The following is a 116,326-nucleotide window of genomic DNA, read 5'->3' as shown; positions in this document are numbered from 1 at the left end:
CTTTGTAAATTAATTTTTGCGGTTTTTATCATTTTCAATCACTAAATATAACCTGAAAAGTTATAATTTATAAATTTATTAACAAAAATATTTTTATCATTATTCAAATAAGCCCTCTGATATGCGACGTTTATTACACGTGCTATCATAACTTATGAACCTAACTCCGTCACCCACATGATCTACAAATGTATAATACGCCAGGCAATGCAGACACATTCTGAAAAGGTCATTGTGATAGTTGTTACACAGACCCATTTTTTATTCTGTCGATCATTTCACTTTGATGAAATTAAATACATTTTAAATAGTATACACCGATGTTATTTATTATATATAACTTGGCCTAGATACAAGTTGAGTTTAAACTAAATGGTAATATTTATCGATTCGAACCAGTCCTCAAAGCTATCTTGGAACTTTTTGATTTGCATGTATGCATGTTGGAACTTCATGCGGAGGATTTCTGACCGCTTGTACCTAAAGTAGTTGTAGTTACCAGTACAACTGTAATCTTCACTTTAAAGTAGTACTAGTCGTGCTGTATATTTTATTTTATAAAAAGTCCTCGACCTATTTAAAGAGGATGGGGGAATAAGATGGTGCAAATGCCCATTCGGTTTAGTAGTGAAATACAATTCTAAATTTATTTTTCCCCAATTAAATCTATTCAAATATATTATAATACAACTTTGCAAAAGCAAAATTTCTAACTATAGTCAGTTTTTAATATATTTAACAAAAATTCAGAAAAAGAATATTGTCGGAAATGTTGGTGGTATCGAACCCGTAACATAAAAACCCTAGATATATAAGGTTAGCTTATGCCAGGTATTCTAATCACTGAGCCATTTCAGACACGTGTGACAAAGGTCACGAACTACCGGACTTGTATTATTTTTTCAATACGTTCAGTTGTTGGGATACAAAATGTTATTTTTAAAGTATAGTGGGTCATCTCTCCACGTTTTTGTTGATTGAAATCGGTTTGTTTTCCAATAGACCTTAATTAGACTATGAGAAAAATATGGAGCACAGACCCACTCTATAAAAAAAAAATGCCTTGAAGTTCTAAAAAATGACAATATTTGCAGGTTTTGATACGTATACGCCTGTTTGAGTCAACATATTCCAAGTATTGAACATACCTATAGGTTAAAAATCAATGATTCGTTAAATATATATTGTTTTAAATGATTTAAAGAAAGGCCATCAGATTTATTGATACTTTAATTTTTCAGTAGCCTGTCCGACCGCGTATGGGCATTTTACACGCCTTGTCCACCCATCTTCTTTGACATGTTTTATTATATCAAAAAGATACTGAATATCATCGTCGGAAACCCACGGCCAGTCTCGCATACGCTTACTGACACTCAGTAAGCGTATGCGAGACTGGCCGTGGGTTTCCGACGATGACTGAATATATACCTTTTTTATCTCTTTATTCAACCTAGTCATCGTGCAAAATTAAAATTAAAAACAAAGAATTTTTTTTGATTAAAAATACTGGCAACACATGCCGACCGAGCTAAAATTGCATATTAGGTGCAAAATGTGTGTGAGATACTTAAGTGTTTATTCTTGGACAAGCCTAACATAGCGGGTAAAATTAAAATATTCTTTAGACTCTTTTAGACAAACCAAAAGCATTTATTTCAGGCACGTAGCATCGTTTTTGAAAGTGGGGGGGGGGGGGGGGGGCAGACTCATCCAAAAAATATTGACAAGCCAAAAAAAAGGGGGGGGGGGGAGAAAAGGTTACTTTCCAAAATCCTGAAAATCCTAAACCGGGGGGGGGGGGGGGGGGGGGTAGTATACTTTTAACTTCAATTACACGATTATATATTTCCTTATTTTCAATTCAAATTTTTACATGGTCCCATAAAAGTGGAGGGGGGGGGCAAATCCATCTGAATTCAATTTTTTGTATGTAAATTTAAGATAAACCTTTGCTGCGCAAAAAAGTGCGCCCCCCCCCCCCCCCCCCCTTGATGCTACGTGCCTGTATTTTAAAAAATCGAAGAAGTTGAAATGCATATTAACGTTCATGGTTTTTAGTGATTATCTCCCCATTGAAGAACTCTTCAGTGTGTGATTTCAGTAACTTTGCTCAGCGATCGCCATATTGCATTTATGTATTGTTTTGAAGCAATTAAGTGAGATAAATCGCTTAATTACAAAAAGGCAACCTTATACAACCAAACTGGACAGGCTACCAGAGTATCTTCGAGATACTATGGATTGGTTTATGGGGTAAGAGTTTTTTGTATTATCCCTTCAGATAGAGAAAGTGGATGCGTCAGATGAATACATATTTGGTCGTCTGCATGTGTCAATGAAAAATCGATTTGTGCATTTTTAATTGAGTTTTTTTAAAAATCTCATTCTAAAGGGGATTATCTCTTGATATTTAAGAGCTTTTGTTTTGAGAAAAAGTGTTTTGAAGTAAATAAAAATAGCAGCATAATGATTGTGTTCGCTGATAATGTGTATTTTCGAAGGTCACGGACACTGCAACTCATTGGCATTTGTTATAAGAATTACGGAAGATTTTAATGTGGGGTTTTTTTTAATTACCAAACAAATTTTATGTTTTTGTTGATGCCTGTTAATGGTTTTCATCATGGATATATAAAAGCATTGTTTAAAAGTGATCAATCAACAATCAATATTGAACATTCTTTAAAAAAAAACCATAGGCTATATTTGGCCATAGCATCAGACTGGGGGATTTAACAAGCATTTTGATTATCATCAGTTTATCAACATCAGTATTCAACATTAGATATTGATTAACTGCATGTGTAACAATTTTCTATCGTTCATTTACTATGATTGTAATTCCTATTATAATTAACTTAAATTTCCATTAACTTGTATAAAAGTTAAATTTATCAGCTATTTATCAGCTATTTAATCCAAACCAATAAAATTTGTATCTAGAAAATCCTCATAGTATCCTGAAGTTAAAGTAAAAATGTTGTTATTCAATATTGTCAGTTTAATTGGATAAAATAGTAAGTGTTAGTGAACTAAAGGTACCTGTGCAGTAAAATGTTTTCTTTTTAACCAGATTAGCACTCAGACAAAGTGAATAGCTGTAAAACATATGCTGAAACCTATCATTATCAGATTATAAAAAATCTCAACTTTCCAGTCTTCAACCATAGGTAGCCATGTGTTTCAGAAACTCTGGCTTTGAGCCACTTTTTACTTTGAAATTATATTGTTTGTATCTCTGTTTGCTTTTGTAAGGTGATATTGTGACTGTACCTTTGATATCTTGGTACTTGTGTTTGGTTGACTTTTGATAAAATATGATCGTCTTTATTCGACAAATTAATTTAAGCTACAATGTGCACCCATATTTCTCAGCTTTTCTGTTCTATTATTTTTAAAGTAAATGTCATATTGATCATGTTTTAGATAGAATTATTTCAAGGTCACCACGCAGTCACTCAGTTGATTTTTTGTCAATGCATGGTCTTAGTCTATTCCTGTGAGTCTTATATCTATCCGCATTGCCCTATAATTACACTTGCAAATGTTTTCCCTTATATACATTTATAACACTACTTGAGCAATTCATAAGAGTTATCTACATAATGGCAAGACTGGGTCATATTATGGTATTCAAATTTTCAACAGCTCCCCCCCCCTCAAACACCCCCCCCCCCCCCCCCCCCTCCAAAAAAAAAACCCTTATTTTTTTATTAACAGCTAAAACAAAATTATCCCCCTTTCTGAAATTGCTGAGCCAATCATAATTTGAAGCGTACTTTATTTGGCTGCAGACAAGGTTTGTGGGTTTAAAGTTTACTTAATTTTTTGTCATAACTCTCAAACTGAAGAAATGTCTGACGATGAGATTGATCAACCTGATATATTTTTGTTGTCTGTCAGTTACAAACCTAATGAGTAATAATATGCAGCAAAGAGAGAAATTTTTATGTGTTACAGATGCTGATTAAATATGAAGACAAGCTGCTAGACATGAATACCCATGTCTACAGAATTAGTGTTGACCTTAATTAAGCAAGAAGTATTAATTCTTGCAATGCTAATAAAAAGTATATTGCAAGTAAAGAAAAGGTTAATGGGAATATATTGGAAACCTATAAATAATATATATATTTGATGTTTGTAAAAATTGCACCTATATACATTAATATTGGTTAATCAGTAATCACTATAGAATTTCATCAATCATGAAATACTGGCCAATGTCCAACACAAATTAGAACTGTATGTCTTGAGAGCAGGGAATTGTTTGCGGTCAAACACCACACAATACCATTGATGGAGTTAAGTTATTGATCCAAGGCAAACCGCCCTTTGAGCAAATATCGACCCATTAAATTAGATTTGTTGTGGCAATTTCACTCCCATTTAGATGAAAGATTTATGAACCATAAATATTGTCATTTTATTTTAGATCGTATGCAATATGCTATTTATCAATATAAAGATTTTGTCGGTACAGATTATGAATATTGCCAGTTTTCCTTGCTTTTACCGGTATATAGATACAAATGGTATCATTTATACAGGTACATGGACATCACATATTGTATGACCACTGACTAGTATGAAGGAAAAGCCATGATTTGCTAGGTATGAGATTTTGTTGGCCCTCTTGGGTTGGTGCTAATAATATATATTTCAGGAGAAGATGGTCTTTTGAAGTACCGTACATGATCAATTTTGTTTTCAATCAGACATCCATGCAAATGTAGATATAATAAAATATTAGTGACCGGTAATATTTAGCTGACCAAGAGGGAGACACATCAGTGTTGGATTAGTTAAAGTTTTTTGAGTTAATGGTCAGATATAGGAAATTGTATGCATGTATGAATTAATATATGAACCAACGTTGTACAGCCAGTTATTTCACTCAAATGATTTTTTCCCGAAAGTTATTTATTACATTTACTGGTAATCATACTTTAGTTCAGGATAGACTCAATCAGTGTTACAAAAAGTGAAGATAATAAAACTTATCATCTATTAGATCTATCTATATATAGGGAATATATATATTGTTAACACTGACTATTGCCCGGTACCTTAAATAAGATATATATTGATCACTTCATTGGCTTTGATGCTGAAGTATATCAACATGGGGTAAGGAGATAGGGGTTCCTGTACAACCAGAATGTATCTGGCATCTGGTCTTTGCTCCATAATTAATACCTATTACACACAGAACCCCTAATTAGATCTGTCAATGAGCTACAAGTGTTCCTTTTTTAAGTCCAGGGTTCATTGCTTTGTGTGCTGTACTTGGATATCAAGATGAATGTTCTGCTGCAGCTCTCAAGGCTGCACTCAAACTCAAGGTAACAGTTTTGTCCTATGAGTGAGGTGATCTTTTTGATGTGGCAGACTATATCGATATGCATGTACCGTTATTAGTGTATTGAGGGAAGAGTGCAACCAGTAAGTACCCAAATACATTTAAACTCTGTTTTCATACTTTTTTTTGTCTTTGATTTGCGAGTTGTTTTCAAACTCCCTGTGAGGCTTCATAATGATGCCCTACAGATATTACATTTAATGAAAAGGTACCGGCCAGTATTTACGTAAATAAATTTGAACGCGACTCTTATTTATGTTAGAGATAGTAATAGACTTGATTAGTGGTCCAAAAAATGAAGGTGAGTGAAAGAGAAGATGGAACTTTACTGTGAATATGCAGATTCTACTGTATCATTCAATATAACATAGCAATTATCACTCACTGAGTTTGACTTTTGTTAACAGGTGTTAAGTTACAATGTTTCATTTATTGCCATATTGCTTATACAATATTCTTTGAATACTTGTTTACAGTAAATTTACAAATTTTATTCATTAATTTTTTGGGGGTTACAATCAGAGCATGACATTAAGTAACGGTATGTTTGTCAATACATGTATATTCATGAAAGCAATGTAACTACCTATACCAGTGTGTAAAGAATAAAATGAAAACCTGCTGAATTGGTGCTTCTAATTAATGTAAAAGTTTTCCTCCGGTGTAAATGATTGTCCACATCCATGTCATTAACACCATAAAATTTGTCACCACTGTAGTCTATTCATAGACTTGAATATATAATTCTGCTCAGGTGTATAGTTGTATGAAGCATAGAATTCCATAATTTGTGTCTGGCAGGTGAGAGTATGTACCTGGAGTGAAAAATACGTCCAATTAATCTCTCAGGGGGGAATGCTTATAATTTCCATATTCATCTACAGCCTGAAGACTTGTCCTTAATTTAAAAATGGGACAATTTGGATGTATATAGCGCAGGTATTTTAAATCTTTGAGATAGGGTCCTTGACTTCTTGTGAAATAAATAGAAACCAGCCCACTGAAATGAGCCAATCAGAAGTGAACAAACAAAGATCCACACTTGGTGTAGTAAAAGCACATGTTTCCTTATACAGGAGGATTTTAATTTTAGTCATATTTATATTTACCCGGTCTTTGTGTAAGCCGTATTTAAAGAGTTTACCTATATACTCATAAGGTTATGGGGTCTTTGAATGAAAAGACTTGGGTCAGGTGATAGCAAGCTAATCAGCTGTTATGATTACACAGAGGTGGTGTCATCGGTTGTGACAGACACACCGCATTATCGATACCATGTGTTGCAAGAAGAAAAGAAAAATGATGTGATTTTCCAAACACAAGAGTGTCAGTTAATTGAAGATTGACTGTACTTGGAATTCTCGAATTTAAATTCAATTTGAAGTATTGTGACCTGTTCTATGCATTGTGTTTTTGAAATCTACTTGATTTGAGATTTCACCAACGAGACATCAGATTGTTCATTAATTCTGTGACCTTAATTACCAAATTGGGACATAGTCTGAATGTTGAAGGTTAAAGCCACTCTCAAGATGACATCAGGAGTGTTGTTTGTTATAAACTTCTGGTAAGTTCATCAGTGATATCTAAAGTAAAATTCATCAAGCAATTTGTGTGGAAAACTAACTTTATACTGGAAAATTTGGGTCAGTACAGAGGGTTGATTAAAGTAATGCATAGTTTGTATATGTATGCAAATGTCTGATTACTGCAAAGTTTGTATATGTATGCAAATATATGATGAGCTTGCCACATTGTAAGTTGCTGTTACTTTATAGGTGGTGTTCATGTACAAGTGATAACCTCTGATCCTGTCAGTAAAAGATATTCTCTAAACAGGAACATATTACATGCATATGTATTGTAAATTTCATGATCATATTTCCTCGTCCCATCAAAATCTAATTGATGTGAGACTTTTAAAAGGAAAAAACCCCACCACCCAACCCAATGATGTATTGTATAGGGATGTTTGATTTGTGTGGTCTGATGTTAAAAGTAAATAGCCCGACCCAATCCCATGATGATGTGTTTGAAATTAATGACTTTAATACCTTTATTTCCTGTTTGATATGGGTGTGATTTGTGGCCATATTAGACATGTATTTAATATGATAAGCATGCCTATCTATTACTGATATATGTTAGATATTGTAAAAAAAAAAATAATAACCTTTGGTGCAGTATTTAAAGAATTGATTATTATGATACATTGTTTGATTTATATTTCAACAGCTTTTGTTTAAATAATCAAATTTTACAAAACTGTAGTAAAAATTGAGGGGTAAAATTTGCACTAGGTGCATTAAATCACTATGGTGAAGTTTATAGATATGCTGATATGTTTTAAATATGCAAAAAATGTCAAACCTGTATTAATCTTAACATTAATTACATTCAACATTATATATCAATGATGTTCAGCAATTTTTGCCTGAAACAAAAAGACAATCTTGATGCATGGCATTTCTTATAGGGGAAATATTCCCTCCTTATTTTATTTGCACCCCTTTCACCTTCATCAGAAGCTGAATATAAGACTGCATTGGCGAATTCCAATTTCTCAAATTATCTCTAATGAAACACAACTTTTAAGACGGTGGGGAAACTGCAAGCTAAGTGTAAAAGGACCAAAATTACACGAGGCAAAAATAACCCTGTATACAGTAATCGTCAAAAACAGGAAGAGTGAGAATAGGTCATGTTTTATGATTTTGAAACTAGAGAAGTTATAATTTTGCTGACTATTATAGATAATTTGATCTGATATGTGTTCTTTACTGATCAGTATACAGATATCAAATCTGGCTTGTCTATCGCATGCTTTTCCAATTTGGAAGGTTTCCAGCAGTTCTTTATATCAGTACATGTACTGTTGCAGTCAAAGCACTGATAAGCTGGTAGTCTTGTCCTTGCTGTATTGACAAGGTTAAATATAAGAAGACTATAGGTTGGTGTTGGCCACTGTTTTGCGAGGGCTGGGAACAGATAACTTGTAGATATAGATGTATTGATGACTGGTAACCACTAATAATGGGAGGCCTTATGGATAATTTAGCTTCCCATCACACCTGCAGTCCATTATGTAGTCATTGACCAAGAGATGCTATTTACCATACTCTTTTTCCTAGCTGGCACTTGTACAATCACCACGTGTTGTTAACACAAAGGCTTTTATCTTTGGTAATAGCATGTGCAGGGCAGATGCAAGAGCTTATGGTAGATTTTTTTTTTTATCGATCTATATCAAATTTTTGATAAGTTTTTTTTTTTTAATTTAAACATATATATGGGAAGAATTATTGAGAACAAACTATGTAAAAGTTAGATAAGGAAACTTTTAGAGCCTCTGAGTGAGCCAACAATTACCATAGGGATACATTTAATTTAACTATTTTATTTCTCTCTCTCAAAATATTAAGTTAAGCAGCTAGTACATATAAGTATAAACACGTATACACTTAACAAAAATGAGTTTTCACAATATCCTCACTAGATTTTTAATTCGTCGATTTTGTTTCAGCTCTATTTAAAGAACAAAATTTTAAACGTTTGAAAATGCTTAGAAGCGACATCGATGAGTAATGATTCCTGGTGTAGAAGTTTTGTAAATAGAAATGTTCGACAATTGTGAATCATCTGTAAACATAATCAGGAAGTGGTTGGCTTTTCTTAGTAACGCTCAGTTCTCAGCCCATGTCACAGCACAGTCATCAATATTTTGTCATCAGTATTTTAAAGTCACAATATTTTTACCAAACATGACATAATGACTACTACATATAGGTTGTTTGTCTTATATTCCAGAGGGAAATGTATGCAGATTTTATTTCTTGAAATAAATAAAATAATTTTCCCATATTTTATATACTCGCATGAATTGATATATGAATATTTACAGAAGACAATCTGTAGATTTGGGGCATCTCAATTGACAACACCCCCCCCCCAACAAAACTTTATCAGTCAAATTTTTTTTTTTTAAATCTCTTTTTATATATATATGCATTTCAGTTGAAAAATGAGATTTAAAAAAAAAAATTGAGTAGCTCATAGAGTTAAAAAGGTTTTCATTTTCTATAAAATAATATATGCAAATTAGAATGTCTTAAAAGGAAGAAAGATTTTTTATATCAAATTTGAAATGGCCCCAGAGAGGAGTAGTCCATGACTCAATTGCATCTCCATTGTGTTGAAGAAAGGTTTTTTAAAACTTTAAAATCTGATTAGAATGACACATATATTTTAAAGTTTTGTTTAGTCATGCACTTCTAGTTATATTGTGTCTAAGGCTGTTTAAAATTAATTCTACGTTTAACGTAACATGAAAATTTAAAACCTACGAGGGAGGGAGGAAAAAAATAAACAAACAAAAATTTCAAACAGGCGTGTATTTATTTAAAGTCACCCATTCAGTTATCAATACATCATCACTGTCATATAATACATATGGTAAGATTCAGTCCATGTTAATTTTTGCATTTTCAAAGCATATACTTTTGTGTAATTTATGTTTATATCCTTTCTGTGGGTACATCATGAATACTGGACGAGAAGTGGAGTGACTTGCAAGCACATCAAGTGGTACATCCAGTGGATTTACATCAACATAGTAACCAAAGGGAAAACTTTTTCTTTTCAGGGAAAATGTCGCACAACACATGTGATTCACAGATTATCTACAATCAAAATAATGATATTATTTCATACATTTTCACAATGACACATTTTAAAATTTAACTTATCAGAGTTGTATTGTAAGATTCACTGTACCTACTTCTAAGAACTCAAGACAGGGTTCTTGAAATAACTGCAACCCTTCAAGTGTATTCCACTTCGCGCCGTTCTTCCACTTTAGTTGGGCCTCCTGTTAGTTTCTTCCTATTATAAATTGTGAAAGAATGAATTATTATTCCTGAACATGTTATTAAAAATGTAGATACATTTCAAATGAAAGGAATTTGCAGTCATTGTCGTGTCAAAACTCTTATCTAAATCAGTATATTATGCTGACTTAATGCATTGCTTCACTTCAAGGTATATACATCCACAATTATTATATATTTAAAACCAAATATTGGTAGTTCGAACACTGAAATCTTTGTATGATTTTATTGGATCATTCACCTTTGAAATTGAACAAATATTAAAAAGGAAAAAATTTATCACATCTTGGAGCTAATATTGAAGTCTATGGAGAAAGGTATAATTTTTAAAACTCTTTTTATATCTTTTCAGTAAAGCGGTGGTAAGAAATTGCTTAAGCTTTCCCCTTCTTAAAAAAATGCAAAAATAACTTAACCGTACACCTTCTGAGTTTTTGTTAAATAAGATGGGTAGTCATTTTACCTGTTGATGGATCACTTATAAATAAATATATACAACAAACCTCGTTTTTGCCTTTTTGGGCGGAAGTTGGTTCAGCATGGTTCAGGCTCTGTGACTTGACAACCGACATTAAACAATCTCGAATAAGATTTTTACTGCCAACTTCGATCATGTGTTTGTTTGATCCATTATTGTTGTTTTTTTTTACTTTGCTAGTGGTGTAGACTCTCATGTTCTTCGTATTGTGAAAACTGAATACCTCAATGCTGTCTTTGAGCATTTTTTCTCTCATACAGGATGTAAAATTCAGTCGCTAAATGAAAACCCAAACCGGAACGACTTTTTCAAATCCGGATTTGTTTGTTTTTTCAAAACGACGATTTCGCCGAAACCTACGCGCGCGGGTTACGTTAAACGTAGAATTAATTTTAAACAGCCTAAAGTAAACCAGGAAGGTAATTAAAACAAATTCAGAAGTTTACTATGAGTACACCCAGCTTACCGGTATTTTGATTTAAAAATTAACACAGCTAGGTTTAGAAATCTGGAACAATGATTCGCAACCAAGTGCAGTTTGCAAAACATAGTTATAATTAAAATTCAAAGCTAATTTGACATTCGAACTTCGAAGACAATCTGGATTTTTTGTAGCATTTAAACAAATCTTTTTTTTTGAAGGCAGCTAGGTTATTTGGGGTCAGCTTATCTTGCATTTATTAGTCTCATGCAAGTTTGTTAATTGATATGGTTTAGATTGGATGTTACCTGATTAGTATTGTACAGGTTGATAAATCATTGAAATACTGTACAGGTCTATAAACCAGTGTACTTGTAGCCTTGTACAAGCTGGTGTGCTGATGAGAATTGTTGATTCTGTCAAAGGTCAGGCCATGGTCAACTTTGTATCCTGGGGTCACCATAAAATGGTGGTCACTGCAGTACAAAACTGTCACATGGTCAGTCTCTTGTAAGCTTAATTAGCAGATGCTGTATGGCATGCTCAACTAGTTATTAGTATAATCTGTACATGTGAACAGCTGCAAGTCGATGGCTACAAATGACTGTAATGTCAGGGGCAGATAATATTCATCTTATCTATTCCCATGAGCAAAATTAGATAAAGTCCAGTGACATAATGGCGTATCCGTTTGAGAGAATAGTATTTTTTAAGGTCTAAATGTTAATTTGCCCACTATACCTGTTTAATTTGAGAAACCATAAGAAATAGTAAGAGCACTAGGAGAGAAAACTTAAAACTCTGTTATAACATTACATTTACATTGAATGCAGTCGAACTTGCTGGGTTTATATTTTAAAATGATGTGACAGTTTGGTTTGTTTTACGTACCACCCAACAGTCAGCAATAATCACTCATCGAGTTCGACTTGCTTTAGTTTTTATCTGTCCACTGTTTTATTTATAAAGTTATTAATTTTTAATCTCTCGTATTCATGGTCGGGTTACTAGTGCTATGCTGGTGTGTCTATTTACCCAAATGGAAACGAATGATAAAAAATTAATTCTAAAAGACTCAATTTTCATTATGAATTTGTTTGGTACTTTTAAAAAAAAAAATTTAACCAACTTTTCTCCACATCTATTAAGCATGTAAAATGATGATTGTTTCAAATTTTGGGGTTGCTGATAGAAGTCATGTATTTCTTATGCAATATAATCTCATAATGTTTTTATATTGCAGATCATTATTAACAGGCATTTCATATTACTTTACATATGTATGGAAAACACTGATAGTAATTTAAGTGGTCAATGCAAAATATAGCAAGTTGATTTAGAAGTGGACATAATAAAAAAAATTCACTTCAAAATATTTAAATGACAATCTGCAGATCAAGGATGTTTACCGGGTTAGGCTAAGTACTGCTTCAATGCTTAGTGAATTGGTAAAAATTGGAGAGATTGAGAGAGAGGAAGAGTGAAAAAGAGTACAAGAGAAGGGGAAGAGAGAGAGAGAATTATTACAAAACAATAGCAATATATAATGCTGTTACAGTATAATATCCTGGTCGGTTAGTACTTCCTGCTGGTGTTGTACTGTACATATTTAGCTGACTGTACTCTATGTAATATCAGTATCTATCATTGAATGTTGGGTCCTGGATTTAATTGGTCTTTTCTTTTCCTTGGAAATTCAACATTTGAATAAGCAGTATATGATTTATGTTGATAAGTTGGGATGTGTTTAGATCTGTTGTATTCATTGTTACATCAACTTCCTCCCGAGGGGCGGGATCAGATGGGACTTAAAAACAGGTAAGGATTGCAGCAATTTGATCTCTTAATGTTAACACGCACAAAAAAAGAAATAGAAAAAAAATATAATAAAGGGGTGAAGGGTATCCTGTTACTATTTCCCCTCGGTTCTCAGTGTTCACAACTTTTGAATAAATTGTGAACAGGATATAGCTTGGTATCTCCTTACTTCAAGCTGTTGATATTTATCAGTGGATTTTTGTAATTAAGTCAAGGTTAGGTGCTCGCTGATAATTTTACTTAGTAAGAATTGAAGGATTAACAGGGCTAACTCAGAGTGGGTCATGATCAGTCTAAATGGTTATCATTGATTTCTGATGTGCTACACATTGCTGAAGGACTGTGCACTTTACTGTCCTTGTGTGATATTGTATATGGGTGCCCAGATGTACAATCTCGTATGCATTGTCTCGCCATTCAACTGTGGATAACCCTCATTAGATAAACACAAAAGATTCTTACCACTCAGCAGATGTATATGTGAATGTTAATACAGGGAACACAAATGTTTCCTGCTTTATATGTATGATTTAAGGCATGTATTTCTGTCCTGTGTATTGATGAATACAGTTTGTTTACATTGCATTTGAAAATTGACAAGGAGAATAAAGAGCGCCCATGAGCCATCTGATGGTGAAATAACATTGAGTATTAAGCTAGAGTGCACTGATGAAGCTTATAGTATGCTTTACACTAAAGATGGATATATTGCATCCAACAAAAGTCTAACCCAATGACGAGGTAGTGATTATCTGAGCTGGATGACATAAATCTCTCTCTATATCTAACGTATTGTAACAGGAAGCAATCAATAGGTTTGAATCTGGACTTTGGATGGTTTGTAAGATTTACCTGGATACATTTTTTCCAACAACTGGGAAAGGATTATAATTCCCGTGAGGTGCCTCTAAACATGTACAAAACTAAGAGGTTTGCTTATAACTTACATGTGGTTTTAGATGTTCATTATTGTTTGACTTTCATTAAAGAAGGGTCCTGGTACACATCATTTGCTAAACATGAAAAATTTGTGTAAAAATAAGTAGGCATTCAATATTATTTATTTGTATGTTAGTTGGAAGACTGAAGAATTTAAGCATATTTTTAAAATTATTTTATAGGAAAGGACGAAGAAAGGATAAAGATTCCCCGACGCCGCCTGCACAGGAGGAAAGCAAGCGATACCTGGAAGACACATGTATAAAGGAGAGGGTAACGGACGCCGACTTCTTCCGACTAGTATGTCTTCCACACAGTCTCGACAGAAACGAGTGGTTAGCCACCCATGGTACATGCTTCATAATTTATTGATATTACTAATATAATAATTATTAAAGGGGCATGCATGGTCACGATTTTGGTCAAAAATTATTTTTCTGTTTTGAATGTTTACAGTATGCTTCAGAAAGGGGTTTGAGTGTCAGTCGTCGTGTTATAAATGAGATACAGAGCTTGCATTTCTTTGTCATATAAACAAAGCTTTGTTTACGTTTTGAATGTGGAAGTGAAAATTCCAGTTTTAGACTCAGAAGGAATTTGATAATCGCTAGGTATTACATGTATTTATTTATGCATAAAACGAATTAGAAGAGAAAGCAATCAGATTGAAAGAAATTGAACCAATGTAAACAAAAAACAAGGTACGAGCTTTGTTTACATTACAAAGAATCGTGAGCTCTATATCTTGCTTTTAACTCGACTGACACTCAAATTTTGGTTGATCATAAGAAATAAAAAAAATTAAAAATGAAATTTGACCAAAATCGTGACCATGCCCTTTTAAGCTTTGTTGATGTAGAAAGAAGAATATTGATTGAAAGATTGTCTATTTAATCCAATTACAGAAGATACTTATATAATTTATACATACATCAGTATATTGATTTACAAAAATATTTCCATTTATGTCCTGCTTCCTCATATTTGCAATTTAGGTCTAGCTCCCTGTACAGTGCATCAATATATTTTTTAGAGACTTCAGGTCCTTTATAATTTTCATACAAAATTGGCATTTTTGAAGTATTTTTTTAATCAAACTTTTCATTGTTTTCTCCATCAGCAATATCCTTTTTCAACCATGTGAACCTTGTGTACGGCGTAGTGTCGGAGTACTGTACATCCGAGGGCTGCAGCGCGATGACAGGACCAGGGAATGTGTAAGTACATGTATTAATTGTACGTACATTGCAGGCTCATTCTGTCTCATTCAACCCCCACCCCCACCCTAAACCATATTTAAAAAAAATGTTCAATGCATTTTATGGTTTTGAGCATGCTGTACTTTTATCTACAATTCATTTTTTTTCTCAAATTGTTCTTTACCTCTTTAAATGCATTTCCAGAAACAAATTAAAGGCAGTTTAGAAAATATTCCTTCTTGAATTAAAAAAGTATGATAAATTTTGTTTTAGCAATGCAAGAACAAATTTTGATGTGTTCATTATATTGATTAAACTGTCACAGCTGTTACTGCTGGAGGCTCATATACACAGCTTCACAACTGATTTATATAGGCCTTATATTGATTGGCCATTGTTTATTATTTTGAAAGTTCTCACATTTAAATGAACATGTATTCTTATTTTACACATATTTTGAAAGAAGATGAGAATATGCTAGTCATATCAATTAAGTTGATATAAAACTCTTGATCAGGAATAGGTGATGGAAGTTAAAAAAAATGAATCAGCACATACTTTGCTGTTATATTCAGTAGTATGTATATGCATATACTGTTAACAGGGAAACTTACACCTCCATTTTATTTCCGCCCTTGTTGCCAGCAGGCGAATTTACGACTGAGCTAATTCAGATTTCTCATATTATCTCTCTTTTTATACATCTGTGTCTGGGCGAATTCAAGATGGGACGAAACCAGTTACAACTTAAGAATGGCAAAAATAACATGGGGCGAAAATAACCCTGTATATATACAGTGATCTTGAAGAAATTATCATATTCAAAATGTTTTAAATTCAGTGTAAACAATATTAAGATCCTTATCACATAAGGATTTTTCATTATGAATCTTTGGACAAAACAGAAATCTCTTAAAAAAAAAATTAATACAGCAAGTTTATATAGGAATTAATGTAATGAGCATATTTTTGCAGGCAATTTTTGTGGTATGATGACAAAGGAAAGAAATACAAATACAGTGCCCCACAGTATGTTGATATTGTCACCACAAACATTCAGAGAGAAATCTCAGATGAAACAGTCTTTCCTACAAAATTTGGTAAGTAAATAAGTTCTTATATTGTTCAGAAAAAATAATATGTATTAAAAAAGTAAAACAATTAACAAAGTAAAATGGAGTAATTCACTTTTTTTTCATTAGGACATTGTATTTGAAATTTATATTTTTAATATTATCAGAAGGTGGTACTAGTTTTCCATTTATATACCTGTTACTGAAATGGGAGATGACAGACATGCTAGCTAGGGTAACTCTAAAACTGCCGAATAGAAATAGAAATATGTATCGGTGCCACATATAAAGAATTAAGTTGATATTTAATAGTCTATATATTTAATCAAAGGCAAATAATTATTACTGTAATTACAATCTTTGTTTAACATTGCAGGGCAAACTTTTCCCAGCACTTTTGAATCCACTGTGAAGAAGATCCACAAATACTTGTTCCAGGTTCTAGCCCATATATATCATGTTCATTACAGTGATTTTGTGACACTTCAGATGCACGGCCATCTAAACAGTCTGTTTACTCATTTCATGGTGTTCAATATCAAATTTGACCTTTTGGAGGAGAAAGACTATGAAGTGGTTCAGGACTTATTGAAAGGGCTGATTCAGCTTCTTCCTGACCCCAATCAAAACGAGGGCAAAGAGAACACAGCGCCATCTACAGACAAGGACAGTAACTGTGTCAGTATGGAAGTCTCCCCTACACACATATAATATTGTGATTTGTCGTTACTTGTGATGTGTACCTTTAAGGTCAATACCCTTGTTTTATCGATAAAAAAAACTTCTCTCTCTCTCCCTCTTCAGTACTTTGCTATATATGACTTTGTGGGATGTTTCAGTAGAATTTGGTTGCTATGTCTGCATCTACAGTTATAGTAAGTTGGTTGGTGTTACTGATGTAATATGACATGGATTTATGGATAAATGTAGAAATTATCCCAGAAAAAAAAAATGTGAAATTTTTTTACCTCAATTCTAGCATGCAAATAACAAGCTTGAGTTGTTATTTATTTATTTTTTGGGGAATAAGCTAGCTAACATAGGAACAATTGACTGAAGGGTTGATTGTGACAATTGTGGGTATATAGATGGATTGATGGTTTCCGTCCAGTTTAACAGTTATGGCTAACTTAAACACATTAACTTGCTTTTGCTAACTATAGTGCTCTTAAAAATATTGAACAGGAATTGCTTCTAATAGATATTTTATGGATGAAATTAATTTCATAAAAATAACATTTTTGTTAAAAAGAATTTTTTAGTTTATTTCAATTTCTGATTTTTTTTTAGTTCGTGCTATATTTAGCTTTCTTTTTGGAGGAGGTGATGTTTGATTATGAAATGTTGTGTTAATAAAGAAATGGTGTATATGTGGGGCTTTTTTTCCCTTTAATATTAAAGACAAAGTACAAATCTGAAAAAAATACCAGATCCTTTAATCACCACAATTATTGCTTTTAAGTGATAAGTTCTGTAAAACATATCTACAAGTAAGTAGATTAGATGCATGTATTATTTGACTTTTACAATTAAGAGTTGCATTGTTTCATTTGATACTCAGAATATTCAGGTACAATTTATTCTGTTAAGTGAGAAGCTTATAGGTTTACTTCAGCACTTGATTGAGGGTTGGATACAGATGGATATTGACCTTTGGAAATTACTGTCTTTCGTTTAAGGATCTCATGCAGGTACATTTGTGATGTAGATAGGTTTGTATATATACAGTATGTACATAATATTATAATGTGATGGATTGATGTTTATAACTACAAGCAGGCCTTAGTGAGAAGTATCTGTGAGATCAATGTTAACACTGTCAATTGTCTTATGGGTGCCATTGATAATGTCAAAAAGTGCAAATATCTAACAATTAATTTTTGTATTTACTGTATTTCTATAGTATTTAAAATTTTTCTTTTATGTTTGTTTGACAAATTTGGATTTTGCTAACTGCATGGCTTCATGTTTTGTAAATTTGTTAACAGAATTTTTATTTTATTGGTGGAATCTTCTTATACATGCATGGTCAAAGAATTTCAGTCAAAAATTGTATGGGAGCTAAATGCAGACTAGGGGGGGGGGGGTTGTTACATGAGTAGTTTGTTGCCTAGAAAATTATTATAAAAGTGCTTTTAATTTTCTTTAGTTGCCTTCTTTAAGGTGGCTCATTACACCTTTTTTCTCATATCAGCAGAAAATTACTTGACGATAGATAGTATGATGAATAAGATAAAGAGTCAAATAGGCAAAACAAATATGCAATTTTTTATGAAAATATGATTTTCAAAAAATTTATCCAGTAAATATTGACAAAAGCCCCAAGCAGATTTGAATCATTATCTGATGTTCACATGAAGCCCAATACTTTAAGCACTGAGCTATGATGATAAACTACCAAATAGATACAAATAATTTAACAAACATTTAAATAACCATCTCTTGTGGCAAAGTGTCTTAAAAAGTCTTGATATATTGAGGTACCTTAAAATACTTTTTTTTATTCACTAGTATTAAAGGAAGACAGTGACCAAAAATGTAATGAATTAATTTGACATATGACCAAGGTCAGGGGAAAATGATTTACCTATTATTGATTGTAAATTAATATTGAACCAAATAATCAAGAAGAATCATATTGTGTATCTCTATATATACATTTATAAAGATTACTTTGTTTGGTAGTGTTATGTTTTTGCACTTATTTTGTTACCATATTGGCTTTTTCAAAGCTTCTTACTGGTACATTCCTGTAAACAATTTAATAGCTTCCTTTTAATTCGTACCTTAATTGTTAAAAAATGTTTAAGTGTATAAGAAAGTTTTCCCATTCAAGTTTACAAGGGAGAAAACTCTGAAAAGGTTTCATTTTGATAGATTGAAATAAAACATATATCATTAATTACTTTAAAATGCCATTTATTTTACATACTGTATTGAGATGAAAGAGATTGTTATTTACTAATCACAATGCTGAAGTTTTATAATGGCCTGTGTAAAACACAGTTTCTAATCCATTTTGATGCCAAAATCCTTGTTAACTAATCTTGTTTGATATGGTGTTCATGTACGTGTTAAAAAAAGTTGTTTCAAAAACTGATGAAGTGTTCTGGAAGCTTGATTACCAGGCTGGATTAAGTTGGTACTGTGGTTTCATTAATTTCTGAGGGCAACAATTTTTGTAGATTTAGTGAAAATTTCAAGGATACGTGGCCAGTGATCCTTTCAATAATGCACCTCAATGAACATTTAATTTCATAGAAAAGCTTGACAGTGAAATACACAAAATCAGGTATTCCACGAATATTTAATGTTGAAACCACAGTAACTGCCAGTAGGTTCTGAGTGTACTCTTGTATTAGGATGATTTTCATCCATAGCTACCAGTAGATGTCAGGAGCAAAAGTAAACTACATCTATTTCAATTTAATAGTAAAGGGCCTTCCTCCATTATCTTAATATCTTTAGAGTATTAATGTTATTTTTACCAAATTCATTTAATTATTACCTGTTTGGAATGTACTGGCAGATTCAAAGAATTTTCCTAAGAAATGTTTTGTACCAAAGAATTTCAAAAGTTAATTTTGTACCATCCAGTGATTTTTAGCTAACCTGAACCGAAGGGCCTCTTGTTAAGTTTGCCAAAAGTGGTTCTTAAAGATATGCAGTAAGGTATAAAATCAAAATAAGAATAATGTTAGGAAATATTTTGCACTCCTTCCATGCTTACAAAAATATACAACTGAAGGGAACAAAAAGTTTTTTTAAGGTTTTGGTTAGAGTTTCAATGTTTTTTCTTTTACAGTGTACATGCAGTGTCCACATAGTGTAATAAGTTGATGGAATTTAACAAAGAAAGCTCAAGAAGACAACACTTGTCATTGAAAAGGAATTAGAAATCCAAAGAGATATCTGCTCATAATTATTTGATTTGCCTCATCAACATCAATTAGGGTTTTTTCCTCAAGGCAACCTCTCAAGTCAACACTTTCCTTGGTCTTTTTTAAATGATATTATTCTTTTGTAGCTCTTTCGTTGTAAGAAATGAATCAAAATATGCAGACATTTTTATAAATAAAAATGCTCTATTATACAACTTTAAAACATTTTGTTCTAGTCTAAATTGTTTTGTGTTTTGTAAGATTTTATTTGCATAGGATATGATTGCTTGCTATTTTTGCACTCACACTGCATTAAAGAATAAAACATGTTTTTTTTTTTTTTGTTGGACAAAATTTAGTAATGGCCATAGAATTGCATTGACAGAATGTTGGTGGATTTTGTTAGTGTTTTGTACACTTGTGAATATTATAAGCAAATGATGGAATTGTTATGTAGAACAATTTGTGTGCAATAAACTGTTACATTTTATGCTAAATAGTCGGTAGAAGTTGTCTACCTAATAAATGTGAAATATGGTGTCTGTTGGTGTTGCTTTGTTTATCATTTGTCCTTATACCGCACACAACAAGATGTGAGTGGTGTACATTTGCAGGACACAGTCTGTACCAGAAAATTCCAATTACATTATTTTCCTGCAAATAGTGGCCCTTTCTAACTTGGAGTTTGTTCTTAAATCCATAATTAGACAAAAGTAAAGATGTGCATAATTGGATATTGTGTTTCTTTAGGAGTTGTCCCCCTTTATCAAACTATTTTGTGCATACCCTGTCATTCATTATATGTATCGTCAGATAATAGGGGAGTAATGCCAGTATTACTGTTGGTTTGTCAACCAAGTACCGAGTGAAATATATAATGTCATTTAAAAGATAGATACTGTATGATTCCTGATTATAATGACTTCTGATCACAGCAGGAGTAACGTGCAAGGGCAATAGAAATTCCAGAACCAAGTGGAACATGTGGAATGAGGAAGAGGAAAACCCACAAAGTTTTTAAGCTGCCTTGAATCAAGAAGTATTTTAAATGAGACAGTTTCAAAATAAAAACAGTGTGGAATGAGGTCAATATATTATGAGTTAGAAATTACAAATGAGATCAAACAACAGTCAAGGTTAACTCTTGCACCCTGAAATGCTCACCATTTTTGTTAAATAAAATAAAAGATATTTAAAGTATTGTCTTCCCACAAATGTTTATTTAGAAATAAATTTTGGTGTTATGACTACTTTAAAGAAGTCATAATTTCAAAAAAAAAATAATTTTTAGATAAACATATTTTGGAAGACAGTATATTTATCAATGATAAATATAGAACCATTTTAACAAGAGCTTGGACTTCAGGTAGTTTTGTCAAAAGGCAATGTGACGTAGGTCTGTCTTTTTCATCGTAGGCCACTCAGCCATGGCCTTTTGAAATCAACAGGATTTGCCTGGCTTTTGAACGAAGACTACGCAATCAGTGTATATTTCGCTTGAAACCAGCGTCATTTTTTAAAACTTGTTTTGATGCAAGAAAAAGATAGTTACATCCTACTGAAAGTCCAAGGTCTTGTTAAAATGGTTCTATTTATCAATGATAAAGAACACGTAAAATTGTCTCAGAATGCAGACAATAAAAATTCTATCTTTAATGCTAGGAAGACCTTTATTTTTAAAGGATATCAGATTTAATTATAAACAACTCAAAAACAAAAATAGTTTGGACGTTCCAAACATTTTTCGTCTGAAATCAAGAATTTGGACATTTGGGGATCTACAAAGTACTTTACTCTATAAGGTATTTGTTTTCCGTCGAGTTTTAAAAAATGGTACATGTAGATCAATCATCTACACTATCAAGACCGGTGTTACTGATGTTGATCCGATCAAAAAGAAGCTTTTTTTAAATTTAATAATCTGAGTTAAAAATATAAATAAAATGAACAAAAGAGTAGCTGAACAACTCCGTACTATGACCACGGGTACTTGAAGCAGCCCCCCCCCCCTTCTTCAGTTGTTTTGATAATTTAAAAAATCTGAGCTGCAGCACACCTTTCTCTTGTTTGACTATCCAAATACCCATGATGTTGCCCATTGGTCGCTACGAACTATTTTTAAAAATCGCGTTTTTTTCGACCTACAATGATTTTTATTATCATGAATGTCAGTCGAAAAACGCGATTTTTATAAAAATCGTTAAAAGTGACGGAAACAACAAATTGGGACATAGGTCTTTATGTTAATGTCACAGTTCATATTTATTTCTTTTTTTAAAGTGCATCAGCGCGCGTTGCTTATAGTATATAAATAGTGCCTGTTTGGGAGGGTAACAGTTGAAATTGACACCCCGAGAAAACCATTGTCAACCGACGCAAAGCGGAGGTTGACAATGGTTTTCGAGCATGTAACAATTTGTAATGTTACCCGTTGCTAAGTGCGTTGCTAACGCTGAGGGTAATAGAACGGATTGTGAACTGCGTCTTAACCAATCAGATTTCAGTATTTAACATGAAAGTATAACAAAACGAAATGCTGCATGTTTGAATGAGTGTATGTGTGAATGTTGGTATATATACGTCTCATTGAACAATAGCATGCGTTACTAACTTCGTTCACCATATTATGTTTACATTTTCGCCTGTCTTTGTCTGTGTTAACATTACGAATCAATTTTGAAGCCTAAAACCCATGGCCAATAACACCATAAAAGAAAGCGACACAACCTGGGCGGTTGCTTTGGCATAACCGATAAACGATATTGGTTGCTACAAAGCATGTGCTACATGAAAAAATTGTTGTTGTTTTAAAGTGTAAATAAATTGGAAATAATATAAATTTAAGTAATAAGAAATCATTCTTTGAATATTATGAGGTCATAATTTCGGTCGGAGCGTGGTCAAATCTATCATAGAACCATTTTAACAAGAGCTTGGACTTTGGGTAGTTGTGTTAAACAGCATTGTGACGTAGGCCTGTCTATTTCAATGTAAGCCACTCAACCATGGCTCTCTGAAATCAACAAGATTTGTCTGGCTTTTGAGCTAAGACTACGCAATCGGTGCATATTTCGCTTGAAACTGTGTCATTTTTAACCTGTTTTGGCGCAAGAAATAGATAGCTACGTCCTACTGAAAGTCCAAGGTCTTGTTAAAATGGTTCTAAAGCCCTTCGGGCTGTATTGGGTTTGACCACGCCCCGACCAAAATTATCACCTCATAATACTCAAAAAATGATTCCTTAGTCCTTAATTAAGCACAAGTCCCGCCAAATTCAGCACCCACAGATTCTACCCTTTACGGCGTCATGCAGTCTCATTAAATGGGGCATGGTCACGATTATGGTCAAAAAACGATTTTTTTTTAAATTTTAATGTTTACAAAACTTTAGAAAGGCATTTTTAATATGTGACAAAAAGTTGAATGTCATTCGTTGAGTTATAAACGAGTTACAGAGCTTACAATTCTTGGCTATGTATAAACAATATGCTTTTATTTACATTTTGAATGTTGAAGTGAAAATTCCAGTTTTAGACCTAAAATGAATGTGTTAAACATTAGGAACTGTTTATTTATGCTTAAAATGAATAAAAGATAGAGAAATCCGATTGAAAAGGTTTTTTTACTGGTATATTGAACATATGTAAATAAAAACATTGCACGAGCCTTGTTTACATGACAAAGAATTGTGAGCCCCGTATCTTGATTATTTAACTCAACGACTGACTTTCAAATTTCTTTAAGTCATAAGAAATGCACTCCTAAAGCATTGTAAATATTAAAAAAAGAAAAATAGAATGTTACCAAAATCATGACCATGCCCAATGGATACCTGGTAAGATCACTGTTAAATACATATATCAGTAAATCACCGGTATTAAAATTAGGAAAACCATTGTTTGTAATTTAGTCAAATATGTAGTACATGTCTTTCTTCAACGTGTGTTTGTTGTGTTATGAATGTGTTTTCAAGGTTTCTATTCTTAGGACCATTTTAACAAGACCTTAATTGGACTTTAATAAGACGTATCTATCTATTTCTTGCGTCAAAACAAGATAAAAATGACGCAGTTTCATGCAAAATATGCACGACTCTGTGACAATAAATTTTAAAAAATTATAATGTTTCATTTTATATTTCGAAGTTAAAAAATTAGGTACTCGGAAGGTAATGGAGTCCTATTAATCCGGATTTCTTACCGCTATGAGTTTTGCATTTAGTTTTTCTTACACATCCTGGCTACTTCCGCAACTGTCTGTGGGGGAAAATGCATAATGATCATTTCATTTCTTTAATTTTCTTGTAGTTTTAAAGAAAATCATTAACTACACATAAACACAGGTATGTAAGATTTAACAGGAAAAGTTTTATTTCAATCGTTTTGATGTTTTTCGAATTTCCTCAAGATGAAATGCCGGCCTATCCTCACTTATAGTTTTGACGTTTTTCGAATTTCCTCGAGATAAATATAATTCATTCACGCTTTACATATAGAGGACCTTTTTTTCAGATACATGGTGCATAGTATTTCACATTTCTGTTCAGTAGTTATATTCAATCAAATTATGGTAATGAAATCATATTTTGGTCATAAATAAAATTCTTAGAAAGAATAATCTTACTGTGACCAGGCTACGCTCAGGTCACAGTAAGAATTCGTCCCATATACATGAACTTGCAATGAAGCAGATGCAAAGCGGATCTGCTTTCATGCCGATTTTAAGCCTGTTAATGATAATCTAATAAAAATAATCTGCTGGGGATAAACACATTTTTATTTATTAAAAATGTTTTTGAACATGCATATGTAGTTAACAGTCTAGTTGGGACTCTGCAAACGGTGTCTTTGGCTCTATCATGCATTGCGGTAAAATGGCGTTTCTAATGTAAACAGCAGTACAACCCTCATTGAATAACAATTTTTTCATTTTATTTTAACAGATGGCATTAAGCATAGAAAAGATGTTGGGGGATGCTCAGATCCTGGTAGCCCGACTTAGAGAACATGATTCTACAGCAGATATACTTATTGCTCATACACAGACACTGCACAAACGGCTAGATGCTATGAAACAGGTATAGATTTTTTAATTATCTTAACAGGTAAAGAGCGATATTGAACATACAGATTCTAAATCAAACTAATGGAATATCATATGAGGACTGCATGAATTATTGAGACATTTATCCCTTGGAAAAATAGATAAACTCTTGAAAATTCACCAGAAAGTTAAACCCGGATAAATGTTACAAATGAGAAAATTTTCCAGTTCACAACATTAGATCATCCCTGGAGCAATGGCAAAATAATCCAGCCTGCCCCTTTTTATTAATGTCAAATGAAAGCTTTCATAATTTCAAAAACTTTTTCTTTAAAAATGTTTTTTAAGTCTTAACCGTTCTGAACATATCTGGGGGAAAAAAAATGTTTAATTAATAACATTTTTACAGTATCAAGATGATATTAACGAACTGAATGAAATAGCAAAGCACCGTCCACGCTCAACCCTGGTGTTGGGTATTGCCCAGGAGAATCGTCAGATTCGAGAGTTGCAGCAAGAGAATCGGGAACTCCGTTTGTCTCTGGAGGAACATCAGCAGGCTCTGGCTTTGATCATGCAGAAATACAGGGAGCAGATAATGAAGTTAATCCAAAGTAACAAACAGGAGAAGACTATTGCACACAGGAAAGAGCAGTCGCAGGTAAAACTCGATTTACAGACAAATAATGAAAGATAATACAGATAACTGTATACACCCCATTGACACTAAAATGAACTTTGGGACTAGATTTTTGGAGAATCAGATACCCCATAATTTTATATTTTGCTCAAGTGAAAGATATATGTTGCTTTCATCCCTGTCAAAGTCCGCGTCAACATTAATTGGAACAAACTGTAGTGACTGTTGCTTGGTTATATGAGTGAAAGATTTTAGTCATCCTAATTTCTTCCCAAATGTGGTTTCAAAGGAAAATGTTTCTTATATAATTTACTGCAATTGTAAATGTCAAATACATACTGCTAATCACAAGCCTTTAATGATACATGTATGCTGACCAAACTTGCTCACAGTACACTATTTGTAGAAATGTTCAACAAAAATGGAATGTAAGTAGTTGGGAATAAAAACTTTCATCACTGCATTGGTCAAACCAATTTCCAGGTGTGGATTGAACAGTGGTATTGCAGTAGTTGTCAATGTTTTCATACAGGAGGCCCATGATAGAAAATCAGAAGCCTGTTGTTATGATTTGTGTTTTCATTATTTCTTCATCACTCATTAGTAGATCAGTTGTACATGTAATACTGATCAACCATCTTGTTGCGCAAACTGGTCCCCTTTAATAGTTTTGATATGCATTGCTTTTCTTTGGATCAGTTTCCTTTTTTTGTGTTTATCTTTCTGTTATTGTTTCAGAGTCTAGAAAAGTTGATCGATAAAATAAGTGAAATGGCAGCGGTAATGCATAAAGCAGTAACCGTGGATGATGAAAACTTTGCCAAAAATAAAGAGAAGTTGGATCAACTGCAGTATGAGAACAATGGTCTCCGAGAAATTCTGGAGGTCTGCACAACAGCCAAGCAGAAAATTCTGGAGAATGTTTCTGTGGACACAGACAATAAAGCAATACAAACCGAGGACTTATCTAGAGTGTCAGACTCAGACGACAATATATCGCTGGACTCCGTAAGCACAGTGGTGGAGCAAGATGACATTGGTCAGGAGACCTAGATACCTGAGTGTCTGTATGTAATCTGACCTTGAAGTGGGTGGACAGCTACCTGTACCACGTCTGTATTTAATCAGGGCAAGCAGTGAGTGGGACAGAGATGTGTGGCTGTGTAGCATAGACCGCCATTTATGTATTAAAGATGTGCTGTATTTTAGGAATACCATGTAATGTGTATATATTAAAAGTATTTATATTTTCTGATTTGTTCTTGTATGATTGCATGTAATACATAATGTATGTACTTTTTCACATTGACTCTGGCCAAAATCATTTTTTTTTCATAGCATTTTCTTCTTTCTTTTTTTTTGCAATATTGAAAAAGGGGGATTCATTTTCAACTTAAATTAAAACATTCAAAATGGCTTTTTCCCTTGGCATATGTTGCAAATAATTTAAAAAAAATGTCTATTTCATTACTGCTATATTTTGAAGTTTTTTGCCTGATCTGAAATTTTGTTTTGGCCTTATATGTACCTTTATATATGGTGTTTATTAGGCTAGCTTTATTGCAATAAACATGGTAAATTTGTATAGTTTGTTTTTATCATTTTGAATTTTTAATTTTTTTTTTAAAATCTCTTAAGACATTCATACAAGCATTCAAACACAGTATATAGTTATTTAAACACTATTTTGTTTTCTTAGGGATTCATGCGGGATATGAAGGTGGCGACATTGCAGAAAAAATAAAATCCATGTTAGTGGGTTATGTAAATTTTTTCTGCAATGATCGATACCTTCATAACCCTTATGAATCATCAAAAAAAGAATTTTATTGTTTATACATGTATTTACATTTTGCTTGATTGTCTGAAGTAATTACGACAGTTAGTAAATATTCTAACTAGTGTTACATTGAAGCATAGGGAACTTCTCAAGAGTGATTTTTCCTCAGAGCTCTAGAATTTTAAGGGTGATTTTCCCCTGAGAATTCATTGTATAAGTTTAACTCTGTTGCTCGCTGAATTAAATGGGGGATAACCCCATATAATTTCAGTTCTTTATTTATTTTTATTAACCGGGTTTTCCAATGGAAAAATCCGGTTTTTAAAATGGTGAAAATGGCGGGCGGGCGGCTGCCAAAAGGGTACCCTCATTGTACGGATAACTCCTCCTACAGTTTTCAAGATAGGAAGTTGTTCTTTTGCAGATCAATTGTACATATATCAGAGGTGTGTATATTGGTAGGATTTTGTTTTCTGATTATTTATGAAAAAAATACCAGCTTTTGAACTTAGTCATTTTTTGGCAAAATATTGCATACAGGGTACCCTCATTGTATGGATAATTCCTCCTACAGTTTTCAAGATAGGAAGTTGTTCTTTTGCAGATCAATTGTACATATATCAGAGGTGTGTATATAAGTAGGATTTTGTTTTCTGATTATTTATGAAAAAAATACCAGCTGTTGAACTTAGTCATTTTTTGGCAAAATATTGCATACAGATTACCCTCATTGTACGGATAACTCCTCCTACAGTTTTCAAGATAGGAAGTTGTTCTTTTGCAGATCAATTATACATGTATCAGAGGTGTGCATATTGCTAGGATTTGATTTCTGATTATTTATGAAAAAAATACCAGCTGTTGAACTTAGTCATTTTTTGGCAAAATATTGCATATAGGGTACCCTTTCACCTTATCCATTTCACTGGATACGGGTTGACATGGATTATGGATACAGTTCACATAAAAGAAAACCCGGTTTGCTGGCACATTGACAGCTTTTCACTTGTTTTAAACTTGAAGTATTGTCTGAAATGAATTATCCCAAGTTGTCCCCCTTTAATTGTGTTATATTAGCAAGTCGATCTCATCGTTTATGCGTTTTTCTTTTCCGTCGTGTTTTTGCACAAGTGAAATCTTCAACGCATTGTTTTGGATTTGTTAGATTTATTCAAACGAATAAATTTGTTAACTTTCTGAATTTGTGTCTTATCACATAAGACTTCAGTCATGGTCAGTGCGAGGGGCAGAGTAAATGTATTATAGCTAATTAGGTCAGTTTAAGTTATGTTTTATTATGGGTCATTTAAGTTTCCTTGCTGATGGGAGATAATCAGATGGTGGCAGCGAACAGGTCAGCTGCTGTCTTATGTGGTGCATTTCCAAAGCTTTGGGTGTTTATATTTACCTCACATTGAACAAGGCGGTCCTGTATTTTGTTTTTTTTCCTTGCTGCTTCATACTTTATTCTGTTGTCACAAGTTGTTGACATTCTAGCAATTGATTTCTCTGTTTTATTTGTTTATTCCATAATAACTAATCTCCATGGTCATAGAAATCCATTATTATAGTGCAATAATTTAGTTGTTTGTATTTACTGTTTCCATTATGATTTTCATCAACTTTTGTCTTTTTTATTCAAATATTTACAGAAATATTTTTAGAAGGTCTGCATTCACTGCATTTTAAATATTCTTTTCTTTAAAGAAAGAATATGCCATCTATAGTTGTAGTTGATAACAATTATTTCTTCAGTGAAGAGATACTTTTGTTCCAATGTTCTCCGATGCACGTGATTGTATAGCTGTTGTATTAACATGTTCTGTTTTCTAATGTGGTGATCAAAGGTATCAAAAATATACTGCTAGCATGTACAGGTATGTTTCATATTGATACATAGGCAGTTTTTAGCTCACCTGATGTGATGCAGGTGATGAAGGTATATTGCTACATAAGTAAGGAAAGTTTACTGTAGATCTAGAAAATTTGAAGTCATCACGTTCATCATAAAGTTTTGTTGTTAAGATACCATCAATGTCCCTTTCCAGTAAAATATCCAAATATGAAACAGATGACGCAAACTCAGTGGTATCTTTAATTTCAAGTTCACTGGGATTTATCGAGTCGACATACATATAGGTATGGAAGTAACAATTGTTGATTGATAATACGTCGTCGATATTCCGGATTGTTGAGTTGAAGGCCACAGCGAGTGTTTTATTTTTTTCACGTACAAGTTTTTGAATAAATTCTGCTTCATATGCATACAAAAAGAGGTCTTTTAACAATGGGGCGCTATTGGTGCCCGTATATTTCCAACAGATTGTTTGAAGACCTGATTTCCAAAAACTACATACTATAAAATGACCGATGACAAGGCAAGTAAATTTATGTGATCCATCTTTATTTATTTATCATTTAAATGATGGCATTTTTGGGAGTTGATTTTAATCAACTCTCCTATGCAGTTACTCTGGCAAACCGAAAGCTAGTGAAACAGTGTATGGACCTAAGCACAAATCATCACCGCTGACAAGACTTAGCTCTTGAAAATAATAGAAAAATTCGATGTAATGTATGCTGAAGCATTGTTTGTTTTTCAAGGAAACTTATCTATACACACTTTGAAAATAGTAAGATTTTACATAATACGAACAATTTAGATATTTTTGTAGTGTCATGTGTTCCTACGCCAGAGTTTAATAAAGTCTCGTTCAACCAGACGCTCGGCTGTCTCCGTAAATCTCCGACAAGCAGAGAGGCTCTCTTGCCTGTCGGAGATTAGCGGAGACAGCCGAGCGTCTGGTTGAACGAGACTAGAGTTTGATATCAATAGTGCTTGGATCCATACGATTTTTAGAATTGTTTCGATTACTAATACATAGTTTGAAATCTATCTTTAAATATTACACAACATGATTCATATGGGGTTTTCTCGAAATTCTTGTTGGAAAAGTCTAAAAATTCAAGAATACAAAAAACAAGATAAGTTGATTTTAAGATACTAGTAAATGATAATCGATAAAATCAACTCCAGTCAGTACTTCAGTACTTTGATTATAAATGATGTCAAACTCAAATTCTCAATGAAGACGACCAGACTTTTTCTTCTTCCTAACGTACTAGCGTATCCCGCATGAATAACCAGAAGAAAGCATTTTATTTCTTAATAAACATCAAGTTTTAAGATTTCTTCAATATTATATTAGATAAATCAATGTTTTTTATTGTGCGTGTTAATAGTTGTAAATATTATAAATAATAAAACAAACCTCATACGAGTATTGGTATTAAACACGTATGGTGCCATTACTTACTATATATATGTCATTTATCATAGACAGACACATGGCTTAGAGAAGATGACTATACATGTATACATATAATTATGATATACAGGTAATTATAATTGCTTGCTTATGAATTTTACATACTAGTACTCATGGGTGCTTAAAAGCAAACAATTTAGTCAGTCTTGAAAATGCATTGCGATAAGAACTCCCATAATTATGATTATTCGTATTTATATATATAAACAACAAGCTTCATAATATTATGTAATAAAGTAATTGGATTTCTTTATTTTTCTAAACAAATTAACGAAACAGTGCATTCAATAAACAAATTGTCAGAAGCTTCATGCTGTATCGCAGTGAAAAATTTTGCATTGGTAATCTTCAAACAATTTACAAGAAATAACGAAAAGAACACAAAACAATCCACACGAAACATCAAAGTACATGTACAAGAATTAGCCATTCCAGCGGATATTATTGAAAAAATTCCTATTGAATTGCCCATCGGTGTTAAAGCCGGGGAACAGTCTATTTCTGTCGATTCTCTGACGCGGATTTTCTGTCGTTACCTGAGGCCTAGGCCGAGGCGTAGGTCTTTGCTGCGGACGTCTATTAAGGCCTCTACCGACTAATGTAGCTGCAGTGTTACTACCCGAAATTTCCCGCCGAAGAGCAAAATCCTCTCCTACTTTGAAATTGTTGTTTAACAAATTTCTTTGCCGTCGGAGGTTTTCCAATTTAGCTGCCCTTAGACGCGCAAGCCTTCTTCGAATCTCAGAAAATTGTGCAGGTGTTAATTTTGGTCTAGATGTAGTGATGGCTAAGTTCGTTGGAGTTTTCATTGTTGACAGTATAAAATCGTCAGATATGCTTTTAATTTTGATTTTGTCTTGATTAAGATCCTCTAGTTTACTGAACAGAGTAGCCTGAAATGAATGACTTGGCGTTGGTTGTAGAAATATTGAAGAGTGGGTGACTGGTCGTGTATCAATGGTCAAGTAGACAATGGGTTCGTGAGTAACAGTGTATACGGATGGGATCTGATCATGTGCCTTTGAATTAGATTTTAAGTGAAGAGGATCGATGGACGTGCTTGGATGCAGAAGAATTGGTTCCTCGAAATCAGTTTGTAAAGTAGGTTCAGTTTTCTGCGTCATAACTGTCGATAAATCGTTGCTCAAAAGAATAGATTTGGTTGGTTGTATGTCGAGAGCATCCCACTGAAGATGTGTTCCGAAAACTCCAATCTCCTCGCTTTGAACTGGTTCTACTAGTGATTTATCTAACGATGAACTCAATGATAATGACGGATGCACTGCTTCTCTAATGGACACAATCAAATTTTGATCTGGAAAAGTGACAGAGTTCATTATGTTTGGAAACACTTGTGTACCTACTAAAAACGTATCATTCACTTTTCCTTTATCATTGTCAGAAGTGCGATTACTTTTACGCAGAAAAAGAGAAGACGAGTCCGGGTCCTGTGTTTTTGTTCTGTTTATATCTAAGTCCATTGAAATCTTTGAGGAGTCACTGGTTTGTTCTTCGTGAACAAAGCTTTCTGTTGTGTTTATAATCGGTGTACTTGATGTTTGCTTGTTTGAAACATGTTCAACTTCATATGATGCTTGAATAGCCAAACTCTTGTCTAAAATTTCGGAAGGGTTAAGGAGCAAATGTGTCGTCAGTTCTGACGCTATGATTGGCGAGGACAAAGGTTCCAAAGGTTCATATGTTGAAGAAGGAACAAAAGTGGTATAAAATGACGGTTGAATTTCAGAGTGTTGAGCCTTGTTCAAATGTTCTGAATACTTTCTGAATGGCAAGTTAGAGCCCAGAACCAAATCTATATCATCGTTTGTTGTATCATAATTATCTGGAAAATAAAAACTTTGGGAAACTTCAGAATGTTGAGCAAGCCTGCTACTGGTAGTCCGCGAGACAGACAGAGACGGAATGACTGAAGTTTTCTGAGCATGTGACAATTCTTTTAAGGGCGATTTTTGTACAGAGGAGAGGGCATTTATCACATTAGAGCTTTTGGTTATACGGTTTGAAGGCCCCGTTTCTGTTGATAACTCGATAGAATTTGTGATAACCTTTTCCCATCCGGCATCATTCAGTGAGTGATTATTGTCAAGGTTCAATGACGACGAATCAGCAAGGGATGATGGATCAGACATTACAGGAAAGTACATTAAAGTGGGGTCTGCAAGTTTCTGTTCAGGGAACGACAGCTGCCTTGGGAAAACGACATCATCTATAATCAAACCTATTTTAGAGCTGTGTAAACTAAAAGATTCTTCAGCGATGTTCATGCGCGATGATGAAAAAGTATCCTTCGAAAATGAAGTTTCTATGAAATGTGATGGCAGATCACTTCTCCTTGAGGTTATCAGTTCATCAGTGTATGCGGTTTTCTCATAAGCTGACCTTGTTCGAGAACTTTTCAAAGAATTCTGCATCGGTGTCGAAGTTTGTTTGTATTCTGTATTAAAAGATGACAATAACTGCGTTGGTACAATATTCACAACAGAGGTCATTATGTTATCCTCAACTAATGGGCTTTGTAATATTGCTGATGTCTTCAAGTCAATATCTGAGAGTTGTTTTATGTTTGAATTATCCATTGAAAAGGTTCCAGAAAGCATTTTTATCGTAGTTTGCGAACTATTGCTTCTAAAAATTGAATAAGGAAGAGCAGTGTTTTCAGTTATAATGGTTGGGGTTGATGTAACAGCTGAATAACTCTCCGCACTAAACATATTTGTCACGCCAGATTCCAAAGATTCTTCTTGTTTTGATACAGGGATGACTATCTCTCGCGATTCTGTTGACAACCCACTTTGCTCATGAATGCGACTTGATCTAGTTGTTAATCCATCCAATCTCGGCATTACCGTCCTGAGAAGCGAGTCATTCGTTGGAACAGCCGAGGAATATAGTGCCTCGCTCTCACCGGAGTTTTTACCAAGTGTGGCATTTTCTGTTATGTTCGCTTCGTTGATGATACTGGTAGTTTCAAATGTTGTATTTTTTGTAGACACGCTCTCCAGTCCATCGAAATCAAAATGAGAGTCTTTTGTAAGTGTCAATTCTGGTGCTATAGTTTTCTTTGAAAAATGCGCAGGGGCAAAACTCAAACCATGCATCCCATGATGTTCGTCAGGATTTGAACTGTGGGCGCTATGGTCATGCACAGGATATTCTGTTTTTGTGGTCGTTTGCTCTCTAGTACCAAAATTCCACAAAAAATCTTGATATAAATCCTGCAGGGAAGAAAGTTGCGTTGAATTCGACGTGTTTGTTGGAGATTCGATACCGGCATTGTCTACATGTTTGGTTGCTTTAAGAAATGTGGTTGTTAAAGACGTAGGGGTAGTAGAAACAAGTAGTTTGTTATCGGTTTGTTTTGTGTGCATTGGTTCATTTGGTTTCAGTCCATCAAAGTTAAAATTTTGAAACAAATCATCTAGAGATGGTATGGTTTCAGTGGTAAGATACTGGGTGAGAGGGGAAGTTGATGTGGGATTATCAGTTTGTTTTGAGTGCATTAGTTCATTTGGTTTCAGTCCATCAAAGTTTTGAAACAAATCATCTAGAGATGGTATGGCTTCAGTGGTAGAATACTGGGTGAGAGGGGAAGTCAGTGTGGGATTACTTCTAAAGTTTGCATCATTTTTATCACGAGGTGTTGCAACGTCTTTAAAATCAGACACCACAGGCGTCTTCGTAACACCTAAATCGTCGTACATCTGTATGCTCCTATTTTGAATGTTTGCATGTGTAGTCACATCTTTGCCAAGAAACTGCAATCCGTTTAAATCTAGATTGTCACTAGAGCCCAGAGACAGTCCAAAATAATCCATGTTTATTTCTGGTGAATATTGTCGTGTTTTACCGTGGCTTGTCTCCATTGTAGTAGAATTATTGGTTACAGACGCGTCATGTTCCGCGTGCTTTGATTCTGCATTAGATTGTGTACTCCCTAAAATGGGATTTTCTGTTACACCAAACCCCTGAAAGTCTTGAATCAGATCTTTTATCGTTTTGTTGAAATGAGACAAAAACGATAAATCATCCATACTTGTGTGGTCCGGAAGTGGGTTTGTCGATCTCAATGTCTCAGTCGTCGATCTCAATGTCTCAGTCGTTGATCTCAACGTCTCAGTCGTCGATCTCAATGTCTCAGTCGAATGAGTTGTGATAGGTAGTAACGTTGATCCCGGGGGTATTTCAGCTGTTGTTGTAGATGTTCTCGGTCCTCTGTCTGTTGTCTCAGTAATGGTTGACCCGCCTTCTGTAACATTCAATAATCTCGCCGTGGTAGTCGGTAAAGCTTCCATTCCCTCCAATTCTTCATCTTTCTGGGTAACGACCTCGCTAGTAGTGGGTGCCGGAGTGACACTAGAAGACGACTTGGTTGTGTTGAGTATTATTTGAACGGTGGTGGATATTTGGTTGTCTTTCTTGTAAATGCTAATGTCGTCGGAGTTGGAAACCACACCGAGACCAAAGTCTAAGTCTTTTATGTTTGTTAACACGTTCTGTTTTATCTTTTCCATTTCTTCGTTCATTAACTTGTCTGTAGCTGGAATTTTGAAGTCAACTTTCATATGTCCATCCCTTGAAAGAAAAAAAAACCCCACGAATTAGTCAGAAACCTACTTTCTCTCTCTCTCTCTCTCTCTCTCTCTCTCTCTCTCTCTCTCTCTCTCTCTCTCTCTCTCTCTCAAATATAAATTGTCATATTATTGGCATGTTATTATAAATCTTTTTAATTTTCAAATTACTAATTAAATTTTCTATGCCCGTGTTCCATGAAAATTACAAGATAATACCTCAATGATATAACAAATTTTCGAAACATTTAGCTATTACAATGTAACATCAAGTTGAGATGCTCGTTGTTAACGTAGCTGTTGGGGTTTATACTGCCAGTCAATGTTCGCTATATAATAAATGTTAGTTAGATCGTTTGTAAACACTTACTGAATCAACAGAGACACCGAACAGTCGAGGACAGGCTTATTCTCGTTAGCATCCAGTTTAAACATATCTTTCATCTGCGTTAAAATAAAGGTAGTGAAAATAAATATATAAAATAACTGATCGATGATATGGTATGCATTATATCTTTATGTAATCACGCAAAATGTAATAAACCCGATTATTACATTTTGCACTGATTCCGACACGAAATGTAATAATACAAAGTGTAATAACATATAGTTGGTTTATTACATTTTGCGTTGTTATTACATTTCGCATTTCTAAAATGGTAATAACAAGTTACATGTTGATGCATCTGACAGTAAAGTCACAGTTGAGATACTTTTTCTTCTGTAAAACTTACCATACTGCATAATTCTTGCGATAAAAACTTCTCTTTCTGTATCAGGAATCTGTCAGAAAACGTCTTGTCTTCAACTGGATGAAAGATACATAGAACAAAGTTGTTTAAAATACTAAGTCTTACTTAGTATTAAATTCCAAAGAAACAAATTCAATGGGAGAATACTTGCCAACATATACCTACTTTTTGAGAACCTTTGTGATGAACCATGCGGTTGGGACACTACAAATTTTTGAGAAAAATGATTAAAAACCAACCCAAAGATTAAAAAATAACTTGCTCTTTTTTTCTTTCCGATAAAAATAGAATTATCCTATGCTTCGATAGAAAATATTATATTAATTTTACTCAACTTAATACCAATCACAACGTAATAATTTTATTTGGAATGTTGCTGTTACAACTTATTGGGAACAGACTTATCATGATGTCTACCATCTCCTCATGTTATACAGGTTTAGTATCCTCGTGGCTTTAAATTGAGTATTTTTCTACTACATGTACGTTAATGTATGCAAATCATAATTAGTGGTCAAAGTTCAATTTTCAGAAGATACGCCTAGCCTCCTCCAAAAGTTTAAAAACTTTCACAACACGATGTTATCACATTTCTAGTGTACCTTGACCTTTGACCCTCACCTTTATTGCAATTATTGCAAGTTGTTTCGTTGCGTTAAGCTTAGTCGTTTTCATATTTTTGACTTTTCGCGAAATCGCGAAATAAGGACAGTAATTCTTAACAGGACTGCGGTTTTTAAAAAAGGGTTTTTTGTCTATTGTAGATTTGCATCTATTTGCAATTTACCGAGAACATCCGTGAAGGCCAACTTCTGGGGCCTTTCAGACATAGCTCGGGAAAACACCGTGTTTTCCGCCGGAGCTCTGCTGGAAACGGAAAGGTCCGAGAAGTTGCGATTGCGTGAAGGTTTCATACATGCAAGTTTCACAGCTTTTGATTAGTAGCGATAGCAAAGTTTCAGCCGTACGTGTCAATAGTTTTAAAACTTGTTGTGTTTCCAAGACGCAGGGCTAACTATGGCTTTATAATTTCACGAAAGCAGAACAGCGTAAATGAAAGCTCCTCGATGCACAAAAATGTCACTTATGTAATATTAATGATAAACAGAACAAAAGGTATCTCTACTGTGGTGTTAAGACCTTATAATGCACAAAAAGGTAATATAAAAAGAGTAGACCTTCATATTAAAACTTTTTATGACGATTAATTCCAGACAAATAATAAATTAATGAAATGCCTTAATCAAAGAGATATATATCCATATATCAAATGATGGCCCGACAATAGGTGTGAGGCTAAATAAGTGCCGATCAGTTTCACTAAATTCCATTATTCCCTAATTTAATATCTGATATATCAAAGACTTTAAGAACATAAATAGTCTTCCGGAATTGAGTTGCGTTATGATATTTGGAAGATATAACGATCATCCACTATCATGTACAACATAATTGACGAAGCAATAAAACATTAAGGTGGTATCGGCATTATTGATATACATATATTTACACACATTTTGGGGTTTTGAGCTGAAAATAACGTTGTTTACACTTGAGAAACATGCCACAAAAATTCCTATCATAAAGCGGGAGACAATTGTCGTTTCATTGCCGTAAATAAAAATGTCGATGACTGTCCGTGATTGAACAGGGATAATCAATGATTATAATGGGAGATTAATTGGTCACATGAATGTTTTCCCTCCGGCAATGCTAATGACTAACATATACCATTTATGTAAAGAATGATATATAAAAATAACCAAGGTTTTAGTGATTTGGTAATTTTTAGATAAAAAAAAAACAAAACTCAAAGCACAAGAATGATTGTAAGGGAATCGCCTTATAATGAATAAATAATCTCTGGTCTTATCCATGTGTTGTATATTTAATTTCAACTCTTTAAAGTTTGTTTATCCATATATAAGTGTTGTATGTAAACAAAAAAAGATTGGTTATACATGTATATAGGTTCCTCACACATATATTAGCTATGATTTACGCTTTATACACAATATAACAACACATGTACTCACAAAGCACTGCAAGAGTCACTGCAACCGCCACAATTCCCGCCAAACTGAAGAGTAACACCGTTCCAAGAAACATTCTGATGTTGGCGTAATTGCAAACACTAGAACCGTTTGCGCCTTCCCTGCCAGCATTCTGCATGGAGTACTGACTGACACTTCTACCCCTGCCGATGTCGTCCGGGTGGAGATAAAATTTATAAAACGGTTCGGAGGTGGGAGGTTCCTGGAATGTCGTCTCATAACGACCATTCTCGTGAACATCGGACTCAACTCCGTTATCCAAGTGAAAGAGGGCAGTCAAACGAGGCCACTTCAAAAACAGTTGTAATATGAAATCCTTCTATATATTTTGCACACCTCATTAATATATAAGTATGAAAAATTGTAAACTAAAAGAAAGTTGATAAGTTGTATCAAAATAACGGTAAAATCGTACTGTATAATTGAAGAAATATTTAAAGCACAATAAATTTAATAATCATAAAACAAACAAAAAATCTTTACCTTTTCACTATATCGACTGGTCCAAGTCATTATGAAAACATGAATTATCAATTAAAAGAGTAGATCGCTCCTCACTGAATGCTAGGAATGGGTCCGTACAGTGTTCTGCCATCTAATGCCAGCTGACCAGGGTCACACTTCAAGTTGACAGTCGACTGCTGTTTTATGTTCTCGATGATAGACCATGATGGACTTCGTAAAATGCACGTGTAGTGACGACGTCTCAATATACAAATCGCCACAAATATATTGAAAAGAAATGTACTGAGACATTTAGGGGGTCGACAGCGGAATAATAAGCGTCCAGAAGGAGTCCTAACTTGGCGTAAATGACATTGCTTTTTTACATATGGAAAGAAACAAAATTAGAACTAACTACAATATAATCAAATTTGGTCATATAAAGGTTATTATTTTTGTACATATTGAATTGATGACTTTCTATGCACGTGAGACCTTTCCTAAAGTGAGACTGTTATCAGCTATTTCTACAGATATTTTATATTAAAAAAGGGTTTTAATAACACACTGCATCATCTTACACAGTTTAAAACGATATATACATTTAAACAAGAAAATGCTTTCTTTGGGGATTCATTCGAAATATGAAGGTAGCGACATTGCAGAAAAAATACATAACCCGCGTTAGCAGATTATGTACTTTTTTTCTGCAATGATCGCTACCTTCATAATCCGCATGAATCATCAAAGAGAGCATTTTATTATTTATATTAACATCTTTCTTTTAACTAATTAATAAATTGATTATGAAAAGGTAGTAAAATTCACTAAATTACTGTTAATGTACTTAAGTATGTTAGCTAAAAGAAACAGCCAAATCTTCTCTTGTGAGACTTTGAGTCTGACATCATCATGATTATTTTGTGCAATCGATAAACAGGACGTGTCCATTTTACTCCTGTCAGTATCTTGTCAGTTTCAGCCGTTGTACATTTCGACCAATCGATAAACGGGGCGTGTAGATTTTAGTCAGGCTGTTTCTATAGAGCTATGGATTAACTATATGTTTCCGTAAGAAATAGAGGAAATAATACTTAGTAGATGTAAATATCTTGTAGTATATCTACTTCTACCGAGTATGATTCCCTCTATTTAATTTCTTACTGAAACTTATAGTTTATTCATAACTCTATAGAAACAGCCTGAAATCTACACGCCCCGTTTAACGATTGGTCGAAACTTACAGCGACCTACATGTAAGAAAAATCACGGACTGCACGAAATTATCATGGTGATGTCAGACTCAGTCTCACAGGAGACGATTTGGCTGTTCCTTTAACTGATGTATATTAACCATATTTTAGTGAATTTAACTTACATTTCACAATTATTTTATTAATTTGTTTAAAGAAAGATGTAAATATAAACAGTAAATGCTTTCTTTGATGATTCATGCGGGTTATGAAAGTAGCGATCATTGCAGAAAAAATTTACATGTTAGCGGGTTATAAGTTTTTCCTGCAATGTCGCCACCTTCATATCTCGCATGTTTAAATAATTCTATCACAAGGCAAGCAATCTATACTGTATCAAAAAGCATTTCCTTTGGGATTTTCGATTTACAGATATGCGGATTGTGATCCTGATCAAGGAAGCGTTTTTGCCGATATTTATTGAGAAAATAAGACCCGACTTTGGTTTAAGCCAGGATAATTGGCAGACAATTTGTAATTTTTCAATTTAAACATATTTTATTGAGTAATCAAATGGATTAGGCAACAGGCAAAGCCTATATATAAACCCTCTACAAAATACAAAGTCAAGAAGTGGTGTTATAAAATAATCATAGAATATAGTATCATTTACCAGTTCACACAGTGATATATTATTGATATTTTTTGTTTACAAGACAAAGGATAATTCGATATTAAATAATACGCTTGACTTTTGTCATACAATTATAAATGCTAAGTTAATTTGTTGTATACATGAACACATTCATTCCTACATTTATAAACTCATCACCTCATTCATTCATACCGACAGACAGACATTATATATATAGTGCCTGTTTGGGAGGGTAACAGTTGAAATTGACACCCCGAGAAAACCATTGTCAACCGACGCGAAGCGGAGGTTGACAATGGTTTTCAAGGGGAGTAAATTTCAACTGTTATCCTCCCAAACAGGCACTATTTATTTTGTTATACCGAATGTCTTAAGTTTAAAGAAAACATCACTGCTTTTAGATAGGAATAACGTGAATTCTAAGGCGAACCGTACGCGCATGATTTTCGCGCATGTAACAATTCGTATTGTTATACTTTCATGTTAAATACTGAAATCTGATTGGTTAAGACGCAGTTAATAATATTTACTATTACCCTCAGCGTTAGCAACGCACTTGGCAACGGGTAACATTAAAAAATGTTACATGCGCGAAAATTATGCGCGTACGGTTCGCTGTAGAATTCACGTTATTCCTATATAAAAGCAGTAAAATTTTCTTAAAAATTTTAAAAAAGACATTCAGTATAACAAAATAAATAGTGCCTGTTTGGGAGGATAACAGTTGAAATTGACACCCTCGAAAACCATTGTCAACCTCCGCTTCGCGTCGGTTGACAATGGTTTTCTCGGGGTGTCAATTTCAACTGTTACCCTCCCAAACAGGCACTATTTATATAATGTTACCCGTTGCTAAGTGCGTTGCTAACGCTGAGGGTAATAGAACAGATTATGAATTGCGTCTAAACCAATCAGATTTCATCCAGCCCATTTGAAAGAAACAGTAATTAAAAAAGAACTAATAAGTAAAAAAAAAATCAAAAACGTTTAGAAGCTCTAATATTACTGTGAACATTAGAAACGATTTTACAATTTAAGTTGTATGAAAAGTCAGAGCTACCATAAAGAATGTAGTTAACATAGAAAGGTACACCAATATTTAACTTTTTGTTGAATGTATCTTGGACACTCTAGAAAAAAATGTATATTACCTTCAGATTCAGACCCAGTTTGTACATCGACTATCATCAAATAAATAATCCTTAAATAAATGAGCATCTAAATTGCTAGCTTTATCCCGTAATTGACATAAAATAATATTTCTTTCCTATTGCTAAAGCTGTAGTGTTTGTAAGTTTTGGGTATATTTTGGTTTTTTGGTTTTGACTTAAAAATATACAAAGATAATGAATGTTTTAATTCTGCATCAAGATTATTCCATTATTTAATTGTAGACGGAATAAAGCTATTGTAATAAGAAGTAGTCCGACATAGAGGCAGAGAGTAAAAATTGCCATTAGACCTAAGGTTATATGTATGTTCAGTTGGAAAGTACTGCGGTGCTAAACCATGAATTGTTTTGTAGAATGAGCTTATGTTTATCCCTTCGAGATTGTAGGATCTCCCAGCCAAGTTCACTATATAAGATCAATTCAGAGTTTTCCTTGGTACAGTTGCCCCACACAACATCACCATATTCCAGTATAGGTCTGATAAAAGCAATGTATATTTTAACCAGTGTTTCTCTATCAATTGTATGCTTGAGCAATCTCAAAATATTCAACCTTTTGCATGCTTTTTCATAAATACCATTAATATGATCAGAGACATAAATAACATGTTATTTATGTCTATGATATGATTGGACCAACCACCATCAGACTGTAGATGCAAGCCTAAGTGTACATGACTTTTTTTATTGTTTATGATTTCACCATTATATCCAAACAGAATTGCAGGATAGTTTATATTTTTTCTGTGTGGTGGACTCATTGATATTCCGAGTTTGCCACTTCCTTTCGTGGTGGCTTTGGGGCTTATCTTGAGGAGGCTATATGGTCAATAAATTAACCATCGGACCTACCTTACCAATTTTAGAGATGAATTTAAAAAAAAAAATTGACTGTTATTTATAGCCAAGAAAATATATATCAGCTTTGAAATCTAAACATTTTTCAATATCTTTACAAAAAAGTGTCCTACTAAAGGAGATAAATATAGTATGGAAATGACCGCGACCATCAAGCCCTCTTTACGCAATAATACCAGAAACCCTTTTATATTTTTTTATTCAGGAAACCATACATGTAGTTACAATGAGACTAAATTGAGTGGTATTTTTTGTGAAGACAAAGTTACACTATAAATCAAGAAAAATTACAAATAATTTGATATTACAGTGACAGAATATTTTAGACAATAGGCTAAACACCTTAAATCCTGAATACCATATATGGTATTATGGAATGAATTTGAACCATTGTTCGTGAGAGTTCACGTAGCAAAGCACTCCAAGAACTTGATAGTTAATATATTATGGATTAATTTTCTCCCTCTCTACGATGCACGGCATACAGTTGCTATGGTAAAAGTCATCTCATGATGCACTAAAATTCTAATCTTTCTTGCTTTCTCTTTCTCTTTTTTTCAGATTTCTCTTTCTAGCGCTCAGCAATATATTACTCATCAACTTATTATGGACAAATTCTGGCAACACATCTAGAAGAATTGCACCCTGAAAAATAACAATGTTAATTTAGTAATGATCAATTTCGTGTTATGTATATCTTGTACAGAAGCCCATTGGGCTTTTTTTTTTTATCTTGCAACTGCAAAGTACATGTAATGTAATGCTGATGCCAGTTGAAATTTTGATCTTGCTTAAAAGGCTTGTGCATGCTTTTAAATTGTGCAGTAAGAACATAAATATTGTAGCATAGGTCAATGTGCTGTTGCATTCCATCAGACCAAAGACAATTTCTTTCTACAAATACATGTACAAACATGATTTATTCTAAACCCTAGTTTTCATTTTTTCTTCACTTCTATGATAAATTTCAATTTTAAATACTGTCCACATCTCCCATCATAATTAATAATTGATTTGTACCAAATTAAAATCAAAGTACTGAAATACTGACGGGAGTTGATTTTATCGATTATCATTTATTTTAAAATCAACTTATTTTGCATGGCACTTGGTTTCTAGTCTGTAATTGAATTGCGCACTTTTTTATAATAAGAATTTTTAGACTTTTCAAACAAGAATTTCGAGAAACCCAATATGAATCATGTTGTGCAATATTTAAAGATAGATTTCAAACTATGTATTAGTAATTGAAACAATTCTAAAAATTGTATCGATCCAAGCACTGTTGATATCAAACTCTTGTCTCGTTCAAACAGACGCTCGGCTGTCTCCGTTAATCTCCGAAAAGCAAGAGAGCCTCTCTGCTTGTCGGAGATTTACGGAGACAGTCGAGCGTTTGGTTGAACGAGACTATATTAAATTCTGGCGTAGGAATACATGAGACTACAAAAATATCTAAATTGTTTCTATTATATAAAATCTGGGTATTTTCAAAGTGTTTATAGATACGTTTTCTTGAAAAACAATGCTTCAGCTTACATTACATCGAATTTTTCTATTTTTTCAAGAACTAAATTTTGTCAGCGATGATGATTTGTGCTTAGGTCCAAACACTGTTTCACTTTCGGTTTGCCAGAGTAACTGCATGGGAGAGTTGATTAAAATCAACTTCCAAAAACCACACCGATAGAGCCTTGTCAGTCATAACTTCAATAAATATGGAATTCTTAAGGAATCTCCCAAAATTTCACTCACAATTTTGGTCACCATGTTGATCATTTTTGTTTTGAGTGGTATATCTACAGTATCAATTTTTTTCAAACAAAGGCAAATATTTATTCAGTTGCAATTTTATTCACTGCATGGGCTGTATTACACTCAGTGTAGCTAAGACCATAAGGTCTACGGTAGTTACCAGCATGGCCCAAGGGCCTTTTTTGAAACAATAGTCTGAATTTGTTACTGTAGAAGTCCATATGACTATGTTATACATGTATTATGTGTATACAAAATTCTTATATCAAAGCCAGAAAGTTATTTTTGTTATGTGGCACCAGCGTGCTTCCATAATCATCAAAACAGAAGAAACATGTTTGCATTCATCTTCCCTAGCCAAGGGTTTTAGGTCCACTCTGCTCACCATAAAAGCCTTGGCAGATCTCATTACGAATGCAGCTGCAGCCAATCATAAAATAGAGCCTGTCGCCGATTTTTCGTAATGAGATCTGTCAAAGTTTTATAAGGAGTGGAGTGGACGGAAAACCCTTGGCTAGCGAAGATGGTATATACATGTATTCGAATGTTTAAAACGTGAACATTGGTATTGAAAATGATCAACCCTATACATACCTGAAGTGAATGGGGCCAGTAGCCATTAGTAACCTCAGAAACTCCAACTTTTGACAGAGCTGATTTTACATAGGTTTCTGGACTTGGGATAAAAAGGCTAGGCTTTCTAACCTTGGACATCTTTGTTGCAACGAAATACGGCATCACACACTGAAAGATCCAAAATAACTCAAACAGTTAGTGAAATATGAACCTTACCAGGTACTGCAAAAAAATAAAAATGTACTTTAATTAGTAAACAGATACCTGACAGGTAATTCCCTGGGATTGGTATTCTCTCTGTACACACTGGGAGAAAAAATGTACATATGCCTGAAAAAAAGAAAAGATTTAAGAAATAAAAAACATTATTTAGTGAACATGGCATTATGAATAGCAATTGCTCTGTTAGTGCATCATGGAAAATATGCCAGCAGAGCAGTTGCTATTCATAATGCCGTGTTCACTAAATAAACGTTGTTTACTGTGGTTTCATTAATTTTCGTGGGTATCAATTTTCGTGGAATTTCTAAAAACCACAGTTTCAAGGATATGTAATTTCGTGGCCAAAGATCCAATCAATACAAAATGTTAGTTGAAATTGGAACTTCAATGAACATTTAATTTCGTGGATCAACTTAACAACGAAATCCACGAAAATTGGTATTCAACGAATATTGATGAAACCACAGTATTACTTATATTTGCATTTTACCACTTGCAAATACCCTGAATTAGCCTAAACCTTGACATTTAGCTATTGTATCAAAAATAAACATTCAGACTGTCATGTATCTTTTTAATTCCAAAGATTTGTTAACAGAATCAATGATATGTTATAACAGTACATGTAATTCGTTTAAAATGTTATTATAAGACATATTTTAATTAAATACATCAATTTTATGGAGGTGGAGAAAAACACATGATGTATCATATATAGTGGTTTAAATCTATAACATCATGGAAAAGTATATGACGTCGCACCTTTATAACGCCATAGTATACAGACAGAGCAATTGCGATTATAGAAAAATAATTGCAGTTCCTCCATATGGACTTACAGAGGGAAAGAACAATGGATATGCAAATATTTAATAATGGTCTTGCATTGATTTAACAGTGATTTGAGGCAGTATCAATGTCATAGTACATTTTTTAAAGAAATAAACAGAAGTTAATAAAGTTTACCAGGATATGAACTTTGTTTGTCACGTGATCAAATCATGTGAAGCCTGCAGGGCTTCTCAGAAGATTTGATCATGTACCAATCAAGTTCATATCCCGTTGAACTTTTTAACATTACTGTTTATTACTTATATTGAGAAGGGCAAACCATTAAGAAGTATAGAAATACTCATTTTTTTATGTTTACAATAATGAAATCAACAAACAATAAGTGTGTATACAATAATCATTGTGACGTCATGAAAAAGTGCAAATAGAATTTAATGTTTTTTGCTATTCTAAAGGTTCATATAAGGAAACATATTTACAAATGTAAATATTTTTAAATTCTTAAAGTACTTGCTGTAAACCAACTATAATTAGCGACAACTTCATTTTGTGATTTACGCGAGATGAACTGGTTTGTGTGACTAATTTTTGGGAATAAGCCTTATCCACGCCAGTTTCTTTTAACAACATGTATAACTATATGACAAATACTGGTCCATGGCAAGAAATATTTACAACAATGAGGCTCTCGCAAATATCGCGGAAAATTCTCACACACGAACAAAAGTTGGTTAACAGTTTGCAGTTGGTGGAGCAGGACACTGACCTTACAGGCCGAGTAGACCGTGAGCAGGGGGGTGGGGTGTATGCCAGACGCCGAGGACAGGTTGATGATCGCCCCTCTCCTCCTCTCCACCATTCCTGGTATCACTATACTTGTCATCTACAATCAGCATCAATATTACTGTAGATTCATTATTAAAGGCAATGAATTAATAACTGCATAAAATTGGGAGAAACACATCTTGCAGATTTCAAAATCTCGCTTTTAGTTTTTAGTAGATTCCTAATTAAATGTAATGAATAAACAACAGCATATAATTGTGAGAAACCCATCTTGCAGATTTAAAATCACTTTTAGTTTTCTAACAGATGTATCTATATGAACTGGAGTTAAAGTTTAACGTTTAGTGTTATTTTTCCACGATTTGATGCAAAACTGTGGAATCGGGAATTAAGTACCCGTGTTAAAAAAGGAATCAACAGTATAAAATCATTTTTTTGCAAGATTGAATTTATGCTAAAATTTATAATCAATTCTATATTTCTCTAATAATGTGTTAAGAAACTGGCATGTTTTGTAGCATGTATCCGACAACTCAGCAAGAAATTACAAGTGTTCCCTATGACTGTTTATCAACAAAATACTGGTAAAGGAACGCAGCTCTGTGTAATATTTTGCAGTATCTGAGGAGATACATACAGTGTATGTACACCCTGCACCCTAAGAACTGAATATATCTAAAATGTGTCACAAAATATAAATACAATGGTCATAAAACATACTGACTGTGGTCATAAAATTTACATACCATGGTCATAGACGTGACATTAATGTTGATCATCTTCATGAAAAACTGCAATGAAAAACAGAAGTACCAGTATTTAACAAGCCAGCTTCTATATGCCATTATTGGGTTCTTTACAATGACACCTGTTATCAAATACAATCATGTACAGAAATAACAGTTATACAATAACTATTCCATTTCTTTCCATGCATAAGCCAGTGAAAAAATACAAATCTCTTGAACTCAAAAATTCATAATTTGAAACAAAAATTTGCCAGCAGAGGCATTAATCTTTATAAAGAAATGATTATCATATCATCCTTTAAAAACATAATGGGTTAGCTAATTAAATAGTGCATTACAAATAAAATTAAATCCTTAAAAGATTTCCTTGTTCCTTACTTCTTCTCTGTCCGGTACCTCCAAAAGATAGTAAGGAGAGGAATACGACATTCCAACATTGTTAACTGCAAGTATAAACAGAAATGAAATGCAGATGGAATCAGAAAAATATAAGTTAACTGAAAAAGGTATAGCGCACTTAATAAATAAACGATTTGGCCTCAAGTATAGCCTTTTGCAAACATCAGACAAATTTTCAATATTATACAATATTTAGTTTAAATATATTCAAATAAACGCAAATTACACAATCACCATGCTCAAAGAGTCTTAATTATCTTACACGACATCATTAAAATATTCAGGTTTTGTTAGGGATATGCAGGAAAGTAGTTAGTATACGATAAAAAATTGGATATTTGACTACTTGAAGCAGTCTAAAGCAAAGACATCCGATTCAAATTATGTTCTACAGGTATTGTAGTACACGTTTACATTGAATTAAGTTTGCAGGTTTAACGTGGCCTTCGTACTGAAAATTAGACCAATATTTCAATTAGTGTCTTTTCTAATACAATCATATTACAATCATACAATCAATATATAGCCATACATAATGAAAATGCATCTGGTGAAAATGTTAGATGCATGGCCTAGTGGTAATGCAGAGGTCTGTTTGATTTTGTGGTCGCTGGATCGAATCCACTAAGTAGTAAATTTTTTTCCACTTAAATTAAAACATGAACAGAATAGAGAGGTTAAGTTACATGTATCTATTCTTCTGGTTTTTAAAGAAAAAATTAACTTGTTTAATTCAGTTTGAGTATGAGCACACCCAATATATATAGATCTCTTCATTAACACTATACATGTACTCTACTTACACTTACATCCATTGAATTTGGCTTGAACTTATCACGGTTCAGAATATCAACTACTGTTATACACATTCCCGAATTTATGACAAATCAGTTGTTACAGACACCATTAAAAAATCAGTTCAGTGTATCCAGGTTTTGAAAATCACAGCTAGGTACCTAAAGCTATTTTTAGTAACAGTTTTATTTTCGTCCAAACACAGGTGTAGGCACAATAATAGGAAAAGGCTCTATACCTCTTTACCCCCCAAAATTTGTGTATCACTCTTTTCCCAACCTTTTTTAAACAACATAGTTCCATACAAATCAGATTTTTTAACAAGTATTCCTTTCAAAAGAATGATTGGCATGTAATATCATTGATCACCCTTATGTTAATGAAATGTGAAGGCATAACATGCAGTAAACTTGATAAATTAGATATACTGTACCGTTCTGTTGATTTCAGAAATAGCAAGGAATTAAGTAAGCTTAGTAAGCAAAGTGTACTTCAGATAAAAATTCCTACACATGTAAAGAAAAACGCGATTTGAATCATTATGTAACTGTATGAATGCTTTAATCGCAAGGCAAATGCATTAGAATAATAATTTAATTTGCCGCATGCCCCATACAGACACAACTGTAATCAGTCAAAGTTGATGACAAAAATGTTAAACAATAGGTATATATTTTTCTTTTACAATCAATGAATACCCCCCTTACCCACCTTCAACACACACACAAATTAACTGTTAAATTCTGATAACAAACTACAAATTATGTTTTCCTAACCAAAATGTGCTTGACAGACAAACAAACAAACAGACCCTGCATACCTGTATGATATCTATAAATTTTCATTTTAAGTCCTCCCTTTTATACCCACCTAAGGTTCCGATTTCTAGATCAGCAAGTTGGGTTCTGATGGAATCGTACAATTCCAGACCCTTCCCGAAATCAGCTACAATGATTCTGGTCTGAACTTTGCTTTCCTTTGCTTTAGAAAATAAAACATATTGTGTTTGTCATTTTGAATATTGTGTGTACAGGTAAATCTGGAAAATTCATCTAACCATACTGTTAAATAGATAGTTTATTCAATTTATTTTAGTGTATTTGCTGGAACTTAATCACTTAGTGAAATACAAATATAATTTTGACAAGTCAGGGGTATATATATATAAGTAGGGATATCATGTAATAAAACAAAAATAATAGAACCTATATAAATTCTTAATATGGTGATTTCTGAGCTCTGTGTACCAGATCTTACAAGGAAAACATTTACTGAATAATTAGTTATTTCAATTTCAAAAATAATTACCAGGTAAATAAAATAACAAAAAAATGAAGATTTATACATATGTGCAATATTCAATATTGTCTTATTTAAATCAGGAATTCATCAAATTGTTTAACTGTACTATACTAGCTGTTCTAAAATTTGGTGTGAATTTAAGCACAAATGTGTCCAATAACAATACAAGTACCACCACTGTGCATTTTTTCCCTATCTAAACTATCAATCTGATAAGTGATTCAGCTTCACTGTGTACTTTTATGAGGATCATTTTATCAGTGAAGGAAGACCTTCCTTACCGATTTCATCAGCTACATCCAGCAGCTTATCCTCGGAGCGACTGATCAACACAATATTGACTCCTTTTCTTGCTAACTACGATTTAAAACAAAAAAAACAAAAAACTTCCAGCTATTTTCACTTTTGTTACACAAACCACTGCTCATTAAAATATTCATGAAAAATATCATTTGAAAAATTTAACTATTTATTTCCATTTGTATTTATATATAAAAATACTGTTTTAATATTGAATAGCAAAAGTTTTTATCTTTTCACTGATCAATTGATATGTTATGACTAAAACCCTGCTTAAGTTGAGGAAGTTTTGTTATTATAACGAAGTAGTTAAGTTACAGCAGTTACATTACCTCTTTCGCATAGGCTTTTCCGATACCATCTGTTGCACCTGTGACAACTAAAAAGGAGACAAAACAAATTCTTTTAATAATATATGTCTACATAGTATAATATATATGATATAATATTTATCTAATAGAGCTTTCATTCCATTTGAAGTTCAATCTCTGACATTTCCTCTTCCAACATCTTTTTACATAAAGAAAAAATATTGTGTTTTTTAAGTATAATATTGAAGTGTACTGTCTGTAGAAAATGCTGGTATTTTATAGCACAATAAAGAACAACTAGGACATTTTTAATTGCATGTCTTAAAAAAAGTTTAAGAAGGCCAATTTGGTATGTCTGGAGAATTGTGCTATTATTTAACTGAGGTTGGTTAGTGTGTTCAGGAAACGTTTTTAAGTGGTGAACCAGTAGTAAAATATCTCAGGAATTTTTTCGTACAAGTCAGTAAGTACATGTAATAGATATATGCTGAAAACAGTTATGTATGATAAAAATTCAGACAGTTTTGAGGCCCGTTAGGGCCGAGAACTGTCTGATAATTTTTCATACAAAACTGTTTGAGGCATATATCGTACTAAAAACACTGCCATTGAATTTCATTGTTGATTTATACCTGAGACAGTCTGATTTTGAAGGATATCAGTACTGTAACTACTGATGACGGTCTGATATTAAAAAGCTCACTAATATCGGACTGTCACAGGTAAAATTTTACACTGCTGGAACAAATGAATGACATATCACAGCAGTGTTTTGCGAAACATTTACATGTTTTACGGATCTGATATTCCTAAACTAGTTTAATACGTCTAAAACCGTGGGCAACTTTAAGTGCACAATAAATATTGTTTTTTGTAGGGACGAAACTGTTGCTCCAGTCCACATCCCGTCAACGTCCTGTGTATATCCAGTTCTACATCATCTAATTTTTTTTTAATTCAATTTTACTGTCACATTGATAAGATGTTGATGAATCTTTATTTCGAACTACGCCCTAATTTTTCATTTAATCATAAAGATACATAATGATATGAAGGATACCCGGCTTTATTTAATTTTATGCTGCGCTCGTCTTAACGCTCTCACCGTAAAATAAGGTGCTAGGTTACGACTTGTTTGGTGTAACCTACCTGCCCACGATCCTAGTTTTTTGAAATTTGTAGATCCGGCAAAAACAACTGACTTCAAAACTTTGATCAAATTCAAAGCAATTTTCAATGCTAGATATGAAGCTGCAATAAAACCAAATGTTGCAAAATATGCCGAAGCGTCTTTTCCAAAAAGCGTGTTGATCATGGAGCTCGCCATAGTTAGCGTATGCCGGCAAAGAGGGATTCACCGGGTTCAAAGTGCAAATTTAAGAATCAGAGGAATCCCGATCCCGATTCGGAGAGAGAGAGAGAGAGAGAGCATTGTTGTTCTAAAATTCATATTACAGTACAGTTTAATACATGTTAATGTAAGACACATTTTTAAAAAGTATTCCTCAGCAATTAAAGAGATAACACGTTTATGATTAAACTGTTAACAGACCAAATTTTGGCCACTGCAGGGTCAGAATCTTTTTCTTAATTTTTTTTTTTTTTTAGTGAAAGCTCATATTTTGTTCAGCAAATTTTTAGATTTTTCCTGTTTTTGAGATATTTAAGGGGCCGACCCTTTACCTTCTTTTTTTACCACCAAAAGATACCAAATCCCATTTTTCCTAATACATGTATTGTAACCCTACAAATAATTTCCTCTTCACGGGGAAATATATAGACAATCAACCTGTCAACTGTTTGAATATATGAACCATGCAGCGTATGCAATGCATTGCAGATAATATGATATAGCCAACTCAATCTAATTAAAATTAGAACCTCCACGCTCCCGTATTTGATATTACAGCGACATATCAAACACGGGAGCATGAAGGATCTAATTTTAATTAGATTGTAGCCAACTTTCAGGTAAAAAAGTTGACTTTGGGAGATGACTCTTTGCAATCACTTGCACCAAAAGTGGAGTGCATGGACCTGTTCACTAATTACATTAATGAATATGCATCATAAATAGTTCTTTGAGAAATCTAGAAGGTTTTTACTGTAATTATTAAGTTATTGAAAGCATAACATGCTTTTGAATTATTTGTTAAAAACAAAGATGCTACCTTAAAATAATTGAAAATAAAATACATGTGCTTTAAGCCTTTGTGATACACAACAAGGCTCCAGGAACAACCAGGATCTTGCAAATTCTTGGTGCAGCTGATCTGGTTCAATATATTAATTATTCAATGTCCGCACCAAAAACTGTTCTATTTAACATGTGTCTCCTATAAGAAAAAGTCCTTCTATTATTTTATGTGTTACTTGTTATCATATGGCAGGATCTGCCCTTTACCATTCAAAGGGTTATCCTTTCATTTTCATACCAGAAAGTAACCATATGTGTCAATTTAATGTACAAAAAAAAATGGTAAAGTGTTATGAATTATTTGAATGTATAAATTACAATAAACAATAAAAGAATATTTGCAACCTTTAATGTGAACTCAAAATAAGTATAAATACATGTAATTATATGTTTTGTACATAAATATAAAAATGTTGTGAATAAGTTAACATTATTTCAAACCAAGATGTGAAATATGACAACATGAAGCAATTTCAGTTAAACAATTACATGTAGGAATGGAATTAACTCTGTATTAAGCAACATTATAATAAACCTAAGAACAGCTCTGCAATGCATATTAAAGCTAGCAGAAGAAGGCACCCTTTACACGAGGAGCTTCATTTTTACTCCTCATTGGACAATGCTCCACCTCTTTGTTTGTCTTTCAAAATATCTCAAAAACTGCTTACAAGGTCTCTAAATAAAAGTGTGTATATTTCCTTAATCTGGGTGTCCAGTTCAAACAAATATGTCCCAGGGTCAATTCCAATACCCCAACCTCCATATACAATGTATGTAGCTTAACAGAAAAACAAGAAACACTACAAATACATGTACAAACTGGAAGAAAGTTCATTATCAAACGTTGGTGTAAGTTTTTGCTGTTTTAGAAATATTCTATTAAACTTTACCCAAAATACTAGATAAAAATCTCATTTCTGACGATTGGCCTTCACTATGATCTCCGCGTGCGTTAAGAATTTTTACCTTTTGGAAATACACTAAAAAAAAAATTTTTCTGGTGTAACGTGCTAGTACCCATTATTACCGAACGATACACATTTTTAAAACATTATTCTCTTCATATTAACTGTCATGTAAAATTTTCTATGATATCTCTGCAAAATATCAGTGATCTCCTTCTAAACTTTCATATTGAATTTCATTGTTCGGCAAAACAAATCAAATGTTCATTGAAGTAAAAAAAAAAACAGACCCAGAAAATGTAAACTGGGAGCCATTGTTCACAAATTATTAATGTAAACTATTCTAGAAACAACAGTTTAAAAAACATTCCACATAAATAAATACTCATGAATATTAATAAAAGCACAGTATTTGCACAATGTATGACAACAAAATAATTAAGCACAAATCTATGGGTAACTGTTCATATATAAATGGAAATGACATTGTATTACAAGAGGCCCATGGGCCACAACACTCATCTGAGCTCAATAACCATAACTCTGATAATCAGCTTTATGCCTTCACTTGCACACCATCTAAGCAATTTAGCACAGAAGATCTTTATTATAAAGACATCATCAAATTTTCTCTAAATTTTACCATTACATCTTAAATCTACACCACATAAGGATGCTTCCACAAATGTTAGAGCTTTTCTGAAAACAAAATGGCTTTTTAAAAGATTTAAAAAAAAAAACAATACAACAATTTTTTAGCATCTCCCTTTGAAAGAGGGCATGGCCTTTCATTTTTACAAACGTTAATCTGCTTCCCTAAGGATATTTTGTGCTAAATTTGCTTGAAATTGACCATGTGGTTCTGGGGAAGTAGTCAAAAATTTTTTTAAATAGTTTACAGGTAGACAGAATGAGATGGACAGATGGGTGCTGGACAAAAAGCAATCAGAAAGTTCACTAGAGCCTTTCAGCATAGGTGAGCTAAAAATAATAATCAGTCGAGTTACTCTCAAATCAATAATACATTTGTACATATACTGGTAGGTTTTGTGAGATCTTTTCTCTATTCGTAATGCTAACAAATAATGACAATACATGACATATGAAGTACATGTAATACAAAATGAAATGGATACAACCACAGTTAAAAAGCATATCACAGAAGTATTAGAAATCATTCCAAAATGCATATAGCACCAATTGATTACATGGGCTATCATCATACAACTCAATATCATAATATTTGAAATGAAGCTAATTACTGGTAATAAAAACTTTCTTCTATTACCGGTATATTTGTATATTAATTTTGTATTCTGTGCGTAGTGATCATGAAATATATACTGCAAAATAGATAACAATACAGTCGTGAAATAAGATAAAAATATGACGACTGTTTTAAAAAACAGATCTAGGTACTGGTTGGCATGTATGTTTGAACACTTGCTTCTTTAAGAATTTCACAAATCATTAATATCATTGATTTTAATGAGAAAAAAATTCAAACATAAAAAAAATATTTTACAATATTTTTCACTGGCCATATTAAATATAATTAGATATAATATTGAAACATAACATTTTGCTTTTGTTAATTAACAAAAGTTTATTATGCTTGAATCTGAATGCTATAATGTCACAAAATCAGGTAAAACTTGAAGTACCTCCCTAAACTTGATGGGGCACATTTGAATTATTAAAGCTGAAGTAAAAAATTCGACATTGATACTGGATACTGGATCTTACATATAAGAAGATCAACTTTCTGATTTCATTATTTTTTTCTACTCACCCTTACATTACAAAGTCACTTTTCTATATGTTTGCACTAATTAAATAGCAAAAATGTTTGACTGTAAGAAATCGTCAGTCAAATTAAACTTAGCTCTGTTAGGAAAAAGGTCACATTTTTTCCTTCAAATTTTACTTTTCAAATTTAAACATTTACAGTGCTTACAAAGGTATTTTCAATGGTCAGACAGAATTGTAACACAAGTTCACCGCTAATAAGTGAGAAACAGAGCTCACAGTTCTTTGATATGTTAACGCAGATTGTGCCATGTTTCTGTTTACATAGAAGTCATGGAAGAAAAGATACATTTTTCAAACAATATAAGAAGTGCAGACAACACTAATAAACTTTTAAAACATGGTCATATAAAACTCAAAGGTAGAAAAATCTAAAAAAAAAAACAACAAACAAAACAAAGCCTTTGCCTGTATATCCAATGCAAGGTATGAGCTTTGTTTACAAAACAAAGAACTATGAGCTCTGTATTTTGCTTATAACTTGACGAGTGACCATTAGAAATATCTTAGTACGGTATTTAACATGAGGCTCACAGGCTATAACAGTCTTCTGAGTACCATTGCCTATACCAGTACACAAGGAATCAACTGAGCATTTCAGGTTCCTTAAACATTGAAAAGTAAAAAAAAAGTAAGAAAAAAAATTGTGAGTACTGACCATGCCCCTTTTATTCAAAAATGCATAGGAACTTGAATAATTTGATCCTATCATATAAACTTGAAACACTTCTGCTTTTCAACAGGCAACCTTGTTTTGAATAGCACTGAGTCGACTCTGTACTGTGTATACAGGAGAGGCATGTATCCGTAGACTTGGACGAAGAAGTTGATGCACTTGTGTCGCTCGGTGAAGTGCTCTATGTCACTGGACAGGGTCTCCGGACATCCAGGGCAACGGAAAGTCCAGCGGGAAGTCACCTGCAAAAGTCAAACATTCCACGTCATCTAACACTATCTGTATCTGTATTATTAAATCCAGATGATATTCAATGTACTGTGGTTTAATCAATATTTGTTGAATACTACTTTTTGTAGATTTCGTTGTTGGATGATCCTTGAAATCAAATGATCATTCAAGTGCAATTTACCATGATACACTGATTAATTGAATCATCAAGTATCCTTGAAATTGTGATTTTCGTGCACTGCACAAAAATTGATGCCAAGAATTATCAGAGACCACATATATTTGCAAAGTGTATGCATTTCGTTTGCGATAGGTAATTGTATCTATAAAAATGTACTGTAAGATGTTCATTATGTTCTCGTCAATAGGACCATCCTTAAAAAATGTTGGTTTGAAATTGCCGCCTAGGGGTTTCTAGACCCAAGAGGAAGGGAGGGAATTTTTAAAAATATTTTTCACAATTGAAGTTTAACCGATTAAAAATTGGTAAAAAAAATAAAATTCTCCATATAAAAAAAAGTTCCTTATTTTTGGCTGATAAAATTTTGTCAGCGGGGGTATTTAAATGAAGCGGGAGGCAATTCCAAACACACAATAATTTTATTTTGGTCTATTTCAAAATACACAACAGTTAGAGACTGACCTTCATTGGAGGTTTTCGAGTGATATGCGAGACAAGAAAGTTCATGGCTATATCTTCACAGTTGATGTATTCGTCTACTTTGTCCCTGATGGCCTGAGGCATGATGTGCGTGTACAGATATGCATAGTTCTAAAGAAATTCAAAACAGAAAATAGCATAATAATAATACATGTATTGGCTTGTTAAAATGCCTAATCATATATCTTTTCATTGAGAAAATCAGTCCATGTACATCCACATTTATCAGTATTTCCATATATTTGTAGGCATCAAATAAAAAATTTACATGTAGTAAAAGGTACAGTTTTGAGGATATGTAAATTTATAATCATGGTTCAATAGACTTTTCTATCTTTATTGTATATTAATTTAATTTTCGTGGAATCCATTCAGCCACAAAATCCATGTATATTGGTGTTCAACAACTAAGGATGAAATTTTAGGAACTTGATAAGTTGATAAGAGTTTTTCCCCCCACTCATTTTGTTACCTTATGGAAGAAGGCAGCCCCTGTTAAAACCATGGAGAGCTCACACGAGTAGTTGGCATTGTAATACCATGCCTTACTTTGAGCATCCCAAGCATGGTATCTTCCGGGAAATCCTACAATTCTATCCCTTTCCTCTCGCCATACTCTGAAAACATAGGCAATAAAATTACAGAGCTCAACAAGACAGGATTCACCTACATGAGACCACCATTATCATATCATTTGAAAATCAATCTGTGTTATTACATCATATTGAAGGTATGATACAATATATATATTGTCTCATATCGTACAATACAATACAATATTGTACATATGATATGATACAACATTATACAATAATACATCAGGGAGCAAAAAATCAGGAAAAATCTCTCTAACTTCTGAGTATCAAGTATTAATGTGTGAGTGTATTAATTAATTTTTGTCTGTTGAAATGCCTGTAAATGCTTAAACTGAAACATTTCTTGAATATCAATTTTATTTTACCGAAATGCAAAGACAATTTCGTCATGTCTTAAGTGGGCATCGTCATCAATGCTGAGTATCGCCTCTGTCTCGATGCTGCTAAATGGCAGGAATCTGTTGTTGAGGCTGTTCTTCTCCATCTTTAATACCTGTTAATAATTATTTCATACAGTACCAGTACATTGTAAATGCATTTATCTCAAACATGTGCAAGCTTCAATACCCGTTATAATTATTTTGGACAGTAAATGCAATTATCTCATACTTGTGCATTGTGACGTAATAAAGAATCACATTGCATACTGATTCTTATCAAAGCAATAATTTTTTTTTTTAAAATAATAATTCAGCAGATGAAGAATGTTCTTCGACCTCACTTATCAAATGCCCAAATATTCTGGTGTTCTCTCTCTGAATACCAAATCTTTGATCTGCTTCCAAATTATCTGTATTCAGCTATATCAACTTCCCAATAACTAATTTTTTTAAAAAGACATTTCAGAAAACATCATAAATACCTTGACAGGCACACCAATTTCTGGCCACCTTATGAGAGCCGAGGGGGGAGTGGGGTTATTCCAGACTACAATGACCTGATTCAGGAAGGGCAGACCTTTCAACCTTTGAAGAGCATTGATTAACACCTGTTCTCTTTTGTAAGTCAGCATCACAACTGTAAAATAAAAAGAGATCCTAATTATCTGCTCCAGCTCCACTGTCACCAAAATTTTCAAATCACTCGACTCATTCCTCAACTCAAATCCTTTAAAGAAAAGTGCAAAAATTTGAGGTCAAATCTCAGACTTGAGGCTGAGTATTGACTTGAGGAAAGTTGGTGACAGCGGGGCCTGCTCTCCTAATACACTTAATCATTCACCTTTGTCATGTTAGATCAGGTCTGGACACTAACTGAAGACAAGAAGGGAGAGGAGGGGAGATCTAAGTTACAGGACTTGTGCCCAATCCCTGTAAATTAGTACCTGGTACAATAAAAATATGTTCAAATCAAAACAAGAAACAAGGAACAACTTGATGTGGGATTACAACACAAGTCATCAAACTTGCCCCGTAATGGGAATGTCATTATACATGTATATACATAAGTAGCTTCCCATTTTGAATTTTTCAAGATAAAATTACAAATATAGTAGTCTGGAAAAAAATTGTCTTTCAAAAATATAAGACTGTGTTTGTATCTGCATATATCTATATCATGTAAATCAACCTAAAATTGCTCTAAAGTATTTTGAAAATGCCTACTGGGTTGTTGTGCTATGAGCTGAAAAACAAAGGCCATCAAATAATTCACTATTAATTTATCAGAACTAACATAGCTTTCAAGAAGGACTAAATACTTGGAATCTTTATAGACACTAGCCATATGAACTGTTTTTCTGTAAAACTTCCTGTCTAAAAACCTTTACAGAAAAGTTTAACATAAATCACACACTAATTCCTGTATAGAACATTAATCCCACTAAATCTATGTTTAATATAAATCAAGTACATGATGTAATACAAATGTTCTACAATTATCATCAAGAGTTTGTTTCACTACATACTTGTAAACTGTTCTCTGACCAAGTTCCCTCCAAGAGCCTCACTAAACTCCTTCCCTGCACCTCCCCATCCTTTACCTATGGGTCTGAATCCAAATCCTGATCCTGAAAATAATCATATACACTGCATCGGTAAAAAACAAAAACAAGCAAGATAAAAACAAGAGGCCTAAGGGCTTTATCGCTTACCTGAGAAGTTTTTTCTCTATTTATTCCTTTGTTAAAATTCACCATACATTTGTGACCTCTCCCTACACCCGTGATCATTATTTGAACAAATTTGGTCTACAGTCTCTGAGGATGCTTTCACACATGCTCTATCTTTTTGACCAAATGGTTTCTGTGAAGAATATTCTAAGGATTTTCATTTTGATGTTAAAAATTCAACTTCCATGTATGGTCCCTCCCATTCCCAATGATCATGATTTAAACAAATATGGGTCTACACTACCTGAGGATGCGTCCATATAAGTTTCAGTATTTCTGGACAAATGGTTTTTTGAAATGAAGATTTTGAAAAAAAAAATGCCAAACAAAGAACTATATATGATAAGAGTTAAATTTGGCCCCCATAATTCGCCATTTTTTAAGTGTTTCGGGTACAATAAAATGTTATCTAATTTTTTAGAAGAGTTGATATAAAATATATTTTTCATCTATTTATTTGATTTATTTGCACTCACTGGCAGTAAATGACGTCAGAAGTGACACCATTTCTATAATTCAATCAAAATCAGCCAAAAATTGACATTTTTCTTATCTATTTACGAATGGGAAATATAGAGCGCATGCTTGAACAAGGAAACTTTTTTTGTCACTTATTAGTCTTGGCTAGATACATCTCTGATTAAAATATTTTATTTGTTCAAGAGTGCGCTCTGTGTTTTCGGAAGGAAAAACTGCTTGAAAACAAGCTGTTTTACGCTAAAAATGCAAAAATGGCGGGAAAAGGTTGTCTTTACAATGTCATATTTCTAAATTGTGGGCACTTGAACCAAAATGAATATTACGTAAACACATCACATACATATCTGTACTAGGAAAACAAAGAATGATAGTAAAATGATGATGTTCATTTTAGGGGGCCATTTTAGGCCCTTATCATATATAGTCCTTTTTTCTAAATATCTTCTTTTAAAAGAGGGTATAGCTCTTCAACTTAAAACCTCTTTACCAAAGAGTTTGGTGAAAATTTGCCCAGTGGTTGTGGAGAAGAAGAAAAAAAGGTAAAAAGTTTACAGACAAACAAATGGGCAGACAGATGCAGGACAAAAAGTGATCAGAAAAGCTCACTAAAGCTAGAAACTCAAGTGGGCTATATTCCAAGTTCATTTCCTTAAGCCAATATATCATGAAATCCTTCTTTTCTATTTCCAACATCTTCCCAAGTCAAGAGTTTCTGATCTGCTCTGCTCTTTATAAATTTATGTAGAGTGGAGCAGATCATAAACTCTTAACTTGGGAAGATGATTTTCAATGATTTATTCATACAAAGAAATGTCATAATTTTGTTTATTTTATCTAAAATATGTTTGCAAAATGCATGCACCATTCTAAACATGCTTATTCCATAATAATATTTAAACAAGAGCAGGATACCTTACAAAGGCATGCACTATAAAAGAAATACTTTAACACAAATTTGAAATTCATGAACATGTACTTTGAATCAAGAAAATAATATTAAGTCTTTAAATGCAACATAAATACTAAGATAACCTTGTATTTTATGACATACCAAAAAACTTAGCTTCAGAAGGAAGGATCTTTTCTTCTGCATCATATGGAAACATATTGAAGACCTGTCCCATCTTATTCCAACTCTGATAGCTAAGAAATTGTGTGAAATTTTCCTTGAAGATCATAGATGGAAAGGGAGACTCCACCGGACCCAAAGTCTCGTCAGTTTCTGGATTCACCTCAAATCCCTCTAAGGCCAGGGGAACAAACGAATCATTGAACACACTCACAGAAGGAACGTCATGTATAGGAGCTGCTGGTATACTTAAACGAGTTCGCAAAATGGCAAGAAGACTGTTGACAATTTTCACCGTTGAACTGAAATAATTTTCAAAAAGAAACCTTCCTTTCAGCCTCATGGCAGCAATGTTATTATCAGTATATGTTCGCAAAAGGAAGTAGAATTCCGCTGATCTGGCTTTTGGCAAGATTATGACAGCTTCTTTCCATTCTAGGACTTCGCTGTATGGTAACTGAACATGTTCTCCCAATATGACAGGAATGGCTCCGTATTTGAGAGATTCATATAACCTTAACTGAAAAATTGTACTTGACACATATGAAATGTTAGATGGAGCAATGATAAGAGAAAACGTGGACTGCGTCAGTGTCTCTTTCCTTTGCATTTCTGTGCTACACATGCTCCATTCCCCGTTAATGGCCCCTGGAGCAACCGAATTGCATGAAAACTGAGTTAATATTTCATTTGAGTCTGCAATTTTTATATCTTTTAATGAGGAGACTATGGCACTTTCAATGCTAGATAACATATTATTTTCAGACAAGTCTTGAGAAACTTTTTCCACACCTTCAATTTTGGCACTATTTTGAGCAATGATGCCCTTGTATTGACCCAAGAAAGACAAAAAGTATTTTCTACGTATAGGAGACACTAATGGCAGATCCTGCCAAACATCTCCATCGGCATTCCCTAGAGCTGGTGGAATGACAATGTCAAACTTCGGTCTGAAAATTGTATCTAAAAATGTTGATTGCACTACAATAGCTCGGTCTGTTTTGACATTTGCGAATATGTCAGTTGATTTATAATTGCGCATCATGTTGATGAGAATATGGTTGCGTCCGTCACCATGCCAGTAGGGCAAACTGTGTAGGAAACTCTCCATGTCTTTTGTGCTCACCACCTGCAACTCTTGAAATTGTCCAATGACAACTATAAAAATGCAAGCTTTACTTGGGTCACTTGTTAAATATGGAGATTTTTTAAAAGCCAAAGACACTGAAGAATTGATGAAATCCTCCACTGAGGACAGTGTTCTGAGCTGTTTCAGATCATACACATACACCGGGAAGCCTGAAAGAAGAGAACACCGCGAGTAGTCAAAGCAGGAGAACATCCGACAGTTTGATGAAGTGTTCGGAGGAGAGACGTCAACACCCGACTCTTGTCCCAGGAGAATTTTCTGTGGCGCGCGTAGAATAGGAACATACTTTTCATCTAATTCCTCTTTTTGAATTTTCAACTGATCCAAATTCAACTTTGTTAACTTGATCTCCCTTTCCAGTGTGTCTTTGACATTATGTAAATGTTCCAATTCCATCTGATATCTTGATATTTGAGTTTGTAAGGTTTGACGTTTACTCTCCATTTCACGGAGCTCATTGTTCACAGATGCTTTAATCTTTGACAATTTCCTAATCTCATCACTCAGATTAGGTGCCGTGAATAACCTTTCATCCTCACCATAGTGATCAAGTTTCAACCTTGACCTATGACCTGCAGGAGATTCTCCAACAGGGCTCAAGTCAGACAGGAAGTGATGTACAATTAGAAATATACAAATGAAGACAACAAATATGATAATAACAAGTCTTGAAAGCTTCACTTGTTGTAGCCAGGGGAAAAAACCCTGTTTGCCTGCTAGGCGTCTTCGACAATCCATCATATTTCCAAATATCTCTTTCACCTCAAAAGAGAAAATTAAATATGTCCATACTCATCTAATCTGAATCAAGCTTCCGACTGTCCCTGAAACAAAAATAAAGTGTAAGCTTTATAACATATCATGTACAGGTACTTTTGACTTATTTTACGTACATTTGTATGATACTTTAAAATAAGCAATCCTGGCATGAAGCAAAGCTCTACCTGCAAGACAGGTGCGAGAAGAAATTTTGAACCAACTGCACATTGATTCTATGGAATTTTTGTGCATCAGATTATGGACCAACTTTTCTTTGTAAATTGCTTCCCATTACACATTCTCGGAAGAACCAGCCGATAAATTGATTTTGAAAGGACTATATACTGGGTATTATACTGTATTTTTCGGTTGAATCTGCGATGCGGATGACTGGTCATTTTTAGCCCAAATTTTAACAAATTCCTACGATACGTAGATTCAGATGATACGTTGATCTAATCACTACAAATTTAATTGGCATACAAACTGCAAGTAACATTATCAGTGTATGATGCGTTGGATGTCCCCGATACTGCTACCAATTATTATCAATGATTAATATTTAAACAATTATGCTTTAAACTTATGCATCATATTTTCAAATACCGGCAACATCTATAAAGTCGCTTGCATTGTATACAATTCTCGATGTCACTTGTTATGCAAGTTGTATGAGTGTAAACTAAATTTACATTGTTAGAAATATTTTATTTTATTATCCACGCTGACCGTTGCCAGTGTATTCGCCATTATGTAAGAAGCCACCTGTTGACTCGGCGCGTTGTCAATGTTTGTTTAACAATTTCCGGTATCAGAAGATCAAAGGAAATTAACTACAGGTGATTATAGTCTGTTCAATTATTGACCTTAGGTAGATTTTTAATCAAAATTTTATTATATTTACTCAATTCATAAATATTTAACCTTTCAATAATTAATAGTTTTTTAAAGTTTTTAAAACACTGTAAATCAGTATTGTCAAGAATATATAACTATATATCACAAGTGATTTTTATACAGGTAGTTCACACCTAGAACAGACTATACGCAGTGCTCACTCAGGTGTGAAAGTTACAGTATTCTAGCAAGGTGGGAATAAGAATTTTAGAATTTGAGTTACATAGGAATAAACCGCAATTACTATGATTTGATCAAACTTGTTTACTTTGTACCCAGTTATGCAGTTACATGATATTGCTTTGCACAGACACTCTTAGAAGTAGATCAATAATTTGTATGACTTGATAATGACGATATACGACATATTTACATTAATGTTATTGAACAACAATCAAAGAATTGGACAATAATTAATCAATGAACTATAATCAACTTTATAACGGTACTCTGTATATACACAGGTTGTGAACACGCTGTATACATGTAGATCTCACTATAAACAATAGTATTGATAATTGCCGATTATATATATTTCAAGATAGAATTTGACCATCAAATATTTCTTATTTATACTTTCCACTATTAACAACTCTTTACTAATAAAATAATAAAACTTATAAACATTCCCCGGACTTACTGCAATAATTTGTTCCATTCAAATTTGGTTTCAATTTTATCACGCAATATTATCATCCCACTTGATATCATGTAACAATGTGTTTATAAAAACGGAACGGTAAAACTGATCAAAGACATAAACCATTTTATAATAACCGTTATTATTATGGCATTGCATACTAGCGTAAACAAATGAGTGAAAACGATAATTAATAAAGATAAACAGAGAATTCAGCAAGGTAATTTCCAATCACACACCCAACTATAGATGATTAAAACCAAGATTTTTAATGCTATTTTTGACAATTTTCCAACCTTAGACAAGTCGATCTGGACGATAAGTTGGGTGCTCTGCTTCAGAGGAAAAAATTCCTTTTATCGTAGAAAAAATACGGTATAAGACCACTGAACATTAACTGGAAAGATTGGAAATATACAGCTTATGTCAATTTCACTTGTTACAGTCAAAACGTTTGAAATGGGCGGGAACAAATTAATGCCGACATCTGAGAAAACATTGGATTGAAACAATAGTTAATAGGGACTGTATTTTCAATCCACCTCAGTATTTCTAAAACAATTGAAAAAAAAAGTATTTGGTATCAACAAAGCGATTGATAAACATTTTATTAATCATTTTATATAATCAGCAAATATAGGAAGATCCCAATTCGGGAGTGATTATAATACAGGCAAGGCATTGTCCGGTGACTTCAGAGAATCAGTCGTATATGTAACAAGTCTGAAATCAAGTGGGCTCATTGTTAAACCGGTTTTATTTCCCGAGGAGAATAATTCAAATTTCGATTGAATAATTTCAAAATTTATCTAGATATTTATATTTTTCTGCTAAGTTAATGTATACGAATAGATATGCCCGTTAATTGTTTATTGATCAAGCTAAACACCAACTTGTGACGACTGATTTTATAAAGTTACCGTATAAAGCTTTACCTTGCATATGATATCTCCTAAATTAGGATTTTTTCATATTTGCATATTATATACTTATTGATGACATAGAATATTTATCAATCGCCTTGCTGATACTAAAAACGATCTTAAATATACTGCTGACACAATTCACAGGTACAACTCCAAGCCTCAAATCTTAGTACACTCTTAATCAAATTTACAATTGAGTTGACATCATAAAACTCTGAAACTCTGTTTTTAGTTTAACTAAAAAATCTGCGCTAAGCCCAATTGGCCCAACCAGCTACCAATGGTCCAATGGTCACACTGTTTACATATTACAATATTTCATAGAAATTGAAATATATTGCATGAAATTAACAATAAAATCATTAAGATCCAAACATCTGTTTTCTAGTTTAGTCATATATATTTTATCAAAACTGTGCAGGAGTACTTTGTGACATATCATATTATAGGCTATGTGGCTATGTTATATTTCGTTTATTTTTCAATATCTATTTTCTAAAGTCAAGTGTATAATTAAGTTAAGAATAAATTGTACACCTACCCATATTTTTCCTTATGTTGTTTCATTATTTTATGATGTAAACGATTTACATTTCATTCATACAGTTAATTCTGACTAACTTAGTCTTAGTTTGACTTGGATAAAATTTGATGAATGGAAGCCGCCATCTTGGATTGTAATCTCAAAACTACAACGTTTCACGAACACAATAATCCTTCAAATAAGATTTAGCCATACGACAAAAATGTTTTTCAATTTTTTCAAACACATTTGGTAAAAAAATATAAGATTAATTGTTATTAGTATTATTGTATATTTAGTCTCGTTATTGTATATTATGTATCGAGGCTATATCACATGAACGTAACCTCTCAAAATGGTAGGTTCACAATTTTGCTGTCAAAACCAACTTTCACTTTAATGAAATTCTCTTTGATAGCCTATATATGCACTGCTTGATGTCACTTGAATTATCTGATTCAGTTAGCTTGTAAATACATGAATGCAGGGACGTATATATGTCCCTGATGAATGGTAAATTGTGATAAAATAAGATATGTCAGAATCGCATATGCATGTACTGTATACTTTTGGCACGTTAGTGTGGGTATATATACTGTTTAAGTGTAGGTGTAGGCCCCAGGGCTTACATTTGCCTAGATATCCAACTTTTTACAGTATTCATTGATACAATGTTGTTGGGTTTTTTTTAATTTCAGTCCTATCCAGATAAAAATGATATGTCATCAACATTTGGAACATCTTTTCCTAAAGAGTACCAGTATGGGGGAGAGAGCAATGAACCAGATTCCCAGAGCATGGTTGCCTCCCAGAAGCCTAGGATACTCCTGATGGGGCTTCGAAGGTATGGATACATGTATTTATAACTAAGGTCTGTCTAAAGTTATTGTTTCCATCCCTGTTCAAATGACGATTTTTAATGAAATTAAACATATCCATCAACTAAGTACAATTGAAAACGATAAAAGGGAAAAAATTTGTAATGGGATAAGAGAAATAATGACAGACCAGACTGGGTTCCAAACCTGGGCTCCCTGAATCTCTAGTCAGGTGCTCTACCACTAAGCTATCTGGCGCCCCGGTATTGAACTCGATTTGACCATCACGATCCCCTCTTTGATATCTAATGATATAATTATTTTTAAGTATTATAAAGAAAAAACAATTTTGCATTAGTGTTCAAAGGGTCGTTATAAATATGTTTCTGAGATACAGGGTCAGAGAGTCAGTGTTTCTGTTTTTTTTCTTTTGTTGAAACTCTACAAGCTTGATGACCCATATCACCTTACAAGATTAATGACTATAAAGGTTGAAATTCATGACATTGTGTTCAATATGATCCTATATATACTCATTGCAAATCTAACATAAAAGTACATGCCAAGGCTGATGTAGCATTGCGTTGAGTGATGATACATGTACTTTTTAGACAGTGTGTATTTCAATTGCGATTCGCAACAAAGATTCTGATTGGCACATTTATATAGACCTGCCCATTTTTCAAATGCATGTTGAGAACATAATGCTAACACGTGGAAAGAAATGTCGGAGAAAGAAAACTTTTCATAAAGTTCAACTTGCAAGTTAAAAATAACATACAGAGGTTTTTTTCAAGAACAAACAGGGCGATGTTTATATACATGTATAAATAATGTTAGTGAAAAAAAAACCAGAAAACGATTAAAGTCACAGATTGTAGTGCGTTTTTAATTGATTCAGTTCATTGTGAAGAAATTTGTCAGAAACTGTTTAGTGAACAAATATATTTTACGTTACAGTTCATATTGTACCATATGTGGAAAATAGCAAGAGTTGAACAGACTGTTTTTCCTCACAAAAAGTTTGTTGCAAAATGTAGATCCACGGAATAGTTCGGGTTCACACGCCATGAAATCCATTAGACATTGTACAGCATATGTCTTCACTTTTTTGTTTAAAATAAATCTGTACTGAAAATCTTTGAAACATCGTCACTAGCTCCGTAAAATGAAGAAGTGTGGTTTATTTTATATACATGTACATTCAAAACTGTAAAATGGCGACTCAATCTGCACATGAATTTTACAGTCTGAGGTCGATTAGCATGTTTGAGAGAAAGTCAGCTGCAAGTAAAGCATCAACATCAGTAGTTTATATTGTCTGATGAATATTGAGGAACATGCAATAAAACTAATGTCTTACAGACTGACTGAGTTACAAAATCAGGTTAATCACAGATCAGTGTAAAATTGAACACGTTTACATGCCATAGATTTCAAATTTTTTGTATGTTTGAAAACCCATGCACACTTGTAGAAGTGTGTCATTGATCGGTTTAAGTTCAATAAAATGCAATTTATCTAATATTTATTGTCAGTATCTGTCGTGAATTCTTTAGAACGAGCTACAACAAAATAAATACTGCCTCATCTTAAATTGATGTGGAGAAAATTATTGAATTTATTGAAGAAGCATTATACTGAAAAAATAAATTAGGGATAGAACCTGTTTAAACGTCGTGTTTTTGACAATTGTTTACACCATAAAAAACAAGAAGGGATTATTGTGAGAACTTACTCTTAGTCAATTATTGTAGTGATTTAGTTTTTGCAGTTCTGATACAGAGTTAAACTACCTATCTGGCAGTTGGTGCATAAATTATCAATAAACACGTTAGCAGGTAAGAGTAAGTGAATTCTTAAACAGCCAATGAAAATGCTTGTTCTATGACTGCAACTCGCGATCCCAAAAGTGTCGTCACTCAACGCATTGGTCCATTGATCGCAGCATGTACATTCAAGTTAGATTTGTGAAAATAACCCCTCACAATGTTCTTACATCTTACATTGTATAACAGGATGTTATTGTTATCTGTACACAAAATCAGGAATATTTCTGAAAATTGGCTGTAAGAGTATTTAATTTTTCTTTTAGGAGTGGAAAAACATCGATACAAAAAGTTGTTTTTCACAAAGTTTCACCGAATGAAACTCTATTCCTGGAAGCCACAAACAAAATAGTGAAAGAAGGTAAGAACTTTTATGTAATTTGAAAGTCAATTTATTTTTGATAAAATACAGGTAACACCTTCACAAATTTGTGTATGTTGTGGTCATTAATATGGTTGTAATTGCATGTAAATTTCAATTTGCTTCAGATGTCTCCAACTGTTCCTTTGTTCAGTTTCAAATTTGGGATCTGCCTGGGTCAGACCATGTGAATATCTTCGATACGGCCAACTTTGATACGGAGTCAATCATCATGGGTTGTGCCGCCATAGTCTTTGTCATTGATGCACAGGTGGGAATAAGGGTTACATCCTGAACTGGATTTTTTTTTTCTTCTGGATTTAGAAGTAATTAACGATGTTAAATTGTTACTGGTATATGAGCTTGCTTAGTAATGTTACCAAATCTTGTGAAGTCCAATATTTGATGTAATGCTGCGTTAAAACTTGCAATGTATTGACACTTTTTCTTTTTCTGTTTAAGATCTTTATTGTCTTTATCTTTATTTTATTTAGTTAAACTTTAGTATTTATCATCTCTTTTTTCCAGTTAGAATATCCTAAATTCTGGTATTGAAAAAAAAGTTTTGTGTTTAATTATTGTTGGATTTAGAATTACGATCTTCTGATTCTATTTTGGTATACCCCTATTGTGACATGGTTAATATGACCTTTTAACGTGTTGAAAAAAATTAAATTTTGCATTTAATAAGTAGTTTCAGATAAGAAAAATGATTTGCAAATGTAAATGTTAAAATTTGTCATATTTTCTAAGTAAGGATACATGTATAAATATATTAGTATGCTATTATTCCATACAGTATATATTTTATCATTATGATTGTGATTTACAGGATGAATACACAGATGCCCTTGCCAAACTCCACACCACTGTATCTAAAGCCTTCAGAATCAACCCCGACATCAAGTTTGAGGTGTTCATCCACAAGGTCGATGGATTGTCGGATGACCACAGGATCGAGACACAAAGAGACATCCACCAGAGAGCCAACGATAATTTGGCGGATGATGGTCTAGAAAATATCCATCTCAGGTAAGTGCATTTTGGTCTTCCCTGATGAATATTTTAAATTGAGAGTTTAAGCTTCAAATGTTTTCTGTTGATTAAAAGGAAGGCTGGATGGTCAGATTATTTTCAGACAAAGAGCACTGTATTAAGAATAATTTCAAAGTTTATAGCCGCTAGAATATTTTGATTTCTCAATCATTACTTAATGATAGTTAATGGCCAAAAATATCACACAGAGTTTTAAGGTAGATGTGTTAGTAATTCGAAGAAGGGAGGGCATATTGCTTTGCTGCTGTCTGTCGGTCGTCGGTCGGTCGGTCCACCAAAAGTTTTTGTTCCTTTTCTTCGCAGAGGGTGCACATATTGATATGAAATTTGTCATACAGGTTTATCTAAATAATATCTTGGTCAAGTTTGATTTTTGGTATGATAGAGCAATTTTCGACAGAGTTATGCCCCTTGGACTTAGAAGAAAAATTTCAAATATTTGCAGTTTTAATATGTTCATTTTCTTTGTGGATGTTTCCAAGAGAGGGGGGCATAAGTGTTTCACAAACATCTCTTGTTTATTAAGCATTCAGCATCCTTAAAGTTTTAAATTTGCTCAAAGAACTGTATGAAACTATTTACATAATAAGGCCAAAAAAAATTAATCATTATTTAGTTTCTCGGGCCAAAATTTTGAAATTTTGATGAGGCAGGCAGGTTTTTTTTTTTTTTTTTGATCTAACACATAAACTTTTTAAAACGTATGTTAAGTAAAATGAGGATAACAAACAACACAGTGTTTTGGTTTCTTTAGTGCCTCTGATCTTAGTTTGTCAATGAAATAAATTTATAATTATTGTTTTGAAAATTTTATGTATTAGATCATTCAGCGCGGAGTTGAAATTTCGTGACGTCAGCTGATGGCTATCGAGCCTCGGGACGAAATTCCAAGTCTGCGTGAATTTTAGTTGATAGCATTATCAATGCGTTGGATTTAAACATAAGGACGAAACGTATAGTGAGAAATATCATATTTGAACTCAATGTTACACGCAAACCGGTAGGCATATCTGATTTATGTGGCAAATCGAAGCCTGAATCGACGAGGGGGTCAAAATGGCGTTGCACACCTTGTGTATTTATATATAGTAGGGGTAGAATTTTTCGATAAATGACTTATTAAGCGACTGATTGATAAAAATTCAGGTGCCTGTGCTTTAACCTCTCTTTCTGAGGAAATTCTGGCGAAGTTACCAACCACAAAGCGAGTCCTTATATTGACATAAACTTGTATTTAGCCCAAGTAGCCCCCTAGGTTGGTCACTGGGTAGATGTGTCAGATAAAATAACGTTTTTTACTGACAGAGACAAGCCTTTATTCTGAGCGTTTGGTCACATTGATTTTATAATAGAGAAAACCGATATTGATAAGATATGAAAAATCCGGAAAAATAACGATAAAAAAGTTTGATGCGGCGATGATTTTACTGATGCGGCGGTGCCTGAGAAACAAATCATTAATTTTTTTTGGCCTAATGCATTGATTTGACATATCATATTTAAATTTACACGTGTCTTTATTACAACAATGCTCTCTATTGAAACTTGAATTTTTGAGAATAAATTCATTTTATTTAGATATATTTACTTTTTACATATGTAAATGACTTCAAATATTCTTCATTCTTTTTTTCAGCTTTTCATTAACAAGTATATATGATCATTCCATATTTGAGGCATTTAGTAAAGTGGTACAAAAGCTGATTCCTCAGTTACCAGTGATGGAGAACTTACTAAATATACTTATATCTGTAAGTAGATGCTGAAGATGTTTGTTCAATAATACATTGGATGTATGATAATTTTACATAACCGATGAAATATTTCTACTCTCCTGGTATTTGATATGTTAATAATTTTTTAATTTTTAATAGAATTCCGGTCTGGAGAAGGCGTTTCTGTTTGATGTGGTGTGTAAGATATACTTGGCTACAGACAGCTCGGCGGTTGACATGCAGTCCTATGAGCTCTGTTGTGATATGATAGATGTGGTCATTGACCTCTCATCAATATATGGGTAAGTACCATGGCTGGATTTCGCTGATCAAAAAAAAGAGGGGGAAATGATGTCACAAGATTAGTGGAGTGGAAGTTATACATTTGAATTACCCAGAAAAATTTAGCAAACTTGGGTCATGGGAATTATTTTAGACATGTTGAGAGGGAACAAAGAATCATTAAATTGGCAGAGGGGGAATAGGCAAAGCAAGTCTTGAGCTATGGACCTACAGCCAAATTGACCAACTACTGAACACATATAACTATATCATTATGTTGTCAGTACATTAAATGTTTTAAAATTAAAAACAAATGATATGTAACTTCATATAACACAATGATTAAGCACCCTTCATTTTACACTCTTCTTTTTGAATATCAAGTTTTAGTGTTATTTTATTTTTTATTTTTTTTTTTTAGCCAAAGGGATGATGCAGCTTTTGATGAGAAGACTCGTTCAACAATAAAACTAAACAACGGTACAATACTGTACTTACGTGAGGTCAACAAATACCTGGCGCTAGTCTGCATACTCCGTGAGGATAGCTTTGAAAAACAAGGTATTCCTAAAGCTTCTAAGTATTGATAAACTTTTACTATTAAAAATGAAAGCAGTGTAAATGAGCTTCTTTCTTTGTTGAAAGAACAAGTTTATTGCACGTCTGTTCACAAAGTTAATAGCTATATCAGGCGTGATATTAATGTTGTTTTGTGTCTTCTTGACAGTATATTCCTGTGTTTTTAATTCAGACATTTTAGCAGTTCCATAAGCTATTTATTTGTGTTGCCAGAAATACCATACTAGAAAGGTTATAGAATAACTGCATTTTTATATGACTTGGTATAACATCTGTAAACCAATTTTTATTCGCGGCGACTTCATTTCGCGATTTACTGCCGATAAACTGGTTTGCGACGACTAATGTTCGTGACCAAGCCTTATCCAGACCTGTATTGTTATAAAAACTATAGACAAAGGACTGGTTTGTGGCGAGAAATATTCGTGACGACAAGGCTCTCGCTAACCTCGTGAAAATTTCTCGCACACGAAGAAAAGTTGGTTTACAGTTTATTTATTGAGTTGGGTTTTTTGGTACATGTATTTAATGTTATTTATATGTTTCCTCAGGAGTGATAGATTATAACTTCATGTGCTTCCAACAAGCCATTCAAGAGGTGTTTGAAGTCAGTCCCACAGACACCACCAAGCTGGCCATCAGTACGTCGGGGGACTACAGCCACACTAATGGCTCTGTGAACTGATAATTCAACCCAGTGTTCAGAAAATCCAGAATGATGGCCTTTGGGGCCACCAGTAATCCCTGTGGCCTGGTAAGTGCCATCTCTAACAAGTGACGGTCTGTCTGTGAACAGAGCATGCTCCCTAACACAGGGCATGCATTGCAATCTGAAGAAAACAGACTTTATTTTCTCTGTGATAAATTGATCATTTGTTATCACTTATGCCTAACAGTGTAACACTTCGACATTTCTGTTTGAAGGATATTATCGGTTACCTCATTGTCTGATGTATTTGAATACTTTATAATTTGACATTTGCATATTTTTCTATCCAACATTTTGATCATGTAGATCCATTCAATTCAGAATATCAATGCTGATACTTTTTTCTTTTTGTATATCATGTGTTTGACTGATTTTTTTTGTTTGGGATTTTTTTTTTGGGGGGGGATGGTAATTTTTCTTTGATATTTTAGAGTACTTAATTAGAGGAAAATTATGTAGAATTTGATAATCTTTTAATAGTCATAGGAGTTCTTTTTAAAAGAAGTATTTAAATGTATTCAGTTATACTTTGAGATGCAGATTGCTGAAAGTATATGTTATGCTAGAATGCAAATATAATCAATGTTTATTTTCTTCTCTTTTTTTTTGGGGGGGGGGGGGGGGGGTAAGGGAACCAAGTACATGTACTATCTTTGCTGATTTTGACTTTTGCAGTATTTTGTTATCGAATGCATACTTACAGTGTATACATGTGTTCTGAATTTTAGAATAAAAGCATATTTCCATTTGAAGAAAATGGAGATGTAGACCAAATCTAGTCGCTTTTTCACATGACAGGAATATTTATCTTTATGAGAAAGTCAAACTGTTGTCATGGGTTTGCATTTACAGCAGAAATGTGGAACCTAATTAAATACATGTATATAGTATTTCTGTGTCCCTAATTTAGAGATGTGAAAGTTGGAGACATATTCGTTACGAAAATGCTTTATTCTCATTATTCTTTTTACCAAATGTATGTCCCTTTTTGTTTTGTGAAAAAATGCATGAAATTTCTCATTTTACTGCAACATCTTTTTTTGTATTTTGTGCCAAGAGAAATTTGATGACCTTGCTGTAATATGAGAATGCTTTCTCATGCATGTAATGTAACACAATGGTAACACATTGGTCATGTTGCTCTTAATAGTTGCTGATAATTATGCATTACTCATTGATGTAATATTTTTCATATCCATCTTTATCAAAACAAATTGAATAAAATGTAAAATAAAGTATCAATAGTCTCATGGGTGTTCAATCATTTACCTCTGACAGGATATTTTTAATTTTGAATGTACCTTCAAAAAGCTTTGTATTTTTATGACCACCATCTTATCAGATTGATTATGGCTATAAAGAAAAGACCACAGAGAGAGAGAGAGAGAGAGAGAGAGAGAGAGAGTAGATCTGGTAACATCTTACATCTGTTGGTGAATGCTGTTCATTAAGCCAGGATTTTTGCTGGTAAATACACAAGACAACGTCAAGATGTACATATTACATAATCTAAAGCAGTGGCATGAAAGGATGAAAGCCAGACTACAGTGTTTTTATGAAGAAATCTGAAAGTTCACAATTATATTGTAGTATTTTTTAAATACTGTACAACTTGTATTGTGCAAACATCTTAACTAAAATTTAAAATGACGAATTGAGATAGTGTAATGACGTACAATTCATGAAAAGTATAATGAGGGAATATTATGTGTACCGGTATATAAATACACCCCCCCCCCCTTTTAGTAGAATTATTACATGTATTTGGAAAATTTATATATTTCACGGAGGGAAGTGGTATTTATTGACCAAAATATGGTACAAATATCTGCCAATTTAAAATTCACTTTAAAAAAAAAATAATAAAAAATGATGAGAAAAATACTGAATAATACATGTATCTTATTTCAATTAAACAGTGATATGATTTAAATGATTAAAATAGTTTATCCATATCCAATGGGATAATACAATCCGATTTGGGGGTCTAATTTTGTTGTAAAATTCTTCAGACCCCCCCCCCCCCCCCCCCAAATATTGATTTAAACTACAAATCAATTTAATTGTAATGAATTATGTCATGCATAATATGAATATTGGATAGAAAATTCTGAAACCTACACAGTAAAATGTGTTGACTGGATTCTACCACTAGCATGCGCTATTCTTCATTGCTTTGTTCATCTCTTTACCTTGAATAGAGTAAAAAAAATGAAAATTTAAAGCTTGACTGCGTCTTTTTTGGGTATAATTCTTTCAGACAGTTGAAACTCTTTAGACATTTAATTTTGATACTACATTGTGAGTGCATATATTGTTTACGTACTTAACGAAGTCAATCATCCAGCCAATCACTTTCTTTGTCTTGCAATTTTCTGAGACATAGGGCTAGTTAATATGAAGATTTCGATCTAAAGCATGATAATGGCACTTGTGTGCATAATATTTTCGGTTTTGTTTTCCTCTGTTTTTATCGGACAAACGTTATCTGCAGGTATGTTACAGTTTTGACTCCATCTTCTTCATCATAATGGGTTTAGTGTGTACATGTATACTATCGGTGTTTTAAAAAGCATGATTTATTGAGATTTTATAGTATAATTAAATAGTTATGGCCATTTTTAGACTGTATTAATTACCTTTTTAAGGAAGAATTCTGTGAAAAGATATAGAAAAATACTCGAATCTGAAAGCTAAAATATATAATTTTTCTTTACGGAATAATAGTTTATAGCTAAACAAATCAGATCTTAAAATTTAAGGTAGATCTGATTGGCAATTGGTGAACCACCCAGCCTCCTGAAAGTCTCTATTCCGTTAACTTTTTTCTGGTTTGATAATGTATACATGTTTTGTTATAAAAAAAAAGTTATTTTAATATCTTTGTTGAGCATTTTGGTTATTTCGGATTTCACATTATCTGAATAGTTTTAGCCCATCTGAACCGAGGGTTCTAGTGAGATTTTCTGATCGCCAGTTGTCCGTCGTCCGTTCGTCCGTCTGTCTGTAAACTTTTCATATTTTCGACTTCTTCTCTGGAACCACTGGAACAAATTTAACCAAACTTGGTACAAAGTATCGTTATGGTAAGTGGATTTTAAATTGTAAAAATAAAGGACGAAACAATTTTAAAAATGAGAAAATTAGGAAACAGTAAAAATAGGGCGTGATTGTGTCCACAAAAAGAACCACTAAACCAGATATGCCAATATTTTCATTAAAGTTTGTAAAAATAGTGACGATCTTAAATTGTTAAAAACATGACCCCAGACCAACACTGTGGCCTCAGAAAATGTTCGAAGTTCAATATAGAAATATACTTATAAATTAATACTTTTCGCCAATAAAATAAAAAAAAAATGCCAGCACCAGAGTAACTGCTTACACCTTTGGTATTTTAATACGTGGTATGTGATGTCCGTAAGCTATAGTTGAACTTTACCTGATACGTAATTATTGTAGAATTAATTAACAAACCTACTTTCATTTTCGATAAACAAGCCCGAAATAGCAAAAAATGAGAGTAAGCTGGTGGACACGCTTTGGCGGATCCAAGTCAGTGGGAGTTAGCATTAAAATATTTACTTGCAATGAAATAATATTGAATTCAAATTCAAAGGGAAAATTATCGATAGCATACTATTTTCCCTTTATTTGTAAAATCGAGTACACCAGTACTTTGCTATATGAAATATTTTTGAATAAATGGTGTAATGTATGCAAAAAACGGAACGTAGCATCCGTCCTTTCAAGAAATTTAGATTTTTGAGAATCAAAATTTGTACATGACAACTATGTATTAATCCTTTGAAATCAACCACTTTAATTTCGTTACATTGGAAGACTGCGGAACGACCACCCGCGGATACGGAAATTCCACCTATTCTGAAACACCGTCCAACGAAGCAGGTCAGTAAAGTAAGAGTCTACACATTATAACAACAATGTGGTACTGTGTCGTTTTATAAATTTTTGAATTTACTGGGTGGGTGTTAATTACAAAATGTACAATATGACAAATGAATGACAACCAACAAACAAACATTTACAGCGAAGACCATCTTAACCAGCGAGGACGGCTACTACCGGTTTGACTGTTGTGGTGCGATCAAGAAGTGGACCTTTGTGGTGAAAACCGCGGCCACCGTCAAATTCCAGGTGTGGCGATTCAGCACCACCTATACAGTGGTGGGGGAAAACACATTCACTGTCCCATGTAAGTATTACCCGCCCCACACTGATCGGATCGTATACCGGTATGAAAGTAGTTTGGTTTTCTGTCTATCACAGTTTTGTTCTTGTATAAGCAAAAAGTTGTATACGGTGTCAACGTCACGGCATGCATGCATGCTTGCCGTTTTACCTTTAAATTGTGTATGTATGTGTTTGTGTGAGAGAGAGAGAGACAGAGAGAGAGAGAGAGAGAGAGAGAGAGAGAGAGAGAGAGAGAGAGAGAGAGAGAGAGAGAGAGAGAGAGAGAGAGATGCGTGTTTCAATATTTTTTAATTTTTGTTTTATATATATATATATATATATATATATATATATATATATATATATATATATATATATATATATATATATATATATATATGATATGAAATATTTCCTCAGCTGGAGCTGAAAATGAAATTATTGAATTTGAGGTCCCGGAGTCAGAGAGGATCACAGTGAAACAAAATGACGTTTTTGGTTGGTAAGGTTCGCCTTCATTAGGCTTTTTAAAATATTTTTTTCCGCTTAATTTCTCAGATTTTATGATGGGAAATATGTTTAAAAAAGGATAAAGATAATTCCATGGGGGTAAATATATAACTTTTAGAATATTTATTTCAGACTTGCAGTGTATATTATGATAATGCTTTATTCACTATGACTTTCGTTGTAATTTGGAATACTTTTGATTTGTCATCACAAAAACAATACTACATGTAGCTTATGAAAATTAATTCATGACAAGTTGATAATTGTTATTAAAATAAGCATGGCGCCTAATTAATAGATATAATTATGTACTCATATTGTATTTGAAATGAGTAATTGTTCTATTTTTAGGCAAGGGGATTACATAGCCTATAGCGACGGTTCCGGACACTATCCAAAGGGATTCCGGATCCGGAACCAAGTGTTCAACGTCGGGGACACCTTCAATTTTCAGGGAATTGGAGTTGGGAACAAAATCAATAATAGGGCTTATGCGATCACAGCTACGACCACAAACAGTGAGTTATGCCCAAAACAATCCCTGCTAATACAGATTTGATGTGATCGCAAAAATGAATTCTACTGATTCTTCAAAAATCATACAACATCACATTAACTGAACTATTATCTGCAACTAATGTAACCAGATTTCTGCATGCAATATGTTTGATTTGAAATCTCTGTCGCTGTAGGCGCCACTCCATATTTCTACAATCTCCCGCAGACAATACATGTTTACGATCACATTGCGATCGGGACATCAGTCTTTGCAGTGTCTGCCAAGGACGACGACTCTGACTATGACGGGATTTCCTTAACACTTCCGACGCCATCTTCTTATTTTACACTATCCACAGGTTACTGCAATGATAACACCATTGATTTGCTTGCTTGCTTTAAACTTGATGTAAATAAATTATATAGAAACCTATAGATACCTGGATGGTTATAGACATGTTTAGGTTTTACTGTATACAGAGAAATATTCGCTCCTGTTTTATTTTCGCCCATTTCGCCCTCGATCTGAGCCGGCGAATTTAAGACTGGGCGAATTACAATATCTTATCTTACTATTTCTCTTATAAACAGAACTTTGTCTGGAGCATGTTCAAGACGAAGTGAAACGGTTTGCAAATGAGGATGGGCGAAAATAACACGGGGCGAAAATAACCCTTTATACAGTATATACCTTTCTTTAGACGAAGAGCTTTATATAAACCTAAAGAAAAATGTTTAGATTTTTAAAAAGCTAAAATATTTTGATTTTTTTATTACATCATAGTTTATGGCCAAAAATATCCGATGCTCATAATTTGTTGAGCATCCAGCCTCCTTTTTTAAAATTCGTAAAATAACTGATTTACATGTTTACAAATCACGTGTCATGTTGTAAATTTTGAATTTACTGGGTGGGTGTAAATACAAAATTTACAACATGACATTTTGTATTTACACCCACCCAGTAAATTCAAAATTTACAACATGACACACGCATCATGAGAGAAAATGCATATCTGTTTTCAATACTCTATTTTTATCTTTGTAAAAAAACCTGTTATGTTACATTTAAAAATTTATTTCAAATCTATCTTACAAGCATAAACATGATTCATTTTTTGCCCCCAAAAATGAATAAAAAAATTAATTGTGTGTGGCTGTTTCTAGCTGAGCTGCAGACGTCTGCCTCGATCAGCAGTCTGACGGGCACTACCCAGTCTCTGTCTGTCAAGGTGGAGGACTCGTGCGGCAAATCAACGACCTCGACGCTAACTCTCATTGTTAGAAATCAGGTACGTGTGCAGAGAGAGAGAGAGAGAGAGAGAGAGAGAGAGAGAGAGAGAGAGAGAGAGAGAGAGAGAGAGAGAGAGAGAGAGAGAGAGAGATGGTTTTTATAATTCCTGGATGCCATTTCAGATTCCGGTAATTACATCTCTTCCCACAACCTATGAAATACAAGAAACGCATACATCTTCCTCTCTCATCCACACCCTGGGGGTAACAGATGGGGAAGCTGTTACTTGTACAATCACGAGCACTTCACCCGCTGGAGGCCCCTTTACCGCCAAAGAGATAACGACGGGTTCAGGGAGTAAGTATTTAACGAGATTTTATTTACATTTGTTGATATTTATATTACCCTTTGTTTTCAAACTTCAGACAAACTGAAATATCAAACATGTGCGGTTCCAGAGAAATTTCCAAAGGGGGGATCGAGGGGGTTCGAGGGATATTTATAAGTTTGCCGGCGGAGGGGGTGTTCGAGGCGTATAGTTTTGGTAATTTCACCAAAATTTGAATTTTCTTGGACCCCAACCCTTCCTCTAGATCTGCACATTGTTAAATTCAATTAAGATTTAGTGAATGAGACTAGCCTACAGGTTTATGAGATTTGAATCCTTTGAAGATTTTCGCTTAATATTGATATCTAACCTTGGTTAAATAAATTGTAGTCGGACATAATTAGTTTAATCAGTTCTAATGACAAGATGAAGAGAATTAGAAGACTTTTTTTATATCTGACAAATGAATTAAACCACAAAATTGAAATGTACGAAATCTGCAAAAACGGCATTTAATACGCTCTTGATCTGTTATTTGAATAACATTTATTCATGATTATAAGCCGATAAAGATCAAGAAACGACAATACATTATAAAACAATTTTATTGCAAACAATTAATTATAGATAAGAATGATATTCATATTGCGCGGTATGCAATTCGTTTGCCTGATGGGCCAACGACCCCTCCCCTCCTCTTCCCCAAAAAAAGGGGATTTATTGATATCCTTCGACACAAGCTTATTTTTTACTGACTAATCGACAGATTATGGAATATATACCAATGCTAACCCGATGTTTGATTACGACACGACCAAACGATATGACGTGCTGGTTCGGTGTAGTGATGGCAAGGATCACGACGTGGAACAGCTGGTGGTCATTGTCAAAAAGAACGCCGTCCCAGACTTTACCAACCTGCCAAGTAAGACTCCTTAGTGAAGCAGGAAAAAGAATTAATTGGTCATTGTTTTCTTTTTCTAATATAAAAAAAAATTACACTCATTTGATGAATTAATAAGAATGAAGATTATTTTTTGTAGAGCACATTGAAAAGGACCAGCAGACGACATCGAATAACGTCGTTCTGGACACGGTTTCTGTGACCGACACGGATGGACTGACCTTTACTTACACCTGTGACCCCGCCTCTTGTCCAATCAGCATTGCAAGCAGTAATTACTTAAAAAAATTGTCGAAAAAATTTCACTAGTCGACATTTTCTCATTCACTTAAATTGATTCAATATTTTGTTGTTTTATTTTGTATTAAGACGGGAAAATAACGTCCACCTCGGCATTTTCCACGGTTTTTACCCCTGGATATGACGTCATAATTGCAGCCAATGATGGACACACAACTGTTGGCGGGAAATTGTGGAGTGTACATGTCAAAGGTATATCCCGACATTAATTTTTATCACCAATATATATCGAAGCCTTCTGTGCTAAATTACAATGTTTTTAGCGTAGTAATTTAAGTTGAATAGACTTCATGTTTTGTTTTGAAATTCAGTTGCGACCATCTCGTTTTTACTACTCTTTGCCTGCTATTACTGAATTGATACTTGATTTGCAAGGTTTACAAGACCATAATCAATGCAATTATTGGGCTTCCTTCTTCGATTCGTAGATATTAATGACAGACCCCAATTCAGCAATGTGCATGGTAGTTTGGGTGTATTTGGTGTGGTGGAGAATAGCCCGGTGGGCACCACCTTGTATGTGGTCAGTGCCACAGACATAGACGCCGGCGACACGCTGTCCTTCTCCTGGACTAGTTCTCCCACACTTGGGCTTTCGTTTTTCGATTTGGAATCCAGTAGTAAGTGAAATATGGAAAGAAATCTCTGAATCCTCTGTCTCTGTATACATCATTTGATTGTATTAGATGTTTACTGAACCTCTGACCGACCGGTATAATGTTTCACCAACACCAAAATTTCCTTCCATATTAATATACGTGTATTTAAATATTACAGATATTTATTTGTGTGTGATTGTGTGTGTGTGTGTGTGTGTGTGTGTGTGTGTGTGAGAGAGAGAGAGAGAGAGAGAGAGAGAGAGAGAGAGAGAGAGAGAGAGAGAGAGAGAGAGAGAGAGAGAATATCGATTTTTAAAAGCTACAATGTAATATAATTTACAGCTGGAGTAATCAAGACAAAGGCTAGCATAGATTACGAGACCATGGCTTCCAAGAGTTTTAGCTTCACTATTTCTGTCACCGATAGCAAAGATACCGCCACCGCCACCGTCACGATCAACGTCATTGACGTAAACGAGGCGCCCAGTTTCCATCAGACGTCATACAGTGTGACCGGTGATGAGGACGTGGTAGGGTTATATTTTTGTTTGCTTGGCTTTTTAAAACTCTATATATGAGAAAAATATTAATATATCAACAATTGTGTTGAACGAATAAGAACCAAAATGGGTCAGCTTCCACACTAATATGAGATTTTATAATATCTCGTTGGATTTTTTAAAAAAGGCTGGAACCAAATTATCCGCTCCTGGTTTGACAGTAAATGATCCTGACGCTGGAGACACTACGTTTTATACTCTGGACTGCAATGGTTACAACACCGGTTTCTTTGAAATGGATTCATCGAACGGCGATGTGTATCTTGGTCGGGATTTTGACCGCGATGCAGGGCATCCAGAAACTACCTCGTGTAACGTGACGGTCCGAGACAAGGGTGGACTAACAGACGTCAGTAGTCTGACCATTACCATTGATGACGTCAACGACAATACTCCGACATTTGAATCCCCAGTTTTCACCTTTTATCTCGATCCTTTGGACCCAATAGGAACTCGTGTAGGTGACGTCACCCTTTCAGCCACTGACAATGACGTCTCGGCTTCTTTCAGCGGTGTGACATACAGTGTTGATATGTCAGCTTTTGGTAAGTGAAGTATAGTAAATTGGAATTACATTTTAACCGTTTCCTACTCATCAAAATTAATTCATCTGGCACTAGTTTACAGATATCCCACTTCTTATTTTTTTTGTCAGGTAATGATTATTTTGCCGTAGACGCGGAGGGAAATATAACTGTTAACAACGATCTATCATCAAAATTTTCACGACTGGAGATCATAGACTTCAAACTCATTGCCAGAGATTCCGGAGGCCTGTCTGCTACATCCACCGTGTCTATAATATTCCCAGGAGTAAGCTTATATTTATATTCTTAGCAATTATAACAAAGAATATAGAAATAATACGAAATTTCATGAACAAACCTTTCTGAATGTAACATTTTGTACTAAATTCTTTATTTCCCAACATTGGCGCTGTAACAGACGACAACGACCACTACAACAACTACAGAGCGGCCAAAGGAATTCTGGGAAGACCCGCTGACGGTCGTCTGGCTGGAGTTTGCGTTTGCGTTGCTAGCAGCTTTGATTGTTTTTATTGTCATCGTGTCTATCCGCCACTGTCCAAAGGGTTCAAAAGCTGATCAGTCCAAGTAAGTACAATGTGGTTTAAAATTATTGATAACTTTATGGGTTTTATATAGCCCAAGATCACAAGTCAGGGAGGAGTAGAAGGTTTTATATTTACATTTTCCAGTGTCTTTGCCTTGTACTATATAACCCATAACTTCAAATGACGCCAAATTGGGCGGCCAGCGGGGTTTGCTTATTTATATTTAAATATTTAATTTTCGATGGCTTAAAGTTATATAAATATAAGTTATAATAACAAATCATTCTTTGAGTATTACGAGGTGATAATTTCGGTCGGGACGTGATCAAATCTATCAAAAAGCCCTTCGAAGGGCTTTATTGGATTTGATCACGCCCCGATTAAAATTATCACTCATAATACTCAAAGAATGATACCTTATTCCTCAAGTAATTTGGTGATACCATCGTATCTACTCGGCTATTTCCGCTCGGGGTTTTTTTGTTTCGCCAGCGGAAATGGCCGAGTAGTTATTATTGGATTATGGTATACTTATCTATTTTATTCGTTCTAGGGGAAATAATACATCACTCAAAGACACCAAAGACAAAGACAGATTGATGAAGAAACAACCAAAGTCAAAACTACGTTCTATCAACCATCTTCTGGGTGCTTTTTCCTCGGGAAACAAGTCTACAGAGAATAACAATGAATCTAAGGACACGCAGAAAAATCTAGTAAATGATGAAAATGGGATGGTCACATTCAACGATGAGAGACATACATGATGCTAATAATCTGCTGTATGGCTTGACTATGCCAAAAAAATTACTAATGGACGTGCTCAATATCATAGTTACACAGGAATTATCAGAAATATGCACTTGTGTCCATCTATTATTTTTATGTTTAATTTTCATCGTGCACTGCTCGCGTTTTTAAGCTTTATTACACCTCGTAATTATTCTGAAACATAAATTGAAAATAAACTATTTAGGCAAACAAATGCTATTATTTACGTACTGTTCAAACTTAAGTATTTTAGAGCACACTGCTTTTACAACACGTCATATTTTCTTTAAAGTTTAGAATCTTAGAATTGTATTAATATTCCACAGAACAAACACATTACGAGGGGACAAGAGACGCGGTTTAGAGCCAGGCTTTGCCGATAGCTAGTTCAAGACCACGCATCTTGGCCCCGTGGTAATATTTCACTATCTCACACAATTTAATTCTAGCATTATTTTACATAACAGATTATGTCTGACAAATTTTTGTTATGATGTTCCAAAAATCGTAGATCGAACTTAGTAAACGATTTCGTGGTATATATAGCGCTTTTAAAAACAAAATATTTTCAGTATTATACAATATTTAGTTATATTTACCTTTTCCAGTGTCTTTGTCTGTGATAACAATACGAACAAATTTTGTAATGTATCGTCCAATACATCTAACCAATGACTATTTTAAAATATTTACAATAGCTGAAAATTACATACGTATAAGTAATAAGAAATCATTCTTTGTATATTATGAGGTTATCAAATACCGACGGAAGTGATCAAATCCAATAAAGCTCGTAGGGCTTTATGATAAATTTGATTATGCCTGACCATATTTGATCACCTCTTCCTACCCAAAGAGCGCTTTCTTATATCCTAAATAATATATTCAAAGAAAGGCAAATTAGTACATAATTACTTGGTTAAATAGTCTTGATTATCTAACACGACATCAATAAAATCTTTAGGTTTTCTGAAGGATATATATTAAAGAAAACAGTGAGCACGCAATAAAAAGTTATCAATATTTCTAATCGTCGTTTTATTTATTTTCATGATTAAATATCAAATATATTGATACAGGAAATCATCAAACATCAAAAGGAAAATTAATGAATTAATTGTAACATCAGTCTCCTTTAGTTAGTTAAAAACCCTGCCATCTCCTTGTAATTATCTCTTTGTATATCAGGTGGATCCATTGGTTCATAAGGAACGTCTTTAAATCGTTCTTTCGTATCCAAGACATCGATGCTTTGACGTCCATTCTCTGCGTCAAAATTGGCTGACCTTTTAAGCGTGTTTTCGTGTACAATACTGGCCACTGCTGTATCGTAAATCCCTTCTAAATGTTCAGGAATCGCATTGCTCGAAACCTCTATCCCAAGCGAAACACGCGTTTCCTCTGGTGTTGACATGACGTCATCATGTTCGTCATTTTCTTGGGACATTTCGTAATACATGTTTTCCTCATTGTTATCGTATGCGTTGTCACTAGGTAAATTATGGTCTGATTGTCTGTTTGGACTCTTTACATAGTCATACTCAACGGATGTGTTTTCGTGACCTGCACCCTCACAGATAGCAAACCTCTGCTGTTGATTCTCACTGTGTTCTTGCTGAAATTGCTTTTCGCATCGTTCAATTTCATCGTTATCTATTGCGTCTTCCAAAGAAACCATATTGCTATTGTAGGTCACTTTTGTTGTTCTCCGTTTTTGTATTTTTTTCTGACATCTTTAATAAAACAATTTTTTTAAACACGGTATATATGTTACGAGAATATGTTTAAATAGAAATATATGTATTCAAAGTAGATAATTACATTAAATATGGTTATTGAAATCAAATAAATTACTTTTCGATTAATATGAATTAAAAACATTCCTCTGATTAACTGTTCACTAACCTTTTCTTGGATAAGATAACGAGAACAGACATGCTTATTGTGGATATAAGCGACATTATCACAACTCCCACTACCAGTCCAGAAGTTGATGACACTAAAATGCACCAATGATTGTTATTTTAATTTGAAAGTAAAATAAATTATCAATATTAATGGTTTCCAGACCAAAAAAAAGTCAGGAAAAACCACAAACCTTATTGTGTTTGAATATTTAGGAAATATGAATAACATTCAAACCTGTACCCCCCTTACAATTACAGGAGATTTAATATAAACTGTTAAGAATGTTAAAAAAATTTACATCTGATTCTTCAGATATATTTGTACAATACGGACTAAATAATAAAATGTGTACCTTTCGAGGAAAAATTCTCTTCATGAGGTGGTTTTGAAGAAGCTTCTTTCTCTGATGCATATAAATGAATTGTTGTTTATTGCAATACAATATTAAAATGAAGAAAATATAGTTTTATATTTAAAGAGAATGTATTCAATGTTGATTGGCAAATCGACAAACCTGTTTTACAAATGAATGGTAGTTTCTTCGTTGAAAAACATGAAATGAGGCTTGATTGAATCGAATCATTTTGAACAAATAGAGTTTGACATCTATAAGAGGTCTCAACATGGCTTAAACCTAAAATAAAGAACTAATTATAATTCAGTCATACAGAATAGGACAGTGTTACACCAAACAATGCCCTATAACAACCGTTAATGATGCAACGCAGCTTAATGATAAATTTCATTAGGCGCTGCTATTGCAACGCCTGTAAAATTGCTGTAAATTCTAGCAGTTGACTGTTAACTACATTTTGTAATTGTAAAAGTTGATATCTCCAACTGTTAATGATAAATCGCAGCTTAATGATATAACTTTCTCATTAGACACCGATGAAAAACAAACGATCACCGATGACCAATCGACATTAGGCGTCACAAATGCACATCCCTAACACTTAATGAAACAAGCAAAAATCAACTCTCTCAACCGCTAATGATATAAACTTTTTACCATGAGGCGTTGCAGTCGCACCCTTTTATGATACAATATTGTATAAACGAATGAAAAAAAACACCTTTACTTTTTCCTCAATTTGCTAAGCATTCATAATTTGTATTTAAAAAAAATAATCTGGGTTTCGTGCCCCGAATGTTACCTCGTACCATGAACTGACGGGTAACGCAGGTTCTCATAACGGTGGATAGACGTCCAGAACCCCTTCCGTTTACATAGCAGTCCCTGGTTACCGCACGTCTGTCCCTTGGTATCATTGTTGTAGACTACGCTTCCATTCTTACTGCATCTTTCAACAGCAGAAAAATACGATACCATTTCTGCATTTATTGGGCACTTTTCACCTAAAGGTTGTGTTCTTTGGTTATTTTCGTACGTAAAGAATATGCACTGGTGGTGGGTTTAAACAAATAAAGAACAAAAATGAATTCAAATAACATAGTTCTGACCTCCGCATATATATGTATGGCTACTGTTGCAGTAATCTGCTGCCAGCTGTAGAAATCCATTCGAACAGCGGTAATAGCTGCATCTTCTGTGATGAACTTGTGTATCATTTGCTTTCGCGACTAAAAAGTAATAAAGGAGTCATAATGTAGACTGGAACAAGTAGTACAACATTTAAGGATATATCTTGTTGTGCATTTTTGATGAATTTGCATCTGTTTCGATTGGTTTTGTTTTGTACATTTGATACATGTATATCCATGTACTAAAAACTCTCAAAAATCTGATATAAATAGAACTGAGACCAGATAACCACCATGACGTAATCTTGCTAAGTACTAGTATTGGACTTACATTTCGAGTACACACTAAAAGTTGTTTCTCCACCACAACTCTCCGTTTGGTCTGCCACCCTACAACTGTATCCGCACAAGGACGAGTTTACTTTGTCTTCAGTCGGAATGGTTCCATTGAAACACAAACATTTCTCCTTCTGAAGTATGAGAGAGAACAACTAAGCACTGATGGTTCTTTTTTTTTCACCAGCCACTTTTCATAAAAGAAGATTACAGATAAAGTAAACTACAAACCAGTAGACCAAATGAAGTCGAGAAGTGACATTCTTCGTAACAGGAGGCGACCGTATGAGGTTGCACGAAGATGTCAGTAAAGCTTACCATCGATAAAACGCTGGTATTAAAACAGCCTGTCATTAAAACGAAAGAAAGACATAAAATTGATGAATCTAGCATTTTTTCTCCAAATGAAATTATTGAAAGTTAGAGAATGGTAGTAATTAGTCATGAACTCATTGACAATCAAAAATTGTTTATTAGTAAAAGATAAAAGGGTGTACCAAACACTGCAGAAAAAATATGCTAGTGCCAACATGAGTACCCGTTTGAGTGCGGTTTCCAACATACCATATATTCCCTTGCAAGACCCTTGCCTAAAAATTTTATATCTATTTTTGTTTTTACTGAAGTGATTACCTCTTAATTTAAAACGTCGTAAAAAAAAATTTAATTCCAAGGAGAAATTTTTTTTTTTCTACAGGAATCAAAATATTGCCTGTAAGAATTCAAATTTCTGTTAGATTTGAACACTAATCACCAAAGATATTTTATATATATATATATATATATATATATATATATATATATATATATATATATATATATATATATATCGTACCTTTTTAAACTACCGTATCTGTTTCTTTTTTCAGCAAAATTTTATCCGTCAAAATTAATGGTATAGCTTGTACACCCCATTTGGCTGAATTCGAGACCCTTAAAAACCACCGACTATGCTGTGCCGTACTTTTATAGCCAGTTATACAAATAATACTTGTACTTTTTTGTTAACCAACCTTCATAGTTGATCCAATCGGAAAGTGATGTGTATTTATCTGACCAATAGTTGATGTTCTCAGAAAGTTGATGAGCTAGATGACCGATGTCCGACTCTCTTACAAGTCTGCCGTTGTAAACAATTTCACAAGTCTGTATGGCTTGTCTATAAGTCAGTGGTGTGTTCGAAAAAACAAATCCGCCTATTGCTTCTGTGTACATATCAATAGAATTTAAAAGAACTCACACACATTATGCTTAATATAAAATTTATTTTTCAATGTTATACAAAACTAAAATCACAATATTAAAAGGTCTTTGACCTTATGTTAAAAAAGAGTATTGCTCACCGTATGGAAAGTAAAAAAATACAAACAAAGCGAGAATGTTGTAAAACAAGTACATCCCGAAAGACAATCATGATTTCATTGTTTCAATCTGATTGATAACGACACAACAAATCTCGAGATAACATTGAATTTATCACAAACCATAGACAATGTGTATTATTTAGTAGGTCCACTAATATTTGAGTAAGGATGTTTACAATGCATATGGATACAGATAAATTCGTTGGCGTATTGACGTTATATTAATACAGTATCTTTTGTGACGGTTTACTCCATATATTTTAAAGATGTTTATTACTCAATGCTTAAAGTTGTCGAATTCAAATTGGTATTTAGTTCAATGACTTGAATAATTTTTTAAAACACACTTAGTATATATGTATAAAATGAATTAATATTGATATATAATTGAATCTGTTTATAATATGGATTTAGGTTAAACAAAAACGGACATGTGACAAGCAAAGGAAATTCTGTAATTTTTCTCATTCCATTTTGTGCTAAAACAAGCAGTTAGTTAGGTTTTGATGTTATCATTATGATTTTACAGATATTCTGTTATTTTCATTCAACTTATCCCTTCAGATTGTATGCAATGCAATGCGAAAGAAATTGAAAAATGATCTAAAGCATCAATACACAGCATTTCACAAAAATTTAATCATTGACCCCATACAATTTTAATGCCAGCAGAATAAAGTCAATATATAGTCAGAGTTTACATGTTTTATCCTTATTATCATTAAGAGTTTGTCAAAATGAAACCAAGATGCGAAGTTTTTTGAAAATTGATAGTTAAAATCCGGACTGAAATTTTTGTGTTTTTTAAATTGTTGCTCAAAACCATTTTTTTAAATTTAGCAACAACGTCGGTCGTTCACTGTGTTTTGTTTATCAATATTTCATATTGATACAATTACCTCTATTTTAAAAGATTACTTACATGTACCCAAAAAGTAGGTCACTTACCTAGTTTTTAAATTGAAAAAAAAAGTTATAATCGATATACAGTGGATGGTTTTTCATTATCATCAAGTTATTTGTTGGCATTTTGAGTAAATGTCATTGTAGTCCATTATTGAAGAAACTATAATAATTGAGAAATGAATTGCAGCAGTTCTCTCTAAAGACGAGGAGTTGTGTTCTTCTTAGCTTCAGATCAGAGTCCTTTCTATCCCCTTCGCAGAAGTTTTGTTTCTATTCAGATTACATCAAACTTTTTCGGTCTTCTTCACTGGTGAATATTGAACTTTTGTCATTTCCGTGTGTGGCTTTTCCTTTGGTTTCCTGTTACAATAATAAGATAAAAACTAGATAAGATTCCGTTACGAGTAACGAGTAGGTCTTCCGTCTGATGTACATTTAGAAACGATAAAATAAAATACCGATAAAAATACATACCACCATAACTTTCAGATAATGTATATAGGATCACCAATATCATTTAAAAACGTGATTTCATTTTTAACGTATACAGCTCATCACAAAAATCAAAAAATATTCGTACCCTTAAATATCCCTAATTACGCAATAAATGGGCGTGGCAATGCTTTTTTTTTTTTAGATAGTTAATGTTATAATAAGCAACTTTGCTTGTATAAAGCTTTACAAAATCTTTATCGTTTTAGAGTTATTTGTAATAGACTTAACGAGTCTCTTGGCCACTATATAAAGAGACCAGCCTCTTTTTCTTGATAAAATACTAAAGGTCTCAAGAATATTAACATTTTAAAAAAAATTATTGGCCCTTTTTTTTTTTTACATGGAAATATCTTTGAAACAATAACATACATAGATATCAAATATGTAGATTCAAAAGATAAACCGTTTTTCAAAAAAAAAAAAGTTGGACTTATCAGAACACTAAGCATTAAATTTACATTTTATACGAGGCTGCTACTTTTAATCTTTCGATTATGTATTCTAATAGTTCGAACAAACGAAGATGTTTTTTGTATTTACCATATGGATGAATTAGAAGAACTTACTTGTTTCTTTTACTGCAACATATGAGTGACACTATACAGCAGCCCAGCAGTACTAATCCACCACTCACTGACAGCCCGATCACACCTACAAGGGCGTGGTCAAACATTCATTATCATACACACTGTTGTCTGAGATATGTTAGCTAATTTCTGCTTGTCTATTTATTGGTTCGTTTGTCTCATCGTTTGTCAATCACTTTTCATGTTTAAAACCAGAGACTAAATTTGAAACAAACCTAATGAAAATACACAGCTAAAGGAATAAAAAAAATTGAAATAACAATCGAAAGGTGTTGTTAAAAATGTCTGGGTGTCTTTAAAACATTCGTTATCAAACATGTCATTTATCTTTAAATATTCAAATTGTAAATACCGGATAAATGATGCTATTTACATAGGGACACATCGGAAGTAATATCAATTCTATTCAATGTGTATCACTGCCTTCCTTTGTGATATACTTAGTATAACCTTTGCAAACTTTATATTATACAAATTTAAGTTTTTAAAACCATGTTTCTACGACCAAATATCATATGAATATGGAGCCATTTGAGGGGTATACAGTTCTTTATTGGAATAAAGTAAAAAAAAAATAGAACCTTCAGAATTCATTTTCTCTATAGTGAAAAAGATTCAATGTTGCTCTGTACTCAAGAAGACCTCACAGAAAATAAAGAGAAAAATGTCATAAAATTGATACTTTTGTGAGCGATGTCTTCAGTATTTTGCCTGATTTTGGATTCTTAAATAATATCTGTTAATGTGGAACAGACATAAATGTGTTAATGTATGACTAAATAAATGCAATTAACTAGTAAACTCAGAATATGCGTCTCGAAAAGACACATTATATAAAATATAATTATATGAAACAATGTACTAGTATGGTCTGCATCATTTTAACACAATCTTATTAAAATTAGACGTTCTGAATCCGCTACCGCTTCTAATTTCAATAAGATTGCATTTTAACATGTCTTGAAACTAAATTTACTCTACAGGAAGAAACTATATATAAATCCACTCACCTGAATAAGAGAGGTATTTTAGATACATTACGGGCGGAATAACTTCATCACACAAGGTTTTCATAGTGACAGCGACGAGCTGAGAGTCTTTTACTGTATAGCCTTGTACTTCTTTTTGTTTCTCGCTTGAGCACAGCAACTCAGCATTTGTTTCAGTGATATCTTTTGGTGCAAAAATTGCAGTAACTCATTATATATAGATGTGAGAAAGAATTGTTTTCGGAAATAAATTTTGTAAATTCACATCGAACTAATTTCAAAGCTTTGTAAAGCCTTAGCCGTTTTAACAAGAGCTTGATCTTTCGGTGGGGAGTAATAATCTAGTTTGCCCATTATATAACAAGTTGTAAAACACTTACATCCTGTCTTTTAATTTGCAAATAAAAGCTCATTATTTTTCATAGAATTTTGTTTACCCAAGATCAGATTTGTAGTGTAAAATTGACGGTATTTCAACTGAAATATACAGCCCTGGATGAGGCCGAACAAGTGTCATTGCGCATGCGTTCAATGTATTCATATCTATTAGCCAATGACTGGACAGTTAACCATTACGCTTTCATCAAACTGGAGTTTGTAACGTACTGCCTAGTCCAAGATCTTGTTTAAACAGCTCTAAATACATAAAGGCAATACCATTTTCATAATATAATCGAGGATAAACAAATAAGAAAATTAATGTTTAATCCAACCATTACCTACAACACACACAAAAGGGTATTCCTCCTCACAAGAAGTCTCGGCATAGGTCTCATTGCTGTATTTGGTGCATGAAAATGGAAGTCCCACAGTCTCTTTAAAAGTAAAAAAAAAAATCAATTTAATAAAAATCTCGAATTTATCCCAAGTTAACAGATAGATTGTGACAACGTTACTTCGTTCCTTATAGTTACCATTGAATTCAGCTTCGAACGGGCCTATTGGATAACGGTGTAAATCCATCCAGTACTGCGTGACGTTGTCAATGACGACACCTTGGCAAACCTGGTCTACGTCATCACTTACAATTTGCGATTTTCTTTGGCTGCAGAATTGTCTGCTTTTCTTTAATGATACTTTTTCAGGACTTATGTCGCCATTGCCTTTAGAAGGATACAATTATGATATTTATAAACATTAGTACATGCAAATTCTAACTGTAGATTAGGACTTTAATGAACTTTTTTGAGACAACCATGATTTCGAATAACCTTTTATGAGTAAATTAGTTTTCAATGTTTGTTTACAGGGTTATTTTCGCCCCGTGCTTTTTTCGTTCTTCTTCACTTGAAAAAGTTTTCACCCCGTGTTGAATTCACCCAAACACAGATGTATTTAAGAGAGATAATTTGTGACATTTTAATTCGTTAGGTCTTAACTTCGCCTGCTGATCGACAAGGAGGGCGAAGGGGTGGAAATAAAACGGGTGTATACAGCATCTGTATCTTCAATTTCTAAAGTGCACTCACTACACAGAGCCTGGAATTGATTGGAGCATCTATGAGCGCGGTACAAGTGTTTGTCCGACTGATCACACGTGACTGTTGCACACTGTCGATTTTCGTGCATATCTTTTTTAGAAGGAAGATCTGAATGGAAAGAAAAATAATCTAGAATATATAACGATTTTATTCATAATTGTTTTAAGTGTAGGTATCCAATAAGAAACCAATAAAGAATGCATAACCATGTATATTACGTGGTTCATACCAATAAAGAAAGAAGAAAGAATGCATATATTTAAGGAATTAATTTCATTCCTTATAGTTTAATACATAAAACAAAACTAAGTCTCCATACCATTTTCATGCTTTTGTTTGAATCGTAAATGACATTTTAAACTGATATACCTATCATATACCTACAGCTTTTGTACAAGCTGATTGCATCTGGACCACCACATTTGGCTAGATTCTCAGCACAGCTGTAAGTACACTGACTGCTGTTTCTCACGAAGTGTTGCAGGGAGGTTAAACAGAAACATTGCTTACCCTGTTAAAAAAATATGAAATTTTGATCGATGCTATTTTTTTTTATGCTTTTAACATTTGTCATTCTTTGTCATTCAATGTTAATTTCCACTGATTATTCAACATTAGTGTTATAAGTAATATTCAATATTACATGGCCACAAATTAAACCTGAATTCCAAAATACGGAGTCCGGAGTTTGGAGCATGACCGGAAGCAGGAACCCGTCGTTGTTCCCGCCTGGTCGGATTCATTCGGTACTATCTGATATGGCGGGGAGGGTGTAATTTTCGTATTGTCAAAACAACCTGAAATCAACACATTAATGACTGTATTTTTTTTATCATGTTCTAAAGCTATAACTGTATAATATCTAATATAATATTTTTATTTTGTGTTTCATTAAATATCGATAAAGTCTTATTTTACTAGAATTCAAAACTTGAAAATACAACCATTATAGCCTTTTGATGAGATTATACATCGTTATATTTTATAAGAGTATATCGATCGAGAACGAAGTCCAAGGTTAATATACTCTCACCATGCAAAAGGCTATAATGGTTGTATTTTCAAGTTTTGAATTCTAGTATAGTAAGACTTTATTGATATTTAATAAAACACAAAATAAAAATATTATATTAGATATTATACCATGCAGGTCTATAAAACCATTTGTTATACTTTCATGTTAAATACTGAAATCTGATTGGTTAAGACGCAGTTAATAATATTTTATATTACCCTCAGCGTTAGCAACGCACTTGGCAACGGGTAACATTAAAAAAATGTTACATGCGCGAAAATTATGCGCGTACGGTTCGCTGTAGAATTCACGATATTCCTATATAAAAGCAGTAAAATTTTCTTTAAAATTTTAAAAAAGACATTCAGTATAACAAAATAAATAGTGCCTGTTTGGGAGGATAACAGTTGAAATTGACACCCCTCGAAAACCATTGTCAACCTCCGCTTCGCGTCGGTTGACAATGGTTTTCTCGGGGTGTCAATTTCAACTGTTACCCTCCCAAACAGGCACTATTTATATAATATTGACCGATAACAAAAGGCTATACTTGTTTTATTATGATAAATCAAATTAAAACTAGTTCTCTTCAAGAGTATAACAGTGAAATATTTGATTCATAATGTATAGGGGTTGATTTCGCTATTGTGACATTACAAAGTCGCACATGTCACAACCAGCTTCTTGTCATGAAAATCTATTTTTAGAATAGTGAAATTTATTTCTCTCTTTTAATAGAGTAAGGTTTATAACAGAATTTATAGCACGATCACGTGACAGCGATCGACCGTTCATATGCTTGGGTAAAATACGATATTATTATAGTCCATATTATTGTGGCATGAATGTTATGATATTAGCTAATGCTTTTATATCAATCAAACAAAAGCCCTTTTTTGCTTTAGAACTAAAAAAAATCTAAGTACTGAAGTACTGAAGGGAGTTGATTTTATCGATTATTATCTATCTTAAAATCAACGATATGTTATTTTGCTTGGCAAGTAGTTATAATCTATAATATGGAATCTCGGACTTTTCCGACAAGAATTTCGAGAAAACCTCTTATGAATCATGTTGTGTAATATTTAAAAATAGAATTGATTTCATCAAACTATCTATCGGTATTCGAAATATTTCAAAAAGTGTATGGATCCAACCAATAATGAACTCTAGTCTCGTTCAACCAGATGCTCGGCTGTCTCCGTTAATCTCCGACAAGTAAGAGATACCAGGTCACGTGATAGCTCGATGATGTGACCTCTAAATATAGACTGACTCTCTGCTTGTCGGAGATGTACGTAGACAGCCGTTTATTTAACTCTGGCGTAGGAATACATACGACTGCAAAAAACTTCAAAATTGTTCGTACTATTTAAAATCTGACTATTTCTTAGATATTTCTAAATAGGTTTCCTTTTAAAAAAATGCTTCAGCTTACATTACATCGAATTTATCGATTATTTTCCAAGAACTAACTCTTGTCAGCGGTGATGATTTGTGCTTAGGTCCAAACACTGTTTCAGTTTCGGTTTGCCAGAGTAACTGCATAGAAGAGTTGATTAAAATCAACTCCCAAAAAAGAATTATTCGCAATGGTTCATGTATTTCTACAAATTACATAGATTCCATCTTCTTCAGATTCTAAAACTATATCTTCTTTTTCGGTGTTTATTAGGGCATATAGTTTAACTTGAAAAGTCTCATCTTTTCCAAAATTTTCCTTTAAATATTTCCTATTTAAATTTGTCAAGTCTTCTTTATATAGATTTTCCATCATCAATATCCATCATATGTTTTTTAATCGCGTCACACACTTATAATTCATCAATTTCAAAACTCCCACCGGCGCGTGATAAAGCGACATTAAGTTATACATAAGTCCTTTGTTAATACCTTTGTTACGCAGTTCTTGCTTGTCATCTATCTTAAGATTTAAAAATTGTGAAAATAGTTGCCTCTTCAAAATTTATACTTATTCAGCGCGATTTCCAAAACCTTAGGAAATTTTCAAAAGCTTCTTAACTATCATGGTTTCCATGGGTATTAATTTTCTATAAAGTTTTTTCACAAAATATTCTTTGAATGCCCTGATCGTACCACTTGCAATTGAATTGTTTTGACATTTATCAAAATTTTCATTCGGTTTTTTATACATAGCAGAAAGAGTTTCAAACCATTTTAGTTATTCACATACGGAATAGCCAACAAACTGTTTTCAGTTTATTTCTATTAAGTCCCATAAAGACCTTTCCCTGACCCCAGGATCAATCATAAATTGAACAAATATAGGCTAGCTTATGTAAAAATCTTTTTGTCTTGGGAATATTTTTTTTTAAAAATCCCATTTCTATATTTGCTTGATTATCTCCCGTATGATAATGGATTATTTAGAAGCCCCTCACCAAAGACTGATTTTTGCTTAGAGTTGGTGAAATAGGCGAAATGCTTTGGAAGAAGATGTACATGTATTTATCGAAGAACATTCAATTTCATAGGCAAACAGACATGTGGACAAATGAAAGTAATTTAAAAAGCCAGCGATTTTTGAGTGTAGATAAATATGTATTAAAATCAACTAAAAATCCTAAATAACGCGTTGCCATTGATCATTTCCATTAGAATATATATCGCATCAGAAGAAATAATGCTGGTATGCTTATGCAGGTGTTTTTTTAAAAACAGTTTTCTTCCGACACAGCTAATTGTATCTGCACGCACACACACAGGCACGCACATTACAACCACACACAGACACACGGATGCACACACAATAATTGTATCTTACATACAATTTAATCAGATTAAAGCATGCGTGTTTTTTAATCTTGTTAATTTTTTTTTATACAAAAAGCCCACCTTTGTATATAATCCAAGGTGACAATCCGTGATATATATTAGTCCAAAGGTACTCGTCAGGCTCAAAGGAAGTCACGTGATTCAGTAGTAGTTTCGGAGCCTCCTTGCCGAGTATTGAGCCGCTATAATTGTCATTACAGTGTATGCGTGCACTCTGCCAATCAGAACGGGGCTGGAGGGTAGAGACAAATGTAGAACACGTCACGACAGTCACTGCAAAAATATCAGGGTTTGTATTGTTAGCAAAGGTCACAAGATAAGAGACGAATTCCAAAAGATGTCTAGTACATGTACATGTACGCATGTTCGGATTATATATATCTGTAAGAAGCTTGTACAATAGGTAAATTAATCTCCTATATTCTCCTACATGCTAGATATTGTCAAGCAACTTTTAAAGCGTCGATTCAAATAGGAAATAATCAATGTGACGTCAAATATCGCCCCGGAAAAATGCTCATTTTACACTTTTTCACCTTATAAGAAAATGTTTTTCTGTGTATAGGTGTTGATTATTATTTCCATTTCTTGCTAAAAATCGGTATATATAGTGACAATATAGGAGGGAGAAGGGAGGGGTGGCCATCTTGTTCATCAGCAAATAAAGACATAAACTTGTATGTGTAAAAAGCATGGTCCTTTGCACGCTACCTAGCGCCCTCCTTGCATCAGTGATCAGTCTGCAATATAGAGGCTTTTGGTTTTATTTAACGCAGTTTTGTTTTGTATTCTAACTTTGTTTAAATGTTCAACAAGATGAAGTGTTGTAGATACAAGCTAAAGCTACACTCTGACAGCAATGAACAGTTCTACACAATGTACAGCTGAAGCTGTATGATGGTTGTAGCAGTGGATAATCAAAAGACATCCGGGAAAAGCAGTTCCCATACTATCTACTCCATAAACTGTTACAAAGTAGTTAATTAATGCTACTGTGGTTTCATCAATATTCGTTGAATACCAGTTTTCGTGGATTTCGTTGTTAAGTTGATCCATGAAATTAAATGTTCATTGAAGTGCAATTTTTATCAACATTTTATATTGATAGGACATTGGCCATGAATTTATGTATCCCTGAAACTGTGATTTTCACTTTATCCACGAAAATTGATACCCTTGAATATTAATGAAACCACAGTATTACAGGTAATATCGGTGGGTTTTTTTTCTAAGTGCTGTCACAAGTTTAACTGTTGAGTGTTATAACGCATCTGGAGGGCCATTACGATCTGGACAACGTAAAGACAAGACATACTCAGTTTTCAACCTTAAAAAATAGACATTTTATGTAATGTATAGCACGCCTCTTATAACTAGTAACATCTCGTCACGGATGAGGCGTATTTACCTATCCCTGCACATATATCAGACATGAAATGCTAAAACGCAAAATCAAACTGCACAGGTGCAAACTATTTCTTACCTTTTGCCAATAATAAAGAGAAGATCACTTTCAAAATGTCGAAAGACTGCCTGACCATTATCTCAAACAATGTATAACCGACCCGGGAAAGGTAAACAAACGGTAAATAATTCTCCTTGTAGCTTTTATCCAAAGAAAGATAAATTGCGTTGTGTATGTTTACCTTACAAAACGATATCGCCGTATGACCTTGATAACGTCGCTTTGATTCATTCCGACAACAAAATTTTACATACCGACCTGACGCAGATTTTTTATTGCAGGAATCAATCACCGGGAAAATACCGAGCTTTGTTCTGGTGAAATATTTTGGTGTATTAAGTTAATTAATGACTTTTTTCCACAGTCACTCATAAATAATTCACAAAAAATCCTAACGAATGAACGCTGATGGCGAAGGATGAAGACTAAGGTTTGAAGATGTGAGCACGTTCTGGGTCAACATCGGAAGTCAAATGATGTGATTTTTCCGAATACGCATCCATATTTCAAGTAAATCTGTTTTATGATAATCGAAAAAAAACTATGTTTTCCTTTACTTATATTTGAAGAATAATCGATCTGATGATTTGTTCAATTGTCTTCACACGTAAAATTGATTGTAACATATGAACAGACAAAATATCTCATTATGTCACTTATTATTTTCAAATAATACCTCGTCATTTAATAAAAATTTCCATGCGCGGATCCAGAAAAGAAATTTTAGTGGGGGGTTGGGGGGATTGGGATGGCGGCCATTTTGTTTGCCGGAGTTGCGGGGGGGCTGCTCCAATGTATATTCGGAAACTTTGGTTAGTTTGTATAGTTTAAGAATTGGTTCTATTCATCGCGGGCAGACACCTTGCATCGGACATCTCTGGTTAATATATTAAGTAACAGTTAGATCATATTAAGTAAAAAAATAATATGCGATTAAGAAGGGGGCGAAGGGAACATAAATTTGTAAGCAATGAACAGATTGTGTTCTACGTCGGTATGAATAAATAATGTATGCATAAAACGGTGAAGTTGAAAGGGGGGGGGGGTGTTGAATTACGGTTTACAACCACTCTGTCGTAGTTTTTAAATGTATGAAATTAAAAACCGCTAGTGTACGCATATGTATTTCCACACTTTTAACCAAAGTTGTCAGATCCAAAGCATCTGCCCGATGGTTACATGTTACTCGTCCTATACTTTCCGCCGCGTTCCTGGGCACACCGTTCTGTTAAAGTTCTTATAGATATAGAGGATATCTATATTGTGTGATTTTGATATATTTGCTTTATTCAACGAGTTGAAATGGGGTATATATATATTCGTGAGGCTAGCCGAGCGAATATAACCATTTCAAGGACTTGGATACAGCAAATATAAAATCACACAATTACAGATGTTCTATTTATCTCATACAATTTGATTTATATTATGAAGCTTTTGAGTCAGTCACTTAATGACCCGAATTGATATTTTTTCAAAGTTGGAAAACGATGATGCAAGCCTCGCGAATATATACACCTTTTAAATGTAAACCTTATATGTACACTTGCATGCATGTGTATACCAGAGTGAGTAAACAGATTAAGACTAAGTTTATCTCTGTTCATTTTCATAATACATGCAGAATGAAGTATGTAACAGCTTGGCAGAGATTGTATAATGTTGAGTTGTAGGGCTATGAAGGGGAAGAGAAGGCGGCGTACATCGCCACATAGGGCCTCATGTCTCACACCATCGTAGACTTCTGGAGGTCTGGATAGAAAAGTCACCAATCATTGTCATGATAACAAAGCTGAAGGAGAAAGCCAAAGTAGGTCTTATTACACAATTGCCAATGCCTTCTGCTAAACAGAATGTCCATTCATGACTTAATTACCAGGTAGAACATATAGTACATATATTACCAATTGTCATTTCTGCTTACTTACTCAGGGTTGATATTATTTATTCTGTGTACTAGCTAGACAAGTCTGCCTATTTTAACAGTTTTATCTAACCCTGACCTTACGTCCACTAGCCTTGACCTTATGTCTATCAAGCCTTGACCTTATGTCTATTAGCCTTGATCTAATGTCTATTAGCCTTGTCCTTATGTCCAATAGCATTGACATTATGTCTACTAGCCTTGACCTTATGTCTACTAGCCTTCACCTTGTGTCTATTCGCCTTGACCTTATGTCTATTAGCCTTGACCTTTGTCTATTAGCCTTGTCATTATGTCTACTAGCCTTGTCCTTATGTCTACTAGCCTTGATCTTTTGTCTATTAGTCTTGTCTTTCTGTCCACTAGCATTGACCGTATGTACTAGCATTGACCTTATGTCTACTAGCCTTGATCTTGTGTCTATTAGCCTTGACCTTATGTCTATTAGCCTTGACGAAACTTTACAAAATTCACTTTAATTAAACAGTCTTGATAATAAAATTTTAGCTAGCTATTCAGTCCATTGTGATGAACTTGTTGTTTAGATTATCATGTTTACTCTTACGTACATTATTAAAACATCTACCTGTGGTAAAAGAACAAAAAATGATCCACAACAAATAGCCGTACAATCTATTTGTATCAAATAGTATTGTTTCTCAGAAAAAAGTCTTCAAATATGCATGTATCTTTATTAGTGCTTTAAATGGGGAAAATTATATTCACATATGTTTATCCCTAAAAGGGATCCTCATTACTACATGTATATTTTATAACTATTGTAAACACGTGTACAAAAAAGATGATCACGTGTTTTTTTCAAGAGTGTATTTGTCAGTACAAGCATCTTTATTAAGAACAAGATACGGTATTGGCATTATTTGGCAGCAAAATTTACGATATTTTCAACGTCTTTGTCCTCGTTATTGATGTTGTGCATTGACCTATACTGTGTCTCGCAGAACAATTTTTATTGTTAAGGGTTTTGTCATTTTTTGATATTTTCTTTCACTACTGGCTTGTTCGGGCTCATTTTAGGGGTTTATATCCCCCTTGATGTTGATCACACGAACTCAGAAACACACGCGTTAAGTAGAGGAAGTTTCTTAATATTTATAACAAGGGTCTGTGGGTTTCTATCATATCTAAACGTGTCCATTTAGCTAACTAGAACTTTATCATTTTTTAACTCTTCACGACAATATCGTTGTAAATGGTGGACCGTTATCTCCCTTTCTTTAAAGTGTACATCAAACGAATTACTGGGCAGTGCAGGAGACCTATAGGACTATTATTTCCAGGTCTCGAATTTGGGCTGTACGGATACCACCAGGTGGTACTGCCTCCAAAGTTGTCAATGCTCCTACAAACAATTGACGCATTAATCATCCTGATATTAATTAAATTATGCCGATTGTAAAGTAAAATGTATTTCTGTTCGAGTATTCTCAGTACTTTGACGCTTTTCCTTATTGGCCGTTAGCTTCATAGGCGTCGGAACCGGGGATGCTAGGGGGGGGGGCTTAGCTCCCCCCCCCCCCCCCCCCCCACTTTTTTTGCAAGTTATACCTAACCATTAGAAACATAGCATGAAAGAGGGTTCAGCCCCCCCCCCCCCCACTTTTTCTCGCAGGAAAGATTATTGTTCCTAAATATACCTTGAAAGATTGAGAAGTTGGATTCAGAAGCATACTAGCCCCCTCCCCCCACGGATTAGGAATTTCATGATTTTGGGAAAAAAATTTGGGTAATTTTTTTTTCTTTTGGAAGTATAGGTGTACTCCCCCCCCCCCCCCCCCCCCCGGATTTTTATTTTTTAAGATATACTGTATCCCTTCTTTCACTTTAAGTTTATTTGAATATGAATTATAATTTCTGTTGCTTTCTGTAAACTGCAGTAAAATTTATAATATTGCAAAGACTACTTCACAAATAATAAAAAATTATCATTAAAGGAATTTTAAGTTTACTTAAAATGCTTTATGTATATTGATTTTACAATTTTTCGCACTACGAGTTATCGCACTTTTAAATGAAGAAGAGAGTGCTCTGTTTGGTCACGTAATGTTGGTGTCATCATTTGACCAATGAAATTAAACGCGGGAATTCTAGCGACTCTCTTTGTTTAATATTGAAATAGCGAGGGTATATGTTTATCCCATTAGCTATGAGTTTGCTCTTTCCCACAAGTATTTCTTCCTCCTTTTATTTTTCCTTGAGGTCTGAACTTGATTAATACGTTTAATCAAGTCCTTGGCGTTTTCAGACCACAAGGAATTTGTTTGACGATATTACGTAACCAATTTTCGATTTCAGTTTCTCAATACAGCCAATTAATAAAATTCATATTTGTATATTAATATTAATCACTATTCGGAAATTAATTATAGTTACATCATATTAAGATCAAATGCGGAATTGTGACATAATTCAATTAAAATTCAATTGTAGTATTACGTAATATAATTTAATATAATTTTACGCAATGTGTTACAATGTTATGTAACAATTTAAGTCACGCTGGTGACAAAGAGCTACATATACCATGTCTTGTTTTGTTTATATACATTGTATTATCTATCGAAAGATGGAGGTGATGGTCATACGTAAAATAAACTACATAAGTTAAAGCTCTTTCATACGGAAATCAATTATGGATAAAAAAAACTTTTAATCAGAAGGGGGTCAATATTCTACAATTATTCTTCATGTAAAGTGTGCTCATTTTTATGAAAATGACACTTATTCTTCAGGCAAAAGGGTCATTTTTCTACGTAGAATAATGACCAGGGGTCATTATTCTACCTCGAAAAATGACCCCCGGTCATTTTTCTACGGGGGTCATTATTCTACTTGCGCTTGCTATATTGGAAAAATCCAAACAAATATGGACGATCAGGCCCCGCCGTCACCAACTTACCTCAAGTCAATTTTCAGCATCAAGAAGGAGCACTGACCTCAAATTTATGCTCTTTTTAAAGATCTGAGTTGAAGAAAAAGTTGAGTCATTTTGAAATGTTGGCTGGTTCTAATGAATATATATCATATACAATTACATGTAGTCATATTAAGAAAATAAGCTTAAGCAAATCAGCAAATGACACATTATATGCATGTTCAAATCATTTCTAAACACAATGGCTTTATATATGAATTTTCCTTTATTTGTTGACATCATTTATATGCACCTACTAAATGCATTAATTTGTTCTTGGCTGGTTTAAACCAATAATTCTTTTTCAATAACTTTGATTGTAATGTCATATTAAATGGTTAACGATAGACGCATGTAGTCATATTAAGAAAATAAGCTTAAGCAAATCAGCAAATGACACATTATATGCATGTTCAAATCATTTCTAAACACAATGGCTTTATATATGAATTTTCCTTTATTTGTTGACATCATTTATATGCACCTACTAAATGCATTAATTTGTTCTTGGCTGGTTTAAACCAATAATTCTTTTTCAATAACTTTGATTGTAATGTCATATTAAATGGTTAACGATAGACGCAAGTCTGCAGGAGTCCCCCCCCCCCCCCCCATGCATTCAGAATTTACAAAATGACACAGCCTTCGGCTCGGTGAATATTATACTTCTCGGTTAGCTTAATAACGTATTGACCTCAAGAACAGCAATTGTTCTATATTATTTATTAACTACTAAGTTTTTCACAATTTTTTGCACTGGTATTGAACTTTCATTATTTTTTTGGATTGAAAAAAGGGTTTTTTTTAAGATATATATGATAACATAGGGTTTTCCGATTTTTATTTTGAATCCTTACATTATCGATTAAAACGGAAGAGAAATGTCGACACACTTTCAGATGTATCCGGTTGATCACTTACAATTTATTGTATATGTACATGTATTATACAGCAACATCAAAAAACAAAAAACAAAACCACCCAGAAGATTAAACAGACTGAATGTTAAAACGAAAGACTTGTCTTCATAACATTTCTATTTCTGAACTTACGAAAGACTTGCTTATCTAAACGATGGATAACCTCACTGAACTTAATGAAGCTTTCTCTACGAAATCTTTACCAAATACAGTTGTGATTGTGATTCTTCTCATAGTTGGGATACTTGGAAACTCTCTGGTTATCTATGTGTACGAATTCCGTTTCCCGCGTTCCGATGGTCGGTGCTATATAGGTCCGTTGGCAGTTTCTGACCTTGGAACTTTAATCTCGACCTCTGCATTGAATCTGCTGAAAAATTTGATGAAGTTCATTTTTCCCGGACCAATCGTTTGTAAATGTTTGTATTTTCTCAGCTACGCATTCATCAACATTTCGTTATTTCTATGGACCGTAATTGCTGTTCAAAGATATCGGAAAATATGCAAACCTTTTAAATGGCAGATGAAACGGGATTGGCGAAAATGGTGTATTCTTATATTAGCTGGATTTTCATTTGCATTCTTTTCACCAACTCTTTACTTTTACGGCATCAATGAAAAAGTTATAACTGAATATAACACCACAGTGTTTGTCTGTGAGCAGACGACAACAAATGTAAAAGGTTTGCTTGTTTACCAAGGTATAGGTTTAATAATGTCTTTGTTAAATGTTGTCGCTATTATTGCCATCTATATTGTCGTTTTTATAAAAATTTATAAAACTATGAAAGGCGTTCGCGAAGAGAAGAACGAAAGCACTGCTTCGGGCACTCTGCCTGTATCAACTATATCGAATTTCGAGAATCCAACACATGAATTATCACGCAATCAACACGCCAATGCTTCGTCTAGTGGTCGTACCGAAGCTCAAAAAGTAGAGCATACAATAGCCTTCACGTTCATGACCATTCTTTTGCTAGGACTCATTTCGTACGTTCCTTCTAGATCCCTTGTGGTCTACGAATCTATCGATCTAAAGTTTTGGGAGAATTTGAATTACAGTACTTTCAATCTTCACCTTTTTCTACGAAGAAGCTATGTCGTGGTTCATTCCTGCAATGTATTTATTTACCTGATTTTCGATTCGCTGTTTCGTAAGGAAATAAAAAGTTGGATAGAAGGATAGAAGGCGATAGCGTGTAGACATCCGGGAAAATCAGAGTATGTATTGTGATACCATCTCTGAAGCTCATGAACATCTGATTGTATGCTAAACAAAAGTGTCTCAGTTACCATTATGGTGTCAGTTTCCGGAAGCTTTAAGCGGACCATAGTAATCTGGAGGTGAACATACATACAATGTACTTTTAAACGGATATTTCTACTTGAGCATTTTTGGTTCCTCACCCCCCCCCCCCCCCAAAAAAAAAACACCACCTAAACTATTTACATAGAAAATTTGTTTTCATCCTTGGAAATCTTTACTAAACATATACAATTTATACAATTACATGTACAAGTTGTAAAAAGTATTAAAAAAGAAAGGAAAAAAAAGAAAAAGATATTTTAACTCATGTTGTGTTCTTACTTAATTGTACAGTATGATAAATACTTGAAGTGCTGACGCGTCCAATAAATGATATCTAGAACAGTGCGTCATATCAACACGTACAATGTAAGCCATTATACTATCTTTTATGTCGACCCATTTTTTTGTGTACATTTTTACTGAACAGTTTTCCTACCGTTTCTTTTTTAAATGTCTATAATTCAATTGTATTTTTCATTATTTTACCATATAATATTGCATTCCTCGATGCGTTTGTCGTTTTCTTTTCTCCTTTAGTTAAAAGTTCTTATCTGTTAATAAATGCAGTGATTTGAAAAGGTAAAAGTAATTAATTCATTGGGTACATGCATTGATCTAGCAAAAAATGCACAAATCGCCTAAAATGTAAAAAAGTAAGCTACAATATAAACAATGCACGTGGTAACTGTGACAGTCTTAGAACTTTAAGGTCGTTCGGTTCTGTGTTTTTTGAATACATCGCACAACTCCAACTGCCACCATTTGACACACGAACGTGGAAAATAAGGTAAAAAAAAAGTCAAAGAAAATTCGAGTTAAAAGACAGAAATTCAAATATACTCAATGTATGTATAAGCTAGAGTATTTTTTTTTATTTCATTAAAAAGAATAAATTCATATCGTTATTTTAAGAGAAAAAAATTGTTTTTTTATTGTTTCTTCATTTACTCATTAGCTAATCAGACTTTTTAAGCGAAAAGAAGGCGTGAAAGATTTTCATTGCACATTGTATAGCAGTTAATGTTTTATGTTATCAATTCCTAATTACTTTAAGCCATAAAATAAATTGTTATGAAAAATCCAATAAACTGATTTATGCTTTAAACAATAGACATGCCTATACAGGAGTCTTTTCATTCTCAGATGTACAGATTTACCTCCCATTTGAAGGCCCATAGCAAATAAGCGAAGTTAATGAACCTAGTCCAAATTTTAGCTTTGTTGATCAGAAAGACAATCTTCCATTATTTTTAATTGAACGTCATTTGGGAAGACCTTCTTTCCCCCTGGAGTGGGGGTTGGGGAGAGGTAGGTAAGACATTACCGGCGGGAATTTTTAAAATTTCCTATCACAAAGTATTTTCAATACCCAATCATTCACTCTTATTCGCCATGGAGAATGGATATAATTTGAATTCTTTATGCTCTATGAATCGTGTTAACGAGCTATCAACCTCTTTCCTTACATCCGTCTATTTCTGTAGGACAAGTAGGACAAGAGTTTACTTCTTATTTTCTTCCGATGACTTCCACCGATGTGCCCGATGATCTCAGTCACCGTCCGTTTACTATGGATGTCTGACCAGCATCCACGCTATTTTCATCTAAAAACTCACCGGTAGCACATCGTACACCCCATCGCTGGGTAATGTGAGTGATACTTAAACATGCATCATGACACATTTGGAAAGAATTAGCAAAGCAGTTTTCAAGATGATGTTAAAGATCAGTTAAAGTTTTAGATGGAACACAGCATTTACTAAAATCTGCTTTATCACTTGTAAACTAGTTTGCAAAGTTTTCATGCCTAAAGTCAAACTTTGATAAGACTGTGTGCATAAAAATTGGTCAATTAAAGAACAATGTGCAAGTTGAACATTTTTGTCCGGAATATAATATTAAATATTATTTATCGTTATGATTTGGATAATGATAGAACGATTGACTTAAAATATTTAAATTAAATTCAGGAAATGAGGCGTATGATATCTCGTTGGTCTAGAAGGTCATTGACAACAGCAGGTAAAATAACAGTAGGAAAAATGTTACATTAAAGTTTTGCAATTCAAAGAATTCAAAACTATCTATTCTTTGAATTACAAAACTTTATTGTGACAAAAACACTAATCATTCCTTAAATAACACACTTGTTGAATAGCTTACCCAGTCCTCCTAGTAAAACCATACTTGAAATTTCTAATGCTCACTAAAAGATACATATACAAAAAGAGATGTTGCAATCAAATACCATATTTTAAAGGGGCTAAAACTGAAGTCTTGCATTACAAAAGAATATATATATATATGTGAAAAGGATAGCTCTAACTTTGCCAAAAGATGGGTGATTTTTGCTTAGATAGAATAGTCTGTGACATTATTTCTATTTGCTACCTAAGATACACTACATCGTTCCATTGTTACTTCCATTTTGATGACATTTAATTTTTGAAGAACACACTACACGTGTATTGTATGAATGTATTACAGAATGTCGCGATTGTATAGTGGTCTTTGAGTCAGATAGAATAAAAACACATCTGAACACTTTGACTGGTTTATCTAAACTAATTGAACATAAACATAATTATTGTCACGTTACCATGACGTCATATTATGATGACATCATAATAGCAATGTCTCACAACGTCACATGCACCTTGACGTCATGCAAGATATTTCCCAACATACTCCGGGCCGCAAAATGTACAAAATCACAATTCAAAAAAAAATATTAACGTTCATATTAGGTCGCAAAATGTACAAAATCACAATTTAAAAAATATTTAAAGTTCATAATAGGTCGCGTTGTGTTTGAAAAATTTAATTAGAAAGTCTTTGACTTCTCCTCAACTCTGGCTCTGATTCGCACACTTCCAAGGGATATAATTTCGTAATGGGACGGTTTGTTATGGTTCCGTTGCTAAGACGTAAAAGTGCGGATCTTGTGAGTCCATCTCTGCCAGTTGTGAGGTCCACCACTAGAGCAATTTTCCAGTTGATACGTTTTGTGAAGTCATCATGGACTTGGACGACATCTCCAATCTTGATCTTATTACATGTTGTTCCTGTTCTGCGATGATATTGTCTCAGAGAAGTAAGATATTCCGTCTTCCATCTGTTCCAGAAGTTTTGTAGGAGCTGAATTTGTTGTTTCATAAATTCATTAGCTTTCTCGTGATTTAATAGAGAATCATTGTTGGTATCCTCTTCATCCAAATAGGGTAGAGATGTCAATCTTCTTCCATATAGCAACTGAGATGGTGTAAGTGGCTGCAAATCCTCCGGATCTGTTGAAATGTAAGTCAGTGGTCTGTCATTCAGCATCGCTTCTATTTCCGTTACTACGGTGTGAAGAGTCTCCATATTTATCTTTGAGCGTCCAAGAACTTTCAGTAATGAAGTCTTTGTCAATCCAATGAGTCTCTCCCACCATCCACCATACCATGGAGCTCGACTTGGAATGAATTTCCATTGTACTCCATATTCAGCAAGTTTTTGATGTACGTTTTCTGCATGTGATGATCTAATGATTTCCTTGGATGCAGATTGAAAGGTTGTAGCATTATCTGAGATCATGATACTAGGCAGTGATCTCCTACTGATAAATCTTCTGAATGCAAGAAGAAATGAGCTCTGTGTTAGGTTTGGTACTAGCTCTAGGTGTAAGGCTCGAGTTGAGGCACAGGTAAAAAGGCATATATATGCTTTAGAGTTTTCTCCCAATTTATCCTTGACATAAAGGGGTCCTGCAAAATCTATGCCTGTCACGGTAAATGGAGGTTTCATCTGTAGACGGTCCTTTGGTAGCGGAGGGGGTTCTGGAGCTTGATAAGACTTTCCAATGACCTTTCTACAGCTGATACATCCTCTAAGAATCCCTTTCACACGTTGTCGAATCCTCGGTATCCAATATTGTTCATGGAGTAAGGTAATTGTTGAATTCAAACTGGCATGGGCATGTTTGTTGTGTGTATCAACAATAATAAGATGCGTCAATCGATGATATGTTGGAAGAAGGTATGGAAATTTTGTTTTATCCATAAGAGGCGCATTGTGAATTCTTCCTCCACACCTTAAAAATCCTTCGTTATCGAGGAACAGTTTCAGTTGCTGGATCAATGTTGGTTTCCTTCCAGATGGATGTTTCAGATATTCCATTTCTTTTGTAAACTCTGTTCTCTGTGCATCTTGTATGAGCAGTCTAATAACTTCACCTAACTCTTGTTTACTGAGAAATCCTGCTCTCTTTTCACTAGAATGTCTGCAGTTGTGAATGAATCTTCTTATGTATGCAAGAACTCTGACTAACATCATGAGTGAACTCTTATCTTCAAGTTTCAATATTGACTGTATACTTTCAGTCTTGATGTCTACAGTATCTTGAACCTTCGTTTGATGACTCATATCACTCTCTTCTTCTGTGCTTGTGGAACATAATATTGCCTTTGTTGGCCCATCCCATACAGGCCATTTTTGGGGTTCCATTAACCATTCTGGTCCATTCCACCAGAGGGTATCTTCTTTGAATTTCTTGAGGGCAATTCCTCGTGTGAGATAGTCAGCAGGATTACAGTATGTTGGACAATACTGCCATGTTGAAGATTTGCTGATCTCCCTAATTTCATTTACTCGGTTTGCTACAAATCTGTTTGGCGTTTTCTGTGAAATGATCCAGTGAAGTACAATTTGACTGTCACACCAAAAGTAAATTTTGTTAACTCCTGTTATTTCTTTTACATGTTTTCCCAATCTTGCTCCAATAAGTGCTCCCATGAGTTCTAGTCTTGGAAGTGTGATCTGCTTGATTGGTGTCACTCGATTTTTGGCCATAAGTAATGTTATCTTGTTCTTTGATAACAAATAGACACATGCACCATATGCTTGCTGACTTGCATCGGAGAAAACGTGCAATGAATCACACCTTGAATCTATTGACGAACTGTTATTTCTGTTTATTTTGATGTCCAGTGCATCACAAATTTCTGATGAGATTTCTCTCCATGTAGTCTGCATAGACTTAGGCAGTTTTTCGTCCCATTTCAAATTAGCTTTCCATAACTCTTGCATGAAAATCTTTGCCTTCACAGAAATAGGACTTAATAATCCAAGTGGATCAAACACCTTTGATGTTTCTCTCAATACTTCTCGCTTTGTAGTCACACGATACTTCTTTTGTCCAGTATCATTCTTTGCATATTGAAGAGTATCTTCTTGTGGATTCCATTTCATTCCAAGAACTTTAACGACAGAGTCTTCATCCGCTGTTTTTTCTGCTTTAGATAAGTTTTGTAGCATCTCACTGTTGGAGCTCCAGGAACGAAGATTAAAACCTCCTGCTGCAAGTAAGGTTCTTGATTCTTTGTAGAATTTCATAGCTGTTTCCTCACTCTGGAAGCTGGCTAAAACATTGTCAACATAGAGATTTTGTTCAAGAAGAGATGAAGTTTCATTTGCATTCTCTTGAAAATGTTTCATCAGAGTAGCGCTGAGGATAAAGGGTGAACAAGTTGCTCCAAACAGGACAGATCGAAAGCGGTAAGTTGTCAATGGACTCGATGCATTACCTGGATCGCTAAGCCAAAGGAATCGTGTTGCATCACGGTCTTTCTGGTGAAGCTCAATTTGAAGGAAGGCCTTTTCAATATCTGCTGTTACTGCAAACTTGTTCAGTCTGAATCTGGTCAATATTGACGTGATGTCATTCATCACAGGGGAGTATGGCTCAATGCAGTCGTTTAGACTAACATGTCCAGTTTTTTCCTTGCAGCTACAATCGTACACAATTCTAATCGGGGTTGTAGTGCTGTCCTTTTTCACAGGGTGATGAGGGATATAATGGACTCTATTTTCTGAATTTTCTGGATCTTCAACTTTCTCAATAAAGCCTTTGTTTGCTTGATCCTGTATTATCTCACTGTACAGCTTTAACATTTTTGGATCCTTTGCTAATCTCTGAATAACATTTTCTGTTCTTCTTTTCACAATCTCGTAGTTTGTAGGTAAGCAGGGAGAGTTTTCTTTCCAGGGGATTTTAGCAACATAATGACCATCCTCTTTATTGATTGATGTAGCAGCAAAATTCAAGAGTTTCTCCTTGCCTTTTATCTCTTCACTGTGATCATCAATTCCCATGGATTCAATTTTCCAGAATTTTTCCAGGTCAACCTCTTCCACTTTATGATCTGCCAAAATATGGAACATCCCTGAATGCTGTTTTCCAGATGAGTGGATAGGTCCAGATATAAGATATCCAACCTTTGATTCGACCGCTGTGGGTCCATTTCCTCTGATGATTCTGTCTCCTACTATGCTCCAATAGTAGTCTGCACCAATTAGCATTGAAATATGGAACTGCTCATCTGAGCTGATTGGGTGTGCCAATTTCAATCCCTTTAGGTATGAGAGTTCCCTGATATTGACACGTGCTCTGTTGAAGATTGGAGCTGCTATTGTTGGAATGATGATGACCTCCATTGGAATTTTCTCTCGGGTTTGTGTTTCTAGTTGAACTTTAGCTTTCTCTAGGTTACGAACTTCACTGTTCTTGTCTCCAAATGCTGAAATCTTTAGAGTGATGGATCCCGTTGATTTTATGTCAAGTTTCTGTGCTAACTCCTCAGTTATAAATGAGTTTTGAGCTCCTTCATCTAGCAAAACATTGCAGTTGACTTCTTGATTTCTATACCAAATTGGTGTCACAGCAGTTTTTAGCAGCACTTCAGTGTTGGCTCTAACATGTGATGAAGAGTGAAGCTGGAATGACTGCTCTCGTTGATGTGGCTGTTTGAATTGTGTGCTCTCGGCATTAACAGCTCTCTCTGAAGTACTTCATGGGAATTGAGAATTGCGGCAAATACTAGTATGATGAAGCTTTTTGCAATTCCTACACTTGAAATGCGACTGACATTCGCTTACTTTGTGTTTTCCAAAGCAATTAAAGCAGACTTTCTTCTGTTTGACGATTGATATCCTTTCTTCATAATCAGTGATGACATGGCAAGCCGTTGGCGAGTGTTTTCCATTACAAAACAAGCATTGCTTTACCGTAGTTCCTTGCTTGATGGTTTTCTTATGGTTTGCTCCTGTAACAAAGTTAGCAGTTGGGATGAACTCCTGTGATTCTTGGTTAGATCTTGTATTGCTAGCATTTCAAGCATCCTGAACGCAAAGTTCCTTCTTTATTGCTCTCCTCAATGAGTTTAAATCCCAGTTGTCATCTCCTTTGTCCCGAGTAATGTTCTTCCGAATGTCTGCTGGGAGCTTGTTGTAAATCATGGGTGTTAGAATCGTCCCATACGTGGTTTCGTCAGTGCCCAAGGACTCCAAACCTCTAATGCAGCACTCCATTTTGTCATAAAAAATTCTCAAACAATCTGGATTAGACTTTGGTAGTTGTATGTTGATAAGAGCCTGTATGTGCGCATTGACGATTTTATGATTTTGCCCATATCTTTCAAATAAGACATCTATTGCCTGTCTGTAGTTTGTATTGGTCAAACTAAATCCTGAGATAACGCGAAGTGCTTCTCCACACAACAATGACCGAAGGTAGCTAAATTTTTCTACATCAGATAAACTGTTGTTCCCATGAATACTTGTATTGTAACAATCCCAAAATGTTTGCCATTCAAGAAGATTTCCCTCAAAAATTGGTAGATTGAGTTTCGGTAACTTATGGGAGTTTGCTGAGTGAGTAGCACCACAATTAGAGTTTGGATTCAAATTGAGGCTTGTAACGGTCTGCTGAACACATGAATTTTGAGAAAAATCATGCGTCGAATGAGCATTCTTTTCGATTTGAAGATTTTCATTGCGATCCAAATACTGGTAACTGCTGGCAGTTGCATTTAAAGTTGATCCTTGTACTAAGAGATGTTTTTTGATTTTCTTAATTTTTGACTCTATATTAAATTTGTACTCATCTGCCTCAAGGATTTCCTTTTCCACATCCTCTTCAACTGTATCTTCTAGAATTCTGTCATCTAGATTCCTAAGAATTTCTTGCTTCTCCTTTAGTGTTGATACTATAGTCTCTATATCCTCTGTATTGTTTTCCTCTAAAAATGATTCCTCCAATTTTTTCAAAAGTCTTGTAACAGCACTTCTTTGTCCTGAACGAACTGCTCTAAGTTTAGAAGTCATATTCTCTCCGTTTGGGCACGGCACCAAAATGTCGCGATTGTATAGTGGTCTTTGAGTCAGATAGAATAAAAACACATCTGAACACTTTGACTGGTTTATCTAAACTAATTGAACATAAACATAATTATTGTCACGTTACCATGACGTCATATTATGATGACATCATAATAGCAATGTCTCACAACGTCACATGCACCTTGACGTCATGCAAGATATTTCCCAACATTATATGTATACTTGTTTAAAACTGTCTCTTCAATATGTAATAGGAGGACAATTTGTAAAATTAGATTAATGATACCAGTGCTCCCCAACTTTGGCATTAAACTTAGAATGATATTGAAGGGGCGATTAAAAATTTGGAAAAAAAAGAAGAAAAAAAAGAGATGTTCAGTTGTTTACATACGACGACGGACGAATACTAGTACCAATTTCAATAGGTCTTCTGAGTGAGTCATGTCACCTAAAAAGAGAAGAATGTAGTTACTGTACGTAGTACAGCAAAGTTTACCAACGTAACAAGAAAAAATGATGTATCGCAACCTTGCACGGCATATCCGCAGATCTGACTATCACTTTATACACCCACCAATTACCAACTGTATATTTGTTTTTGCAGATCCCCCCCCCCCCCCCCAGAATTTAACCAACGGTGTATACAGATGATGATATCTCAAATAAAACAAAGCTCATTCTATTTTAATGATCTCTTATCGATATAAACAAAAATACCTCCTCAAATATAGATATTTATTTACCACACTCATATGACAAAAAAGTAAATATTTAAGGAATAAGGAATCATTCTTTGATTATTATGAGGATATAATTTTGGTCGGGCGTGGTCAAATCCAATAAAGCCCAGGGGGCTTCAAGATACATTTGACCACGCTCCGACCGAAATTAACACCTCACACTATTCAAAGAATGATTCGTTATTGTTTATATTTATATCATTTCAAATTTCTACTCTTTAGAAACAACATTTTTTTCACGTAGCATGCTGTGTATTACTACGCGGCGCAGCCAATGCCGTTTTCGGTTATGCTTTAAGACACACCCATTTTGTGTCGCTCATGTTTTATGAAATTATTGGGCTAAAGACTTCATATTGTTACCACAGACAAGACAGTTGAAAATGTAAATATTACAAAAAAGTGTTATTACAGAGTCTATGATATCGATTGATTTATAGATAATGTGAACAAGAAAATCTATGATATTTCGATTAATAGTCACATTAGCACATTTTACTGCTCAAGAAACTCGAAAGTATATGAAAGTCCAATAAAAAATAACAGTCACAGTAACAAAAATTTCACAAGATACTCCTCGTCTTCATTGTGGACCACTTGTTGAGGGCATCATCATATAGGAAGGAATCTGTAAGAGCATAATGCTGATCAGACTTTACAATCCCCTCACTAACAAATCTATCCCTTCAGCTATCCATCACTCCTGAAACTTCTTATGTGCTAAAACAGCCTCAGACCTCTGATTTAACTATATCTAGTAGTATGGCATTTGAAATCAAAAGTACAGAGACCAGAAGAGTCTACAGATGGAGAGGTTGGAGCTTGCTGAACGAAAAAGGAAAGGACAGTGCCATCTCTAGAATCCCTGAACCTCCCAAGAACTGAAACAATGGAATGCAGAATAGGATTGACAGAGTAGAAGAGGAAAAGTTAATATCCGTCCCATGAAACTGTTCACAATGAAAACGAAGGTTGTTTAAGTTGTTTAAGGACATCGGACAAGGT

At 33.8% G+C, this 116,326-nt stretch overlaps 9 protein-coding genes and 1 long non-coding RNA gene across 16 annotated transcripts; 4 read left to right on the top strand and 6 right to left on the bottom strand.

The window, feature by feature from the left end:
- The first annotated feature begins 2,086 nt into the window (after positions 1–2,086).
- LOC128178797 (MOB kinase activator 2-like) lies at positions 2,087–20,602 on the top strand. 4 transcript variants are annotated; one of them, XM_052846180.1, is made up of 5 exons: positions 2,087–2,256; positions 14,090–14,256; positions 15,028–15,124; positions 16,082–16,206; positions 16,556–20,602. In XM_052846180.1, the coding sequence occupies exons 1-5, from the start codon at positions 2,240–2,242 to the stop codon at positions 16,888–16,890; spliced, it is 741 nt and encodes a 246-aa protein (XP_052702140.1). In that variant the 5' UTR covers positions 2,087–2,239; the 3' UTR covers positions 16,891–20,602. The 4 variants fall into 4 exon arrangements, with proteins under 4 accessions (XP_052702140.1, XP_052702126.1, XP_052702117.1 ...); XM_052846166.1 differs by lacking the exon at positions 2,087–2,256 and adding an exon at positions 5,986–6,932; XM_052846157.1 differs by lacking the exon at positions 2,087–2,256 and adding an exon at positions 12,295–12,968.
- LOC128178822 (uncharacterized) lies at positions 9,676–11,129 on the bottom strand. Its single transcript, XR_008243001.1, has 3 exons — positions 10,755–11,129; positions 10,143–10,246; positions 9,676–10,044 (listed from the first exon to the last, which is right to left on the bottom strand). It is a non-coding gene; the product is annotated as an uncharacterized LOC128178822 (long non-coding RNA).
- Positions 20,603–24,276: 3,674 nt separating the features above from the next.
- LOC128185779 (FGFR1 oncogene partner 2 homolog) lies at positions 24,277–27,326 on the top strand. Its single transcript, XM_052855445.1, has 4 exons — positions 24,277–24,402; positions 25,003–25,137; positions 25,513–25,764; positions 26,482–27,326. The coding sequence occupies exons 2-4, from the start codon at positions 25,003–25,005 to the stop codon at positions 26,794–26,796; spliced, it is 702 nt and encodes a 233-aa protein (XP_052711405.1). The 5' UTR covers positions 24,277–24,402; the 3' UTR covers positions 26,797–27,326.
- Positions 27,327–31,076: 3,750 nt separating this feature from the next.
- Positions 31,077–38,847, bottom strand: LOC128171965 (uncharacterized). The gene is made up of 6 exons (XM_052837768.1): positions 38,731–38,847; positions 38,230–38,536; positions 36,359–36,397; positions 36,176–36,249; positions 35,812–35,885; positions 31,077–35,445 (listed from the first exon to the last, which is right to left on the bottom strand). Exons 1-6 carry the CDS (start codon positions 38,758–38,760, stop codon positions 31,275–31,277), a joined length of 4,695 nt encoding a protein of 1,564 aa, XP_052693728.1. The 5' UTR covers positions 38,761–38,847; the 3' UTR covers positions 31,077–31,274.
- A 3,903-nt stretch (positions 38,848–42,750) lies between these two features.
- Positions 42,751–66,345, bottom strand: LOC128179477 (exostosin-like 3). 2 transcript variants are annotated; one of them, XM_052846921.1, is made up of 16 exons: positions 66,206–66,345; positions 61,275–63,266; positions 59,540–59,641; positions 58,496–58,650; positions 57,999–58,126; positions 54,304–54,359; positions 51,705–51,806; positions 50,577–50,623; positions 50,226–50,301; positions 49,513–49,623; positions 47,827–47,891; positions 47,446–47,490; positions 46,680–46,796; positions 45,164–45,229; positions 44,918–45,067; positions 42,751–43,213 (listed from the first exon to the last, which is right to left on the bottom strand). In XM_052846921.1, exons 2-16 carry the CDS (start codon positions 63,181–63,183, stop codon positions 43,094–43,096), a joined length of 3,249 nt encoding a protein of 1,082 aa, XP_052702881.1. In that variant the 5' UTR covers positions 63,184–63,266; positions 66,206–66,345; the 3' UTR covers positions 42,751–43,093. The 2 variants fall into 2 exon arrangements, with proteins under 2 accessions (XP_052702881.1, XP_052702874.1); XM_052846914.1 differs by lacking the exons at positions 42,751–43,213; positions 44,918–45,067; positions 45,164–45,229; ... (5 more) ...; positions 50,577–50,623; positions 51,705–51,806 and adding exons at positions 57,020–57,148; positions 57,510–57,654 and having other exon boundaries at positions 53,085–56,387.
- A 158-nt stretch (positions 66,346–66,503) lies between these two features.
- Positions 66,504–74,778, top strand: LOC128180250 (ras-related GTP-binding protein C-like). Of its 2 annotated transcripts, none has more exons than XM_052848193.1 (9): positions 66,504–66,545; positions 66,886–67,031; positions 69,101–69,195; positions 69,324–69,466; positions 70,028–70,227; positions 71,888–72,002; positions 72,126–72,268; positions 72,670–72,809; positions 73,379–74,778. In XM_052848193.1, exons 1-9 carry the CDS (start codon positions 66,543–66,545, stop codon positions 73,510–73,512), a joined length of 1,119 nt encoding a protein of 372 aa, XP_052704153.1. In that variant the 5' UTR covers positions 66,504–66,542; the 3' UTR covers positions 73,513–74,778. The 2 variants fall into 2 exon arrangements, with proteins under 2 accessions (XP_052704153.1, XP_052704164.1); XM_052848204.1 differs by lacking the exon at positions 66,504–66,545 and adding an exon at positions 66,683–66,700.
- A 1,091-nt stretch (positions 74,779–75,869) lies between these two features.
- LOC128180253 (cadherin EGF LAG seven-pass G-type receptor fmi-1-like) lies at positions 75,870–85,534 on the top strand. Its single transcript, XM_052848217.1, has 17 exons — positions 75,870–76,030; positions 77,380–77,445; positions 77,588–77,752; positions 78,151–78,232; positions 78,592–78,758; positions 78,933–79,097; positions 79,906–80,030; positions 80,155–80,329; positions 81,067–81,225; positions 81,344–81,475; positions 81,574–81,696; positions 81,933–82,124; positions 82,446–82,633; positions 82,791–83,208; positions 83,319–83,476; positions 83,609–83,778; positions 84,292–85,534. Exons 1-17 carry the CDS (start codon positions 75,955–75,957, stop codon positions 84,503–84,505), a joined length of 2,775 nt encoding a protein of 924 aa, XP_052704177.1. The 5' UTR covers positions 75,870–75,954; the 3' UTR covers positions 84,506–85,534.
- On the bottom strand, positions 85,522–89,699 carry LOC128180230 (uncharacterized). 2 transcript variants are annotated; one of them, XM_052848162.1, is made up of 10 exons: positions 89,582–89,699; positions 89,252–89,443; positions 88,470–88,585; positions 88,234–88,372; positions 87,882–88,001; positions 87,582–87,776; positions 86,932–87,051; positions 86,770–86,820; positions 86,415–86,508; positions 85,522–86,242 (listed from the first exon to the last, which is right to left on the bottom strand). In XM_052848162.1, the coding sequence occupies exons 1-10, from the start codon at positions 89,634–89,636 to the stop codon at positions 85,645–85,647; spliced, it is 1,680 nt and encodes a 559-aa protein (XP_052704122.1). In that variant the 5' UTR covers positions 89,637–89,699; the 3' UTR covers positions 85,522–85,644. The 2 variants fall into 2 exon arrangements, with proteins under 2 accessions (XP_052704122.1, XP_052704127.1); XM_052848167.1 differs by lacking the exons at positions 89,252–89,443; positions 89,582–89,699 and adding an exon at positions 89,074–89,181.
- On the bottom strand, positions 89,484–99,544 carry LOC128180247 (uncharacterized). Its single transcript, XM_052848179.1, has 10 exons — positions 99,355–99,544; positions 97,932–98,144; positions 94,721–94,857; positions 94,430–94,571; positions 94,049–94,168; positions 93,494–93,682; positions 93,299–93,394; positions 92,601–92,762; positions 91,570–91,654; positions 89,484–90,868 (listed from the first exon to the last, which is right to left on the bottom strand). Exons 1-10 carry the CDS (start codon positions 99,410–99,412, stop codon positions 90,793–90,795), a joined length of 1,278 nt encoding a protein of 425 aa, XP_052704139.1. The 5' UTR covers positions 99,413–99,544; the 3' UTR covers positions 89,484–90,792.
- A 9,700-nt stretch (positions 99,545–109,244) lies between these two features.
- LOC128191877 (uncharacterized) lies at positions 109,245–114,566 on the bottom strand. The gene is made up of 2 exons (XM_052864229.1): positions 114,343–114,566; positions 109,245–113,250 (listed from the first exon to the last, which is right to left on the bottom strand). Exons 1-2 carry the CDS (start codon positions 114,564–114,566, stop codon positions 109,245–109,247), a joined length of 4,230 nt encoding a protein of 1,409 aa, XP_052720189.1.
- Positions 114,567–116,326: the final 1,760 nt, after the last annotated feature.

Source organism: Crassostrea angulata, chromosome 1 (genome assembly GCF_025612915.1).
Source record: "Crassostrea angulata isolate pt1a10 chromosome 1, ASM2561291v2, whole genome shotgun sequence".
Lineage (NCBI taxonomy): Eukaryota > Metazoa > Mollusca > Bivalvia > Ostreida > Ostreidae > Magallana > Magallana angulata.
The sequence above is the reverse complement of the archived record's forward strand: the minus strand, read 5'-3'. Positions and strand labels throughout refer to the sequence as shown.

Excerpts from the sequence above, each read along its gene's own strand:
- LOC128178797 (XM_052846157.1), top strand. The coding sequence starts at position 12,892 with ATGTGTTTAGATCTGTTGTATTCATTGTTACATCAACTTCCTCCCGAG. Across the intron at positions 12,969-14,089 it reads CAGATGGGACTTAAAAACAG|GAAAGGACGAAGAAAGGATA; the intron begins GTAAGGATTGCA and ends ATTATTTTATAG. Across the intron at positions 14,257-15,027 it reads CGAGTGGTTAGCCACCCATG|CAATATCCTTTTTCAACCAT; the intron begins GTACATGCTTCA and ends TTTCTCCATCAG.
- LOC128185779 (XM_052855445.1), top strand. The coding sequence starts at position 25,003 with ATGGCATTAAGCATAGAAAAGATGTTGGGGGATGCTCAGATCCTGGTA. Across the intron at positions 25,138-25,512 it reads GGCTAGATGCTATGAAACAG|TATCAAGATGATATTAACGA; the intron begins GTATAGATTTTT and ends ACATTTTTACAG. Across the intron at positions 25,765-26,481 it reads ACAGGAAAGAGCAGTCGCAG|AGTCTAGAAAAGTTGATCGA; the intron begins GTAAAACTCGAT and ends TTATTGTTTCAG.
- LOC128171965 (XM_052837768.1), bottom strand. The coding sequence starts at position 38,760 with ATGACTTGGACCAGTCGATATAGTGAAAAG. Across the intron at positions 36,398-38,229 it reads AGTGACTCTTGCAGTGCTTT|TGTCCCAACCGCATGGTTCA; the intron begins GTGAGTACATGT and ends AAAAATTTGTAG. Across the intron at positions 35,446-35,811 it reads TCGGTGTCTCTGTTGATTCA|GGATGGACATATGAAAGTTG; the intron begins GTAAGTGTTTAC and ends TTTTCTTTCAAG.
- LOC128179477 (XM_052846921.1), bottom strand. The coding sequence starts at position 63,183 with ATGATGGATTGTCGAAGACGCCTAGCAGGCAAACAGGGTTTTTTCCCC. Across the intron at positions 58,127-58,495 it reads AAATTGGTGTGCCTGTCAAG|GTATTAAAGATGGAGAAGAA; the intron begins GTATTTATGATG and ends AATTATTAACAG. Across the intron at positions 54,360-57,998 it reads GAAATTGTCTTTGCATTTCG|AAAAGCTCTAACATTTGTGG; the intron begins GTAAAATAAAAT and ends TTTTGTTTTCAG.
- LOC128180250 (XM_052848193.1), top strand. Across the intron at positions 69,467-70,027 it reads TCTTTGTCATTGATGCACAG|GATGAATACACAGATGCCCT; the intron begins GTGGGAATAAGG and ends TGTGATTTACAG. Across the intron at positions 72,810-73,378 it reads GGATAGCTTTGAAAAACAAG|GAGTGATAGATTATAACTTC; the intron begins GTATTCCTAAAG and ends ATGTTTCCTCAG.
- LOC128180253 (XM_052848217.1), top strand. The coding sequence starts at position 75,955 with ATGATAATGGCACTTGTGTGCATAATATTTTCGGTTTTGTTTTCCTCT. Across the intron at positions 83,477-83,608 it reads TGTCTATAATATTCCCAGGA|ACGACAACGACCACTACAAC; the intron begins GTAAGCTTATAT and ends GCGCTGTAACAG. Across the intron at positions 83,779-84,291 it reads TCAAAAGCTGATCAGTCCAA|GGGAAATAATACATCACTCA; the intron begins GTAAGTACAATG and ends TATTCGTTCTAG.
- LOC128180230 (XM_052848162.1), bottom strand. The coding sequence starts at position 89,636 with ATGTACTTGTTTTACAACATTCTCGCTTTGTTTGTATTTTTTTACTTT. Across the intron at positions 88,586-89,251 it reads CGATTGGATCAACTATGAAG|GCTGTTTTAATACCAGCGTT; the intron begins GTTGGTTAACAA and ends TTTTAATGACAG. Across the intron at positions 87,777-87,881 it reads CCATACATATATATGCGGAG|GTGAAAAGTGCCCAATAAAT; the intron begins GTCAGAACTATG and ends CACAACCTTTAG.
- LOC128180247 (XM_052848179.1), bottom strand. The coding sequence starts at position 99,412 with ATGGTCAGGCAGTCTTTCGACATTTTGAAAGTGATCTTCTCTTTATTA. Across the intron at positions 98,145-99,354 it reads CTCTTTATTATTGGCAAAAG|TGACTGTCGTGACGTGTTCT; the intron begins GTAAGAAATAGT and ends ATATTTTTGCAG. Across the intron at positions 93,683-94,048 it reads TCAATTCCAGGCTCTGTGTA|GCAATGGCGACATAAGTCCT; the intron begins GTGAGTGCACTT and ends ATCCTTCTAAAG.
- LOC128191877 (XM_052864229.1), bottom strand. The coding sequence starts at position 114,566 with ATGACTTCTAAACTTAGAGCAGTTCGTTCAGGACAAAGAAGTGCTGTT. Across the intron at positions 113,251-114,342 it reads GAAATCCTTGAGGCAGATGA|TACTTCAGAGAGAGCTGTTA; the intron begins GTACAAATTTAA and ends ATTCCCATGAAG.